Consider the following 144,179-nt stretch of genomic DNA (forward strand, 5'->3'; position numbering starts at 1 on the left):
AAGGCCTCGAACGCTCCCTTTTCTGGGAGTAGGAAAACCGCTTTTAAAGCCGGAGCAGCAAGAGCAAGTTTTGGCTTACCTTGCTGACTCAGCCTCTAGCTCTTTTGCCTCCTCTTTTGAAACTGGTAAATGTAAAAGCAGCGCGTCGTTAGTGGATGTTCACGGTCAGGGACAAGTCGCTTCCTTGTCCTCTTCAGCAAAAACAACAACAGAGAAGGATGCAGCAGGCGACACAACGGGTTACTCCATGGAGCTCTTTACACATACCGTCCCTGGCTTAGAAAGTGAAGCAGTTAACAGGTCATGCCCATTACAAGTTGAATCTGACATGGAGTGCACAGATGCACAGCCACAGCCAGACTACTATGCTGGTCTTTTGACTCAGACCACAACATTGCCCTCGCAGGGTACTGATCCAGAATCAGACCCTGATGAGACTATGTTGCCCCATCACGAACGCTCTACCACCGACTTACACGGTGACACAGACGAAGTTGCGCACGAGCTAGAAGAGGAGGTTATAGATGACCCAGTTGTTGACCCCGATTGGCAGCCATTGGGGGAACAGGGTGCAGGCGGCAGTAGTTCTGAAGCGGAGGAGGGGCCGCAGCAGGCATCAACATCGCAACAGGTTCCATCTGCTGGGTCCGTAGATGGGACAAAACGCGTGGCAAAGCCAAAAACTGTTGGAGGACAGCGTGGCCATTCGGTTAAAGCTCAGTCTGCAATGCCTGAAAAGGGATCCGAGGCTCGAAAGAGTGCAGTCTGGCAATTTTTTAAACAACATCCAATTGATCCGCACAAAGTCATCTGTCAAAAATGTTCAACTACCTTAAGCAGAGGTCAGAATCTGAAAAGTCTCAATACAAGTTGCATGCATAGACATTTAACCACCATGCATTTGCAAGCCTGGACTAACTACCAAACGTCCCTTAAGGTTGTAGCACCCTCGGCCAATGAAGCTAGTCACCAACGCTACATCCCTGCCGTCTCTGTAAGGCCACCTGTTGTGAATTTTGTGGCAGAGCTCCCTCCTGTGGTCACAAGTTGTACTTCGGCTGATTCTCTCTATGAGCTTCCGTTGGTGGAGGAGAGTGGTACTGCGGCTTCTGAGTTTCCTTCCTCAGGTGATGTGGTGAAGTCGTTAGGTGCTGCTCTATTTAACTCCACCTAGTGCTTTGATCCTGGCCTCCAGTCAATGTTCTAGTATTGGACTTGCTTCCTCCTGGATCGTTCCTGTGGCCTGCTGCTCTGCATAGCTAAGTTCCGCTTTTGTTATTTTGTTTGCTGTTTTTTTCTGTCCAGCTTGCTTATTTGGTTTTTCTTGCTTGCTGGAAGCTCTGGGACGCAGAGGGTGTACCTCCGTGCCGTTAGTCGGTACGGAGGGTCTTTTTGCCCCTTTGCGTGGTTGTTAGTAGGGTTTTGTGTTGACCGCAAAGTTACCTTTCCTATCCTCGCTCTGTTCAGAAAGTCGGGCCTCACTTTGCTAAATCTATTTCATCTCTACGTTTGTCTTTTCATCTTAACTCACAGTCATTATATGTGGGGGCTGCCTTTTCCTTTGGGGTATTTCTCTGAGGCAAGGTAGGCTTATTTTCTATCTTCAGGCTAGCTAGTTTCTCAGGCTGTGCCGAGTTGCATAGGGAGCGTTAGGCGCAATCCACGGCTGCCTCTAGTCTTGCTGGAGAGGATTAGGGATTGCGGTCAGCAGAGTTTCCACGTCTCAGAGCTCGTTCTATGTTTTTGGGTTTTTGTCAGGTCACTGTATGTGCTCTGACTTCTATGTCCATTGTGGTACTGAATTACCTAATCATAACAGTACTGGAGGCCCAAAGTACTAATGATTCTCAATAGAGGGAATCTCTGCACTGTGTTTTGCCTTTTTTTTCCCCTAGACATTTGGGTGGTTCAGGACACAGGTGTAGCGATGGACATTAAAGGTCTGTCTTCATGTGTGGATCAGCTCACGGCAAGAGTACAAAATATTCAAGACTTTGTGGTTCAGAATTCTATGTTAGAACCAAGAATTCCTATTCCTAATTTGTTTTTTGGAGATAGAACTAAATTTCTGAGTTTCAAAAATAATTGTAAGCTATTTCTGGCTTTGAAACCTCGCTCCTCTGGTGACCCAGTTCAACAAGTTATGATCATTATTTCTTTTTTACGTGGCGACCCTCAGGACTGGGCATTTTCTCTTGCGCCAGGAGATCCTGCATTAAGTAATATTGATGCGTTTTTCCTGGCGCTCGGATTGCTGTACGATGAACCTAATTCAGTGGATCAGGCAGAGAAAAATTTGCTGGCTCTGTGTCAGGGTCAGGATGAGATAGAGGTATATTGTCAGAAATTTAGAAAGTGGTCCGTACTCACTCAATGGAATGAAGGTGCGCTCGCAGCTATTTTCCGAAAGGGTCTCTCTGAAGCCCTTAAGGATGTCATGGTGGGATTTCCTATGCCTGCTGGTCTGAATGAGTCTATGTCTTTGGCCATTCAGATCGGTCGACGCTTGCGTGAGCGTAAATCTGTGCACCATTTGGCGGTATTATCTGAGCATAAACCTGAGCCTATGCAGTGCGATAGGACTTTGACCAGAGTTGAACGGCAAGAACACAGACGTCAGAATGGGCTGTGTTTCTACTGTGGTGATTCCACTCATGCTATCTCTGATTGTCCTAAGCGCACTAAGCGGTTCGCTAGGTCTGCCACCATTGGTACGGTACAGTCAAAATTTCTTTTGTCCGTTACCTTGATCTGCTCTTTGTCATCTTATTCTGTCATGGCATTTGTGGATTCAGGCTCTGCCCTGAATTTGATGGACTTGGAGTATGTTAGGCGTTGTGGGTTTTTCTTGGAGCCCTTGCAGTGTCCTATTCCATTGAGAGGAATTGATGCTACGCCTTTGGCCAAGAATAAACCTCAGTACTGGACCCAGCTGACCATGTGCATGGCTCCTGCACATCAGGAGGTTATTCGCTTTCTGGTGTTGCATAATCTGCATGATGTGGTCGTGTTGGGGTTGCCATGGCTACGAGTCCATAATCCAGTTTTAGATTGGAAATCCATGTCTGTGTCCAGCTGGGGTTGTCAGGGGGTACATGGTGATGTCCCATATCTGTCTATTTCGTCATCCACCCCTTCTGAGATCCCAGAGTTCTTGTCTGATTACAGGGATGTATTTGATGAGCCCAAGTCCGATACCCTACCTCCGCATAGGGATTGTGATTGTGCTATCGATTTGATTCCTGGTAGTAAATTCCCAAAAGGTCGACTGTTTAATTTATCTGTGCCTGAGCACGCCGCTATGCGGAGTTACGTGAAGGAGTCCTTGGAGAAGGGGCATATTCGCCCGTCATCGTCGCCATTAGGAGCGGGGTTCTTTTTTGTGGCCAAGAAGGATGGTTCGCTGAGACCTTGTATAGATTACCGCCTTCTAAATAAGATCACGGTTAAATTTCAGTACCCCTTGCCGCTGTTATCTGAATTGTTTGCTCGGATTAAGGGGGCTAGTTGGTTCACCAAGATAGATCTTCGTGGTGCGTATAATCTTGTGCGTATTAAGCAAGGCGATGAATGGAAAACTGCATTTAATACGCCCGAGGGCGATTTTGAGTACCTAGTAATGCCATTCGGACTTGCCAATGCTCCATCAGTGTTTCAGTCCTTTATGCATGACATCTTCCGAGAGTACCTGGATAAATTCCTGATTGTATACTTGGATGATATTTTGATCTTCTCGGATGATTGGGAGTCTCATGTGAAGCAGGTCAGAACGGTGTTTCAGGTCCTGCGTGCTAATTCTTTGTTTGTGAAGGGATCAAAGTGTCTCTTTGGTGTTCAGAAGGTTTCATTTTGGGGGTTCATTTTTTCCCCTTCTACTATCGAGATGGACCCTGTTAAGGTGCAAGCCATCCATGATTGGACTCAGCCGACATCTCTGAAAAGTCTGCAAAAGTTCCTGGGCTTTGCTAATTTTTATCGTCGCTTCATCTGCAATTTTTCTAGTATTGCTAAACCATTGACCGATTTGACCAAGAAGGGTGCTGATGTGGTCAATTGGTCTTCTGCTGCTGTGGAAGCTTTTCAAGAGTTGAAGCGTCGTTTTTCTTCTGCCCCTGTGTTGTGTCAACCAGATGTTCCGCTTCCATTTCAGGTCGAGGTTGATGCTTCTGAGATTGGAGCAGGGGCTGTTTTGTCGCAGAGAAGTTCTGATTGCTCGGTGATGAAACCATGCGCCTTCTTTTCCAGGAAGTTTTCGCCTGCTGAGCGAAATTATGATGTTGGCAATCGAGAGTTGCTGGCCATGAAGTGGGCATTCGAGGAGTGGCGTCATTGGCTTGAAGGAGCTAAGCATCGCGTGGTGGTCTTGACTGATCATAAGAACTTGACTTATCTCGAGTCTGCCAAGCGGTTGAATCCTAGACAGGCTCGTTGGTCGCTGTTTTTTGCCCGTTTTGACTTTGTGGTTTCGTACCTTCCGGGCTCTAAAAATGTGAAGGCGGATGCGCTATCTAGGAGTTTTGTGCCCGACTCTCCGGGTTTATCTGAGCCGGCGGGTATTCTCAAAGAGGGAGTAATTGTGTCTGCCATGTCCCCTGATTTGCGGCGGGTGCTGCAAAAATTTCAGGCTAATAAACCTGATCGTTGCCCAGCGGAGAAACTGTTTGTCCCTGATAGGTGGACGAATAAAGTTATCTCTGAGGTTCATTGTTCGGTGTTGGCTGGTCATCCTGGAATCTTTGGTACCAGAGAGTTAGTGGCTAGATCCTTTTGGTGGCCATCTCTGTCGCGGGATGTGCGTTCTTTTGTGCAGTCCTGTGGGATTTGTGCTCGGGCTAAGCCCTGCTGTTCTCGTGCCAGTGGGTTGCTTTTGCCCTTGCCAGTGCCAAAGAGGCCTTGGACACATATCTCTATGGATTTTATTTCAGATCTTCCCGTCTCTCAAAAAATGTCAGTCATTTGGGTGGTTTGTGATCGCTTCTCTAAGATGGTCCATTTGGTACCCTTGTCTAAATTACCTTCCTCCTCTGATTTGGTGCCATTGTTCTTCCAGCATGTGGTTCGTTTACATGGCATTCCAGAGAATATCGTTTCTGACAGAGGTTCCCAGTTTGTTTCAAGGTTTTGGCGAGCCTTTTGTGCAAGGATGGGCATTGACTTGTCTTTTTCCTCGGCTTTCCATCCTCAGACTAATGGCCAGACCGAACGAACAATTCAGACCTTGGAAACATATCTGAGATGCTTTGTTTCTGCTGATCAGGATGACTGGGTGTCCTTTTTGCCTTTGGCTGAGTTCGCCCTTAATAATCGGGCCAGCTCGGCTACCTTGGTTTCGCCGTTTTTCTGCAACTCTGGGTTCCATCCTCGTTTCTCTTCAGGGCAGGTTGAGTCTTCGGACTGTCCTGGTGTGGATACTGTGGTGGACAGGTTGCAGCAGATTTGGGCTCATGTAGTGGACAATTTGACCTTGTCCCAGGAGAAGGCTCAACGTTTCCCTAATCGCAGACGCTGTGTGGGTCCCCGACTTCGTGTTGGGGATTTGGTTTGGTTGTCTTCTCGTCATATTCCTATGAAGGTTTCCTCTCCCAAGTTTAAACCTCGTTTCATTGGTCCGTATAGGATTTCTGAGGTTCTTAATCCTGTGTCTTTTCGTTTGACCCTTCCTGATTCTTTTTCCATCCATAACGTATTCCATAGGTCATTGTTGCGGAGATACGTGGCACCTATGGTTCCATCTGTTGATCCTCCTGCCCCGGTTTTGGTGGAGGGGGAGTTGGAGTATATTGTGGAGAAGATTTTGGATTCTCGTGTTTCAAGACGGAAACTCCAGTATCTGGTTAAGTGGAAGGGTTATGCTCAGGAAGATAATTCCTGGGTCTTTGCCTCTGATGTCCATGCTCCCGATCTTGTTCGTGCCTTTCATATGGCTCATCCTGGTCGTCCTGGGGGCTCTGGTGAGGGTTCGGTGACCCCTCCTCAAGGGGGGGGTACTGTTGTGAATTCTGTGGCAGAGCTCCCTCCTGTGGTCACAAGTGGTACTTCGGCTGATTCTCTCTATGAGCTTCCGTTGGTGGAGGAGAGTGGTACTGCGGCTTCTGAGTTTCTTTCCTCAGGTGATGTGGTGAAGTCGTTAGGTGCTGCTCTATTTAACTCCACCTAGTGCTTTGATCCTGGCCTCCAGTCAATGTTCTAGTATTGGACTTGCTTCCTCCTGGATCGTTCCTGTGGCCTGCTGCTCTGCATAGCTAAGTTCCACTTTTGTTATTTTGTTTGCTGTTTTTTTCTGTCCAGCTTGCTTATTTGGTTTTTCTTGCTTGCTGGAAGCTCTGGGACGCAGAGGGTGTACCTCCGTGCCGTTAGTCGGTACGGAGGGTCTTTTTGCCCCTTTGCGTGGTTGTTAGTAGGGTTTTGTGTTGACCGCAAAGTTACCTTTCCTATCCTCGCTCTGTTCAGAAAGTCGGGCCTCACTTTGCTAAATCTATTTCATCTCTACGTTTGTCTTTTCATCTTAACTCACAGTCATTATATGTGGGGGCTGCCTTTTCCTTTGGGGTATTTCTCTGAGGCAAGGTAGGCTTATTTTCTATCTTCAGGCTAGCTAGTTTCTCAGGCTGTGCCGAGTTGCATAGGGAGCGTTAGGCGCAATCCACGGCTGCCTCTAGTGTTGTTGGAGAGGATTAGGGATTGCGGTCAGCAGAGTTCCCACGTCTCAGAGCTCGTTCTATGTTTTTGGGTTTTTGTCAGGTCACTGTATGTGCTCTGACTTCTATGTCCATTGTGGTACTGAATTACCTAATCATAACAGCCACCATTTTCCGCACCACCTGCAGTATCTGTGCAGGTTTCTTTGCCAGGCCAAAGCAGTCAGGGTCAGGGAATCACCAGTTTCGTAGTAGGAAACACTGCATCTAGGGCACAGGCGGAAACAATACCGTCTCCAACCGTCTCTCAGTCTGCCATGTCCACCGGCACACCCGCTAGTTCCACGATCTCCAGCTCTCCAGTCCAGCTCACCCTACATGAGACTATGGTTAGAAAAAGGAAGTACTTATCCTCGCATCCGCGTACACAGGGTTTGAACGCCCACATAGCTAGACTAATCTCGTTAGAGATGATGCCCTACCGGTTAGTTGAAAGTGAAGCTTTCAAAGCCCTGATGGACTACGCTGTACCATGATACGAGCTACCCAGTCGACACTTCTTTTCGAGAAAAGCCATCCCGGCCCTCCACCAGCATGTTAAAGAGCGCATCGTCCATACACTCAGGCAATCTGTGAGTACAAAGGTGCAACAGATGCATGGACCAGTAGGCATGGCCAGGGACGTTACGTGTCCATCACGGCACACTGGGTGAATGTGGTGGATGCAGGGTCCACAGGGAACATCAATTTTGGGACAGTTCTGCCTAGCCCACGGTCTAGGAAACAGTTGGCTGTAGGCGTTCGCACCCCCTCCTCCTCCTCCTCGTCCTCCTGCAGAAGCGAGAGCTCGTCCACAGATCGCAGTCGCCCAACCACTCCATCCGCAGCTGCCACTGTTGCACACCAGTTGTCACATTATGGGGCAGCTACTGGCAAGCGTCAGCAGGCTGTATTGGCTATGAAGTGTTTGGGCGACAACAGACACACCGCGGAAGTTCTGTCCGAGTTCTTGCAGAAAGAAACGCAGTCGTGGCTGGGCACAGTAGATCTTGAGGCAGGCAAGGTAGTGAGTGATAACGGAAGGAATTTCATGGCTGCCATCTCCCTTTCCCAACTGAAACACATTCCTTGCCTGGCTCACACCTTAAACCTGGTGGTGCAGTGCTTCCTGAAAACTTATCCGGTGTTATCCGACCTGCTCCTCAAAGTGCGCGAACTTTGCTCACATATCCGCCGTTCGCCCGTACACTCCAGCCGTATGCAGACCTATCAGCGGTCTTTGAACCTTCCCCAGCATCGCCTAATCATAGACATTGCAACAAGGTGGAACTCAACACTGCACATGCTTCAGAGACTGTGCGAACAGAGGCAGGCTGTTATGTTTTTGTGGGAGGATACACATACACGGGCAGGCAGTAGGATGGCAGACATGGAGTTGTCAGGTGTGCAGTGGTCGAAGATTCAAGACATGTGTCAAGTCCTTCAGTGTTTTGATGAATGCACACGGCTGGTTAGTGCAGACAACGCCATAATAAGCATGAGCATCCCCCTAATGCATCTGCTGATGCAAAGTTTGACGCACATAAAAAATCAGGCGTCTGCAGCAGAGGAAGAGGAAAGCCTTGATGACAGTCAGCCATTGTCTGGTCAGGGCAGTGTACAGGACGAGGTAGCGGGCGAAGAGGAGGAGGACGAGGAGGATGATGGGGATGAGTATATTTTTAATGAGGAAGCTTTTCCGGGGCCACTGGAAATTGGTGGCGTGGCAAGGCCGGGTTCTGGTTTTTTGAGGGACACAAGTGACGTAGATTTGCCTGAAACTGCCCCTCAATCAAGCACAACCGCAGATTTGACAACTGGAACTTTGGCCCACATGGCGGATTATGCCTTACTTATCCTCAAAAGGGACACACGCATTACTAAAATGATGAACGATGACGATTACTGGTTGGCCTGCCTCCTTGATCCTCGCTATAAAGGCAAATTGCAAAATATTATGCCACATGACAACTTGGAACTAATATTAGCAACCAAACAATCAACTCTTGTTGACCGTGTGCTTCAGGCATTCCCAGCACACAGCGCCCGTGATCGTTCTCACACGAGCAGCAGGGGGCAGCAGAACAGAAGTGTTAGAGGTGCAGAAATCCGAAGTGGCGTTGGCCAGAGGGGTTTTCTGACCAGGTTGTGGAGTGATTTTGCTATGACCGCAGACAGGACAGGTACTGCTGCATCAATTCAAAGTGACAGGAGACAACATTTGTCCAGTATGGTTACGAACTATTTTTCATCCCTTATCGATGTTCTACCTCAACCGTTATTCCCATTTGATTACTGGGCATCCAAATTAGACACCTGGCCAGAATTGGCAGAATATGCATTGCAGGAGCTTGCTTGCCCGGCAGCTAGTGTCCTATCAGAAAGAGTATTCAGTGCTGCAGGTTCAATATTAACCGAAAAAAGGACTCGTCTGGCCACCCAAAATGTTGATGATCTAACCTTCATTAAAATGAACCACAACTGGATTTCGAATTCTTTTGCCCCACCTTGCCCGGCCGACACCTAGCTTTCCTATGAAAAGGTATTGCCTGTGGACTACTCTGAATGACTTTACCAATCTCGTAATTTGCAGCAGCTGATTGTCCAGCATACGACATGTTTACACCTCCCTAAATGGCCAAACTCCCCACACGGGGCCGTGGTATCACCACTTGGCGCAAGCACCCGTGAGAGTGCTGTTTGTCTGAAGAGGTGGGTGTGCCCGCTTTTGGTCTACGGCACTGCCACTGGGTCCCTCATAGTACAATAAAGTGTCTCTGGCGGTGGTGGTGCGCACACAACGTCAGACACACTGTTGTAACATGAGGGGCCCTGGGCATGTGCCGCCGGCCACAAGAGAGTTCACCCACCCCCAGCTCAAACATTGCTCTACCACGTGCACAATAATCTCTCACAGTTACACCTATGTTTAGTCTATGCGCTGACATCCGTAAATTACTGCCACTGACAATACCATTGTGTTGACTTGTATGATGGTACTTTAGATAGTCAGGGGCAGTGTCCTATATTTACCCAAGTAAATACTTTGTGCCAAATTACTAGGTCTGAAACTACGCAGAGGAGCCCAACCCTGTACCTAATGATTGCACCCTTTTGGTTTTTCTTTTTGTTGTAATGCGAGACATTAAAATGTATTGATTTTTTGGGACTACTAACTGGCAGACACTCATTACAATCGGCCGCCGCTGACAACACCAATGGTGCCCACTGCCTGTGTACCCCTGCAAGAGAATTCAAAGTGCCTACAGCCCAATTTTATTATGTTAGGCCTTCGAAGCCTGTCTGCGGTCCCTCCTTCCACTAGGCCTCCACTGACCTGTCTACTGCTGCCCGTGTACCCCTGGAACCAATGTTAAAGTGCCTACAGCCCTAATTTATTATGTTAGGCCTTCGAAGCCTGTCTGCGGTCCCTCCTTCCACTAGGCCTCCACTGACCAGTCTACTGCTGCCCGTGTACCCCTGGAACCAATGTTAAAGTGCCTACAGCCCTAATTAATTATGTTAGGCCTTCGAAGCCTGTCTGCGGTCCCTCCTTCCACTAGGCCTCCACTGACCTGTCTACTGCTGCCCGTGTACCCCTGGAACCAATGTTAAAGTGCCTACAGCCCTAATTTATTATGTTAGGCCTTCGAAGCCTGTCTGCGGTCCCTCCTTCCACTAGGCCTCCACTGACCAGTCTACTGCTGCTCGTGTACCCCTGGAACCAATGTTAAAGTGCCTACAGCCCTAATTAATTATGTTAGGCCTTCGAAGCCTGTCTGCGGTCCCTCATTCCACTAGGCCTCCACTGACCAGACCAATGCTGGCCGTGTACCCCTGGAACCAATGTTAAAGTGCCTACAGCCCTAATTGATTATGTTAGGCCTTCGAAGCCTGTCTGCGGTCCCTCCTTCCACTAGGCCTCCACTGACCTGTCTACTGCTGCCCGTGTACCCCTGGAACCAATGTTAAAGTGCCTACACCCCTAATTTTTTATGTTAGGCCTTTGAAGCCTGTCTGCGGTCCCTCCTTCCACTAGGCCTCCACTGACCTGTCTACTGCTGCCCGTGTTCCCCTGGAACCAATGTTAAAGTGCCTACAGCCCTAATTCATTATGTTAGGCCTCTGAAGCCTATCTGCGGTCCCTCCTTCCAATAGTTCTCCACTGACCAGACTAATGCTAGCCGTGTACCCCTGGAACCCAGCTGAAAGTGCATGGAGCCTCCTTTTTTTCTTTGTTTTATATTTAGAAAGCCCAGATGAACTACGCTGTACCACGGTTAAAGCTACCCAGTCGACATTTCTTTTGCGAGAAAAGCCATCCCAGCCATCCACCGGCATGAAAAAGTCTGCATTGTCATAGCACTCAGGCAATCAAACAGTAGAAAGGTGCACCTGACAAGAGATGCATGGACCAGTAGGCATGTCCACAAAAAGTTACGTGTCCATTACGGCGCACTGGGTTAATGTGTTGGATGCATGGTCCACAGGGGCCAGCCTACAAAGTCTGTTTGCAGTCCTTAATTCAAATTGTCCTCCGCTGACCACACCACTGCTGCACGTGTACCCCTGGAACCAATTTTAAAGTGCCTACAACCTAATTTTGTTATGTTAGGCCTACTACGCCTGTCTGCGGTCCCTCCTTCCAATACTCGTCCACTGACCACACCACTGCTGCCCGTGGACCCCTGGAACCTATTTTTAATTGCATAGAGCATCCTTTTTTTAATAGTAGGCTGTTGTGAATTCTGTGGCAGAGTTCACTCCTGTGGTCACAAGTGGTACTTCGGCTGATTCTCTCTGGGATCTTCCGTTTGTGGAGGAAAGTGGTACTGCAGCTTCTGAGTTTCCTCCCTCAGGTGATCTGGTGAGCTCGTTAGCTTCTTCTTTACTTAACTCCACCTGATGCTTTGATCTATGCTTCCTGTCAATGTTTCAGTGTGGGACTTGTTTTTTCCCTGGATCATTCCTGTGGCCTGCTGCTCTGCAAAGCTAAGTTTTGCTTATGTTATTTTGTTGCTATTTTTCTGTCCAGCTTGCTTTATTGGTTTTTCTCGCCTGCTGGAAGCTCTGAGACGCAGAGGGACCACCTCCGTACCGTTAGTCGGTGCGGAGGGTCTTTTTGTCCCCTCTGCGTGGTTTTTTATAGGTTTTTGTGCTGACCGCAAAGTTATCTTCCCTATCCTCGTTCTGTTCAGCTAGTCGGGCCTCACTTTGCTAAATCTGTTTCATCTCTATGTTTGTGTTTTCATCTTACTCACAGTCATTATATGTGGGGGGCTGCCTTTTCCTTTGGGGAATTTCTCTGAGGCAAGGTAGGCTTATTTTTCTATCTTCAGGATTAGCTAGTTTCTCAGGCTGTGACGAGGCGCCTAGGTTCTGGTCAGGAGCGCTCCACGGCTACCTTTAGTGTGGTTTAGGGATTGCGGTCTGCAGAGTTCCCACGTCTCAGAGCTCGTTCTATTATTTTGGGTTATTGTCAGTTCACTGTATGTGCTCTGACCTCCATGTCCATTGTGATTCTGAATTGCCTTTCATAACAGTAGGCGTACAAAGTTTGTCTGCGGTCCACTATTGAAATTGTCCTCCACTGACCAGAGCAATGCTGCCTGTGTACCCCTGTAACCTTTTTTAAACTGCGGTGAGCCACATTTTTGGTTTAAGGCCTACTACCTGTGTCTGTCTGCGCCACTCAATACAGCTGTCCTCCTTTGAAAAAAGCAGAGCGTCAATAGTCTTGTTTTCAGCCTCTAGGAATTTTAAAACTGCATTGGGGCTACTACATTGGTAGGGCCTACTAACGGTGTCTGCCGCTCCAAGGTGTGCCCCAGGTTTCCTCTCCATTGCTTCGATCTTCCGACTCTCGTTTAGTAGTTGTTGAAAACTACACTGCATTAGGCCTACAAATTGGGTATGGGGTGTAGAGAGACGGAGTGTTACACTCCAAGGTGTTCCCCAGGTTTCGTCCACATTGCTTCGATCTTCCTACTCTCGTTTAGTAGTTGTTGAAAACTACACTGCATTAGGCCTACAAATTGGGTATGGGGTGTAGAGAGACGGTTTGTTACACTCCAAGGTGTTCCCCAGGTTTCGTCCACATTGCTTCGATCTTCCTACTCTCGTTTAGTAGTTGTTGAAAACTACACTGCATTAGGCCTACAAATTGGGTATGGGGTGTAGAGAGACGGTGTGTTACACTCCAAGGTGTTCCCCAGGTTTCGTCCACATTGCTTCGATCTTCCTACTCTCGTTTAGTAGTTGTTGAAAACTACACTGCATTAGGCCTACAAATTGGGTATGGGGTGTAGAGACGGTGTGTTCCACTCCAAGGTGGTCCCCAGGTTTCCTCTCCATTGCTTCGATCTTCCTACTCTCGTTTAGTAGTTGTTGAAAACTACACTGCATTAGGCCTACAAATTGGGTATGGGGTGTAGAGACGGTGTCTTCCGCTCCAAGGTGTTCTCCAGGTTTCCTCTCCATTGCTTCAATCTTAAAGCTCTTGTTTAGTAGTTGTTGAAAACAACACTGCATTCGGCCTACAAGTTGGGTCTGGGTTGTAGAGACGGTGTGTTCAACTCCAAGGTGTTCTCCAGGTTGCCACATAATCGAAGCTGCATAGAGCCTATTTTGTAATTTTACGCCTACAAAGTCTTTCTGCGGTCCCTCCTTCCAATTGTCCTCCACTGAGCACAACAATGCAGAACGTGTACCCATGTAACCTTTTTTAAACCAGCGTCGAGCCAACTTTGTGATTTAAGGCCTACTTGTAGTGTCTGGCTGCGCCACTCAATACAGCTGTCCTCTTTACAAAAAATGACCTACAATTATCTGGTTTTCAGCCTATCGGAATTTTAAAACTGCAGTGGGCCTACTAGTTGGGTTGGGGCCTTCTATCTGTGTCTGCCGCTCCTTGCTGTTCTACAGTGAACAAAGCTGTGCCGCCTGTTTACTACTCTTGCCAATTTTGAACTGCATTTAGACTACTTACAGATTTGGGCCTACTCTCTGTGTCAGCCTCTCATTCCAGTTGTCCTCCACTGAACAAAACAATGCCCCCTGGTTAGTCCTGTTACCAATTTTGAACTGCATTTAGCCCACTTTATTCTTTGGGCCTATATCTGTGTTTCCTCCTCATCCTGCCCATTGCCCAGCCAGTGATAGATGAGTCTGCTGGCACATTGACCCATAACGCAACATTCCCCGTGCACGCTACACTGCAAGATTGTGACCCTGCTGAAAGTCAGGTCCCCCTTCCCGCATACCATACCACCTTACACGGGGACAAAGAGGAAGGTGCAGATGAAGGTGCAGGTTCCTTCATCAGGTGGGGGGAGGAATACTCGTTGCTGGTGACGTCACTGGCACAGGGCCCCTCATAGTACGCAAAAGTGTTGCTGCCGGTGGGAGGCGCCCCCACCGTGCAAACACACCGCTGTACTTTGAGGGGCCCTGTGCCAGTGCCAATGCCAACGAGTGGGCCCCCCCTGCTTGCTCAGGATCACAGCACTTGCAAAGTTGAAATACTTACCTCTCCCTGCTCCACTGCCGTGACGTGGTCCAGATTTACTGGGCCCACTAATTACTTGAACCAGCCCTACCCCCCACAACTTTAGCCAAATGACCCCCAATTTCAAATGCCTTCCAATTATTATAAGCTAAATTATGATTGACAAGCTTCTGTAACAAGAATGGATGTTTTTGCCATTAAAATGGGCAGTGTAGGTGTTTTCCTGGCCTCCACTCACTGCCGACTATGCTCCCCCATTGACTTGCATTGGGTTTCGTGTTTCAGTCGATCCCCGACTTTTCGCGATAATTTGCCGATTCCACTCAACTCGACTTTTAAGATAGTCGGGTTTCGCGAAACACGGCTCGACTCTAAAAAGGTCAAGGTCGCTCAACCCTACTTTTGATCATCTTTTTTTTGGTTTAGTCTTATTGAATATTGATGATAGGTTGTTAATCCTATGGACACATGGGGAGGCTTTATGATTGGTGACTAATTTATACCATGTGTCCAGGTAATGCTTGCTGTGTTTGGCTCATCACTACATAGCGTGGACAACGCTGCACTACAATATATATACAGTAGATATATTACAAAGTTGCTTATTTTCATGTGAACTATTGATTTATTTAAAAAAAAGTTAAATGTCAGTTACGCTTTAAGGCCGGGGTCACACTTGCGAGTGTGATGCGAGAAACTCGCACATCAATACCGACACTGCGGCCGGCACTCAAATAGGAGCGTTCAGCTGCATAGAAATACGTGCAGCCACACACTCCTGTCCTGAGTGCCGGCGGCAGTGTTGGATATTGATGTAAGCGAGTTTGACACCTGTCCAAGGTATATCTGGAATGGATGTAAAAAGAGCTGGAACTTCACAGCTTACCCAATAAAAACTCTTCTTTTGACATCATATAAAAGTTTGAGAATGTTCGTTGTGTCTTGCAAATATACGGGGATTTGATGAACCAAAGGCTGCAGGAGGTCAACCAGCTTTTCATTCACAGATCCTATTCCCGATATAATTGGTCTAAAGTTTAGGAGTACTGTGCCCTTATGAGTCTTTAAAAAAAAAGATTTTGGTACTGTGTTACCTAGTTGAAAAACGATTGATTGTTCTTAGTAGGAGAAACAAAATAATAATATTGTAGCTATGATATCTTTTAAGGCTAACAAAAATAAAATAAGTGATGTTACAAAGCAAGCTTTTGAGACTAATTAGGTCAGGCTTGAGGTACCTTCACACTGAGCAACTTTAGAACGAGAACGACAACGATCCGTGACGTTGCAGCGTCCTGGATAGCGATCTCGTTGTGTTTGACACGCAGCAGCGATCTGGATCCCGCTGTGACATCGCTGGTCGTAGCTAGAAGTCCGGAACTTTATTTGGTCATCAGGTCGGCGTGTATCGTCATGTTTGACTGCAAAAGCAACGATGCCTGCAATGTTTTTTCATGGAGCTAAGAACCAGCGAGAACGATAAGTACGTCACTGGATCGCTCCTGCATCGTTCTGCTGTTGCCGTGTTTGACGTCTCCTAGCGACCTAAACAGCGACGCTGCAGCGATCGGCTCATTGTCTATATCGCTGCTGCGTCGCTTAGTGTAACGGTACCTTTGGTGTAACAAATTATCCAAAGAAAGATAAATATATAGATAAAAAAAGCAGAGACATGACATAATAAATGGACATTGAAAAAAAAAACAAATAAACTGATCTCAGAGAGAGAATCCTTCATGAATCTTTGGCATGGTATTTATGAGAACGACCATAATGCCTCACAAAAATCTCTTTAATCTATTAGATAATGATTTGTTTATGGTAATTTGGGGTGGAATACAGTGATACCAGATTACAAATATTTGAATCTTGTAGCATTATTTTAATGCTAGAACAATAATCGTTCTGATACAATGGCATCACCATTCCACAATTGCACTGCATTTTAATAACAATGCCTTCCATTTGCTCCATTTTTTTAGGCTTGCATTAAAATCTGCAATATAGTTTCAGGCCTTTATAATTAGTGCTGCTTTTTATGGTGCTTACAAGGGGGTGTTGCTCACAGGGGAGTTATGCAAAGCAACCAAAAGATACACCCCAGAGAATCTTGTGAGTCATGCAATTTTAGCGAAGAACATAAAAATTATCACTAAATTAAAATCTCATATCTTAAGAATGGTATTGTCAATTAAAAATAACCTAGCATACTCTGGGGAGAAGTAGGGATAAAACAAGAGCAAGTATAGCAGTTCCAACAATTGCTGAGCTTATAAGTCTTTGAATTAATAATGAGCTCAGAGGACTGGAGATGCAACAGAAACACTCACTCCTGTGATAAAACAGGCAAGGAAATGTGTTACCTCAGATAGGGAATTACGTTCCCTCAAAAAGCAGCAGCTCTGAGTCCCTGATGTTTCATCTGTATAATCCCTTATCATAAGTGGCTTATGCATCCTCCTCTGGTTTGGAGTTGTGTTATGTGTCAACCATACATGGGAGCAGCTCCATGTCCAGCCAAAGCCATTAAACAGTACATAGTAGGGATGCATTTATAAGATTATGTCAATGCAGTAATTTGTTTTAACACATCCAGTAGTGGAACTTATTATTCCAAGATCAATTAATTAAAGTGTACTTTGTTCATGGAACATACCCTTTAACATCAGCACAAAAACTGTGTGCCCATTGTTTCATGGCATAAGTTTCCATGGCCAAGGAGCTGCACATAAGCCTTACATCACTAAGAACTATGCCAAGTGTTGGTTGAGTTGTGCAAATCATGCCACCACTGGAATATGAAACTTTAGAAACAACTTCAATGGAATGATGAATGACACTTCTCTATCTGCCAGGCTCATGAACAAGTCAGGGTTTTGGCGAATGCCACAAGAACTTTACCTGCCTGACTGCACTGTGCCAACTGTAAAGTTTCATGGGAGATAGTTAAATGGGTTTTCATATGAACAAAAGTTCATTTTAATCAATAGATCTTGGAATAATAGTACATTTTACAATTGGATGTGTTTAAATAAAATGTTCCTCTGCCGAGATAATCTTATAAACGTGCTCCTACTCTGTTCATTGTGCAATCCACTAAAATTGGCAGATTATCTGTAATTTGATTGACAACTTCCATATAAATTAAGAAACAACTATCAATTAAACAGATAAATGGGTTGGTGATGTATGGAAATTCAAAGAAGCAACACATTTATTTTCCAATGGTGACGTTTGCATCTTCTTTAGGAAAGCAAATGACTCCAATAAGTGTCCATGAACTGAACTGATGATCTGTTACGGTTGTTGACCCTTCCTTGTTGGTTCCATGAACTAAACTATGTGCTCTGTGTAACTCAGTGTTTGACTGCATAGACTAGTTAGGGAGTGTTCTCCAATCTTGATGCTTATTCTGAATGTTTGTTTGCTTTATTTTGTAAATCTTATTACCTCTACAAAAGAGAATAGAGAAACAGGAGACGCTTTGCCAGCAGACATAGGAAAGAAAATCTGAAGGCACATTTGGGTCCTGTTTCTGTTGCGGTTTGACCTTTCATCTCAGATCCCGTCTGGTTTAATATTCCATTATGAATTCTGAAAACTATTTTCTTTTTAGAGGAGTGGATGGATTTCTCCCTAGTTTGCTTGCCAGGTACCAAAATAAAAGGGGTGGGTGCATTTTGTTTAAAAGGGGTTATGTTCTACTAGTTTTGACTGTTTGAATACCTTATTTATATAAAATGAATGGCTTATGTTTAGTGTTAGAATGGCAGAAATACTATCCTCCCAGGAAACACAAATTAAGGCGTTCTTTACATTCACAACCAAAAATAACAAAATGGAATACAACATGAAATTTGTGGTTATATTAGTATACGCTTACTCATTAGATTACCAAGATTTTTTTTTTTTATCCTCAGGTAATGCTATTGCTGCTTGAGGCGCAGAAGTGGGATACTGAACTGTTCATTAGTTTCATCAGCCATGTGTTGATTCCCAAATCTCAAATCTGAAACATGTAAGGCTACTTTCACACTAGCGTTTTCTGCAATCCGTCACAATGCGTCGTTTTGCAGAAAAAACGCATCCTGCAAAAGTGCTTGCAGGATGCGTTGTTTCCCCATAGACTTGCATTGACGACGCATTTGCGACGGATTGCCACATGTCGCATCCGTCGAGCGACGGATGCGTCGTGCTTTTGCGGACCGTCGGGAGAAAAAAACGCTACATGTAACATTTTTTTCTCCTGACGGACCGCTTTTTCCGACCGCGCATGCGCGGCCGGAACTCCGCCCCCACCTCCCCGCACCTTACAATGGGGCAGTGGATGCGCCGGAAAAATGCATCCGCTGCACCCATTGTGCAATGCAGCAAACGCTAGCATCGGAATCTCTCCCCGACGCATTGCGACGGGGAGATTCCGACGCTAGTGTGAAAGAAGCCTAATTGGTGATAGGGTGAGGATAAAAGCTGTAGAACTGTTGTGGGTGAGGTCATTACAGGAGATGTTTTCTATGATATTTTCCATCAGAATGGTAACAATTGATAAAGATTACCTCTTGCTACTTACTGTAGATGAAATTGTAAAAATGTGCATCTATACAACCAACAATAGTTCAGATCCCATTTACTTACATATTGCTACACTCCTCATTGTAATCGACATCTGTCAATTGTGTTCCAAAATGGTGTCTGATGCCGGTCAGCTACTGATGGCATCACTAGACAGTAAAGATTTCCTAGAACACCTGTTATATAGATATCTGAAGTCACTTATGTTGAAGATTTTTTTTAATCTAGACATGGGGAATTATGGTGTATATACGCATCTAGTGTCCATATGGTTAGAATCCACACTGTAAAACCGTACACAATTCACCACAATTTGCTGAGCGTTAGCTATGGAATTTTTGAAAACACATTTTAGGGTGGCCGACGGCCATAGTAGCAGTAGTATGCAATACATTTTATAGAGTATTTTAAGCATAAATAATTAAGTAAATGAAACCTAACCGTTTCAATTATATATTAGAAATGTGTTGTTTTTTGCATTGGCTTCTGATTTGGTTAAGTCAGGCATAATAAAAGCTGTTTTTTACTGTATTACAGAAACACCTTTTCGTGTTCATGATTATTTTTCAGCTGTATTTACCTTCACATTTTTCTGCTCTATATGTTCTTTGTTAATTCTTTTATTATTTTCTCAATGGTCTGTGATGGAACCCACCTTCCCACTGAGAACCTTAGATAATTTACTTTCCCTCTGTGTCTATATGGTCTATTTCCTTTCCTTTCAAAGGTTTGTGCAGCTGTTCTTAATATTTTTCTTCTTTTACTAATGAAATAGCCAAATTTGTTTAGAAATTCACAATTTACTTCAAGGTACATGTATGTAGATGTTCCATGCATTGTACTGTTCTACTTTACTTTGAACAGTAAATAATTGTCTGGTTTGTTTGGAAACTTTATCAAAGTTCTAAAGTGGTTGGTGGACCATAATCTTCTGATGACATCATTCATAACTCATTAGCATAATTTTTTTTTTAAATTTCTCCCATGTCTATAAAAAAAAGAGCATTTTTAAAATAAGATTTTCTAATAGTTGCTAACTATTACTTAACAGTGGCCATTGACAGAGACAGATCTAGGTTTCCTGGCAAAAAAAAATCAGTTTGACGCCACCTCCTATACACAGCTTAAGCCATTTGAATAGTCATGATATGGCCTCTTAAATGTGACACTTACAGTCATGTGCTGACTAGATAATTTTTAAAATTCATCCAATGTTTCGTGAAAAGCTGCAGCCCTTGCGTTATTGAGAGAAACAGGAAGAAAATCTAATTGACAAGTGAACCTGAGTAATCGTATATGAATGATCATGGAATGGCTGCTGCAACTGGCAAACAGAGCCAAATCCTGACAGTGAGTATATTATACTTTGTTAGGATCGGGCATGATACAGTGGTTAGTGTTATAATTAAAGGGACTTGTGCAGGCGTGTACTATGGAGGACAGAGAATGAACTTCAATCCAATATTGCAGCCAGCATGCAGCCAGCGGGTAAGGAAAGGGTGAATCAAACACCCGAAAACCCCGCCCCTATGGCTGAAGATTGTTCCCTCCAAATTCAGGTGACAGAGTCCCTTTAAAAGATTGTCTTGGTTTGTGATGAAAGTCTGCAGTCACTCTATGTGACTATAGACCTATGAATCCTCACTGCAAACATACTGCATGCTGTCAGGATTCTTCTGTGCTCTTCAAATTGCAGGAAAAAAATATGGTTTTCATGAGAATTGCAATCCAAAAAGAAAAAATGACATTTCGGTCCACAAGACCTTTTTCAGTCATAGATCAATATAACAAAGAGCAAAGGTGGAGAAATCGCTTGAGAGTGATATATTTACATCAGTGATCAAAAGGGGAGAACCCCATAGTTAAATCCCTCTCTAACAAGCTATAAAACATATCTTTTATTATTAAGTTTAAAATACAAATTGGTAAAAATAAAAAAAAAAGATTACAGACATAATGAAATTTAAGTATTTTATTTGTAGACCACTGTCTATGCTAATGGATAATGACAGCCCAGAGTGTCATCCTTTTCTGACAGAATAGGACATATAATTAAGAGCACACGTCCCCCCAACATGTTTCACAACATGTATGGGCCCATTATACCAGATAAAAAATTATAAGGGGCACATTATACTGTATGGAGCATTATATGGGGCCATTACATAATGTTTGGAGCAATATATGGAGCCATTATATACTAAATGGAGCATTATATGGGGCCATTATACTGTATGGAGCATTGTATGGGGCCCATTATACTGTATGGAGAATTTATGGGGCCATTATATACTATATAGAGCAATATATGGAGCCCATTATGCTGTATGGAGCATTAAATGGGGCCCATTATACTATATGGAGCATTATATAGGGAACGTTATACTATATGGAGCATTATATGGGGCCCATTAGACTAATGGAGCATTATATTGGGCCCATTATTCTGTATGCAGCATTATATGAGGTCCATTTTACTGTATGGAGAACTGTGATCCCCATTATATTGTATGGAGCATTATGTGGGGCCCATTATATTGTATGGAGCAATGTATGAAGCCCATTATACTGTATGGAGCAATATACGGGGCTCATTATTCTGTATGAAGCATTATATGGGGCCAATATACTGATGGTGAAATATATGGGGCCCATTATACTGTGTGGCGCAATATATGGGGCCCATTATTATGTATGGAGCATTATATGGGGCATATTACACAGTATGGAGCAATATATGGGGCAAATAATAACATGTGGAGCAATATATGGTGCCTATAATAATGTATGGAGGACTATGTGGTGCCCATAATACTGTATTGAGGACTATGTGGTACTCATAATACTGTATGGAAAACTATGTTTTATCCCAATTAAATGTCACCTGCTTAACCCAGCAGGAAGTGCGGTGGCGTCTAAAAATCACTAAAATTGACAAATCTCCGGGCCCGGATGGGATACACCCTCGAGTACTGCAGGAATTAAGTACAGTCATTGATAGACCATTATTTTTAATCTTTAAAGACTCCATAATAACAGGATCTGTGCCACAGGACTGGCGTATAGCAAATGTGGTGCCAATATTCAAAAAGGGAACAAAAACTGAACTCGGAAATTATAGGCCAGTAAGCTTAACCTCTACTGTGAGTAAAATCCTGGAGGGCATTCTAAGGGACGCTATACTGGAGTATCTGAAGAGGAATAACCTCATGACCCAGTATCAGCACGGGTTTACTAGGGACCGTTCATGTCAGACTAATTTGATCAGTTTCTATGAAGAGGTAAGTTCCGGATTGGACCAAGGGAACCCAGTGGATGTAGTGTATATGGACTTTTCAAAAGCTTTTGATACGGTGCCACGCAAAAGGTTGATGCATAAAATGAGAATAATGGGGATAGGGGAAAATATGTGCAAGTGGGTTGAGAGCTGGCTCAGGGATAGGAAACAAAGGGTGGTTATTAATGGAGCACACTCTGACTGGGTAGCGGTTACCAGTGGGGTACCACAGGGGTCAGTATTGGGCCCTCTTCTTTTTAACATATTTATTAATGACCTTGTAGGGGGCATTCAGAGTAGAATTTCAATATTTGCAGATGACACTAAACTCTGCAGGGTAATCAATACAGAGGAGGACAATTTTATATTACAGGATGATTTATGTAAACTAGAAGCTTGGGCTGATAAATGGCAAATGAGCTTTAATGGGGATAAATGTAAGGTCATGCACTTGGGTAGAAGTAATAAGATGTATAATTATGTGCTTAATTCTAAAACTCTGGGCAAAACCGTCAATGAAAAAGAACTGGGTGTATGGGTGGATGACAAACTCATATTCAGGGGCCAGTGTCAGGCAGCTGCTACAAAGGCAAATAAAATAATGGGATGCATTAAAAGAGGCATAGATGCTCATGAGGAGAATATAATTTTACCTCTATACAAGTCACTAGTTCGACCACACTTAGAATACTGTGCACAGTTCTGGTCTCCGGTGTTTAAGAAAGACATAGCTGAACTGGAGCGGGTGCAGAGAAGAGCGACCAAGGTTATTAGAGGACTGGGGGGTCTGCAATACCAAGATAGGTTATTACACTTGGGGCTATTTAGTTTGGAAAAACGAAGACTAAGGGGTGATCTTATTTTAATGTGTAAATATATGAGGGGACAGTACAAAAACCTTTCTGATGATCTTTTTAATCATAGACCTGAAACAGGGACAAGGGGGCATCCTCTGCGTTTGGAGGAAAAAAGGTTTAAGCATAATAACAGACGCGGATTCTTTACTGTAAGAGCAGTGAGACTATGGAACTCTCTGCCGTATGATGTTGTAATGAGTGATTCATTACTTAAATTTAAGAGGGGACTGGATACCTTTCTGGAAAAGTATAATGTTACAGGGTATATACACTAGATTCCTTGATAGGGCGTTGATCCAGGGAACTAGTCTGATTGCCGTATGTGGAGTCGGGAAGGAATTTTTTTCCCCAATGTGGAGCTTACTCTTTGCCACATGGGGTTTTATTTTGCCTTCCTCTGGATCAACATGTTAGGGCATGTTAGGTTAGGCTATGGGTTGAACTAGATGGAAATAGAGTCTTCCTTCAACCTTAATAACTATGTAACTATGTAACTATGTAACTATGTAACTATGTAGTGCCCATAATACTGTATGGGGGATTTTACTGTTCAGTCTAAAATGAAACGTTTACAGTCACTCGCTGGTACTGCAGACTTTTGAATCCCTCCAGCGCACGCACTTTGCGATGCAAGGATTTGCAGGTTTCTGAGCTATTGTATAATTTACAATATATATCACTAGAATATAATACATATTTTCAGTTGTTTCACACTTTTTTGTTAAGTATATAATTCCACATGTGTTAATTCATAGTTTTGATGCCTTTCAGTGTGAATTTACAATTTTCATAGTCATGAAAATACAGAAAAATCTTTAAATGAGAAGGTGTGTCCAAACTTTTGGTCTGTACTGTATATTAAACTTAATAAGAAAAGCTAAGTTTTATGGCTTGTTAGAGTGGAATGTAATCATGGGGTTCTCCCGTTTTGGTCACTAGATTAAGAGTTAATTAAAAGAGGTCTGGATACACATGATGAGAGCATTATACTGCCTCTGTACAAATCCCTAGTTAGACCGCACATGGAGTACTGTGTCCAGTTTTGGGCACCGGTGCTCAGGAAGGATATAATGGAACTAGAGAGAGTACAAAGGAGGGCAACAAAATTAATAAAGGGGATGGGAGAACTACAATACCCAGATAGATTAGCGAAATTAGGATTATTTAGTCTAGAAAAAAGACGACTGAGGGGCGATCTAATAACCATGTATAAGTATATAAGGGGAAAATACAAATATCTCGCTGAGGATCTGTTTATACCAAGGAAGGTGACGGGCACAAGGGGGCATTCTTTGCGTCTGGAGGAGAGAAGGTTTTTCCACCAACATAGAAGAGGATTCTTTACTGTTAGGGCAGTGAGAATCTGGAATTGCTTGCCTGAGGAGGTGGTGATGGCGAACTCAGTCGAGGGGTTCAAGAGAGGCCTGGATGTCTTCCTGGAGCAGAACAATATTGTATCATACAATTATTAGGTTCTGTAGAAGGACGTAGATCTGGGTATTTATTATGATGGAATATAGGCTGAACTGGATGGACAAATGTCTTTTTTCGGCCTTACTAACTATGTTACTATGTTACTATGTTAATATAATGAATAAATATTATTGATCTAAGTTTTGTTGACCAAAATGTCATTTTTTTCTTTTTGGATTGCAATTCTCATTAAAAACACATTTTCTTGCAATTTCAAGAGTGTTGAATAATTTTCTTATTTTGATTCATGGAGCAGTATCCTATTCAGGCACCGTATCTTCCTACAGAGTGATGTATACTCCAGTTGTAGATTTTCCCAAGCTGGCAGCAAGAGCAGATGGTCATGTGACTGCAAGTATGCAATTTGAATAGTTCCAGCGATATTCCAATTAGGCATGCTTACCTTAGCTCAATACAAGTGACCATATGTATGCCAATTGCATACTTGCAGTCACATGACCTATCGCTTTCATCGCTGGCACCAGAGAATTCTAACGGTGCATTGTTTACATTGTGAGCATTCAGAAGTCTTCAGTCACATAGAGGAACAAGCAGACTTTCATTCTCTTAACAAAAATTGAAACGTAGAATAATTTATCGGACAAAACATTACTTTATTAATAGTGATGAGCGAGCATACTCGCCACTACTTGGTACTCGCAAGCACACTACTATTGAACCCAAAGCATTGTCAAAAGCTGATAGTTAGATGGCGGATAATGCTTCCAGTCACTTTGCCACCACCACCCTGTTTTCCACACGGTCAAGTCTCAGTAGCCGTGTGTCCGGACCACATATTCCTCACCCTGAGGAACTGCAACTGATCCCACACTTGGACACTCCGATTAGTTGTTCACTTTTCCATTTATAGATTTGTGCCTCTCGTCTGGTCCACTTGAAGCGATGCAAGAGGAGATCGCATGTAGCAATGCCCAAATATTTCAGCAGCCATGGTCACACGAAGGCGACGGTGGGAAAGTGTCACAAGAGGTGGACGATGATGAAACACAATTGCCAGAAAGTCAGGAGGAGGACCAGGGTGCGAAGTGGAAGATGAGGTGGTGGATGATATAGTAAATGACCCAAGCTGGCAGGAAGACAGCAACACACAGGGGGAGGGAAGCGTAGCACCACAACAGGCAGGAAGAAGCAGTGTGGTGACCACAGACAGAAGGCGGGCAACTGTTCCTCGTAACACCAACATGACAAAAGTTGCCAGTACAACTGTTAGGACTTCCCGAGTCTTGTTGTTTTTTTTAAAAACTCTACTGATAACCCCAAAAAGGCCATTTGCACCACCTGCCAGGCTAGCATCAGCAGGGGTAGCAAAACTACTAGCCTGACCACCACCAGCATGATCAGGCACATGGCAGCAAAGCACCCAACTTTGTGGGCCGAACCCCAGGGTCCAGGAGCAGTGTCTGTGGGTGGCACCACTGCTTCTTTTGTCCCATCAAACCCCTTTAACTTTTTCAATTGGGTAAAAGATGTTAATTTATTCGGATGTAACCTAAAAAGGAAAATGTTTTTCCAGAAACATGACTGGGAGCAATGCAGGGAACAAGGCCTTACTGAGGATGATCTTGAAGGCTATCAAGCCCTGGTTGGTCTTTTACATGAGAATGAGAGGATCAGGGGCCAAGGGCCTTTCACAAATTTAAAGAAAAAAAGTAAAAAAATGCCTCCAAGCAATGATGTTACCAGTTGTTGACATTTTTATCAAACTGGTTGAGGCTGACTTATGTAAAATCCCTAATAACAATCTAAGGAGGGAGAATAATTTAACCACAAGTGAGTCCTTGGCCTTAAAGAAACTGGAAAAAAATACTAACTTGATTTTTAAATCATCGGACAAAGGTGGTAATCTGGTGATCATGGAACACCCAAAATATCTGGAAATGTGTGGTCTGCTCCTGAATGATAAGGAAACCTATGAAATATTACCTGGAGATTCAACAAAAAGTTTTTCCGATGACCTGTTATGCATTTTGAGTCCAGCTCTAGAAAAAAGGCTAATATCACAGAATGAATATACCTTCCTTGCTCCCGTCACTCCGGTCGTGCCATCTTTTTATGCCCTCCCAAAAGTCCACAAGGGCTTAAACCCCCTAAAAGGTCACCCCATTGTGGCAGGTATTGATTCTTTATCCCAGAATGTTGGTGTATACATAGACCAAATCTTGAGACCATTCGTGCTGTCGCTGCCATCATACGTGAGGGACACTTCTCACTTATTGGGTTTACTGGAGGATGTTGCTGTGGAGCCCCACATCAAGCTGACATCGATTGATGTCGAGGCACTGTACAGCAGCATCCCACATGACATCGGCGTGCAGGCAGTGGATCACTTTCTAAAAACTAGAGCGATAGAATGTGTTGACCATAATAAACTCATTAGACAGCCTTACTAGAAATTACTTTATCTTCAATGGGAAGTACTTCCACCAGCTCAGGTGTGCGGCTATGGGAAGCCCATGTGCTCCTACGTATGCCAACCTATTCCTTGGCAGGTGGGAGGAAACCTATATATTTCCTGAGGAGGAGAGATGGTGGCAGCCCTATATTTGCCTCTGGGCCAGATACATTGATGATATATTGATTCTGTGGTCTGGCCCAGAGGCGGGCTTCAACTGTTTCTTGGAGGAGATCAACGTGAACGATATCGGCATGAGATTCACATCTGAATGTCAGAAACAAAGCATCGCTTTCTTGGACTTCACGATTACAAAGAATCGTGGGGGAAGGATCAGTACCCATACTTACTGTAAACCTACTGCGCCAAATAGCTTTCTACAGTGGCAAAGTCATCATCCCGTACCCCTTAAGCGTGGCATACCTAAGGGGCAGTTTTTACGCATTAGGAGAAACTGCTCTGATACTGATGTGTTTAAACAGCAGGCCAGGGATCTGCACCATAGATTTAAAGAGAGAGGCTACCCCACTGATGTTCTGCCCAAATCGTATAACAAGGCACTTAGAGAGGATAGATCTGCGCTCCTGAGAGAAAAAGCTTCCCCAAGGGATTCCTCGGGTCTGGTTAGACTGATTGGGACCTATGACAATCAATCTGACTGGGTGTATCAAATTATGAAAAAACACTGGGGGGTATTGCTGGCGGATCCAGGCCTGAAGGATGTTATTTCATCAACACCCAGTATTAAATACAGGAGGGGGAGATCAATTGGCAATAGGCTGGTGCACAGTCTCTATCAAAAACCTCAAAGAGCAGGTACATGGTTGGATAGAAAACCAATTGGATTCCTTAGGTGCGGTAACTGCTCTAGATGTCAGTATGTATCACAGTGCAAGTGGTTTACCAGTGCGGCTAATGGGAAACGATTCTATATCAGGGATTTTGGAAACTGTAGGTCTGTGGGGGTGGTGTATAAAGCTACCTGTTCATGTCCTTTGGACTATGTTGGAAAAACTGTCAGGGAGCTTAGAATCAGGATTGGCGAGCATTTGGGGGATATTAGAAACAAGAGGGATACCCCGATTGCTCTTCACATGAATCAAGTACATGGGGGTTGTCTGGAGGAATCTCCTTTTGCATGATTGAGTTGGTGAAACCAAAATTAAGGGGAGGAGATTTTGATACAGCCATTCTGAAACGAGAGACAGAATGGATTTTTAGGTTACAATCAGTGTCACCGCGGGGGTTGAATGAAATCCTCACATACACATGGTTTTTGTAAATCGCTATTCACTATGCCCTCTATTATATCTTGTATGGACTATACTCTCTTTTCTGTTACATAGGGTTGAAGATTTGGGACCTGGACTTGGAACCCATTTCCTGATCTTGATGCTATATCAAGTGTCAATTATGACTTTAGAATCCATTTTATCCTTTATTCCCCAAAAAATCTGCTAAGGTTCAGATACAAAATGCCTGCGGATAAAAAAAAAAAAAAGAATTATATCCCTGTGGCGAGTACAGAGAGGCCCCTTTAATTTAATTCTGTACATTTTATTGTGCCTGCTGATATGCAATAAAATGTGCAATAAATTATATTAGGCTGCACATATTAATAACGTAGTGCAGAATTAGGTAATTTTTTTATATATATTTATGCTGATATCTAAATATATTGCTCCACTAGCAATCGATAATTAATGAGTCTAAGGCCATGTTCACACCTTGCGGTTTTTACCGCGGAACCGCAGCGATTTTGCCGCTGCGGGTCCACTGCAGTTTCCACTACGTTTACATTTACATGTAAACCTATGGAAACCGCAAACCACTGTGCACATGCTGCAGAAAAAAAAGCGCAGAAACACAGCGGTTTACATTCCGCAGCATGTCACTTCTTTCTGCGGAACTGCAGTGGTTCTGCACCCATAGACCTCCATTGTGAGGGTCAAACCTGCAGTAAAACCCGCAGATGAAAAAATATCTGCGGGTTTTCTGCGGTTTGGGGTGTAGAAACCGCTGCAGCAGGAAGTGCGGGGAAGCAGGAGGAAGTGCGTGGGCGGAAGTGCGTGGGCGGAGTGTGTCTGTCATCATGGAGGGATATTGTCGCATGGGGATCGATGTCGGTCGTTTGATCGATTTGGTATGTATGTGTGTGTATCTGTGTTTGTGTGTCTGTGTATATGTGTGTGAAGTCTGTGTGTATATGTGTGTGTGTGTGTGTGTCCCCATGCGACGATAGTGCCACCCAATTGTGCTAAATCGCCGTATGGGATTACTACTCCCATCTGGTATTAGGATGGGAGAGTTGTCCCTGTGTCTGGCGACATAGCACAATTGTAAGTAACACAAAACACATCACACATAATACACATACAATAAACGTAACATACATGACACACAGTACATATAACAAACAGTATATACTCACCATACAGCACACTGGTATGTGAAGCCCTCTCCCCTAGAAAAAAATCCCCCCCAAAAAAAGCAAATCCATACTCCCTGTCCGCAGAATCCTAAAAACCCAGTGTCCCACGCCGATCGGCTGCTCTCCGGCGATGCACTGCCAGGAGCAAAGCTCCTAGCAGTGTATCGCGTACTGTTCTGGAGTTCAATGGCCCCAGTTCTCTGTTTACGGCAGTACAGCTGTGTGTGAACTTTCCCACACAGCAGTGCCGTAAAGCGAGAGTACTGGGGTCAATGAACGCCGGTTAACTCGCTCGCGTATGCGCAGTTACACACCGACAGGAGCTATGGCTCCTGTCAGTGTGTTGCTGCAGCCGTGGAGAGCAGACACATCTCTGGATGTGTCTGTTCTCCATGGCAGATCTTCATGGGACCCTCGATGGATTTCTGTGGACAGGGCCAGGGAGTATGAATTTGCTTTATTTTTTTACTTCTTTTTCAGGTCGAGGGTCTTCAGGTGGATTGAGCGTGAAATAAAAGACTTGTCAAAAAGTCTGTGTCTTTATTTCATTAAAATATTTTTTTCTAGTGTTTGTGGTTTTTTTTTTAACTCTTTCATAGGATTAATAATGGATAGGCGTCTTATTGACGCCTCTCCATTATTAACCCGGCTTAATGCCACCTTACAATAGCAAGGTGGCATTAACCCATCATTATCCCATATCCCACCGCTACACGGGAGTGGGAAGAGAGGGGCTAAGTGCCGGAATTGGCGCATCTTTTTGATGCGCCTTTTCTGGGGTGGCTGCGGGCTTCTATTTGTAGCCAGGGGGGCAAATATCCATGGCTCCTTTCCTAGGCTATGAATATAAGCCCACGGCTGTCTGCGTAGCCTTTCTGGCCTAAAAATATAGGGGAACCCCAACACTTTTTTTTTTTCGGGGCCCCCTATATTTTAGTGCCAGAAAGGCTACGCAGACAGCTGTGGGCTTATATTCATGGCCTGGGAAGAGCCAGGGGTATTTTAACCCCTTCCCGGGCCACAAATATTGGCCCACAGCTGTCTGCCTAGCCTTTCTGGCCTAAAAATATAGGGGGACCCTACGCAATTTTTTTTTCGGGGCCCCCTATATTTTAGTGCCAGAAAGGCTACGCAGACAGCTGTGGGTTAATATTCCTAGCCTGGGAACAGCCATGGGCATTTTACCCCCTTCCCGGGCCACAAATATTGGCCCACAGCTGTCTGCCTAGCCTTTCTGGCCTAAAAATATAGGGGGACCCTACGCAATTTTTTTTTCGGGACCCCCTATATTTTAGTGCCAGAAAGGCTACGCAGACAGCTGTGGGTTAATATTCCTAGCCTGGGAACAGCCATGGGTATTTTAACCCCTTCCCAGGCCACAAATATTGGCATACAGCTGTTTGCCTAGCCTTTCTGGCCTAAAAATATAGGGGGACCCTACGCAATTTTTTTGGGGGGTCCCATGTGAGGGATCCGTGTGATGTCCGTGTGTCTGCTTTTGTGTCTGTGTCCTGTGCGTGTGTCCTTGTATTGCAACAATTGTTTAAATGTTAACACTATGACAGAAAAAATGCACACGGATGGCACATAGGCAGCATCCGTGTGCGGTACGTGTTTACACGGACCCATTTACTTTATGGGTCCGTGTGATCCGTGCACTCCCACAAACACTGACATGTCTCCGTGTTTTGCAAACGGACGCACAGTCCGTGAAAACACGCTGACATCTGCAGAGACACATTTATTTTAATGTGTCTACGTGAGTCAGTGTCTCCGGTACATGAGGAAACTGTCACCACACGTACCCGAGCCACTGACGTGTGAAACTGACATAATTTGGTGTTTGCCTTGTTTGTTTGACTTTGGGTTAGGGTAGGGTTGATGTTAATATATATCCAAAATTTGAAACATTTGTGCTGTAAAGGAAACCTCTTAACTCCAACATGGAAGTAGAGCTAAGCCCACCGGCATCAGGGGCTTATCTACCCATTCTGGTATACTGTAGATAAGCCCCCGATGTATCCTCAAAGATGATTAAAAGAGGTTAGATTATGCTCACCCAGGGTCGGTACCGGTCCAATGGGCGTGGCGGTCCAGTACAGCCCCTCCCATCTTGTTATGATGACGTCCTCTTGTATTCACGCTGCCCTGTTGAGGGCACAGCAACGTACTGCAGTAATGCATCGTTCTGCCCTCAACAGGGCAGACAAAGTACGCCTGCGCCGGAGCCGCAGCGTGAATACAAGAGGACGTCATCACAACAAGATGGGAGACGCTGGACCGGACCACGACGCCCATGGGACCGGTACCGCCCCTGTGTCAGTATAATCTAACCTCTTTTGATCATCTTTGAGGAAACATCAAGGGCTTATCTACAGTATTACAGAATGCTGTAGATAAGCCCCTGATGCTGGTGGGCTTAGGTCATCTTCCATTTTGGGGGTGACAGGTTCCCTTTAAGATTACTTATCAGTTGGATATAGTATGTAATGACACTATTCTATTCATTGTAGGTTCACGATATACCTTGTATATGGGATGCCGCTGATGTGATCTACAAGGACAAATATTTCCGAGACCATTGCTGGACCAAAATTCTGAGGGACCTTTATCCGGAGTGGGATTCCCTGTCCATTGCAAACCAATTGGAAATTGGTAATTATAATGTTACCGATTATTATTAGAGTTTATTATAAATTTACTTTGACTATATATATATACAGTTAGGGCCAGAAATATTTGGACAGTGACACAAGTTTTGTTATTTTAGCTGTTTACAAAAACATGTTCAGAAATACAATTATATATATAATATGGGCTGAAAGTGCACACTCCCAGCTGCAATATGATAGTTTCCACATCCAAATCGGAGAAAGGGTTTAGGAATCATAGCTCTGTAATGCATAGCGTCCTCTTTTTCAAGGGACCAAAAGTAATTGGACAATGGACTCTAAGGGCTGCAATTAACTCTGAAGGCGTCTCCCTCGTTAACCTGTAATCAATGAAGCAGTTAAAAGGTCAGGGGTGGATTCCAGGTGTGTGGTTTTGCATTTGGAAGCTGTTGCTGTGAGCAGACAACATGCGGTCAAAGGAACTCTCAATTGAGGTGAAGCAGAACATCCTGAAGCTGAAAAAAAAGAAAAAATCCATCAGAGAGATAGCAGACATGCTTGGAGTAGCAAATCAACAGTTGGGTACATTCTGAGAAAAAAGGAATTGACTGGTGAGCTTGGGAACTCAAAAAGGCCTGGGCGTCCACGGATGACAACAGTGGTGGATGATCGCCGCATACTTAATTTGGTGAAGAAGAACCCGTTCACAACATCAACTGAAGTCCAGAACACTCTCAGTGAAGTAGGTGTATCTGTCTCTAAGTCAACAGTAAAGAGAAGACTCCAGGACAGTAAATACAAAGGGTTCACATCTAGATGCAAACCATTCATCAATACCAAAAATAGACAGGCCAGAGTTAAATTTGCAGAAAATCACCTCAAGAAGCCAGCTCAGTTCTGGAAAAGTATTCTATGGACAGATGAGACAAAGATCAACCTGTACCAGAATGATGGGAAGAAAAAAGTTTGGAGAAGAAAGGAAACGGCACATGATCCAAGGCACACCACATCCTCTGTAAAACATGGTGGAGGCAACGTGATGGCATGGGCATGCATGGCTTTCAATGGCACTGGGTCACTTGTGTTTATTGATGACATAAGAGCAGACAAGAGTAGCCGGATGAATTCTGAAGTGTACCGGGATATACTTTCAGCCCAGATTCAGCCAAATGCTGCAAAGTTGATTGGACGGCGCTTCATAGTACAGATGGACAATGACCCCAAGCATACAGCCAAAGCTACCCAGGAGTTCATGAGTGCCAAAAAGTGGAGCATTCTGCAATGGCCAAGTCAATCTCCAGATCTAAACCCAATTGAGCATGCATTTCACTTGCTCAAATCCAGACTTAAGATGGAAAGACCCACAAACAAGCAAGACCTGAAGGCTGCGGCTGTAAAGGCCTGGCAAAGCATTAAGAAGGAGGAAACCCAGCGTTTGGTGATGTCCATGGGTTCCAGACTTAAGGCAGTGATTGCCTCCAAAGGATTTGCAACAAAATATTGAAAATAAAAATATTTTGTTTGGGTTATGTTTATTTGTCCAATTACTTTTGACCTCCTAAAATGTGGAGTGTTTGTAAAGAAATGTGTACAATTCCTACATTTTCTATCAGATATTTTTGTTCAACCCTTCAAATTAAACGTTACAATCTGCACTTGAATTCTGTTGTAGAGGTTTCATTTCAAATCCAATGTGGTGGCATGCAGAGCCCAACTCGCGAAAATTGTGTCACTGTCCAAATATTTCTGGCCCTAACTGTATATATATATATATATACAGTATATATATATATATATATATATATATATATATATATATATATATGTTTTTTTTCTTAGAAAAACATGTCAAGCAGTGATGGAGGTCAGTTCGGGACCGGTTCAATAAATTTATAAATACATGTGACCGTAATGGATCATCACCAAGCCACAAAACCTTTCCATTTTACGAGGAGCTGCAATTCCTGCTCACAAGCCGGACTTTGCGGAGGTAGGTTATAAACCACTAATATATATGTAGCCTCATCAATGTTGTCATGTGGTGTAGCACAGTTGGCTGCGTTTTGAACGCTGTGTCCTGCCGCAGCGTTCAATACACAGCATCCAGATGTTATACCATAGTGAAGAGAGGATTTTCAGAAATCCTGTCTGCACTATGATTCCAAAGATGGAGTTGTGAGAGCTATGGCACCACACTGTGTCTATTTATCTTGTGTTGGCACTTTGACTGCGCAAGATAACTAGCACATTGTTTGGATAGCATGTGGTGATAACGCATGTGTTAAATGAAAACATGCATTATCAGCACACATGCAAAAATGTGAACAGCGTTTTGGAGTAAGCGGCCTTTATGCTGTTCCAAAAATGTTGCTCCTCCGCATCGGTCATGATTAATTATTTTTTTCCTTTTCTCACACAGGACTGAGGGAAACCTTTCGACCCCGCCTCCTGTGGATGACAGCTCCAAAGATGGAGCAGGCACTAATGGAGCAGGCACTTCCTCGGGAGCGGGAGTGACAATTTCTCCATCTCTTACCACAGCTTCTGCTGGTGCCGCATGTCCAGCAGCTGCTGCACGCACATCAACTGCGGCAGCTGTTGGATCATCTGGTTCGGCAGAAGCTGTGGTAACGGAGAAGAGAGCTGCCTATCCGGTAGCAGGAGAGTCCATAAAAAAAAAAAAAAAAGAATGAGGATAAAACTGAGAAGATCGCAAGTGACACACTCGATTTACTAAAACAATCCTCAACTGAGGACCAATGTGATTTTTTGGCGTTGACCATTGCCCGAAAGGCACGCTCACTGCCACCGGATAGGCAGTCTCTCTTCATGTCTCTGTGCCAAACGTCCCTCACCGCTCTGGAGGACCCTGCTCCAATACAGTCATATGAGGATGTATTGATGGGGGTTTTTGGACTCTTTCGCCCACGACCGAAACCCAGAGAACCTCAATCTAGAGCGTCTTCCTACACCCAACCAGCACTGAATTTTTCTGGAGGAGGAAACACAAGCCTGGGATCATCTGCAAGTCAAAATTTCATCACGGACACAAGTAGCTCCTATGGGTATTCACAGGAATACACCTACTTGCATTAAGATGCAATTGTTTGTGAAAAAATTTATAGTTTCAATGGGCAAGTTGCCGCCAAATTCTGTTTTTCATATTGAAAAAATCGTTACAACTGTTTGTCAAAATTTAGTTGCTTGTTAAATAAATTAATGTTGATCAAATGGCATCTCTGATTTTTATATACTTTACATACTTAGCGGACAAGGCCACTATGTTGTACGGTGTCATGGCTATATGGGCGCTGGACTATGGTATCGAGGTAGTGTCATGGGTATATGGGCGCTGGACTATGGCATGGACATAGTGTGATGTGTGTATGGGCACTGGACAATGGGATGGAGAAGAATCAATAATTAAACATTTTATAAAAACAATACTTATTTGATCGAAAAAGAACCAAATTAACCCCTTCATGACCTTGGGATTTTCCATTTTTCCGTGTTCGTTTTTCGCTCCCCTCCTTCCCAGAGCCATAACTTTTTATTTTTCCGTCAATTTGGCCATGTGAGGGCTTATTTTTTGTGGGACGAGTTGTACTTTTGAACGACATCATTGGTTTTACCATGTCGTGTACTAGAAAACGGGAAAAAAAATCCAAGTGCAGTGAAATTGCAAAAAAAGTGCAGTCCCACACTTATTTTTTGTTTGGCTTTTTTGCTAGGTTCACTAAATGCTAAAACTGACCTGCCACTATGATTCTCCAGGTCACTACGAGTTCATAGACACCTAGCATGTCTAGGTTATTGTTTACCTAAGTGGTGAAAAAAAATTCCAAACCTTGCTAAAAAAAAAAAAATTGTGCCATATTCCGATACTCGTAGCGTCTCCATTTTTCATGATCTGGGGTCGGTTGAGGGTTTATTTTTTGCGTGCCGAGCTGGCGTTTTTAATGATTCCAATTCAGTGCAGATACGTTCATTTGATCGCCCGTTATTGCATTTTAATGCAATGTCGCGGCGACCAAAAAAACATATTTTTTTTTCTCGTTACGCCGTTTAGCGATCAGGTTAATGCTTTTTTTATTGATAGATCGGCCGATTCTGAACGCGGAGATACCAAATATGTGTAGGTTTGATTTTTTTTATTGATTTATTTTGATTGGGGTGAAAGGGGGGTGATTTAAACTTTTATATTTTTTTTATTTTTTTCACATTTTTTTTTTTAACTTTTGCCATGCTTCAATAGCCTCCATGGGAGGCTAGAAGCAGGCACAACCCGATCGCCTCAGAAAATCAGGTGTGCTGTGAGCGCCGTCCACAGGGTGGCGCTCACAGCTACCGGCGATCAGTAACCATAGAGGTCTCAAAGACCTCTATGGTTACAATGAAGAAGCATCGCCGACCTCCGATCATGTGACGGGGGTCGGCGATGCGCTCATATCCGGCCGCCCGGCCGGATGCTGTAGTTAAATGCCGCTGTCTGCGTTTGACAGCGGCATTTAACTAGTCAATAGCGGCGGGTGAATCGCGATTTCACCTGCTGCTATTGCGGGCACATGTCAGCTGTTCAAAACAACTGACATGTCCCGGCATTGATGCGGGCTCACCGCGGAGCCCTGCATCAAAGCAGGGGAGCTGACCTCGGACATACTATCCCGTCCGAGGTCAGTAAGGGGTTAAAGTAACAATTTTTTTTATTAACCAGAAATAAAAATTACAAATTTTTTTTGTTCCCAAAAAAATTACAGTAAACAAAATTGAATATCGATGTTGAATTTGATTAATAGGGATCTTGACTTTTTCTATCTTTTGGTATAGAACTTCCCATCTTTTATTGGTCAGTCAATGTTCTTCCATCCTTCTCTGCTGCTCAGGCTGCCCAACACCAGCACAGGAGTATTGCCAGTGCACGGCACCTTCTGGACTCATGAAGTAGTCAGTGAAGGATTCTCTCACACGCACACCCGAGTTGGACGGCCTTCCCAGACCCACGTTGACCACTGGATTAAATACTGGCTGCTGGTACTCCACATCTACATCAGTGTTGTACTCACGAGCATAGTTGTGGAGTACACAGCAAGCCTTAATCACAGTGTCAACGGTGTCTGTGTCCAACTGGATAGGTGTGTGAAAGATCCTCCACTGACTAGTCATGATCCCAAAGGTGCGTTCCACATATCTTCGTGCACGACTCAGCCGATAATTAAAAATCCTTCGCCAGGCATTCAGTCCCCTTCGTGGGTATGGGCGCAGCAGGGTTGTCGTTAAGGGAAACGCCTCATCTGATACCATCACAAAGGGTACTGGATGTGTGGAACCCGGCAAAAGTCTTGGGGCTGGGAGCGTTCCGCCATCTTGAAGAATTTGCATCCCAATCTGTGACGTTCGCAACACCCGAGAATCCCCAGTACTACCATAGGCACCAACATCAATGGCAACAAATTTGTAATGGGCATCAGCCACCGCCATCAGGACCACTGAAAAATACTTCTTATAATTAAAGAAGCGTGATCCTGATCGTGGGGGCTGCTGAACCCTTACATGTTTACCATCGACTGCACCTATGCAGTTTGAGAAATTGGCCACAGACTGAAAGCCTGCTGCAACCTACAGCCAAGTCTCCTCGGTTGGGGAAGGCATCACTATAGGCTGCAACTTCTGCCAGATGACGGTACATGTGCACCTCACAATGTTAGAGATGGTGGATTTACCAACCCTAAATTTGAGGTGCAGGGATGTATAGCTCTCTCCTGTGGCCAAAAATCTGCAAAGAAACAAAAATGAATGTTAGAAATGTCACACAAAAATACAATAAAACATGTCAGCAGTTATGGGCGCTATAATATGCGTCCAGCACCTTTCATGTTTTATCTAAAGCATTCTATAATGCTGCCCTTAGCAACTCGGCACAACACAAAGGGTATCAATAAATAAACCGCCAGTCACATCAGAAGGGACTTGCAGGTCCGTGTCCAGCCACTCCAATGTTTAGCCAACGACGCTGACCTCCTGCTTGCTTCGACGCATTAATCCGGCCAGTTGAGGGCAGAAGTAAGTCCTGCAGTGAGCAAAGGCAAGAAAAGGAGAGAGGTCCAGCGCATGCACATCTGCGCACTTTGCTCTATCCTCATCAGGACCAGAAAGTACGTCTGCGCAGAAGAGTGGTATCGCAAGAAGGGAGGCGCACGACCTGGACACAGCAAGATGGGATAACATTACACGATAGCACCCACACATGGGTATGATGTATCTCCACTGACCCAGGGCCCTAATTATAGAATGCTGTAGATAAGGCATAAAATACAGTGGGCACATCTGCTAGCACGCAAAAATGGTTCCAGTTTCCTGGCGTGTTATAAACATGATATTTCCGGTACCGTAACAAACAGTACCAGAGATATCCATGTCCATTGTGTGTGTGTGGCCCATGTGCTGAATCCTTCCCACACGGATGGCTATCAAGGATAAAAGCAATACAGTAACCGCAGTTAGCGGCGACAGGTGATGAAGAAAAATCCCATTCTTCCCTGATGGCGCTGAAATCATGCAGAGCAAGGAAGAATGATGACAACGTGTTCATCACCTGCCGCCAGAGAACAGCGCTTCCTGTAGCACTTCTTGACCAGTGCAATGCGTGTCACACAGAGGACATCAATGTGTGTTCTCCATGTGCACGTGTGCGGGACACTTTGTTGAACATGCAAATGGAAAAAAAGGGCATGTCAGCATGTTTTGCCCGCAGTCATACGGCAGACGAAAACGCACTGACGTGTGCATAGATGACTGTGTCTAAGTTTGTCAGTGTCTCCGGGACAGGTGAAAACTTTCATCACACATACCGGACACACTGACATGTGAATGAGCCCTAATAGCATTCCACCCAAAAATTAGTTACTTACCGCAAGGTGTCTTGCAGTGTGAGATGGGGGGAAACTATTGCCAGAAGTCGGTCGAACGCCAGGATTGGCAGACGGCAAAATGAAACAAACTTTTCCGGGTATCTGAAAATGCAAAAAGAGGAAAAAAGGGTTACATAACATATCATAACATTTGTGGAAAAACATTACTTTGTCTTTTCATGTATTTCTACTTACTTCCGCAAATCATTGTAAAGCACATAAATGTGGCCCTTTTGTGCACGTTCTGCGACAAGCAGGTGCACCCACAGTCTTTTCCGTAACCGTCTTCTCTCCTGCTGCTGCTGCCTCTAAAATAAAAAAAAATACATATTTTTTACAACACAACACTGGTAAAAATAAGAAAAATATATAAAAAAAGATGTCGGTAAAGCGCTGTAGAATATGTTTAGCGTTAAAAAAAACCCCAAAAATGCACTTCAGCTTACCTGCTGTCTATGATTATTCAAGATTTGCAGCAGCAACCCAAACATAAGTATCTGGTGCGGCCTGCGGACCTGTATCTGTGGCATGTTTTGGTTACTTCCACTCATGTTTGTACAAAATGGAGGATGAAAGAAGAAGGGGTTGGACAAGGAAATGACATCATTTTTATTTTTGTTACTGAAGTTTGTCAAATTTCCAGAGCTTTATTTATGTCAAAAACGCTGACAATCTACATAGAAAACCGCATTGAAAACCGCACTGAAAACCGCACCAAAAATGCACCAAAAACGCACCAAAAACGCACCTGCGTTTTCTGCCAAGAGCTGCAGATTTAGTGCAGAAAAAAACGCTGGAAAATCTGCAATGTGTGAACATAGCCTTATGGGGCATACATTTATCTATACTCCACCAGTAATTGTGGACATCTAATTTGTACCATCTATTGGTTGTCTCGGTGTGCTGTGCCAACATTTTGAGATGGGGCGCTATGTATTCCCGGCCGTGTATCAATGATAGACTCCAGCGCGTGCGCAGGATGTTTCTTGGGGTAAGCTATCTGCACCCAGCGCCGTGGGACAATTTTATGTCGGCGCATGCACAAGATGCTTCTTGAAGTAAGCGATACATACTCAACGTTAGAGTGCTTATCCAGCCTCTTTAAACAGGAAGTGTTGTCATATTTGTCGGCCTAATTGTGCTGGATGGCGTGCGTTCCAGGCTGAAACACATACTGAGACTTTGGGTATCTGTTTCTTTCTTATTTAAATATATTGATTAGTGATCTTTTAGGGCCGCACCAGTTGGGGATGGGCGTGGACATGAGGACATTTACAACTATATGAGTCATTTTAGGGATTTTATTATCATAATAATTGGTGCATTCTGGGAATAGGGGCGTGCCTCCAGTAGGTGGCCGTGATTGGTCCCTGGAGTCCATGTTGGATTATTTAAACTGGCCCCAGATAGGTCTATACAGGTTTGTCTCACAATCATGACGCCTGCATCTATGGAGAATCTGGTTCCATATTTTGCCTCCTGATGAACCGCATGACGGAGAAACGCGTTGAGGCTGTGGCGTGAAGCTAAGTTTTTCTTTGGGATAACACCCAGTTATGCTTCTTTCAATTGTTCATCAATGTCCATCAAATCTGTTTATCTTTATGCTCTGATGCGAATCATGATGGACAGATGATTATTATCTGAACCAAGCTGTTGAACCAACCATTTATTAGTAATACTCCTCTCGGTGGAGTATAGGTCTTATTTAAATTGTGTAGTAGCCATAAAAATTATTTAATGTATATTTATACTGTGGGATTTTGATCCTTTCGTGTGGCTATATTTTTGAGAAGCTAGTACTCCTGAGGGTATCTAATTTTGTACAATGACCTTTAAGCAATTAAGCACTTTCCCTTCATCTCTTTATAATGCTTTTTGTTTTCCAACCTATAGCACAGTAGGATTAAATCAGGGCTAGTCGGAGTGGGGGCGCCAAAAAAACGTATCTATCAGGGTGCCAACCTCCACTGCTAGGAAGGTACAGCAGCTGAGTACAGTGAAATTGCTAGGTTATTGTTATAGATTTTACTGCATTTTTTGTCTGCACTGGGAGGTGTTCTTTGTAAAACAAGTCAAAATTAAGGGATTAATTGTTTTAAGGGATTACATGTTGCACATTAGATTATTTTTCCCTGTTTTTACACTATATGCTTTTCTGGTTAATCGACGGCGGGAAAGTGTCACAAGAGGTGGATGATGATGAAACACAATTGCCAGAAAGTCAGGAGGAGGACCACTGTTGTGTGTGCAAGCCAATCCCCTGTCCATGGTACATGGAAAGATGCCTCCTGTCCTGCACCTCTCATTGCACACACCCAACTAGCATCATCAGCAAGCATGTCCACGTCCTTGTCCCAGCGCAGCTTTCAGTTGTCCATTGTTGTGAATTCTGCTCTTGGGCTCCCTCCAGTGGTTATGAGTGGTAGTGCTGCGGTAGTTGGATCGCAGCATTTATCAGGTGTATCCATTTATTGCAATTTGGGCTGGGCTATTTAGGTCCTGCTTTATCCTTTAGTCAGTGCCAGTTGTCCATTGTTTTTGGAGGATTCACATCCCTTCTGGTCTCTCCTGTTTGCGGTGCTTTTCTTCAAAGATAAGTCCTGGCTTTGTTTTTGCTGTCCACCTGCTGTGGACCTTATAGTTCTGTGCAGTTTCATGTTTGGTCTTGTCCAGCTTTGTCTGTGAAGGATTTTTTGCAGCCAAGCTGTGTCTCTGGAGATGCAGATATACCCTCCATGTCTTTAGTCAGATGTGGTGATTTGTATTTTCTGTGGTGGATATTTTCTAGTGTTTTAATACTGACCGCATAGTACTCTGTTATATTCTTTCTTTTTAGCTAGTATGGCCTCCTATGCTAAATCCTGATTTCATTTCTGCATATGTTATTTCCCTCTCCTCTCACAGTCAATACTTGTGGGGGGCTATCTATCCTTTGGGGATTTTCTCTGAGGCAAGATAGGTTTCCTGTTTCTGTCCTTAGGGGTAGTTAGTTCTTAGGCTGTGTCGAGGGGTCTAGGGAGTGTTAGGTACCCCCCACGGCTACTTCTAGTTGCGCTGCTAGTTCAGGGTTTGCGGTCAGTACAGGGACCACCTTCTCCAGAGTTCGTCTCATGCTGCTCCAAGGCCACCAGATCATAACAGTACCACTGGCCAACAATCAGTTAATTGCATCTCAGAAGAAGGGAGGAAAGGTTTTGAGCCATTTTTTTTCCTTAGCCTGTTCCTCCATCTTAATCTCTGGGTGGCTGCGGAACCTAGTAATAACATGAGTGTTCAGGAGTTAGTTTCTCGTGTGGATCAGCTTGCTGCTAGGGTACAGGGTATTTCAGATTATATTGTTCAGACTCCTGCCTTAGAACCTAGGATTCCCACTCCTGATTTATTCTTTGGTGACAGATCCAAATTTTTGAGTTTCAAAAATAACTGTAAACTGTTTTTTGCATTGAGACCCCGGTCTTCTGGTGATTCCATTCAGCAGGTTAAAAACATCATATCCCTGCTGCGTGGTGACCCACAGGATTGGGCATTTTCCCTGGAAACTGGCAATCCTGCTTTGCTTAATGTTGATTCTTTCTTTCAAGCATTGGGGTTATTGTATGATGAGCCTAACTCTGTGGATCAAGCTGAGAAGATCTTGTTGGCCCTGTGTCAAGGTCAAGAAGCAGCAGAATCGTATTGCCAGAAATTTAGAAAATGGTCTGTACTGACTAAATGGAATGAGGATGCCTTGGCGGCAATTTTCAGAAAGTGTCTTTCTGAATCCGTTAAAGATGTTATGGTGGGGTTCCCCACGCCTGCTGGTCTGAGTGATTCTATGTCTCTGGCCATTCAGATTGATCGGCGCTTGCGCGAGCGCAGAGTTTTTCACACTGTGGCGTTGTCCCCTGAGCAGAGCCCTGAGCCTATGCAGTGTGATAGGATTTTGTCTAAAGCTGAACGTCAAAGATTCAGGCGTCAGAATAGGTTGTGTTTTTACTGTGGCGATTCTGCTCATGTTATTTCTGATTGCCCTAAGCGTACAAAGACAATCGCTAGTTCTGTTACTATCAGTACTGTACAACCTAAATTTCTGTTATCTGTGACCTTGATCTGCTCATTATCATAATTTTCTGTCATGGCATTTGTGGATTCAGGCGCCGCTCTGAAATTAATGGACTTAGAATTTGCCAGACGTTGTGGTTTCCCCTTGCAGCCTTTGCAGAACCCTATTCCTTTAAGGGGCATTGATGCTACACCGTTGGCTAAAAATAAACCTCAGTTTTGGACACAGCTGACCATGCGCATGGCGCCAGCCCATCAGGAAGATTGTCGTTTTCTGGTGTTGCATAATTTGCATGATGATATTGTGCTGGGTTTTCCATGGTTACAAGTACATAATTCGGTGTTAGATTGGAGATCTATGTCTGAAACTAGTTGTGGTTGTCAGGGGGTTCATGGTCACGTTGCTTTGATGTCTATTTCCTCTTCCCCCTCTTCTGAAATTCCAGAGTTTTTGTCAGATTTTCAGGATGTATTCGATGAGCCCAAATCCAGTTCCCTTCCACCGCATAGGGACTGTGATTGTGCTATTGACTTGATTCCAGGTTGTAAGTTCCCTAAGGGCCGACTTTTCAACCTGTCTGTGCCTGAACATGCTGCCATGCGGAGCTATATTAAGGAGTCTTTGGAGAAGGGGCATATTCGGCCATCTCCTTCACCATTGGGAGCAGGTGTTTTTTTTGTTGCCAAGAAGGATGGCTCCTTGAGACCCTGTATTGATTATCGCCTCTTGAATAAGATCACGGTCAAATTTCAATACCCTTTGCCTTTGCTTACTGATTTGTTTGCTAGGATTAAGGGGGCTAGCTGGTTTACTAAGATTGACCTTCGAGGGGCATATAATCTTATTCGTATTACGCAGGGTGACGAATGGAAAACTGCATTTAATACGCCCTAAGGCCATTTTGAATACCTTGTGATGCCATTCGGACTCTCTAATGCCCCATCTGTGTTCCAATCCTTCATGCATGATATCTTTCAGAGTTATCTTGATAAATTCATGGTTGTATATTTGGATGATATTTTGATTTTTTCCGATGATTGGGAGTCTCATGTGAAACAGGTCAGGATGGTATTTCAGATCCTCCGTAATAATGCTTTATTTGTGAAGGGGTCAAAGTGCCTCTTTGGAGTGCAGAAGGTTTCTTTTTTGGGCTTCATTTTTTCTCCCTCATCTATAGAAATGGATCCGGTTAAGGTTCAGGCCATTCATGATTGGATTCAGCCCACATCTGTGAAGAGCCTTCAGAAATTCTTGGGCTTTGCTTATTTTTATCGTCGTTTCATTGCCAACTTCTCCAGTGTGGTTAAACCTCTGACCGATTTGACGAAGAAAGGCGCTCATGTGACGAATTGGTCCCCTGCGGCTGTTTCTGCCTTTCAGGAGCTTAAACGTTGATTAACTTCTGCTCCGGTGTTGCGCCAACCGGATGTTTCTCTTCCATTTCAGGTTGAGGTTGACGCTTCTGAGATTGGGGCAGGGGCCGTTTTGTCTCAGAGGAATTCTGATGGTTCCTTGATGAAACTGTGTGCCTTCTTTTCTCGGAAGTTTTCGCCTGTGGAACGTAATGATGATGTCGGCAATCGGGATTTGTTGGCTATGAAGTGGGCATTTGAGGAGTGGCGACATTGGCTTGAGGGGGCCAAGCACCGTATTGTGGTCCTGACCGATCATAAGAATCTGATTTACCTCAAGTCTGCCAAACGGCTGAATCCTAGACAGGCTCGATGGTCCCTGTTTTTCTCCCGTTTTGATTTTGTGGTCTCGTACATTCCTGGTACTAAGAATGTTAAGGCGGATGCCCTCTCCAAGAGTTTTTTTCCTGATTCCCCTGGGCAGGGGCTGACTGGCAAATTTTAGCCTGGGGGGCAAGTACACAGCAGTGGCCCATGAGTAGCGGCCCATCCTTAAAGGGGTTGTCGGATCTTAAAGGGCACCTGTCACCCCGAAAATCGCGGGTGAGGTAAGCCCACCGGCATCAGGGGCTTACATAAGCCCCCGATGTTACCTGAAAAAGGAGAAAAAGACGTTATATTATACTCACCCAGGGGCGGTCCCGCTGCTAGTCAGGTCGGATGGGCGTCTCCGGTCCGCTGCGGCACCTCCTATCTTCTTTCCATGACGTCCTCTTCTGATCTTCAGCCACGGCTCCGGCGCAGGTGTACTTTGCTCTGCACTGTTGAGGGCAGACAAAGTACTGCAGTGCGCAGGCGCCGAGCCTCTGACCTTTCCGGCGCCTGCGCACTGCAGTACTTTGTCTGCCCTCAACAGGTAACATCGGGGGCTTATCTACAGCATTACAGAATGCTGTAGATAAGCCCCTGATGCCGGTGGGCTTACCTCACCCGCGAATTTCGGGGTGACAGGTTCCCTTTAAGCTACATGTCTACAGTCACTATGTGTGAATCCTCATATCATGTGCACTATGCTCTGTGAGGATTCTCCGGTGCCTGCGCCGGGAACAGGTTGTCCTGTGACGGCAAACATGCGAGATATATATATATATAACACACACGCACAGTCCCAATGTATAATTGACACACGCACAGCCCCACTGTATATATAGTGCACACACGCACAATCCCACTGTATAATCACACACACACACAGGGCCGGACAGGGACAAAAAAGCAGCCCTGCCACAAAAAACCCCACCAGTCCACATACTCAAACACTCCCCACCCCCAATCAGTGAATTTTGCTATACTTTGTCCTGCCCTTCAACACTCCTCTTAAAGGCGTTATTTGAAGAGCCACATGTGAATGGCGCCGAAGTGCGCATGATCGACCACAGGTCCATTTACATGGTGCTCTTTAGCCACGTAGCATATTGCCCAGCCACGTAGTTCACGTAGTATATTGCCCAGCTAGAGCCACGTAGTATACAGCACAGAGCCACGTAGTATACAGCACAGAGCCACGTAGTATACAGCACAGAGCCACGTAGTATACAGCACAGAGCCACGCAGTATACAGCACAGAGCCACGTAGTATACTGCCCAGCCACGTAACTGGGCAGTATACTACGTGGCTCTGTGCTGTATACTACGTGGCTGGGCAATATACTACGTGACTGGGCAGTATACTACGTGGCTGGGCAATATACTACGTGGCAGGGCAATATACTACGTGGCTGGGCAGTATGCCCAGTTACGTAGTATACAGCACAATCACGTAGTATATTGGCCAGTCACGTAGTATACAGCACAATCACGTAGTATATTGGCCAGTCACGTAGTATGCACCATATCCCTGTTAAAAAAAAAAGAATTAAAATAAAAAATAGTTACATACTCACCTCCTGGAGCCTCCGGATCGAAGCGTCCGTTCCCCGATGCTTGGCGCGCGGTCCGGTATGAAGATTGCATTGCGGTCTCGCGAGAACGTACGTCATCATCTCGCGAGACCGCAATGCATGCAGTGGTCACCGGGACGTCGCGCGGAGCGGAAAAGGCCGGTTCTTGATCCGGGGAGGCCACCGGAGGGTGAGTATGTAACTATTTTTTATTTTCTTATTATTTTTAACATTAGATATTTTTACTATTCATGCTGCATAGGCAGCGGTCAATGCTGCCATTAACCCTGTGTGAGCGCTGACCGGAGGGGAGTATGCGGACGCCAAGCACTGACTGCGGGGAGTAAGGAGCGGCCATTTTCTTTCGGACTGTGGCCGTCGCTGATTGGTCGCGGCAGCTATGACAGGCAGCTGGCGAGACCAATCAGCGAATGAATAACCGTGACAGAAAGAAAGAAGGACAGACGGAAGTGACCCTTAGACAAATATATATATATATATATATTTAAGACAGCATTATACTATGTTTTGATGCATACATCACATAAGAGACACTGCGACTGCTGAATAAATATCACATTGAAACTACTGTATATACAATATATAGTTGATACTGCGACTGATGTGTATAGTTGTAGTATCACCTATATATTGTATGTGATACTGTGACTGCTGTACATACATTATATAGGTGAAACTGATTATATATATATATATATATATATACACTATATAATTGTTGTCTAAGGGTCACTTCCGTCTGTCTGTCTGTCACGGTTATTCATTCGCTGATTGGTCTCGCCAGCTGCCTGTCATGGCTGCCGCGACCAATCAGCGACGGGCACAGTCCTTACTCCCCGCAGTCAGTGCCTGTCGCCTGCATACTCCTCTCCGGTCACCGCTAACACAGGGTTAATGCCGGCAGTAACGGATGGCGTTATGCCGCGAGTAACGCACTCCGTTACCGCCGCTATTAACCCTGTGTGTCCCCAACTTTTTACTATTGACGCTGCCTATGCGGCATCAATAGTAAAAAATGTAATGTTAAAAATAATAATAAAAAAACTCACCCTCCGTAGTCGCTCACGCCGGCCGCCTTCTTCCGTTGCAGGTTCCGGTGGCAAAGATGGTATGGGAGAAGGACCTGCCATGACGTCACGGTCATGTGACCACGACGTCATCACAGGTCCTGCGCTCATACCAACCCTGGGACCGGAAGCTGCCGTGGACTACAAGGGGCCCTCGGAAAGGTGAGTATATGTTTATTTTTTAACCTGGGACAAAACTGCCTGGGTAATATACTACGTCACTGAGCAATATACTACGCGGCTCTGTGCTGTATACTACGTGGCTGGGCAATATACTACGCGGCTCTGTGCTGTATACTACGTGGCTGGGCAATATACTACGTGGACATGCATATTCTAGAATACCCGATGAGTTAGAATCGGGCCACCATCTAGTGTGTGTGTGTGTGTGTGTGTATACATAGATATATACTGCGACTATACACAGCAGTGTCGCCTATATAACGTATATGCAGTAGTCTACATATTATACAGGTGATACTGCAAATGTTGGATACACATTATATAGGCGATACTGCTACTGCTGTATATGATAGTATCACCTATATAGTGTATATACAGCAGTCTATATACATTATATAGGCAATACTGCTACTGATGTGTATATACGTTATATAGGTGATACTGCTGTGTATACAGTGGTGTGATATATATACACACACACACACACACCCCAGTGTCACCTATATAAGGTATATACGCATCAGTAGCAGAGTGTCACCTATATAACATATAGACTGCTATACGTACATTACATAGGTGGTATAGTGATTGTATACAGCAGTATCACCTATATAATGTATATATAGCAGTCTATACACATTATATAGGTGCAACTGCTGTATATAATCACTGTACCACCTATATAATTTACGTATAGCAGTCTATATGTTATATAGGCAATACTGCTACTGATGTATATATGTTATATAGATGATACTGCTGTTGTGTATACATGTATATATATATATATATATATATATACACACACATAAACACACCCCACAGTGTCACCTATATAAGGTATATATGCATCAGTAGCTGTCACCTATATAAGATATAGATTGCTATATATACATTATATAGGTAGTATAGTGATTATACACAGAAGTATCACCTATATAATGTATATATAGCAGTCTATACACATTATATAGGTGATACTGCTGTATATACATAAAAAAAATCCATCTTGGGACTCACCCAGGTCCCTGGTGAGGTCGGGAGGATGAAGGGCTGAGGTGGGACGGGTCCTGTCCAGCGTGACAGCGTCGGCGGTGAAGTGGAGCCCAGGCATTGGTGAGCAGTTTTCTCTGACGCTGGTGCAGGCCGGCCAGCGTCAGACACACACAGTCAGGTGGAGGCGCCGGACATTTCAAATCTTTCAATGCGCGCGCGTGGTCTGATCTCCTGCGTGCCCGCGCTGGCACAGGCAGCAGACGAGCGTGCGCAGGACCTAGGAACGCGGCCGTGCTCGTGCACTAGCACGGCCGCCGCGGCGCTTCTCAGCGCCGGCAATGAGCGTGCACACACAGGACCTGACTTTACAAGATTTAAAGGGCCGGCTGGCAGAATGCGCTACGTATTAAAATCGCTGCCGGTCCTCCAGCGGCCCTGTCCAGCTGCTCAGGCACCGGCCCGGGGGGCATATGCATTCCTGCCACCCGGCCCAGTCCGCCCCTGCCCCTGGGGTTCTTGAGCCGGTCGGCATTCTGAAGGAAGGGGTGATTCTTTCTACCATCTCCCCTGATTTACGACGGGTTCTTCAGGAATTTCAGGCTAATAAACCTGACCGCTGTCCAGTGGGGAAACTGTTTGTTCCTGATAGATAGACTAATAAAGTGATTTCTGAGGTTCATTGTTCTGTGATGGCTGGCCATCCTGGGATTTTTGGTACCAGAGATTTGGTTGGTAGGTCCTTTTGGTGGCCTTCTTTGTCGCGGGATGTGCGTTCTTTTGTGCAGTCCTGTGGGATTTGTGCGCGGGCTAAGCCTTGCTGTTCCCGCGCTAGTGGGTTGCTTCTGCCTTTGCCGGTCCCTGAGAGACCTTGGACGCATATTTCTATGGATTTTATTTCAGAGCTTCCGGTTTCCCAGAGGATGTCTGTTATCTGGGTGGTTTGTGACCGGTTTTCTAAGATGGTTCATTTGGTACCTTTGCCTAAATTGCCTTCCTCTTCTGATTTGGTTCCGTTGTTTTTTCAGCATGTGGTTCGTTTGCATGGCATTCCGGAGAATATTGTGTCCGATAGAGGTTCCCAGTTTGTTTCTAGGTTTTGGCGGGCCTTTTGTGCTAAGCTGGGCATTGATTTGTCTTTTTCTTCTGCATTTCATCCTCAGACAAATGGCCAGACCGAGCGAACTAATCTGACCTTGGAGACTTATTTGAGATGCTTTGTGTCTGCTGATCAGGATGATTGGGTGGCCTTCTTGCCATTGGCCGAGTTTGCCCTTAATAATCGGGCTAGTTCTGCTACCTTGGTTTCACCTTTTTTTTGTAATTTTGGTTTTCATCCTCGTTTTTCTTCTGGGCAGGTTGAGCCTTCTGATTGTCCTGGTGTGGATTCTGTGATTGACAGGCTGCAGCAGATTTGGGCTCATGTGGTGGACAATTTGGTGTTGTCTCAGGAGGAGGCTCAGCGTTTTGCTAACCGTCGTCGGTGTGTTGGTTCCCGGCTTCGGGTTGGGGATTTGGTCTGATTGTCTTCCCGTCATGTTCCTATGAAGGTTTCTTCCCCTAAGTTCAAGCCTCGGTTTATTGGTCCTTATTGAATTTCTGAGATTATCAATCCAGTGTCTTTTCATTTGGCCCTTCCAGCCTCTTTTTCCATCCATAATGTCTTCCATAGATCTTTGTTGCGGAAATATGTGGAGCCCGTTGTTCCCTCTGTTGATCCTCTTGCCCCGGTGCTGATTGATGGGGAGTTGGAGTATGTGGTTGAGAAGATTTTGGATTCTCGTTTTTCGAGGCGGAAGCTTCAGTATCTTGTCAAATGGAAGGGTTATGGCCAGGAGGATAATTCTTGGGTTGTTGCCTCCGATGTTCATGCTGACGATTTGGTGCGTGCCTTTCATTTGGCTCGTCCTGATCGGCCTGGGGGCTCTGGTGAGGGTTCGGTGACCCCTCCTCAAGGGGCGGTACTGTTGTGAATTCTGCTCTTGGGCTCCCTCCGGTGGTTATGAGTGGTAGTGCTGCGGTAGTTGGATCGCAGCATTTATCAGGTGTATCCATTTTTTGCAATTTGGGCTGGGCTATTTAGGTCCTGCTTTATCCTTTAGTCAGTGCCAGTTGTCCATTGTTTTTGGAGGATTCACATCCCTTCTGGTCTCTCCTGTTTGCGGTGCTTTTCTTCAAAGATAAGTCCTGGCTTTGTTTTTGCTGTCCACCTGCTGTGGACCTTATAGTTCTGTGCATTTTCATGTTTGGTCTTGTCCAGCTTTGTCTGTGAAGGATTTTTTGCAGCCAAGCTGTGTCTCTGGAGATGCAGATATACCCTCCATGTCTTTAGTCAGATGTGGTGATTTGTATTTTCTGTGGTGGATATTTTCTAGTGTTTTAATACTGACCGCATAGTACTCTGTTCTATTCTTTCTTTTTAGCTAGTATGGCCTCCTATGCTAAATCCTGATTTCATTTCTGCGTATGTTATTTCCCTCTCCTCTCACAGTCAATATTTGTGGGGGGGCTATCTATCCTTTGGGGATTTTCTCTGAGGCAAGATAGGTTTCCTGTTTCTGTCTTTAGGGGTAGTTAGTTCTTAGGCTGTGTCGAGGGGTCTAGGGAGTGTTAGGTACCCCCCACGGCTACTTCTAGTTGCGCTGCTAGTTCAGGGTTTGCGGTCAGTACAGGGACCACCTTCTCCAGAGTTCGTCTCATGCTGCTCCAAGGCCACCAGATCATAACAGTCCATACCTGCATGAGCAGGATATTGGCATGGCCAAGACAGTGGCTGACCCCTCTTTACTCTTTACTCAACCATCCCCAACATTTTAGAAACCACCACAATTGTGACCCCAAGTCCCTGATGATCAGGGGCATTGACATTTTTCACACTGTGATCAGGGACAGTAAGGTTAAGAATCTGCTAGCCCAGCGTGAAGCTAGATTGATTGTCACACTTGATACAATGACACCAAAAGGCTTAATGGAATCCCCCAGACTTTCCTCATTTTTGTGTACACCTATCCAGTCCTTGGAATGCAAGCACGAATACGCAGCCAACACCCCACAGACCACACTACTAAATTCACACATTTCGCGACTACTTGTGCTCGAAATGTTGCCTTCTAGGCTCGTGGAGACAGAAGCTTTCCACAACCTGATGGCGGGGGCCATTCCACGGTACTCGGTCCCCAGCCACCACTATTTCTCCCGGTGTGCCGTCCCCGTATTACACAAGCACGTGTCCCACAACATTAGCCATGCCCTCAACAATGCAGTTACTAGGAAAGTCCTCCTAACCATGGACACGTGGACAAGTGCTTGTGGGCATCTCGCTGAATGGCACACTAGGTTAACATAGTGGAAGCCGGGACCCAGTCGGACCTTGGGATGGAATACATCTACCTGAAGTCAAGGATTGTGGACCCTAGGTCAATCAGGGTTGAGACCACAGTCTACAGCTCCTGCACCTCTTCATCTTCAGCCTCCATCTCCGAAATGATAACATCAGTGACAAGCTGGAGGCACTGCAGCACTGCCTCAGCCAAACGGAAACAGGCTGTGCTGAAGCTAATATTCTTAGGTGACAAAGCGCACAATGCTGAAGAGTTGTGGACAGCTCTGAAAGAGCAGGCAGATCTGTGGCTGACACCGCTAAACTTACAACCAGGCATGGTCGTTTGTGACAATGGCTGGAACCTGGTGGAGGCTCTAAGGCGAGGCAAGGCGAGCTCACACACAAACCATGCCTGGCCCATGTGGTTGACTTCATGGTTCAGCGGTTTCTCAAAACCTTTCCGGAGCTTCCGGATCTGCTTGTCAAAGTATGCCACATGTGTGCCCTTTTTAGAAAGTCAGCTACAACTTCCGCCACCCTTGCCGTGCTTCAGCAGCGTTTGCAGCTTCTGGCTCACCGACTGGTGTGTGATGTCCTCACGCTTTGGAACTTACACTGCAGATGTTGGGAAGGATTTGTGGGCAAAAGAGAGCAGTGGTTGACTACCAGCATCAACAAGGCCATCGGTATTCAGTTCAGACTCCACACATGAGACCTCAGGAGTGGACATGGATGTCAGACATATGTGTTATGACCTGGTGGTCAGGACAATAATGGACCTGGTGGTTAAGAGCACACGGAATGACCTGATAGTTACTGATAATAAGGACAAGCTCTGGGACGTGGGAACTCTGCTGACCGCAATCCCTAAACCTATCAAACACACTAGAAATAGCCGTGGATTGCGCCTAACGCTTCCTATGCAACTCAGCACAGCCTAAGAAACTAGCTAGCCCTGAAGATAGAAAAATAAAGCCTACCTTGCCTCAGAGAAATTCCCCAAAGGAAAAGGAACCCCCCACATATAATGACTGTGAGTAAAGATGAAAATACAAACACAGAGATTAAATAGATTTAGCAAAGTGAGGCCCGACTTACTGAACAGACCGAGGATAGGAAAGGTTACTTTGTGGTCAGCACAAAAACCTACAAAAAGACCACGCAGAGGGCGCAAAAAGACCCTCCACACCGACTCACGGTGCAGAGGCGCTCCCTCTGCGTCCCAGAGCTTCCAGCAAGCAAGACAACAAATTAAATAGCAAGCTGGACAGAAAAATAGCAAACCAAAGAAATACAAGCTGGAACTTAGCTTCTGATGGGAAGACAGGTCACAAGAACGATCCAGGAGTGAACAGACCAATACTGGAACATTGACAGGTGGCATGGAGCAAAGATCTAAGTGGAGTTAAATAGAGCAGCAGCTAACGAATTAACCTCGTCACCTGTGAAACTCAGAAACACCCACCAGAGGAAGTCCATGGACAGAACCAGCCGAAGTACCATTCATGACCACAGAAGGGAGCCCGACAACAGAATTCACAAAAGTACCCCCCCTTGAGGAGGGGTCACCGAACCCTCACCAGAGCCCCCAGGCCGACCAGGATGAGCCAAATGAAAGGCATGAACCAGATCGGCAGCATGAACATCAGAGGCAAAAACCCAGGAATTATCTTCCTGACCATAACCCTTCCACTTGACCAGGTACTGGAGTTTCCATCTCGAAACACGAGAATCCAAAATCTTTTCCACCACATACTCCAACTCCCACTCAACTAACACCGGGGCAGGAGGATCAACGGATGGAACCACAGGCGCCACGTATCTCCGCAATAACGACCTATGGAACACATGGATGGCAAAAGAAGCAGGAAGGGCCAAACGAAATGACACAGGATTGATAACCTCAGAAATCTTATACGGACCAATGAAACGAGGCTTAAACTTAGGAGAGGAAACCTTCATAGGAACATAACGAGACGACAACCAAACCAAATCCCCAACATGAAGTCGGGGACCCACACAGCGCCGGCGGTTAGCGAAACGTTGAGCCTTCTCCTGGGACAATGTCAAATTGTCCACCACATGAGTCCAAATCTGCTGCAACCTATCCACCACAGTATCTACACCAGGACAGTCTGAAGACTCAACCTGCCCTGAAGAGAAACGAGGATGGAAACCAGAATTGCAGAAAAACGGCGAAACCAAAGTAGCCGAGCTGGCCCGATTATTAAGGGCGAACTCAGCCAACGGCAAAAAGGACACCCAATCATCCTGATCAGCAGAAACAAAGCATCTCAGATATGTTTCCAAAGTTTGATTAGTTTGTTCGGTTTGGCCATTTGTCTGAGGATGGAAAGCCGAGGAAAAAGACAAATCAATGCCCATCCTAGCACAAAAGGATCGCCAAAACCTTAAAACAAACTGGGAACCTCTGTCAGAAACGATGTTCTCCGGGATACTATGTAAACGAACCACATGCTGGAAAAATAATGGCACCAAATCAGAGGAGGAAGGCAATTTAGACAAAGGTACCAAATGGACCATCTTAGAAAAGCGATCACAAACCACCCAAATGACCGACATCTTTTGAGAGACGGGGAGATCCGAAATAAAATCCATAGAATTATGCGTCCAGGGCCTCTTCGGGACCGGCAAGAGCAAAAGCAACCCACTGGCACGAGAACAGCAGGGCTTAGCCCGAGCACAAGTCCCACAGGACTGCACAAAAGAACGCACATCCCGTGACAAAGACGGCCACCAGAAGGATCTAGCCACCAAATCTCTGGTACCAAAGATTCCAGGATGCCCAGCCAACACTGAACAATGAATCTCAGAGATAACTCTACTAGTCCATCTATCAGGGACAAACAGTTTCTCCGCTGGGCAACGGTCAGGTCTATCAGCCTGAAATTTCTGCAGCACCCACCGCAAATCAGGGGAGATGGCAGACAAAATTACCCCCTCTTTGAGAATACCCGCCGGCTCAGGAACACCCGGAGAGTCAGGCACAAAACTCCTTGACAGGGCATCAGCCTTCACATTCTTAGAGCCCGGAAGGTACGAAACCACAAAATCAAAACGGGAGAAAAATAATGACCATCGAGCCTGTCTCGGATTCAACCGTTTGGCAGACTCAAGATAAGTCAAATTCTTGTGATCTGTCAAGACCACCACGCGATGCTTGGCTCCTTCCAGCCAATGACGCCACTCCTCGAATGGCCACTTCATGGCCAACAATTCACGATTACCAACATCATAGTTACGCTCAGCAGGCGAAAACTTTCTAGAAAAGAAAGCACATGGCTTCATCACCGAGCCCTCAGAACTTCTTTGCGACAAAACAGCCCCTGCTCCAATCTCAGAAGCATCAACCTCAACCTGAAACGGAAGCGAAACATCTGGCTGGCACAACACAGGGGCAGAAGAAAAACGACGCTTCAACTCCTGAAAAGCGTCTACAGCCTGTAGCATGGCTAAAGGGTTTGTGGTCGATGGGAGGTATGTGCCACATAAGTGCCTGATTGCTGTAATGTAGCCCGGAGTATTCCTTTCTTGCACATAATCTTGTATATGTGTTTCAGGACCTGTGGTAATGTCAGACCACATGGCTAATCATGTGATGGGTTACTGGGTGGGGTTAGCTCTTTATAAGACTGGCTAATCCTTTACACAGGAGATATGTGTGGAGGTGAAACCCTCCTGAGTGTGTTACGGCTTCAGGACTGAGCCGGATGAACTGGACACTTGCTTTTCTTTGCCTGAACCAAAGGCCCATTTTGCTTTCTGTTATTTGCCACATGGTTTATGAAGCAATAAACCCAGTGAACTTGAAAGGAACACGTCTCCTGAGTGTCAGCCGTCGCAGCTGAGTGAGTGAAATCCTTACAATTGGTGGAGAATGCGGGCAGCGTTCCCAGCGGAGACGTGAGTTTATTTTTGAATGTCCTGGGTCAAGGCTGTTGCAAGCCAGCAAGCATTGCCGGAGAAAATGGAGGACTTGCTGAAACACTTGGTCCAGCAGGAGCAAAGGCAGCAAGAGACCAACAGGCTGTTGATGCAGCAGATACAACAGAGCCAGCAGGAGCAATGGCAGAGTCAGCAGGAGCAACGGCAGAGTCAGCAGGAGCAACGGCAGCAGATGCAGCAGAGCCAGCAGGAGCATCAGCAGCAGATGCAGCTTCTGGCAACCGCCATCCAGGGCAAGGCGAGCGCCCCAACCCCAGGTTTGGCTGATGACACCCACGTCCGGAAGACGGTAAGACGCGCATTGCAGAAAATGACTCCCGGGGATGATGTTGAGGCCTTCCTGACGGTGTTTGAGAGGGTCGCTGAGAGGGAAAAACTTCCGCCAGAGCAGTGGGCAGAGGTACTTGCGCCATACCTGACGGGAGAACCCCAGAAGGCGTACTATGATTTGACCTTGCAGGATGCCAAAGAGTATCACAAATTGAAAGCCGAGATTCTCGCACGTTTGGGGGTGACACTGACTGTCAGGGCACAGCGAGTTCACTCCTGGGGCTATCACCGGGACAAACCACCTCGTTCCCAAATGTTTGATCTGTTGCACCTGGTCCAGAAATGGCTGCAGCCAGAATCCTCTGCGCCTGCACAGATGGTAGAACGGGTGATGATGGATCGGTTTGTCCATTCCCTCCCGAGGCCTATACAGTCTTGGGTTGCCCAGGGTGATCCCCAGAATGCCGACGAGCTGATCGGACTGGTTGAGAGATACCAAGGGTTGGAAGGCTCCTTCGGGAGGCAGCCCATGCCGTACTGGGGGTCCCAGAAGGCAGCTGAGTCCCAAAAAGGGGTGGTGCGTCCAAGGTCACAAAGGGCGGGGGAGGTGGTGCCCAAGGTCCCCACGGGTGATATTATTTGTTGGAGGTGCCACAAGCCAGGACATATAGCTGCCCGTTGTTCCCAAACCACTGAGCAGATGGACTGCAGCATGGGACGCCGTTGTTCATACTATGCGTATCCAGCCTGTAGTGTGAACTCTCCATCCAACGAGGGACCTCAAGCGTGTCCCGTAAAGGTGAACGGTCGAGCAGTAACGGCACTGTTAGACTCGGGGAGCCTAGTGACCCTGGTGAGGGCCACTTTTCCTCTCCACCTGCTCCCAGGAAAGAAGGTCGGAGTGCGGTGCATACATGGTGATGCAAAGGACTACCCTATGGCCAGGGTGGACATTGAAACGGCATGTGGCACTGAGTCCCACATAGTCGGCGTGGTTCAGGACTTGTTGCACCCTATAATTATTGGCCGGGATTTCTGTTTGTTTTGGGATTTGTGGGGAAATGGTTCTGAGCTCCCTGGCAGGGAACCAGTGAACCCTGGAAGGGTATCGCCACACCCAGAGGCAGACAGTTTTCCTTTTTGTGTTCTGGTTGGGGATGAGGAGGAAGTATCCCCTACATCTGACATTCTGGAGTTAGAAGTTACCGGTGAAAATTTTGGGACTGCCCAACATAGGGACCCCACTCTGAGGGAAGCCTTTAATAATGTCACAGTTATTGACGGGGTGGTACAGGAGCCGGGGGCAGACACAAGATTTCCCCATTTTCTGTTGAGGGGGGAGTTGTTGTACCGTGTCACGAAAATACGGGAGGAGTTGGTAGAGCAGTTGATAGTGCCGGGTCCGTATAGACGGAAAGTGTTGGACATGGCCCATTCGCACATCTTGGGTGGACACCTGGGGGTGGAAAAAACGCAGGAACGGGTTGTGCAGAGGTTCTATTGGCCTGGGTGTCACCGGGAAATAGTGAACTATTGCAGGTCCTGCCCTACATGTCAGCTAACTGCTCCTACTCCTCATTTCCGGAACCCCCTTGTGCCACTGCCCATTATTGAGGTACCGTTCGAGAGAATTGCCATGGACTTGGTCGGTCCCTTAGTTAAATCAGCTCGGGGCCATCAGTATATATTAGTCATCCTGGACTATGCCACACGCTATCCTGAGGCCATTCCCTTGAGAAATTCTTCCTCAAAAAGCATAGCCCGCGAGTTGGTCCATGTCTTTTCCCGGACAGGTCTGCCAAAGGAGATCCTGACTGACCAGGGTACACCTTTCATGAGCAAGGTGATGAGGGAGTTATGCAAAGCCCTGAAGATCTCCCAGTTGAGGACCTCGGTGTACCATCCCCAGTCAGATGGCCTTGTTGAGAGGTTTAACAAGACCCTAAAGAGCATGCTGAGAAAAGCTATAGAGAAAGACGGTAGAGACTGGGATTGTCTCTTACCCTATCTGATGTTTTCCATTCGTGAAGTTCCACAGGCCTCCACAGGGTTCTCACCGTTTGAGCTTCTATATGGCCGACATCCACGAGGACTCCTGGATATAGCCAAGGAAACCCTGGGAGGCCGAAGTCACACCCCACAGAAGCGTCATTGAGCATGTGGCCCTGATGCAGCAGAGGATTGCAAAGGTGATGCCTATCGTGAAAGAACACCTTCTCCAAGCACAAGAAGCTCAAGCCAGGGTCTACAACCGGTCTGCAAGAGTGAGGCAGTTCAATCCGGGAGACCGAGTTCTTGTGTTAGTTCCAACGGTGGAAAGCAAGTTCTTGGCCAAATGGCAAGGGCCATATGAGGTTGTCGAGAAACTTGGTGAGGTAAATTATAAAATTCACCAACCAGGAAGACGGAAACCATTCCAAGTTTACCATGTCAACCTCATCAAGCCATGGCAAGATAGAGAGCCGACAGCAACTCCATCATTGTTAAGCAACCCAGAAGGTGAGGTTGGAGCGGTTACTATAGCAGAGACGCTATCAAAGACCCAGAAACAGCAGTGCCAGGAGTTACTCCAGAAAAACAGGGACCTGTTTTCAGAATTGCCAGGATACACGAAGGTCATAGAGCACGAGGTCCTAACAGAGCCACATGTGCGGGTGAATGTGAAACCTTATCGTATTCCTGAGGCTTGTCGAGAAGTTATCTCCAAGGAAGTGGAGCGTATGTTGAGGCTTGGGGTCATTGAGGAATCCAAGAGCGGTTGGTCGAGCCCAATTGTCCTGGTCCCAAAACCTGATGGGGAGTGGAGGTTTTGCAACGACTATCGGAAGTTGAATGAAGTCTCCAAGTTCGACGCTTATCCCATGCCCCGTATTGATGAGCTCATCGAAAGGCTTGGGCACGCCAGATATATATCCACCTTGGATTTGACAAAGGGGTATTGGCAGATCCCCATGGCACAGGAAGCCAAGGAGAAGACGGCCTTTTCGACACCTGATGGATGCTTCCAATATGCCCGGATGCCGTTTGGCCTACAGGGAGCTCCGGCGACCTTCCAGAGGGCTATGGATAGAGTCCTTGCACCCCATAAGGCCTACGCTGCTGCGTACCTAGATGATATCGTCATCTTTAGCCCGGACTGGGAGAGTCATCTGGAGAAAGTCCAAGCGGTGTTGGATGCTATAAGAGAGGCCGGATTTACTATAAACCCGAAGAAGTGCGCCTTGGGTAAAGAAGAAGCTAAGTACCTTGGATACATAGTGGGTCATGGAGAAATAAAACCCCAAATCAATAAAGTGGAGGCAATCCAAACATGGCCAAAACCAGTTTCCAAGAAACAAGTTAAAGCCTTCCTGGGAATCGTGGGATATTACAGGAGGTTCATCCCAAACTTCGCCACGATGGCTGCGCCTCTGACTGACCTGCTAAAAGGGACAAAATCCGTAATGGTTAAGTGGTCCGAAGAAACAGAGTCAACCTTCCAAGAAATGAAAAACGCTTTGTGTAAGCAACCCGTTCTGATGGCCCCAAACTTCAAGAAAGAGTTTATTCTTCAGACAGATGCCTCAGATGTTGGGGTGGGAGCAGTCCTTTCCCAAGAACTACATGGGGAGGAGCATCCTGTTCTCTATCTGAGTAGGAAGCTGTCCTCATCTGAAAAGAACTACTCAGTCGTTGAGAAGGAGTGCTTGGCCATAAAATGGGCAGTGGACACATTGCGGTACTATCTGCTGGGACGTAAATTTAGACTGGTATCTGACCATGCCCCGCTTAGGTGGATGAGAGAAACGAAAGGAAGAAATGCTAGAGTCACCCGTTGGTTCTTAGCCCTGCAGGACTTCAGTTTCCATGTGGAACATAGGGCCGGAAAGCTGCACGGTAATGCAGATGCCCTATCGAGAATCCCTTGTTTAGTGGGGGAAAGTGCCAAGCCCCACGGCTTTAGGCAGAGGGGGGAGGTATGTAGCATGGCTAAAGGGTTTGTGGTCGATGGGAGGTATGTGCCACATAAGTGCCTGATTGCTGTAATGTAGCCCGGAGTATTCCTTTCTTGCACATAATCTTGTATATGTGTTTCAGGACCTGTGGTAATGTCAGACCACATAGCTAATCATGTGATGGGTTACTGGGTGGGGTTAGCTCTTTATAAGACTGGCTAATCCTTTACACAGGAGATATGTGTGGAGGTGAAACCCTCCTGAGTGTGTTACGGCTTCAGGACTGAGCCGGATGAACTGGACACTTGCTTTTCTTTGCCTGAACCAAAGGCCCATTTTGCTTTCTGTTATTTGCCACATGGTTTATGAAGCAATAAACCCAGTGAACTTGAAAGGAACACGTCTCCTGAGTGTCAGCCGTCGCAGCTGAGTGAGTGAAATCCTTACAAGCCGCAGAAGACCAATTGACCACATCAGCACCCTTCTTGGTCAAATCAGTCAACGGTTTAGCAACAGTAGAAAAATTAGCGATGAAGCGCCGATAAAAATTAGCAAAGCCCAGGAACTTTTGCAGGCTCTTCACAGATGTCGACTGAGTCCAATCGTAAATGGCCTGGACTTTAACAGGGTCCATCTCAATAGTAGAAGGGGAAAAAATGAACCCCAGAAATGAAACCTTCTGAACTCCAAAGAGACACTTTGACCCCTTCACAAACAAGGAATTCGCACGAAGGACCTGGAACACCATTCTGACCTGCTTCACATGAGACTCCCAATCATCCGAAAAGACCAAAATATCATCCAAATACACAATCAGGAATTTATCCAGGTACTCTCGGAAGATGTCATGCATAAAGGACTGAAATACTGATGGAGCATTGGAAAGCCCGAATGGCATAACCAGGTACTCAAAATGGCGTTCGGGCGTATTAAATGCTGTTTTCCATTCATCACCTTGTTTAATACGCACAAGATTATACGCCCCTCGAAGTTCTGTCTTGGTGAACCAACTAGCCCCTTTAATATGAGCAAACAAATCAGACAGCAACGGCAAAGGATACTGAAATTTGACTGTAATTTTATTAAGAAGGCAGTAATCAATACAAGGTCTCAAAGAACCATCGTTCTTTGCCACAAAAAAGAACCCTGCTCCTAACGGTGATGACGACGGGCGAATATGGCCTTTCTCCAAGGATTCCTTTATATAACTCCGCATAGCGGCGTGTTCTGGCACAGATAAATTGAACAATCGGCCCTTAGGAAACTTACTACCAGGAATCAAATTAATTGCACAATTGCAATCCCTATGAGGAGGTAGGGCACTGGCTTTGGGCTCATCAAATACATCCCGATAATCCGAAAAAAACTCTGGAACTTCAGAAGGAGTGGAAGACGAAATAGACAAAAATGGAACATCACCATGTACCCCCTGGCAACCCCAGCTGGACACAGACATAGATTTCCAGTCCAATACTGGATTATGAACCTGTAGCCATGGCAACCCCAAAACGACCACATCATGCAAATTATGCAACACCAGAAAGCGGATATCCTCCTGATGTGCAGGAGCCATGCACATGGTTAATTGAGTCCAGTACTGAGGCTTATTCTTGGCCAAAGGCGTAGCATCAATTCCTCTCAATGGAATAGGATACTGCAAGGGCTCCAAGAAAAAACCACAGCGCCTAGCATACTCCAAGTCCATCAAATTCAGGGCAGCGCCTGAATTCACAAATGCCATAACAGAATAGGATTACAAAGAGCAAATCAGAGTAACAGACAATAGAAATTTAGACTGTACCATACCAATGGTGGCAGACCTAGCAAACCGCTTAGTGCGCTTAGGACAATCGGAGATAGCATGAGTGGAATCACCACAGTAAAAACATAGCCCATTCCGATGTCTGTGTTCTTGCCGTTCAGCTCTGGTCAAAGTTCTATCACATTGCATAGGCTCAGGCCCACGCTCAGATAGTACCGCCAAATGGTGCACAGCTTTACGCTCACGCAAGCGTCGATCAATCTGAATGGCCAAGGACATAGACTCATTCAGACCAGCAGGCATGGGAAACCCCACCATGACATCCTTAAGGGCTTCAGAGTGACCCTTTCTGAAGATTGCTGCCAGGGCACATTCATTCCACTGAGTGAGCACAGACCACTTTCTAAACTTCTGACAATATATCTCCGCTTCATCCTGACCCTGACACAGAGCCAGCAAGATTTTCTCTGCCTGATCCACTGAATTAGGTTCGTCATAAAGCAATCCAAGCGCCAGGAAAAACGCATCAACATCACGCAATGCCGGATCTCCTGGCGCAAGGGAAAATGCCCAGTCTTGAGGGTCACCACATAACAAAGAAATAATGATCTTTACTTGTTGAACAGGGTCACCTGAAGAGCGAGGTTTCAAGGCAAGAAACAATTTACAATTATTTTTGAAATTCAAGAACTTAGCTCTATCACCAAAAAACAAATCAGGAATTGGAATCCTAGGCTCTGACATCGGATTCTGAACCACAAAATCTTGAATGTTTTGTATCCTTGTAGTGAGATTATCCATCCAAGAGGACAGACCTTGAATGTTTACACCAGTGTCCTGAACCACCCAGAGGTAAAGGGGAAAATAGAGACAAAACACACTGCAAAGAAACAAAAATGGTCTCAGAACTTCTCTTATCCCTCTATTGAGATGCATTAGTACTTTGGGCCACCTGTACTGTAATGACCTGGTGGTCAGGACAATAATGGACCTGGTGGTTAAGAGCACACGGAATGACCTGATAGTTACTGATAATAAGGACGAGCTCTGGGACGTGGGAACTCTGCTGACTGCAATCCCTAAACCTATCAAACACACTAGAAATAGCCATGGATTGCGCCTAACGCTCCCTATGCAGCTCGGCACAGCCTAAGAAACTAGCTAGCCCTGAAGATAGAAAAATAAAGCCTACCTTGCCTCAGAGAAATTCCCCAATGGAAAAGGCAGCCCCCCACATATAATGACTGTGAGTAAAGATGAAAATACAAACACAGAGATGAAATAGATTTAGCAAAGTGAGGCTCGACTTACTGAACAGACCGAGGATAGGAAAGGTTACTTTGCGGTCAGCACAAAAACCTACAAAAAGACCACGCAGAGGGCGCAAAAAGACCCTCCACACCGACTCACGGTGCGGAGGCGCTCCCTCTGCGTCCCAGAGCTTCCAGCAAGCAAGACAACAAATTAAATAGCAAGCTGGACAGAAAAATAGCAAACCAAAGAAATACAAGCTGGAACTTAGCTTCTGATGGGAAGACAGGTCACAAGAACGATCCAGGAGTGAACAGACCAATACTGGAACATTGACAGGTGGCATGGAGCAAAGATCTAAGTGGAGTTAAATAGAGCAGCAGCTAACGAATTAACCTCGTCACCTGTGAAACTCAGAAACACCCACCAGAGGAAGTCCATGGACAGAACCAGCCGAAGTACCATTCATGACCACAGGAGGGAGCCCGACAACAGAATTCACAACAGTACCCCCCCTTGAGGAGGGGTCACCGAACCCTCACCAGAGCCCCCAGGCCGACCAGGATGAGCCAAATGAAAGGCATGAACCAGATCGGCAGCATGAACATCAGAGGCAAAAACCCAGGAATTATCTTCCTGACCATAACCCTTCCACTTGACCAGGTACTGGAGTTTCCGTCTCGAAACACGAGAATCCAAAATCTTCTCCACCACATACTCCAACTCCCACTCAACTAACACCGGGGCAGGAGGATCATTGACAGGTGGCATGGAGCAAAGATCTAAGTGGAGTTAAATAGAGCAGCAGCTAACGAATTAACCTCGTCACCTGTGAAACTCAGAAACACCCACCAGAGGAAGTCCATGGACAGAACCAGCCGAAGTACCATTCATGACCACAGGAGGGAGCCCGACAACAGAATTCACAACACATATGTACCATCCTCCAAAACTTTGAGGACTCCACCAAGATGGTGAGCGGAGATGACGCCACAATTAGAATCACCATCCCACTTCTCTGTGTTCTGAAACACTCTCTGCTCACAATCAAAGGGGATGCATTGCAGGTGGAGCACGATGAGATGGAGCAAGGAACCATACAGGGTAATTACACACAGCCAAGCCTCATCTCAACCCAACACGGATTGGGTGACAATGAGAAAGAGGAGTAGGAAAAACAGGAGCTTGTTTCATGCGCTACAGATGGTACTACAAGCTCAATTGTCATCCTGTCTGTTCAGATTGGATGACCTGAGGACAGGAAGGAGGAGACCATGGTCAGTCGTCCTCTTAGTGAGGACACGTAAGTCTTGCCTGTTAGCAGTCTGGCACGCATGGCTGAGTTTATGTTACGCTGCCTTTCTCGTGACCCTCGCATTCTCAAAATTTTGGGTGACCATCATTACTGGTTGGTAACACTTCTAGACCCACACTACAAGGAGAACTTTCTATCTCTTATTCCCGAGGCAGACATGTCTACTAAAATGGGGCAGTACCAGAAGGTACTGAAAACGCTGGCAGCAGAGGTCACAGTTTATTGGACAACCAAGGAGTACAGGCGAGAGAGACACAATTCCAATCCAGCAGAGGCAGGGAAACACTGTCAAAGTTCTGGGAGACTTTTCTCAGACCCTCCCATCGCACAGGCCCTGAGGCGCCTATAAGACACCTATCCATTGCTAATACTATAGTTATATTGTAAATAAAGACACATCCAGAATAAACCATTTTATTTGAAATAAAAACACAACACACTTTTCCTTTTTTATTTAAAAATAACAAACACAGACATACTTACCTAACTCCTAATTCTACTGAATCCTTTGTCCCCTGTAATAAAACAAAAATGAAAGAACAACAATATTCCTCACCTCTCCATCGTTCTGTCCCACGCCGTAATCCATGTCTGGGGGATAAACAGTTTTCAACCTGGATGGTGCCAAGATGCGACCATCCAGGCTGAGAAAAACTGATGAACGAGATGCTGCTAGCTTGTTAACTGCATACTTGTACTTACCTTGAGAGTTATATTGTCAGTTTTGCCATATAGTGAACATGATAAATAAAATAAAGAATAAAAACTATTTGGAATTTGCACTTTATTTTTCAATTGAACCGTACTTGGATTTTTTTCCTGTTTTCCACGACAAGATATGGGGTAAAATCAGTGGTGTCATTCAAAAGTACAACTCATCATGCAAAAACAAGCCCTCATACGGCTATATTGAAGGAAAAATAAAAAAGGTTGTGGTTTTTGGAAGAGTGGGAGGAAAAAGCAAAAATAAAAGGGAAACTGGCCCAGGGTGAAGTGGTTAATGTGCAATTAAATGTAATATATCCTTAAAATAAAGTCTCAAAGCATGTTTGCTCATGTATCAGGATGACCTTTGACAAATATACACAATACCAGTTAAAAGGTTTGGCTCACCTGCTTATGCAATGGTTTTCCTTGTTCTTTTTAGAATGCATACATTGTAGAGTAACCAGCAGCCACAAAGGAGCACATATGGAAACAAGAGTAAAGAAACACAAGTGAAACAATCCAAAATGTGTTAAACCTTAGATTCCTCAAAGTTCCCTCCTTTTACTTTGTTTTGAGCAACTTCATCAGTTACCTCTAATGTCTTCAAATGAACAGGAAAAATATATATCTTTTTTAGCCAGTAGATAGAAAAATATTAACATTTAACAGTCCTCAGAGGTTACTACTCTTTAATGGCTAACTGAAAAGATGATAAAACAAATTGCAAGCTTTCAAGACTACTCAGGTCTCTTCATCAGGCATAGATGAAGATCAGAACTACAGTCAGTATATGAATACTGCACCAGAAAGACCATCAGTACATGAATGCTTCACTAGAACCATAGTCAGTACATGAATACATTACCAGAACCACTGTCAGTACATAAGCACATCACCAGAATGATAATCAGTACAGCAATACATCATTAAGCTTAGCACAGTAATCAAAAGAAATTTTAGGTCTGCCCCATATAGACTTATATCATTTAAACCTGCAACTTCCAGTATGTCCTTAACAATGGTAACTTGATCATACCTTCTAAGTTCTGGTGATTTTTCAGACTGACTGACCTTTATGTCTTAAAGCAGTACTATACAACATACCAACCTTGGCCACATGCTTCTTGACAAAGGCGGTTTATTATCAGCTAGTTCAGCTAGATAGGATCCTGTGTCAAATCAATCTTTCAACATGTAAATCGCTTGTGCCAATAGTGTGGTGCAGGCAGGAGTCCACATTTCAGAATCTACATCATTCATGCTAATACTGTAGTGCATGCAGGAGTCCACATTTCAGAATCTAAATGCTTTCTTTTAATAGTGTGGTCCAGACACCAGGCCACATTTCTGAATCTAAATCCTTTCTGCTAATAGTGTGGGCCAGACATCAAGCCACATTTCAGAATCTAAATCCTTTCTACTAATAATGTGGTCAGACACCAGGCCACATTTCTGAATCCAAATCTATTCTGCTAATAGTGTGGTCCAGACACCAGCCCACATTTCTGGATCTGAATCCTTTCTGCTTAAACCACCGTAATCTTACACAAAAGCACATTCAACTGTATGGATGACAATAGTACATTTTTGGAACAATAAATTTTGTGAACTGTAGCAGGCCAAGTGGTTTTTATAAATTTTAAACCACTGGAATTTTACATAAAGAGCACGGTGGCGCAGTGGTTAGCACAGCAGCCTTGCAGCGCTGGAGTCCTGGGTTCAAGCCCCACTAAGGACAACATCTGCAAAGAGTTTGTATGTTCTCTCCGTGTTTGCGTGGGTTTCCTCCGGGCACTCCGGTTTCCTCCCACATTCCAAAGACATACTGACAGGGAATTTAGATTGTGAGCCCCAATGGGGACAGCAATGATAATGTGTGTAAAGCGCTGCGGAATATGTTAGCGCTATATAAAAATAAAGATTATTATTATTATTTATTATTATTCAACTGTATGGCTGGCAATAGTCTATTTTTGGAACAAAAATGTTGTGAACTGTAGCAGGAAAAGTGTTTTCTACAAATTTTAGACCACCTAAATTTTAGTCAAAGCATGTTCAACTATATGGATGGCAATAGTCAATTTTTCGAACAAACACAATTGTGATCTGTAGCAGGCCAAGCAGTACAAATTTTAAACCATACAAATTTTATACATTAAACTGTATGGATGACAATATGGTCAATTTTTTTACAAAAATAAATTTGGTCACGTGCAGCAGTCAAACATATAGCAATGGACTGCAAAGCCCTAATCCTTGCCTAGAGGCTGTATTCAGCCACTCTCTTTGCTCCAGCAGTTTGCCCTAGGCTAAATTCAGAATGTATCACAAAGAAACAGAAAAAGAGCAAGATGAGTATTTTGAAGGACTTTTAGTATGATGGTTCAGCATCAGCACCAGTAGCACAACTAGAGGACTCTGATTAATGAAACTGTGTACACACAGACCTGGACAACTACTCTCTCACTCCAATCACAACAGTCCCTGAGCTCTACAATGGCATCAGTGAGCCGAGCGTGATGGTGCCAGTCCTTCCTTAACCTCTGATGAAATAATGCTGCCAGCCAGTCACAGTAATGCCACTGACAAAATGACTACGGTATTACAGTGACTGGCAGTCAATCACCGCATGTTTATTGGCTGTATAACAGGTGCCAAACATGCGGAGTGGGGATTCAAGCATTCAAACCAAGTACCAGTCAATGCTTGACGAGAGCCAAGGATATCCGATCACCCAGATACTACCAGAGTGTGACCAAACACGTTCGCTCATCACTAGTGTTGAGCATTCCGATACCGCAAGTATCGGGTATCGGCCGATATTCGCTGTATCGGAATTCCGATACCGAGTTCCGATACTTTCAGTATATCGGATACCGAAATCGGAAGTTCCCATAAGGCAAAGTCCCGGTTTTATTTAATTCAGCCAATGAGGAATGAGGAATGATTACAAGTGTGGGCACATCCTGTTCTGCATGGTGGCCATGTAACTACTGGCATGGCTGTGATTGGCTGCTGAAATGAAGTCACAATGCACTATAAAAGTTGCCGCCGCCATTTTGGGTTCACTCTGCTGTGAATTCAGTTAGGGACAGGATGCTGTGTTCTGACTGAGGGCCAGTTTAGAGATAGCGATTTGCTTCATTGTGCTTTACCCAGGCTAATTTAGCAATCGCTCTGTGAGAACCTTGTTTTTGCCTTGCAGCGCTGTTCAAAGCTGTCTGCAAGGTCTCTGTGTGTGTGAGTGCAGTTCACTCTGTAGTCTGTCCACAGCCACAGCCGGTCGTGGTCAGCTCAGGGTGCGTCACTGCCTCATACCGTTCCATTGTCCGTTTGTCAATTAGTGCAGCCTGCTGAAAATTTTTTCAAATTTATTCTATTAGTGGCTTTCCCTCCGTATCCAGCTAGATTGTGGAAAAACACTATATAGGATTACATAGAGGAGCTTGTTTTGGCCTTGCAGCGCCGTTCACGGCTGTCTGCACAGTCTGTCTGTGAGTACAGCTCACTCTGTAGTGTCTGTTCTGCAAAAAAAAAAAATAATAATAAAGTTCACCAAACACACCACTTTTCAGTTGTGTAGGCAACATTAGCTCATATTAAAGTGTAATCCACACTATATAAAATTAGTGTTTCTTATACCTGTTAGCAGCTGTTCAGGAATAAGCACACTAAGCCCTTAGTACTTTTCTGCCTATCTTTATCAGTCTACCAAGATGAAGAAGGCAGGGAGTAAGGCACGTGGTCATGGGTGTGGAGCAGGGAGAGGACATGGGGATTCTGCGCCTGCTGCGGGCACCGGTGACTCATCATCCCCCAGTTTTAGCAGGGAGCAGACCTTCATGCGCAGCTTTGTAGGAGCTTGCCGTACCCCGCTGCTGCGAGATGAACAAATTGAAGCAGTTGTCGGATGGATGGCAGCTAATGCATCGACTTCAATTAGTGCCACATCCTCTCAGGCACAGAGCACTGAAGAGCAACCATCTGTCTCTTCACCACCTGCCAAATTGCCCAGCCAGTCAGAGAGCCCAGGACAGGAGCCATCTCTACTTCTGTTCTCTGAATCTCTTGGCTTGGAAAGAGGGGGCCAGCCAAGCAGCATTCTAGAATCAGAAGAAGAGGCAGTATGCAGTGATGCCCAACAGCTTGTTCTCTCTGAATCTGAAGAGGCAGGTGGGACAGTGCCTCTGGTCAGCACACCTCAGTACGCATCTGATGATGAGACTCAGGTGCCACTTTCTGGTGCGTACTGTGCTGCCGAGATAACCCAGGAGAAGCAGTTGGTGGAAGAGGGTAGCGTAGATGATGAGGTCCTTGACCCATCATGGTGTGAGGTACAGGAAGGTGGTGGGAGCAGCTCTGAGGAAGAGATTCCCCGAACGGCCGGGAGAGGCAGGGGGAAGCCTGTAGCCTCCACTTCGGCACCCATTAGGAGCATGCCTCTTCCAAAAGCCAAAGCGGACGCAGACACAACAGACAGTTAACTGCCTCCAGTGCAGGCCTCGGCCTACACTCTGCTTCTCCTAGATTCCCTGGGCTCCAATACCGCCAGTTGGTGCTCGGAAGTGCAGGCTGCACAGAGAAAAACCCTCGCTCATGTGTCAGTGGGGTTCAGTAACGCCAGCTATTCCCCTGCTGTTTATCCATCAACGTGTCCAGCGACCGCCACGCTGGCACAATAACAGACATTAACCTGCCTCCAGTGCAGGCTTCGGCCTACACTCTGCTCCTCCTGGATTCCCTGGGCTTCAACACTGTCAGTTGTTGCCCGGAAGTGCTGGCTGCACAGAGAAAAACACTTGCTCATGTATCAGTGGGGTTCAGTAACGCCAGCTGTTCCCCTGCTGTGTATCCGGCAACGTGTCCAGCGACCGCCACGCTGGCACAATAACAGACATTAACCTGCCTCCAGTACAGGCTTCGGCCTACACTCTGCTCCTCCTGGATTCCCTGGGCTTCAACACTGTCAGTTGTTGCCCGGAAGTGCTGGCTGCACAGAGACAAACACTCGCTCATGTGTCAGTGGGGTTCAGTAACACCAGCTGTTCCGCTGCTGTGTATCCGGCAACATGTCCTGTGACCGCCACGCAGACACAACATACATTTAACTGCCTCCAGTGCAGGCCTCGGCCTATACTCTGCTCCTCCTCGATTCCCTGGGCTCCAATACTGCCAGTTGGTGCTCGGAAGTGCAGGCTGCATAGAGAAAAACACTCGCTCATGTGTCAGTGGGGTTCAGTAACGCCAGCTGTTCCCCTGCTGTATAGCCAGTAACGTGTCCTGCAACCGCCAAGCAGACATAACAGACATTTAACTGCCTCCAGTGCAGGCTTCGGCCTATACTCTGCTCCTCCTGCTGTCCCTGGGCACTTACACCACCAGTTCATGCTCGGAAGTGCTGGCTGCACAGTCAACACTTGCTGCCATGTTATTGGGGTTCAGTAACGTCAGCTGATCCCCAGCTGTCTGTGCGGCAATGTGTAATGCGACCGCCACGCTGGCACTACATCAGATATTAAACTGCCTCCAGTACAGGCTTCGGCCTACACTCTGCTCCTCCTGCTGACCCTGGGCACTTACACTGCTAGTTCGTGCTCGGAAGTGCTGTCTGCACAGTCAACACTTGCTGCCGTGTTATTGGGGTTGAGTAACATCAGCTGATCCCCTGCTGTGTGTGCGGCAAAAGCTAAAGTCTGCTCCTCCTGCTTTCCCTGGGTTTCAACACCACCAGGTGTTGCCTGGAAGTGCTGTCTGCCCAGTCAACAGTTGCTTCTTTGTTATTGGGGTTCAGTAACGCCAGCTGTTCCCCTGCTGTGTGTGCGGCAAAAACTAAAGTCTGCTCCTCCTGCTTTCCCTGGGTTTCAACACCGCCAGTTGTTGCCTGGAGGTGCTGTCTGCACAGTCAACAGTTGCTCCTCTGTTATTGGGGTTCAGTAATGCCAGCTGTTCCCCTGCTGTGTGTGCGGCTAAAACTAAAGTCTGCTCCTCCTGCTTTCCCTTGGTTTCAACACCGCCAGTTGTTGCCTGGAAGTGCTGTCTGCACAGTCAACAGTTGATCCTCTGTTATTGGGATTCAGTAACGCTAGCTGTTCCGCTGCTGTGTGTGCGGCAAAAAAAGTCTGCTCCTGATTTCTCTGGGTTTCAACACCGCCAGTTGTTGCTCAGAAGTGTCTTTGGCATGGGTACTCTCTCCAACCCAGCCTGGTTCCAGCACGCCAGCTGTTTCCGGGTAGTGTCAAGGTGACTTAGACTCCAAAACGTTGTCCTGTCGTGTTGCGGCCGGGTTAGCCGACTCCATGGTGCCTGCAGTTTAGGTGCTTCCTATGTGGGCTGCGGGAAGTGGCAATCAAGGCTGGTCAGTGCCAATAGGACAAGCTCCCCATGTAGGACTGTGTGTTTTCGGTATCTGCGGCCTGCTTGCTGCCTAGCTATTTTATCTTTTCCTGTGGACTTTCTGCGGTCTATGAGTTCCAGCACCGTTAGCTGGTTCTTGGGAAGACAATCTTGACTAGGTCCCCCTGGTTCCAGTACCGTCAGCTGGTTCCAGGCAGAGCCTTTGGCTCCGGGTTCCAGTACCGTCAGCTGGTTCTCGGCAGTGTCTTTTGCTCTTGTTCCTTCTGCTTCCCATCCTGGTTCCAGCACCGTCAGCTGGTTCCAGGCAGAGCCTTTGGCTTAGGTGCCTCCTTCTGGGTATCCGAGTTCCACCAACGTCAGGTGGTCCTTGGTAGTGCTTTGTGGCACGGGTACCTCCTGCTTAGAAACCAGGTTCCAGTACCGTCAGCTGGTCCTCAGTCATTCCATTGGCTCTTGCACCTTGGGCAACGCAAACGGGTTCCAGTACCGTCAGCTGGTTCTTGGCAGTGTCTTTGGCACGGGTCCTACCTCCTGCCTAGCCTGGTTCCAGCACGCCAGCTGTTTCCAGGTAGTGTCAAGGTCACTTAGACTCCAAAATGTTGTCCTGTCATGTTGCGGCCAGGTTAGCCGACTCCATGGTGCCTGCAGTTTAGGTGCTTCGTATGTGGGCTGCGGGAAGTGGCAATCAAGGCTGGTTCAGTAGTGCCAATAGGACAAGCTCCCCCTGTAGAACTGTGTGTTTTCGGTAACTCTGGCCTGCTCGTGGTCTAGCTATTTTATCTTTTCCTGTGGACCTTCTGCTGCCTATCTGAGTTCCAGCACCTTTAGCTGGTTCTTGGGAAGACAATCTTGACTAGGTACCCTGGTTCCAGTACTGTCAGCTGGTTCCGGGCAGAGCCTTTGGCTTAGGTGCCTCCTTCTGGGTATCCAAGTTCCACCAACTTTAGGTGGTCCTTGGTAGTGCTTTCAGGCACGGGTACCTCCTGCTTAGTAACTGGGTTCCAGTACCGTTAGCTGGTCGTCGGTCGTGCCATTGGCTCTTCTATCTTCGGCTAGCCATCCGGGTTCCAGTACCATCAGCTAGTTCTCAGCAGGGTCTTTTGCTCTTCTGCCTTCTGCTCCCCATCCTGGTTCCAGCACCGTCAGCTGGTTCCAGGCAGAGCCATTGGCTTAGGTGCCTCCTTCTGGCTATCCGAGTTCCACCAACGTCAGGTGGTCCTTGGTAGTGCTTTCAGGCCCGGGTGGCTCCTGCTTAGTAACCGGGTTCCAGTACCATCAGCTGGTCCTCGGTCGTGCCATTGGCTCTTGTACCTTCTGCTACATTTCCAAGCTCAAGACCCTAAAGATGACGACCCTGAAGACCGAGAAGCAGAAGAACAAGAAGCTGCAGAACAAAATGCAGAAGAACATTAAGCATAAGACAAAAATCAGAGCAAAAGATATTATCTAAATTATAAGGAGAAGAAGACTAAGCAGTGTATGGGGTTGAGTCCGTTCCTCCTCGTGGTGCCCCTGGAAAATACCTGCTGCTGCAGGCAAAACTGAACGCGGACAAATACTGTTGTAAATCTTTTGTGACAGGCAGAACGGAAAGTGTAATCTTCAAATTTTTATAGATAAAAACTACAGGAATGCCTGTCACAAATAAGAATATTATGAAGAAGAAGAATATGAAGAAGATGAAGAAGTAGAATATGAAGAAAAATAAGAGTTGAATAAGAAGAATATGGAGAATTTTTACAAAAAGAATAATAGGAAGAAGGCGAAGAAGAAGATGAATAAGGTGAAGAAGATGTTGATGAAAAAGATGCTGCTGAGGATGATGAAGAGGAAAGTGTGGGAGAAGTAAAAAAAAGGTGCAGAGCATGGAAGTAGTGAAACATAAATATGTGACAAAATATTAAAAATCGAAACATAGTCAATATCTTTGTAACTCCGAACGTCTTAAAAAAAATTAATTCCTGCTCTTCCATTTGATTTGGGCTAAACCTCTATGACTTTAATGTCTCCTCCACCTCCCCCGATACATTCTACGTTATTCTTTGTTGTTTTCCTTCATGTGGAATTAACCACAAGGAAAGAAAGGGTTTATTTTAATTCCGATATTTTTGTCCCATTGACTTGAATTGGTATCGGGTATAGGTATCGGCGATATCCGATATTTTGCCGATATCAGCCGATCCAATCCGATACCGATACTTCCGAATATCGGAAGGTATCGCTCAAGACTATTATAGACCCCTGCAGTAAATTAAACACAGCCTCGGTGGTTGAGGCCAAGCGACCCGGTTCATCAAATACCCAACGAAATGTCTCCAAAAATGGGGTGAGCTAAAGAACCACTGGATCATCCCGCTCCCAAAGAGGACTAACCCAAGCTAGAGCATCCCCCTCCAAATGAGAAACAATGAAAGCCACCTTGGCCCGATCCGTAGGATATTGCATAGGAAGAAGCTCAAAATGAAGACGGCACTGATTGAGAAATCCCCGACAAAGTTTGGGATTTCCATTAAAGCGAGGAGGTTTGGCCAAATGGGTATGATACGATACGATACACTTTATTGATCCCGTGGGAAATTATGGTATCACAGCAGCACAACTTAAATCAAATCATAAAAATCATAAGGGAATTACATAGTTGACATGACAGTGGAGTTGACAGAAGAACATTATACATTATACATTAGAATAGGACATACACAACGAATGAACTGAAATGTAGAGAAATAAGTAGACATTCACCTTGGTGGTATAACCCTAATGTTATTAGGTAGTGGGATGAGGTGCAAGAGCTGGTGAAGGAAAGGACGCAACAGAATGGAGAGATAGAAGACGACTATCAACGGAAGCCATATATCCCAGGAAATGGGACTGAGAGTCATGCTGCTGTGCCAGTTCTTGTTGTAAACTAGCCAGCTGAGAGGCATTCCCCGGATCAGAGGACTGGAGGGCAGAGAGATGGGAGTCCATGGATTTCATAAAGGACATCATCCAAGTCTGGTTCTCCCACAGGAAAACAAGCTCTTTCTGAGCAGCTGCAGCTCCAGCGGGATCCATGGCCTTTGCATACTATAACGACTAGAGAAGTGGACCCTCTGGGTCACGGCTTCAGGGCCCCCAAGGGCAAACAGGTGGAACCACCCCCTGTACAGGGAGCGTTAGGGACAGGCCCAAGGAGGGTAGCTGGAGCCAAAGGGATGACTGAGGTAGAACAAAAGATGAGGGAAGGTAGGAACTACAGAGGAGACCAATATGGTGGAGGCACATGACGGACGGCGGCAGCAAAGACAAAGTACTGACCGGTAGGATGAAAATTCAGGTAGGATGGAACACGACAGGAACACAGGATTGGTAGGCATGGCAGAAACTCAGTGTCAAGCCGTAAATGGCGATAAAGGGGCAGGACGGTGTACTGGGACCCGCACCTTTCCCTACCACTTAAATGGGGCCCTGGCTTTCCCTTTTCTCGGGGGTACCTATGATGGTTACGAGGCCCGAGCCACCAGCGTATCCCTGTCTCCTGTGCAGGCCCTATTAGGGGCCCACTCTTCCCCCAAAGGAGGTGGACTGCACCAGTGTAATAGTACAACAAATAGTAGGGTATGTGTTATGATCTGGTGGCCTAGGAGCAGCATGAGACGGACTCTGGAGAAGGTGGTCCCTGTACTGACCGCAAAACCTGAACCTAGCAGCGCAACTAAAAGTAGCCGTGGGGGGTACCTGACACTCCCTAGACCCCTTGACACAGCCTAAGATCTAACTTCCCCTAAAGACAGAAACAAGAAACCTATCTTGCCTCAGAGAAAATCCCCAAAGGATATATAGCCCCCCACAAATATTGACGGTGAGAGGAGAGGGAAATAACATACGCAGAAATGAAATCAGATTTTAGCATAGGAGGCCATACTAGCTAAAAAGAAAGAATAGAACAGAGTACTATGTGGTCAGTATAAAAACACTAGAAAATATCCACCACAGAAAATACGAATCACCACATCTGACTAAAGACATGGGGGGTATATCTGCATCTCCAGAGACACAGCTTAGCTGCAAAAAAATCCTTCACAGACAAAGCTGAACAAGACAAAAACATGAATATGCACAAAACTTTAAGGTCCACAGCAGGTGGACAGCAAAAACAAAGCCAGGACTTATCTTTGTAGAAAAGCACAGCAAACTGGAGAGACCAGCAGGGAAGTAAATCCTTCAAAAACAATGGACAACTGGCAGGGACTAAAGAGTCCAGCAAGGCTATATACCCCTGCAATTAGTAGATACACCTGTCCAATCCTGCAGTCCAGTCACAACTGCATTACCCTCTACAACCACCGGAGGGTGCCCAAAAGCTGAATTCACAACAGGTATGCAGACAAAGTCTCAAACTCACCAAATGCTCACACAACCACAGAGGAAACACAGAGAAGGGAAGAGAAGGAATAAACTTAGGAAGGAAAACAGGTTTAACATGCAACCAAAACTGCAGACACCAATCTCTGTAAATAAACCTCCAACACCAACACTACGCTCCTTCAGCCTCCAAGCCAGGCAGTAGAACTGATCACTGACAATAGCTGAAGTCAGGACTCTGTCTATATAGAGGATCAGATTACAAAATCCACTTCAGCTGAGAGAGACAAAGCTCTCAGCAACTCAGCAATAAGGTTAACTCATGCACTGCTGGCACAAAGCAGCCAGGTCAGAATACAGGTGAAGAGCTTCTGTTCACTGTGTGTGAACGAGGCCCAGAGCGCTGCGGTTCTGTGGAACCTCTCTGTCGCGGTAGCCCCGTGACACTCAGGACTGGTAGGTACGGCAGGAAACTGAGGACTGGCTGGAAAGGCAGGAACACAGAACTGGAAGGCATGGCAGGAACAGCAGGGCTGACAGGAATGGCAGGAACACTGGACTGGAAGATGCGGCAGGAAAGGCAGGACTGGAAGATACAGCTGAAATGGCAGAACTGGAAGAAACAGCAGGAACGTCAGGACTGGAAGACACAGCAGGAACTGCAGGACTGGAAAACACAGCAGGAACGGCAGGACTGGAAGACACAGCAGGAACGGCAGGACTGGAATTAATAAGAGTTACAGCAAAGGATTCAGGAACCAGAGCCAAAGGAACTAAAGAGATGCTGGCAAAAACCCAGCAAACGCAATAGACGCAAAGGCGTCTGAGCAGGGCAGGCGCTGGGAAGAAGTACCCGACGGGCGCCGCCATATTGGAGGTGGAGCCGCCAGGTAACAACCTCCCAGAAGCCCCAGCGAGTGGAGCGCGTGTGCGCATGCGTGGACCGCAGAATGGAGGAGCGCCGGCGAAGCAGGAAGACGGAGAGCAGGAAGGCGCGTCGGGAGCACGCCGGCCAGACAGGTAAGTATGAGAAAGCGGCATAACACATGCTCAGTAGTGAGGCAGGGCTGCTGCTGGACTTTATGTACATGTTCAGTAGTGCGACAGTGCTGCTGTTGCACCTTATGTACATGCTCAGCAGTGAAACAGGGCTGGTGCTACAAATTATGCACCTGCTCAGTAGTGAGGCAGGGCTGGTGCTACACCTTATGTACATGCTCAGTACTGAGACAGGGCTGGTGCTGCACCTTATGTACATGCGCAGTAGTGATGCAGGGCTGGTGCTGCACTTTATGTACATGCTCAGTAATGAGGCAGGGCTGGTGCTGCACTTTATGTAAATGTTCTGTAGTGAGGCAGGTCTGGTGCTGCACATTATGTACATGCTCAGTAGTGAGCCAGGGCTGGCGCTGCACCTTATGTAGATGCTCAGTAGTGAGGCAGGGCTGGTGCTGCACCTTAGGTACAGGCTCAGTAGTGAAGCAGGACTGGTGCTGCACCTTATGTACAGGCTCAGTAGTGAAACAGGGCTGGTGCTACACTGTAAGTACATGCTCAGTAGTAAGGCAGGGCTGGTGCTGCACCTTATGTACATGCTCAGTAGTGAGGCAATGGTGGTGTTGCACCTTATATATTTGCTCAGTATTGAGGCAGGGCTGGTGCTGCATTTTATGAACATGCTCAGTAGTGAGGCATTGCTGGTGCTGCACCTTATATATTTGCTCAGTAGTGAGGCAGGGCTGGTGCTGCATTTTATGAACATGCTCAGTAGTGAGGCAGGGCTGGTGCTGCATTTTATGAACATGCTCAGTAGTGAGGCATTGCTGTTGCTGCACCTTATATATTTGCTCAGTAGTGAGACAGGGCTGGTTCTGCACCATATGTACATGCTCAGTAGTGAGGCAATGCTGGTGCAGCACGTTATGTACATGCTCAGTAGTGAGGCAGGGCTGGTGCTGCACCTTATGTACATGCTTATTAGCAGGGGCGGACTGGGCCGGGTGGCAGGAATGCATATGCCCCCCGGGCCGGTGCCTGAGCAGCTGGACAGGGCCGCTGGAGGACCGGCAGCGATTTTAATACGTAGCGCATTCCGCCAGCCGGCCCTTTAAATCTTGTAAAGTCAGGTCCTGTGTGTGCATGCGCATTGCCGGCGCTGAGAAGCGCCGCGGCGGCCGTGCTAGTGCACGAGCACGGCCGCGTTCCTAGGTCCTGCGCACGCTCGTCTGCTGCCTGTGCCAGCGCGGGCACGCAGGAGATCAGACCACGCGCGCGCATTGAAAGATTTGAAATGTCCGGCGCCTCCACCTGACTGTGTGTGTCTGACGCTGGCCGGCCTGCACCAGCGTCAGAGAAAACTGCTCACCAATGCCTGGGATCCTCTTCACCGCCGACGCTGTCACGCTGGACAGGACCCATCCCACCTCAGCCCTTCATCCTCCCGACCTCACCAGGGACCTGGGTGAGTCCCAAGATTGATTTTTTTTATGTATATACAGCAGTATCACCTATATAATGTGTATAGACTGCTATATATACATTATATAGGTGATACTTCTGTGTATAATCACTATACTACCTATATAATGTATATATAGCAATCTATATCTTATATAGGTGACAGCTACTGATGCATATATACCTTATATAGGTGACACTGTGGGGTGTGTTTATGTTTGTATATATATATATATATATATATATATGTACATGTATACACAACAGCAGTATCATCTATATAACATATATACATCAGTAGCAGTATTGCCTATATAACATATAGACTGCTATACGTAAATTATATAGGTGGTACAGTGATTATATACAGCAGTTGCACCTATATAATGTGTATAGACTGCTATATATACATTATATAGGTGATACTGCTGTATACAATCACTATACCACCTATGTAATGTATGTATAGCAGTCTATATATTATATAGGTGACACTCTGCTACTGATGCGTATATACCTTATATAGGTGACACTGGGGTGTGTGTGTGTGTGTGTGTATATATATCACACCACTGTATACACAGCAGTATCACCTATATAACGTATATACACATCAGTAGCAGTATTGCCTATATAATGTATATAGACTGCTGTATATACACTATATGGGTGATACTATCATATACAGCAGTAGCAGTATCGCCTATATAATGTGTATCCAACATTTGCAGTATCACCTGTATAATATGTAGACTACTGCATATACGTTATATAGGCGACACTGCTGTGTATAGTCGCAGTATATATCTATGTATACACACACACACACACACACTAGATGGTAGCCCGATTCTAACTCATCGGGTATTCTAGAATATGCATGTCCACGTAGTATATTGCCCAGCCACGTAGTATACGGCACAGAGCCGCGTAGTATATTGACCAGCCACGTAGTATACAGCACAGAGCCGCGTAGTATATTGCTCAGTGACGTAGTATATTACCCAGGCAGTTTTGTCCCAGGTTAAAAAATAAACATATACTCACCTTTCCGAGGGCCCCTTGTAGTCCACGGCAGCTTCCGGTCCCAGGGTTGGTATGAGCGCAGGACCTGTGATGACGTCGTGGTCACATGACCGTGACGTCATGGCAGGTCCTTCTCCCATACCATCTTTGCCACCGGAACCTGCAACGGAAGAAGGCGGCCGGCGCGAGCGACTACGGAGGGTGAGTACAGCAGGTTTTTTTTATTATTATTTTTAACATTACATTATTTACTATTGATGCCGCATAGGCAGCGTCAATAGTAAAAAGTTGGGGACACACAGGGTTAATAGCGGCGGTAACGGAGTGCGTTACTCGCGGCATAACGCCATCCGTTACTGCCGGCATTAACCCTGTGTTAGCGGTGACCGGAGGGGAGTATGCAGGCGACAGGCACTGACTGCGGGGAGTAAGGACTGTGCCCGTCGCTGATTGGTCGCGGCAGCCATGACAGGCAGCTGGCGAGACCAATCAGCGAATGAATAACCGTGACAGACAGACAGACGGAAGTGACCCTTAGACAATAATTATATAGTGTATATATATATATATATATATATAATCAGTTTCACCTATATAATGTATGTACAGCAGTCACAGTATCACATACAATATATAGGTGATACTACAACTATACACATCAGTCGCAGTATCAACTATATATTGTATATACAGTAGTTTCAATGTGATATTTATTCAGCAGTCGCAGTGTCTCTTATGTGATGTATGCATCAAAACATAGTATAATGCTGTCTTAAATATATATATATATATATATATATATTTGTCTAAGGGTCACTTCCGTCTGTCCTTCTTTCTTTCTGTCACGGTTATTCATTCGCTGATTGGTCTCGCCAGCTGCCTGTCATAGCTGCCGCGACCAATCAGCGACGGCCACAGTCCGAAAGAAAATGGCCGCTCCTTACTCCCCGCAGTCAGTGCTTGGCGTCCGCATACTCCCCTCCGGTCAGCGCTCACACAGGGTTAATGGCAGCATTGACCGCGGTGTAACGCACTCGGTTAACGCTGCTATTAACCCTGTGTGACCACATTTTTACTATTCATGCTGCCTATGCAGCATGAATAGTAAAAATATCTAATGTTAAAAATAATAAAAAAATAAAAAATAGTTACATACTCACCCTCCGGTGGCCCCCCTGGATCAAGAACCGGCCTTTTCCGCTCCGCGCGACGTCCCGGTGACCACTGCATGCATTGCGGTCTCGCGAGATGATGACGTACGTTCTCGCGAGACCGCAATGCAATCTTCAGACCGGACCGCGCGCCAAGCATCGGGGAACGGACGCTTCGATCCGGAGGCTCCAGGAGGTGAGTATGTAACTATTTTTTATTTTAATTCTTTTTTTTTTAACAGGGATATGGTGCATACTATGTGACTGGCCAATATACTACGTGATTGTGCTGTATACTACGTGACTGGCCAATATACTACGTGATTGTGCTGTATACTACGTAACTGGGCATACTGCCCAGCCACGTAGTATATTGCCCTGCCACGTAGTATATTGCCCAGCCACGTAGTATACTGCCCAGTCACGTAGTATATTGCCCAGCCACGTAGTATACAGCACAGAGCCACGTAGTATACTGCCCAGTTACGTGGCTGGGCAGTATACTACGTGGCTCTGTGCTGTATACTGCGTGGCTCTGTGCTGTATACTACGTGGCTCTGTGCTGTATACTACGTGGCTCTGTGCTGTATACTACGTGGCTCTGTGCTGTATACTACGTGGCTCTGTGCTGTATACTACGTGGCTCTAGCTGGGCAATATACTACGTGAACTACGTGGCTGGGCAATATGCTACGTGGCTAAAGAGCACCATGTAAATGGACCTGTGGTCGATCATGCGCACTTCGGCGCCATTCACATGTGGCTCTTCAAATAACGCCTTTAAGAGGAGTGTTGAAGGGCAGGACAAAGTATAGCAAAATTCACTGATTGGGGGTGGGGAGTGTTTGAGTATGTGGACTGGTGGGGTTTTTTGTGGCAGGGCTGCTTTTTTGTCCCTGTCCGGCCCTGTGTGTGTGTGTGTGTGATTATACAGTGGGATTGTGCGTGTGTGCACTATATATACAGTGGGGCTGTGCGTGTGTCAATTATACATTGGGACTGTGCGTGTGTGTTAGGCCGCCGTCACACATGCGAGTTTTACGGACGTAAGAGCGCAGAATCTACGTCCGTAAAACTCGCAAAAAATACGGCACAATTATTCTCTATGCCCCTGCTCCTATTTGCCGTATTTTACTGATCAGTATTATACGGCTTTCTACGGCCGTACAAAATCGCAGCATGCTGCGTTTGTCACCGTACTGCGCAAGAAATACGCCAATGAAAGTCTATGGAAGCGTGAAAAATACGGATTACACACGGACAAGAGGTGTGACTTGCGAGAAATACGCAGCGCTGTTAGAGAGAAAAGCCGGTAATTCAGTGCGGTGTACAGTAAAATCACACTGACAGCTTCCAGTCCAATAGATAAAATAAATGTGTACACATAGAATAGGTATATATATATATATATGTCAGTGAGACACATATATGTATATATATTAATATTTATTCCAGCGCTATACAGCTTGAAAGCCGGTAATTCAATTACCGGCTTTTTCTTTCTCCTTCATAAAACCCGACATGATTTGAGACATGGTTTACATACAGTAAACCATGTCTTCTCTCCATTTTTTTTGCAGATTCCACACTACTAATGTCAGTAGTGTGTATCTGCAAAATTTGGCTGTTCTAGCTCTTAAAATAAAGGGTTAACTGGCGGAAAAAATTGGCGTGGGCTCCCGCGCAATTTTCTCCGCCAGAGTAGTAAAGCCAGTGACTGAGGGCAGATATTAATAGCCTGGAGAGGGTCCACGGTTATTGGCCCCCCCCTGGCTAAAAATATCTGCCCCCAGCCACCCCAGAACAGGCACATCTGGAAGATGCGCCTATTCTGGCACTTGGCCACTCTCTTCCCATTCCCGTGTAGCGGTGGGATATGGGGTAATGAAGGGTTAATGCCACCTTGCTATTGTAAGGTGACATTAAGCCTAATTAATAATGGAGAGGCGTCAATTATGACACCTATCCATTATTAATCCAATTGTAGTGAAGGGTTAAATAAAACACAAACACATTCTTTAAAATTATTTTAATGAAATAAAAACAATGGTTGTTGTAGTATTTTATTCAACGCCCAATCCAGTCACTGAAGACCCTCGTTCTGTGAGTAAAGAAACATAATAAACCAACAATATACTTACCCTCCGCAGATCTGTAACGTCCAACGATGTAAATCCTTCTGAAGGGGTTAAAACATTTTGCAGCAAGGAGCTGTGCTAATGCAGGCTGCTCCTCGCTGCAAAACCCCAGGGAATGAGGCTAAAAATAGATCAATGATCTATATTTAGCATCATTTGTGGTGAGGCGCCCTCTGCTGGCTGTTCATAGATCGTGGGAAATTACCTAGAAAGCCAGGGAGCCAGGGAGCTTTCTAGGTAATTTCCCACGATCTATGAACAGCCAGCAGAGGGCGCCTCACCGCAAATGATGCTAAATATAGATCATTGATCTATTTTTAGCCTCATTCCCTGGGGTTTTGCAGCGAGGAGCAGCCTGCATTAGCACAGCTCCTTGCTGCAAAATGTTTTAACCCCTTCAGAAGGATTTACATCGTTGGACGTTACAGATCTGCGGAGGGTAAGTATATTGTTGGTTTATTATGTTTCTTTACTCACAGAACGAGGGTCTTCAGTGACTGGATTGGGCGTTGAATAAAATACTACAACAACCATTGTTTTTATTTCATTAAAATAATTTTAAAGAATGTGTTTGTGTTTTATTTAACCCTTCACTACAATTGGATTAATAATGGATAGGTGTCATAATTGACGCCTCTCCATTATTAATTAGGCTTAATGTCACCTTACAATAGCAAGGTGGCATTAACCCTTCATTACCCCATATCCCACCGCTACACGGGAATGGGAAGAGAGTGGCCAAGTGCCAGAATAGGCGCATCTTCCAGATGTGCCTTTTCTGGGGTGGCTGGGGGCAGATATTTTTAGCCAGGGGGGGGCCAATAACCGTGGACCCTCTCCAGGCTATTAATATCTGCCCTCAGTCACTGGCTTTACTACTCTGGCGGAGAAAATTGCGCGGGAGCCCACGCCAATTTTTTCCGCCAGTTAACCCTTTATTTTAAGAGCTAGAACGGCCAAATTTTGCAGATACACACTACTGACATTAGTAGTGTGGAATCTGCAAAAAAAATGGAGAGAAGACATGGTTTACTGTATGTAAACCATGTCTCAAATCATGTCGGGTTTTATGAAGGAGAAAGAAAAAGCCGGTAATTGAATTACCGGCTTTCAAGCTGTATAGCGCTGGAATAAGTATTAATATATATACATATATGTGTCTACTGACATATATATATATATATATATATATATATATATATATTCTTTTCTTTTTGGGACACATGGATCACTTCTATAGCGGTATGTTGGTTTTGCAAGCCTGCGAGAAAACCACGCAGTACGTATGCCATACGGATTACATACGGAGGATGCCATGCGCAAAAAACGCTGACACAGCCTGCCTACGGAGGAGCAACGGACCATTTTTTTGGGGACTTTTCAGCGTATTACGGCCGTAATATACGGACCGTATTGTTTTACGCTGTGTGTGACGCCGGCCTTATATATATATATATCTCTCGCATGTTTGCCGTCACAGGACAACCTGTTCCCGGCGCAGGCACCGGAGAATCCTCACAGAGCATAGTGCACATGATATGAGGATTCACACATAGTAACTGTAGACATGTAGCTTAAAGGGAACCTGTCACCCCGAAATTCGCGGGTGAGGTAAGCCCACCGGCATCAGGGGCTTATCTACAGCATTCTGTAATGCTGTAGATAAGCCCCCGATGTTACCTGTTGAGGGCAGACAAAGTACTGCAGTGCGCAGGCGCCGGAAAGGTCAGAGGCTCGGCGCCTGCGCACTGCAGTACTTTGTCTGCCCTCAACAGGGCAGAGCAAAGTACGCCTGCGCCGGAGCCGTGGCTGAAGATCAGAAGAGGACGTCATGGAAAGAAGATAGGAGGCGCCGCAGCGGACCGGAGACGCCCATCCGACCTGACCAGCAGCGGGACTGCCCCTGGGTGAGTATAATATAACATCTTTTTCTCCTTTTTCAGGTAACATCGGGGGCTTATCTAAGCCCCTGATGCCGGTGGGCTTACCTCACCCGCGATTTTCGGGGTGACAGGTGCCCTTTAAGATCCGACAACCCCTTTAAGGATGGGCCGCTACTCATGGGCCACTGCTGTGTACTTGCCCCCCAGGCTAAAATTTGCCAGTCAGCCCCTGCTCATTAGTGAGGCAGGGCTGGTGCTGCACCTTATGTACATGTTCAGTAGTGAGGCAGGGCTGGTGCTGCACTTTATGTACATGTTCTGTAGTGAGGCAGGTCCGTTGGTGCGCTGTTATGGACCTGGTGGTTAGGAGCACCCGGAACGACCTGATGGTTAAACTTTCACAGGACAAGCTCTGGGAAGTGGGAACTCTGCTGACCGCAACCCCTAATCCTATCACACAACTAGAAATATCCGTGGAGCGTACCTAACACGGCCTAGACGCCTCTTCACAGCCTAAGAGCTAACTAGCCCTAGAAATAGAAAATAAAGCCTACCTTGCCTCAGAGAAATTCCCCAAAGGAAAAGGCAGCCCCCCACATATATTGACTGTGAGTTAAGATGAAGTCACAAACACAGAAATGAAACAGGTTACAGCAAAGGGAGGCCCGACTTACTAAACAGACAGAGGATAGGAAAGGTATCTTTGCGGTCAGCACAAAAAACTACAAAAGACCACGCAGAGTGTGCAAAAAGACCTCCGCACCGACTCACGGTGCGGAGGTGCCACTCTGCATCCCAGAGCTTCCAGCTAGCAAGGCAAAATCATTAAAGCAAGCTGGACAAGAAAACAATGAACAAATAATTAACTAGCAGGGACTTAGCTTCTGCTGGAGTAGACAGGTCACCAGAAAGATCCAAGAGCGAACTGAACCAGTACAAGAACATTGACAGCTGGCATGGAGTAACGATCTGAGTGGAGTTAAATAGAGCAGCCAGCCAACGAATAAACTCCATCACCTGTGGAAGGAACCTCAGAAGCAGCAGCTCCACTCACAGCCACCAGAGGGAGTCCATGGACAGAACTCGCCGAAGTACCATTCATGACCACAGGAGGAAGTTCGATAACAGAATTCACAACAGTGCGCCTTATGTAGATGCTCAGTAGTGAGGCAGGGCTGGTGCTGCACCTTTTGTTCAAGTTCAGTAGTGAGGCAGGGCTGGTGCTGCACTATAAATTCATGCTCAGTAGTGAGGCAGGCTGGTGCTTCCCCTTATGTACATGGTCAGTAGAGAGACAGGGCTGGTTCTGCATTATATGTACATGCTCAGTAGTGAGGCAAGGCTGGTGCTTCACCCTATGTACATGCTCGGTAGTGAGGCAGGGCTTGTGCTGCACCTTATGTACTTGCTCAGCATTGAGGCAGAACTGGTGCTGTACCTTATGTACGTGCTCAGTAGTGACGCAGGGCTGGTGCTGCACCTCATGTACGTGCTCAGTAGTGAGGCAGGGCTGGTGCTGCACTGTATGTACATGCTCAGTAGTGAGACAGGGCTGGTGCTGCACCTTATGTACGTGCTCAGTTGTGAGGCAGGGCTGGTACTGCACCTTATGTACATGCTCAGTAGTGAGGCAGGGCTGGTGCTGCACCTTATGTACATGCTCAGTAGTGAGGCAGGGCTGGTGCTGCACCTTATGTACATGCTCAGTAGTGAGGCAGTGCTGCTGCTGCACTGTATGTAAATGCTCAGTAGTGAGACAGGGCTGGTGCTGCACCTTATGTACATGCTCAGTAGTGAGGCAGGGCTGGTACTGCACCTTATGTACATGCTCGGTAGTGAGGCAGGGCTGGTGCTGCACCTTATGTATGTGCTCAGTAGTGAGGCAGGGCTGGTGTTGCACTGTATGTACATGCTCAGTAGTGAGGCAGGGCTGATGCTGCACTTTATGTACATGCTCAGTAGTGAGGCTGGGCTGGTGCTGCACCTTACGTACATGATCAGTAGTGAAACAGGGCTGGTGCTACACCTTATGTACATGCTCAGTAGTGAGGCAGGGCTGATGCTGCACTTTATGTACATGCTCAGTAGTGAGGCAGGGCTGGTGTTGCACTTTATGCACATGCTCAGTAGTGAGGCAGAGCTGGTGCTGCACTTTAAATACATACTCAGTAGTGAGGCAAGGCTGGTGCTTCACTTTATATGCATGCTAAGTAGTGAGAAAGGGCTGGGGCTGCATTATATGTACATGCTCATTATTGAGACAGGGCTGGTGCTGCACCTTATGTACATGCTCAGTAGTGAGGCAAGGCTGGTTCTACACTTTATGTACATGTTCTGGAGTGAGGCAGGTCTGGTGTTGCACCTTATGTACATGTTCAGTAGTGAGGCAGGGCTGGTGCTGCACCTTATGTACATGCTCAGTAGTGAAGCAGGGCTGGTGCTACACTGTATGTACGTGCTCAGTAGTGAGGCAGGGCTGGTGCTGCACCTTATGTACATGCTCAGTAGTTGTTATGACCTGGTGGTGAGGACAATAATGGACCTGGTGGTTAAGAGCACACGGAATGACCTGATAGTTACTAATAATACAGGACAAGCTCTGAGACGTGGGAACTCTGCTGACCGCAATCCCTAATCCTATCACACACACTAGAAATAGCCGTGGAGCGCTCCTGACGCTCCCTAGGCGCCTCGTCACAGCCTAAGGAACTAGCTAGCCCTAAAGATAGAAAAATAAAGCCTACCTTGCCTCAGAGAAATTCCCCAAAGGAACAGGCAGCCCCCCACATATAATGACTGTGAGTTAAGATGAAAATTACAAACACAGAGATGAAATAGATTTAGCAAAGTGAGGCCCGACTTACTGAACAGACAGAGGATAGGAAAGGTAACTTTGCGGTCAGCACAAAAAACTACAAAAAGACCACGCAGAGGATGCAAAAAGACCCTCCGCACCGACTCACGGTGCGGAGGCGCTCCCTCTGCGTCCCAGAGCTTCCAGCAAGCAAGACAAAAATCAAAATAGCAAGCTGGACAGAAAAAATAGCAAACAGAGAAAAACAAGCAGGAACTTAGCTTCTGCTGGGAAGACATGTCACAAGAACGATCCAGGAGCGAACTAGACCAATACTGGAACATTGACAGGTGGCAAGGAGCAATGATCTAGGTGGAGTTAAATAGAGCAGCCAGCTAACGAATTAACCTCGTCACCTGTGGAAGGAAACTCAGAAGCCGCAGCCTCACTCACAACCACCAGAGGAAGCCCATGGACAGAACCAGCCGAAGTACCATTCATGACCACAGGAGGGAGCTTAACAACAAAATTCACAACAGTACCCCCCCCTTGAGGAGAGGTCACCGAACCCTCACCAGAGCCCCCAGGCCGACCAGGACGAGCCAAATGAAAGGCATGAACCAGATCGGCAGCATGAACATCAGAGGCAAAGACCCAGGAATTATCTTCCTGACCATAACCCTTCCACTTGACCAGGTACTGGAGTTTCCGTCTCGAAATACGAGAATCCAAAATCTTCTCCACCACATACTCCAACTCCCCCTCAACCAACACCGGGGCAGGAGGATCAACGGATGGAACCACAGGCGCCACGTATCTCCGCAACAACGACCTATGGAATACATTATGGATGGCAAAAGAAGCTGGAAGGGTCAAACGAAATGACACAGGATTGAGAACCTCAGAAATCTTATACGGACCAATGAAACGAGGCTTAAACTTAGGAGAGGAAACCTTCATAGGAACATAACGAGACGACAACCAAACCAAATCCCCAACACGAAGTCGGGGACCCACACAGCGCCGGCGGTTAGCGAAACGTTGAGCCTTCTCCTGGGACAATGTCAAATTGTCCACCACATGAGTCCAAATCTGCTGCAACCTATCCACCACGGTATCAACACAAGGACAGTCCGAAGACTCAACCTGCCCTGAAGAGAAACGAGGATGGAAACCAGAATTGCAGAAAAACGGCAAAACCAAAGTAGCCGAGCTGGCCCGATTATTAAGGGCGATCTCAGCCAAAGGCAAAAAGGACACCCAATCATCCTGATCAGCAGAAACAAATCATCTCAGATATGTTTCCAAAGTCTGATTAGTACGTTCGGTTTGGCCATTTGTCTGAGGATGGAAAGCCGAGGAAAAAGACAAATCAATGCCCATCCTAGCACAAAAGGATCGCCAAAACCTCGAAACAAACTGGGAACCTCTGTCCGAAACGATGTTCTCCGGAATGCCATGTAAACGAACCACATGCTGGAAAAACAACGGCAGCAAATCAGAGGAGGAAGGCAATTTAGACAAGGGTACCAAATGGACCATCTTAGAGAAGCGATCACAAACCACCCAAATGACCGACATCTTTTGCGAGACAGGGAGATCCGAAAAAAAATCCATAGAAATATGCGTCCAGGGCCTCTTCGGGACCGGCAAGGGCAAAAGCAACCCACTGGCATGAGAACAGCAGGGCTTAGCCCGAGCATAAGTCCCTCAGGACTGCACAAAAGAACGCACATCCCGCGACAAAGACGGCCACCAAAAGGATCTAGCCACCAAATCTCTGGTACCAAAGATTCCAGGATGACCAGCCAACACCGAACAATGAACCTCAGAGATAACTCTACTAGTCCATTTATCAGGGACAAACAGTTTCTCCGCTGGGCAACGGTCAGGTCTATCAGCCTGAAATTTTTGCAGCACCCGCCGCAAATCAGGGGAGATGGCAGACAAAATTACCCCCTCTTTGAGAATACCCGCCGGCTCAGGAACACCCGGAGAGTCGGGCACAAAACTCCTTGACAGGGCATCAGCCTTCACATTCTTAGAGCCCGGAAGGTACGAAACCACAAAATCAAAACGGGAGAAAAATAGCGACCAACGAGCCTGTCTAGGATTCAACCGTTTGGCAGACTCGAGATAAGTCAAATTCTTGTGATCCGTCAAGACCACCACGCGATGCTTGGCTCCTTCAAGCCAATGACGCCACTCCTCGAATGCCCACTTCATGGCCAACAACTCTCGATTGCCAACATCATAATTGCGCTCAGCAGGCGAAAACTTTCTAGAAAAGAAGGCACATGGTTTCATCACCGAGCCATCAGAACTTCTTTGTGACAAAACAGCTCCTGCTCCAATCTCAGAAGCATCAATCTCGACCTGAAACGGGAGCGAAACATCTGGCTGGCACAACACAGGGGCAGAAGAAAAACGACGCTTCAACTCCTGAAAAGCTTCCACAGCTGCAGAAGACCAATTGACCACATCAGCACCCTTCTTGGTCAAATCAGTCAACGGTTTAGCAACACTAGAAAAATTACTGATGAAGCGACGATAAAAATTAGCAAAGCCCAGGAACTTTTGCAGACTCTTCACAGATGTCAGCTGAGTCCAATCATAAATGGCCTGGACTTTAACAGGGTCCATCTCGATAGTAGAAGGGGAAAAAATGAAACCCAAAAATGAAACCTTCTGAACTCCAAAGAGACACTTAGACCACTTCACAAACAAAGAATTAGCACGAAGGACCTGGAACACCATTCTGACCTGCTTCACGTGAGACTCCCAATCATCCGAGAAGACCAAAATGTCATCCAAATATACGATCAGGAATTTATCCAGGTACTCTCGGAAGATGTCATGCATAAAGGACTGAAATACTGATGGAGCATTGGAAAGCCCGAATGGCATAACCAGGTACTCAAAATAGCCCTCGGGCGTATTAAATGCTGTTTTCCATTCATCGCCCTGTTTAATACGCACAAGATTATATGCACCACGAAGATCTATCTTGGTGAACCAACTAGCCCCCTTAATCCGAGCAAATAAATCAGACAGCAGCGGCAAAGGGTACTGAAATTTGACTGTGATCTTATTAAGAAGGCGGTAATCAATACAAGGTCTCAAAGAACCATCCTTCTTGGCCTCAAAAAAGAACCCTGAGCCCAATGGTGACGACCACGGGCGAATATGACCCTTCTCCAAGGATTCCTTTATATAACTCTGCATAGCGGCGTGTTCTGGCACAGATAAATTGAACAGTCGGCCCTTAGGAAACTTACTACCAGGAATCAAATTGATAGCACAATCGCAATCCCTATGAGGAGGTAGGGCACTGGATTTGGGCTCATCAAATACATCCCGGTAATCCGACAAAAACTCCGGGACTTCAGAAGGGGTGGATGACGAAATAGACAAAAATGGAACATCACCATGTACCCCCTGACAACCCCAGCTGGACACAGACATAGATTTCCAATCCAATACTGGATTATGGACCTGTAGCCATGGCAACCCCAAAACGACCACATCATGCAGATTATGCAACACCAAAAAGCGAATATCCTCCTGATGTGCAGGAGCCATGCACATGGTCAATTGGGTTCAGTACTGGGGCTTATTCTTGGCCAAAGGCGTAGCATCAATTCCTCTCAATGGAATAGGATACTGCAAGGGCTCCAAGAAAAAACCACAGCGCCTAGCAAACTCCAAGTCCATCAAATTCAGGGCAGCGCCTGAATCCACAAATGCCATAACAGAATAAGATGACAAAGAGCAAATCAGAGTAACGGACAAAAGAAATTTCGACTGTACCATGCCAATGGTGGCAGACCTAGCGAACCGCTTAGTGCACTTAGGACAATCGGAGATAGCATGAGTGGAATCACCACAGTAAAAACACAGCCCATTCCGACGTCTGTGTTCTTGCCGTTCAGCTCTGGTCAAAGTCCTATCACATTGAATAGGCTCAGGTCTATGCTCAGATAATACCGCCAAATGGTGCACAACTTTACGCTCACGCAAGCGTCGATCGATCTGAATGGCCAAAGAGATAGACTCATTCAGACCAGTAGGCATGGGAAATCCCACCATGACATCCTTAAGGGCTTCAGAGAGACCCTTTCTGAAAATTGCTACCAGCGCACATTCATTCCACTGAGTGAGTACAGACCACTTCCTAAACTTCTGACAATATATCTCTACCACATCCTGACCCTGACACAGAGCCAGCAAGATTTTCTCTGCCTGATCCACTGAATTTAGTTCATCATAAAGCAATCCAAGCGCCAGAAAAAATGCATCAACATTACGCAATGCCGGATCTCCCGGCGCAAGGGAAAATGCCCAGTCTTGAGGGTCGCCACGTAACAAAGAAATAATGATTTTCACTTGTTGAACAGGGTCACCTGAGGAGCGAGGTTTCAAAGCAAGAAACAGTTTACAATTATTTTTGAAATTCAGAAACTTAGATCTATCCCCAAAAAACAAATCAGGAATTGGAATCGTAGGCTCTAACATCGGATTCTGAACCACAAAATCTTGAATGTTTTGTACCCTTGCAGTGAGATTATCCATACAAGAGGACATACCTTGAATGTCCATATCTACACCTGTATCCTGAACCACCCAGAGGTAAAGGGGAAAAGAGAGACAAAACACACTGCAAAGAAAAAAAAATGGTCTCAGAACTTCTCTTATCCCTCTATTGAGATGCATTAATACTTTTGGCCACCTGTACTGTTATGACCTGGTGGTGAGGACAATAATGGACCTGGTGGTTAAGAGCACACGGAATGACCTGATAGTTACTAATAATATAGGACAAGCTCTGAGACGTGGGAACTCTGCTGACCGCAATCCCTAATCCTATCACACACACTAGAAATAGCCGTGGAGCGCTCCTGACGCTCCCTAGGCGCCTCGTCACAGCCTAAGGAACTAGCTAGCCCTAAAGATAGAAAAATAAAGCCTACCTTGCCTCAGAGAAATTCCCCAAAGGAACAGGCAGCCCCCCACATGTAATGACTGTGAGTTAAAATGAAAATTACAAACACAGAGATGAAATAGATTTAGCAAAGTGAGGCCCGACTTACTGAACAGACAGAGGATAGGAAAGGTAACTTTGCGGTCAGCACAAAAACCTACAAAAAGACCACGCAGAGGGTGCAAAAAGACCCTCCGCACCGACTCATGGGGCGGAGGCGCTCCCTCTGCGTCCCAAAGCTTCCAGCAAGCAAGACAAAAATCAAAATAGCAAGCTGGACAGAAAAAATAGCAAACAGAGAAAAACAAGCAGGAACTTAGCTTCTGCTGGGAAGACATGTCACAAGAACGATCCAGGAGCGAACTAGACCAATACTGGAACATTGACAGGTGGCAAGGAGCAATGATCTAGGTGGAGTTAAATAGAGCAGCCAGCTAACGAATTAACCTCGTCACCTGTGGAAGGAACCTCAGAAGCCGCAGCCCCACTCACAACCACCAGAGGAAGCCCATGGACAGAACCAGCCGAAGTACCATTCATGACCACAGGAGGGAGCTTAACAACAGAATTCACAACAGTAGTGAGGCCAGGCTGGTGCTGCGCTTTATATACATGCTCAGTAGAGAGGCAGGTCTCTTGCTGTACTTTATGTACATGCTCAGTAGTGAGGCAGGGCTGGTGCTGCACCTTATGTACATGCTCAGTAGTGAGGCAGGGCTGGTGCTGCACCTTACGTACATGCTCAGTAGTGAAACAGGGCTGGTGCTACACCTTATGTATATGTTCAGTAGTGAGTCAGGGCTGATGCTGCACTTTATGTGCATGCTCAGTAGTGAGGCAGGGCTGGTGCTGCTATTTATGTACGTGCTCAGTAGTGAGGCAGGGCTGGTGCTGCACCTTTTTGTACATGCTCAGTAGTGAGGCAGGGCTGGTGTTGCACCTTATGTTCATGCTCAGTAGGGTTGAGCAAAACTGATCAGACAAATTCAAAAATCGCCGACTTTCGGCAAAGTTGGGTTTGATGAAACCCGACCCGATCCTAGTGTGGGATCGGCCATGAGGTCGGCAATCTGCGCACCAAAGTCGCGTTTCCTATGACGCTTTCAATGCCATTTTTCAGCCAATGAAGGAGGACGCAGAGTGTGGGCAGCGTGATAACATAGGTCTCGGTCCCCACCATCTTAGAGAAGGGCATGACAGTGATTGGCTTGCTTTCTGCAGCGTCACAGGGGCTATAAAGAGGCGTGCACGCCAACCGCCATCTTACTTCTGCCGATCTTAGCATAAGGAGAGGTAGCTGCAGCTTCATCAGAAGAATATAGTTAGGGAGGGAAGATTAAGCCCCGAAACTGCTTGTGCTGTAGCGATTTCCACTGTCCAACACCACCATTTGTTTGCAGGGACAGTGGAGGCTATATTTTTGTGCATCATCTCTGTAGCTTATTAGGCTGCCTGATAAGGCTCCCTGATAGCTGCATTGCTGTTTGCACGCTGCTGTGCAAACCAACTGCTTTTTTAAAAGCAAAAATCTTGTTGCTCTTTTCTGCACAGTTATCTTGTTCATTTGTCCATACTTTTGAGTGTAGCAGTCCTTTTTATTTCTGCCATACTTTTCCTGAGATAATTTTTGGGACATTGCAATTCTACTACAGTCCTTGTATTTTTTCATATATCTTCCAGCCACTTTCTGCCACTTACATTGTGTTGTTTTATACACTGGGCCTGAGTTTTGGTTCAGTCTCCCAAAAAAAGTGAGATTCAAATTTTTACAAAGTGGATATACTTCAGTCCTGTTACTTTGTCGTATATGTCAGCCAGCCACTTTCTGCCACTTAGATTGCGTTGTTATATACACTGGGCCTGAGTTTTGGTTCAGTCTCCCCCCAAAAAAAGTGAGATTCAGATTCTCACAAAGTGGATATATTTCAGTCCTGTTAGTTTGTCGTATATGAGCCAGCCACTTTCTGCCACTTACATTGTGTTGTTATATACACTGGGCCTGAGTTTTGGTTCAGTCTCCCCAAAACAAAGTGAGATTCAAATTCTCACAAAGTGGACGTTGTAGCTGTTTTTCGTTCTGACCCAAATGTCAGCTTACAGATCACCAGTGAGACCAAATTGTGGAGTTATGCCCGTCATTTTACAAGCGCGCTTGGAGACAAAAAGACACCTCACACATATCCTGTGAGCAAGTCACTTTTATCTGAAGTAATAGAGCAAGAAGCAATATTTTATACCATTTACACATAATGCATTTCAATGTAACTCATGTAGCCCCCACCATCACCCAGGGTCATACTTTATTTACCATAACCCAGAATATGTTGTACTGACTCTTGAGAACATACATGATAAGAAGTACAGTCTCCTTGAAGAGGAGACCGTCAGACTACTGAGTCAACAGATTCTAGTAATTCTAACACTTAAAGGCAAAAGGCACTTAAAGGCAAGGTAGCTAAAGGCAAACTATTAACCCTTCTATATCATGGATATACTTCAGTCCTGTTAGTTTGTTGTATGTCAGCCAGCCACTTTCTGCCACTAAAATTGCGTTGTTATATACACTGGGCCTGAGTTTTGGTTCAGTCTCCCCCCCAAAAAGGAAGGGAGATTCTAATTCTCACAAAGTGGATATACTTCAGTCCTGTTAGTTTGTGGTATATCAGACAGCCACTTTCTGCCACTTACATTGTGTTGTTATATACACTGGGCCTGAGTTTTGGTTCAGTCTCCCAAAAAAAAAGGAGATTCAAATTCTCACAACGTGGATATACTTCAGTCCTGTTAGTTTGTGGTATATCAGCCAGCCACTTTCTACCACTTTCATTGTGTTGTTTTATGCACAGGGCCTGATTTATGGTTCAGTCTCCCCCAAAAAAGTGAGATTCAAATTCTCACAAAGTGGATATACTTCAGTCCTGTTAGTTTGTCATATGTCAGCCAGCCACTTTCTGCCACTTAGATTGCGTTGTTTTATGCACAGGGCCTGAGTTTTGGTTCAGTCTCCCCCCAAAAAAGTGAGATTCAAATTCTCACAAAGTGGATATACTGCAGTCCTGTTAGTTTGTCGTATGTCAGTCAGCCACTTTCTGCCACTTACATTGTGTTGCATTACAGGAGCTCGCTTGCCCTGCTGCTAGTGTGCTATCAGAAAGACTCTTCAGTGCTGCTGGTTCAATACTTACCAAAAAAAGAACAAGTCTGGCTACCCAGAATGTTGATGATCTAACCTTCATTAAAATGAACCAATCATGGATTTGAAATTATTTTGCCCCACCTTCCCCTGCTGACACGTAGCTTGCCTGAAAAATGTCTTGCTTTTGGCCTCCTCTTACTAACCTCTCCAATTCCTGCATTTGCAGCTGCTGAATGTCCACCATAGGCCATTTTTATACCTCCCTAAATGGGCTGACTTCCCCCACAGGGCCGTGGTCACCACCTGGCACAAGCACCCGTGCAAGTGCCTTTTGCCTGGACAGGTGGGTGTGCCCACTCTTGGGCGACGGCACTGGGTCCCTCATAGTACAATAAAGTGTCTCTGACGGTGGTGGTGCACAACCAACGTCAGAGACACCGTTGTAATATGAGGGGCCCTGTGCCAGTACCGCCGCCCACGAGACAGTTTTCCCCCCCAGCTCGAACAGTGCTCTACCACTTGCAATACTTACCTCTCCCTGCTCCACCACTGTGTAGTCTGTGCTGTTAAATCCTTCAATGGCACTGCCAATACACATTTGTTGAAATGATAGATGATAGTTAAAATATACAGGAGCCCTGGCCTCCATTTAGACCAGTTAATACTTTGCGCCTACTACCACTGTCTGCTACTCAGCAGAGGAGCCCACTCCAGTACCTAGCTATGCCGCCTGTTTAGTCCTGTTACCAATTTTGAACTGCATTTAGCCTACTTTATTATTTGGGCCTACTAACTGTGTCTGCCACTCATTACAGTTGTCCTCCACTGAACAAAGCAATGCCGCCTGTTTAGTCCTGTTACCAATTTTGAACTGCATTTAGCCTACTTTATTATATGGGCCTACTAACTGTGTCTGCCACTCATTACAGTTGTCCTCCACTGAACAAAGCAATGCTGCCTGTTTAGTCCTGTTACCAATTTTGAACTGCGTTTAGCCTACTTTATTATTTGGGCCTATATCTGTGTTTCCTCCTCATCCTGCACATTGCCCAGCCACTGCTAGATGAGTCTGCTGGTACATTGACCCAGACCACTACATTCCCCTTGCACTCTACACAGCCAGAATCTGACCCTGCTGAAAGTCAGGTTCCCCTTCCCGCATACTATACCACCTTACAAGGGGACAAAGGTGCAGATGAAAGTGTAGGTTCCTTCATCAGGTGGGGGGGCATACTCGTTGGCGACATCACTGGCACAGGGCCCCTCATAGTACGCCAAAGTGTCTCTGCCAGTGGGAGGCGCCACCCGCTGTCAAACACACCGCCGTACTATGAGGGGCCCTGTGCCAGTGCCAACGAGTGGGCCCCCCTGCTTGCTCAGGATCACAGCACTTGCAAAGTTGAAATACTTACCTCTCCTTGCTCCACCGCCGTGACGTATTCCACGTTTCCTGGGCCCACGAAGATCTTGAGCCAGCCCTACCCCCCCACAACTTTAGCCAAATGACCCCCAGTTTTCAATAACTAACTATTATTATAAAGTAAATTAAGATTGACAAGCTTCAGTAATAAGAATTGATGTTTTTGGCATTAAAATGGGCACTGTATGTGTTTTCCTGTCCTCCACTCACTGCCGACTTTGATTCCCCATTGACTTGCATTGGGTTTCGTGTTTCAGTTGGCCCCCAACTTTTTGCAATAATCGGCCGATTTCACCTGACTCGAAACCCGACTCGATCCGAAAAAGTAAAAGTCGCTCAACTCTAATGCTCACTAGTGAGGCAGGGCTGGTGCTGCACTTTATGTACATGCTCAGTAGGAAGGCATGGCTAGTGCTGCTCTTTATGTACATGCTCAGTAGTGAGGTAGGGCTAGTCCTGCTCTTTATACACATGCTCATTAGTGAGGTAGGGCTGGTGCTGTACTTTCTGCACATGCTTAGTAGTGAGACAAGGCTGGTTCTGCACTTTATGTACAGTTAAGTCCATATATATTTGGACAGGGACAACATTTTTTTAATTTTGGTTATAGACATTACCACAATGAATTTTAAACAAAACAATTCATATGTAGTTGAAGTTCAGACTTTCAGCTTTCATTTGAGGGTTTCCACATTAAAATTGGATGAAGGGTTTAGGAGTTTCAGCTCCTTAACATGTGCCACCCTGTTTTTAAAGGGACCAAAAGTAATTGGACAGATTAAATAATTTTAAATAAAATGTTCATTTCTAGTACTTGGTTGAAAACCCTTTGTTGGCAATGACTGCCTGAAGTCTTGAACTCGTGGACATCACCAGATGCTGTGTTTCCTCCTTTTTGATGCTCTGCCAGGCCTTCACTGCGATGGTTTTCAGTTGCTGTTTGTTTGTGGGCCTTTCTGTCGGAAGTTTAGTCTTTACCAAGTGAAATGCATGCTCAATTGGGTTGAGATCAGGTGACTGACTTGGCCATTCAAGAATATTCTACTTCTTTGCTTTAATAAACTCCTGGGTTGCTTTGGCTTTATGTTTTGGGTCATTGTCCATCTGTAGTATGAAATGACGACCAATCAGTTTGGCTGCATTTGGCTGGATCTGAGCACACAGTATGTCTCTGAATACCTCAGAATTCATTTGGCTGCTTCTGTCCTGTGTCACATCATCAATAAATACTAGTAACCCAGTGCCACTGGCAGCCATGCATGCCCAAGCCATCACACTGCCTCCGCCGTGTTTTACAGATGATGTGGTATGCTTTGGATCATGAGCTGTACCACGCCTTCGCCTTAGTTTTCTCTTTCCTTCATTCTGGTAGAGGTTGATCTTGGTTTCATCTGTCCAAAGAATGTTCTTCCAGAACTGTGCTGGCTTTTTTAGATGTTTTTTAGCAAAGTTCAGTCTAGCCTTTTTATTCTTGATGCTTATGAGTGGCTTGCACCGTGCAGTGAACCCTCTGTATTTACTTTCATGCAGTCTTCTCTTTATGGTAGATTTGGATATTGATACGCCTACCTCCTGGAGAGTGTTGGTCACTTGGTTGGCTGTTGTGAAGGGGTTTCTCTTCACCATGGAGATTATTCTGCGATCATCCACCACTGTTGTCTTCCGTGGGCGCCCAGGTCTTTTTGCATTGATGAGTTCACCAGTGCTTTCTTTCTTTCTCAGGATGTACCAAACTGTAGATTTTGCCATTCCTAACATTGTAGCAATTTCTTGGATGGGTTTTTTCTGTTTTCGCAGCTTAAGGATGGCTTGTTTCACCTGCATGGAGAGCGCCTTTGACCGCATGTTTACTTCACAGCAAAACCTTCCAAATGCAAGCACCACAACTCAAATCAACTCCAGGCCTTTTATCTGCTTAATTGACAATGACATAACAAAAGGAATTGCCCACACCTGTCCACGAAATAGCCTTGGAGTCAATTGTCCAATTACTTTTGGTCCCTTTAAAAACAGGGTGGCACATGTTAAGGAGCTGAAACTCCTAAACCCTTCGTCCAATTTTAATGTGGATACCCTCAAATGAAAGCTGAAAGTCTGAACTTCAACTGCATCTGAATTGTTTTGTTTAAAATTCATTGTGGTAATGTCTATAACCAAAATTAGAAAAATGTTGTCTCTGTCCAAATATATATGGGCTTAACTGTACATGCTCAGTAGTGAGGCAGGGTTGGTGCTGCACCTTATGTAAATAATCTTTATGTTTACAAAGCACTAACATATTCCGCAGTGCTTTACAGTTTGCACACATTATCATCACTGTTCCCGTTGGGTCTCACAATCTAAATTCCCTATCAGTATGTCTTTGGAATGTGGGAGCAAATCGGAATACCCAGAGGAAACCCACGCAAACATGGAGAGAACATACAAATTATTTGCAGATGTTGTCCTTGGTGGGGTTTGAACCCAGGACTCCAGCGCTGCAAGGCTGCTGTGCTAACCACTGCGCCACCATGCTACCCAACGTACATGCTCAGTAGTGAGACAAGCCTGGTGCTGCACTTTATGTACATGCTCAGTAGTGAGGCAGAGCTGGTGTTGCACCTTATGTACATGCTCAGTAGAGAGGAAGGGCTGGTGCTGCACTTTATGTACATGTTTGGTAGTGAGGCAGGGCTGGTGCTGCACTTTATGTACATATTCAGTAGTGAGGCAGGCCTGGTGCTGCACCTTATGTACATGCTCAGTAGTGAGGCAGGGCTGATGCTGCACCTTATGTCCGTGCTCAGTAGTGAAACAGGGCTGGTGCTGCACCTTATGTACGTGCTCAGTAGTCAGGCAGAGCTGGTGCTGCACTTTATGTACATGCGCAGTAGTGAGGTAGGGCTGGTGCTGCACTTTATGTATATGTGAGGCAAAAGTGAGGCATGGCTGTTGAGTTGGAGTCTTGGAGTCGGCACTGGAGTCAGGATTCAGGAAAATTGAGGAGTTGGAGGTTTGGCTTACTGACTGCAGAGCCCTGGCTCACACACATGGATCGCCCCCCAAGAGCCGTGGGGTACTCGGTACCGGGTCCTGTGGTTCATAAGGGATGTCCCTGGGACATCCGTGTAAAAGTGGGAGAGGTCTTTATGGGGAATGTTCATGACGCCACCTGTGGTATTCGGTCAGGGTGACTGACGCTGCCTAAAGGAGGTCAGCTGGGGTGATGTTATGGCAGCTATATGGTATACCTTCCCACAGGTGAAGTATATCCCCAGGACTTCCCGGTGTGTAGATGGTGATATGGTGAATGGCGCAGAGAATAACGAGGACACAAGGTTGTAGTTTCTTTACCTTTACTGAAGGCTTCAGCGTTCACAGTCCAGGGCACCAGATCACAGGGCAAGCAGAGTCCGGCCGGTTTGGAGGCAAGTCCAGAGTCCAGGTGGAAATCAATAGCCTTCCCTTGCACTGTAGTGGTGTAATCCCTTACTGCCTATGGCTTCACTTAAGGGTCTCAAATATGTGGTGTCTCTCTCTCTGTCCCCCGTAATCAGATAGGGCAAAACCCATATGACTGGTGGCTTGAGGCTGTTTATAAGGACTAAAAAGTCACAGAGAATAAAGCAGAGATGTTTTACCTGCTGAAGCCCCCAACCAAATGCACCTGCTGGTGCATTTGGTTGGAGGCTTCAGCAGGTAAAACATCTCTGCTTTTTTCTCTGTGACTTTTTTGAATTTTTTGGAGGATTTTTAAGTCCTCTTTTTGTGTCAGTGAGCTTCTGTTTATAAGGACTCTAGCATGCCCCGGCCTCTGAGGGGTGCCACCGTGCCTCCTGGGTGTAGGTGCGGATAGGTAACTTGCAATTAGCTGTCCTGCCGGTCTCTGGAGCAAAGCATAAAGGTCCTACTCCCTCAGTGTTCCGGCCACCAGGATTCTGCGCCTCAGAAGGAGGCAGCCTGTGCAGGGTTGGTCCCCTTCTGGTATCCTCTCTTTTGCTCTGACTTCCTTCAGGCTCGCTGCAATACAGTTCTGCCTTCTGAATGTCTCTTTCTGGGAGTTGCAGCTCTGAGGGCATGCACAGCTCCTTGGACCCTCTGTCCACTCCCTTCAGAACTTCTGACTGGAGCTCTGTCAGGAACTGACTAACTTTCTCTACAGACTACCAGTTATATATATATATGGGTAGTGACCTAATAAATAGGAGCAGAAGCTCCCCCTGGTGGTCTGGAGTGTGAAATTTGTTGCATGTTTTGATACCTGGACGCAGCGTCGGACTGGGGTGTCTGGGGCCCACCAGGGGAATAGACTCTAGGGGCCCACCCTACAGCTATATGCAAATATCTGTCATTATAGTGGCGCATCGGCTGTAAAACATCGGCGGCTGCTGCACATCTATCGTGTGCCCCAATAACTGGGATGTATAATTACGGTAGTTTACATTAATGGGATTCTTGGTTAAAACAAGTTATCACCGATCCATGGGCTCCACAGGATAGGTGATCGCTTAGGTCCGACCATTAGAAACTGCACCGATCGGAAGAATGGGGAAGTTTTATCCCTGACAGGACACTTTTATCCCTATTTTAAAATGCAGCGGCAGGTAGGATGTCTGACCGCAGCTCCATTCATTCTCTGGGGGCTTCCAGAAAAAAACAAGTGCAGCCACAGAGTGAATCTAGTCGGACATGCCACTCCAGTTTAATGGGGATAAAAAGTTCCACATTTTGCTGAATGGGTCCAAGCAGTCAGACCCCCACCAATCAATATGTTATCACTTATCCTGTGGAGAGGTAATTACTTTTTTCCACAGGAAACCCCCTGTAAGTGCATCTCCGCCGCTGTGTACAAAGCATTAAAACTCTAATGGAAATAAAGAATCCTCTCATAATTAATATCAGAGAGAACAAATGACCACCATACACAACACAATCCACTATACCAAGACCAATATTACCACATACAGGAAGAAATACCACCACACCATGACCAGACCACATACTGACCGAATAATACTACATACAAGGGACAAATACCACCACACCGTGAATAGATCACATATTACCACCACACAGTGACCGAATATTATGACATATTAGGGCAGCACGGTTCAGAGGTTAGCACTGCAGCCTTGCAGCGCTGGAGTCCTGGGTTCAAATCCCACCAAGGACAATATCTGAAATGAGTTTGTATTTTCTCCCTGTGTTTACGTGAGTTTCCTCTGGAGTCTCTAGTTTCCTCCCACATTTACAAAGACATACTGCTATGGAATCTAGATTGTGAGCCCCATCGTGGACAGTGGCAATAATGTCTGTAAAGCGCTGTGAAATTAATAGCGCTATATAAATGAGTAAAAATAAATAAAAATAAATATTACCAGCATATAGGGACCACATGATACCACATACAAGGAGAAATACTGCCACGCCGTGACCAGACCACAAATTACCAACACATAGTGCCCGAATACTACAATATTGATTATGGATACAAACCACAATACTAACAACACTGTTATTACCACCAGTGACAATGTACACAGTGCCTTTGTATATAGTGTCAGTGTACAGGTAATACAGTGATCACCAGTGACATTATACACAGGAGCTCTGTATATATTGTATAGTGTACAGGTAATACAGTGACCACCAGTGACAGTACACACAGGAGCTCTGTATATATTGTATAGTGTACGGGTAATACAGTGATCACCAGTGACATTATACACAGGAGCTTTGTATATAGTGTCAGTGTACAGGTAATACAGTGATCACCAGTGACATTACACACAGGAGCTCTGTATACAGTATATAGTGTAAGTGTACAAGCAACACACTGACTCACCGGTGACATCTGTAGTTGAGGTCTTTTTTCTTCATCCAGTGCAGACCGCCATTACTTCTTCCAGCAAAGACTCATCTCTGCAGAAAATTGCACAGTTAGCTATAGCTGATCGCTTCCATAGCACATTCTGTTATGTTTGCTAATGACAGGTGTTATGAAGGCAATCCAGAAACACAGTGTGCTTAGCGATCAGAGCGCACACAGTGATCTGACAAATACCCAAAAATACAAGAACGAGCTCTGAGACGTGGAAACTCTGTAGACTGCACACCTGATCCTATCCTAAACACAACTAAAAGCGGCTGTGGATTGCGCCTAACAACTACCTAGGCAACTCGGCACAGCCTAAGAAACTAGCTAGCCTGAAGATAGAAAAATAGGCCTGACTTGCCCCAGAGAAATTCCCCAAAGGAAAAGGCAGCCCCCCACATATAATGACTGTGAGTAAGATGAAAAGACAAAACGTAGGGATGAAATAGATTCAGCAAAGTGGGGCCCGATATTCTAGGACAGAGCGAGGACAGTAAAGCGAACTTTGCAGTCTACAAAAAACCCTAAAGCAAAACCACGCAAAGGGGGCAAAAAAAAACCACCGTGCCAAACTAACGGCACGGCGGTACACCCTTTGCGTCTCAGAGCTTCCAGCAAAACAAAAGACAAGCTGGACAGAAAAAAAGCAACAAAAAAGCAAAAAGCACTTAGCTATACAGAGCAGCAGGTCACAGGAACAATCAGGAGAAGCTCAGATCCAACACTGAAACATTGACAAGGAGCAAGGATAGCAGCATCAGGCGGAGTTAAGTAATGAAGCAGTTAACGAGCTCACCAGAACACCTGAGGGAGGAAGCTCAGAAGCTGCAGTACCACTTGTGACCACAGGAGTGAATTCAGCCACAGAATTCACAACAGTGCCCCCCCCTTGAGGAGGGGTCACCGAACCCTCACCAGAGCCCCCAGGCCGACCAGGATGAGCCGCATGAAAGGCACGAACAAGATCGGAAGCATGAACATCAGAGGCAAAAACCCAGGAATTATCTTCCTGAGCATAACCCTTCCATTTAACCAGATACTGGAGTTTCCGTCTAGAAACACGAGAATCCAAAATCTTCTCCACAATATACTCCAATTCCCCCTCCACCAAAACCGGGGCAGGAGGCTCAACAGATGGAACCATAGGTGCCACGTATCTCCGCAACAACGACCTATGGAATACATTATGTATGGAAAAGGAGTCTGGGAGGGTCAAACGAAAAGACACAGGATTGAGAACCTCAGAAATCTTATACGGACCAATAAAACGAGGTTTAAATTTAGGAGAGGAAACCTTCATAGGAATATGACGAGAAGATAACCAAACCAGATCCCCAACACGAAGTCGGGGACCCACACGGCGTCTGCGATTAGCGAAAAGTTGAGCTTTCTCCTGGGACAAGATCAAATTGTCCACTACCTGAGTCCAGATCTGCTGCAACCTATCCACCACAGAATCCACACCAGGACAGTCCGAAGACTCAACCTGTCCTGAAGAGAAACGAGGATGGAACCCAGAATTGCAAAAAAATGGAGAAACCAAGGTAGCCGAGCTGGCCCGATTATTAAGGGCGAACTCAGCCAACGGCAAAAAGGACACCCAATCATCCTGGTCTGCAGAAACAAAACATCTCAGATATGTTTCCAAGGTCTGATTGGTTCGTTCGGTCTGGCCATTAGTCTGAGGATGGAAAGCCGAGGAAAAGGATAGGTCAATGCCCATCCTACCACAAAAGGCTCGCCAAAACCTTGAAACAAACTGGGAACCTCTGTCAGAAACAATATTCTCAGGAATGCCATGCAACCGAACCACATGCTGAAAGAACAAAGGTACCAAATCAGAGGAGGAAGGCAATTTAGCCAAAGGGCACCAGATGGACCATTTTAGAAAAGCGATCACAGACCACCCAAATGACTGACATCTTTTGAAAACGGGAAGGTCAGAAATGAAATCCATCGAAATATGTGTCCAAGGCCTCTTTGGGACCGGCAAGGGCAAAAGCAACCCACTGGCACGAGAACAGCAGGGCTTAGCCCTAGCACAAATCCCACAGGACTGCACAAAAGTACGTACATCCCGTGACAGAGATGGCCACCAGAAGGATCTAGCCACTAACTCTCTGGTACCAAAGATTCCAGGATGACCAGCCAACACCGAACAATGAAGTTCAGAGATAAGTTTATTAGTCCACCTATCAGGGACGAACAGTTTCTCTGCTGGACAACGATCAGGTTTATTCGCCTGAAATTTTTGCAGCACCCGCCGCAAATCAGGGGAGATGGCAGACACAATGACTCCTTCCTTGAGGATACCCGCTGGCTCAGATAAACCCGGAGAGTTGGGCACAAAACTCCTAGACAGAGCATCCGCCTTCACATTTTTAGAGCCCGGAAGGTACGAAATCACAAAGTCGAAGCGGGCAAAAAATAACGACCAACGGGCCTGTCTAGGATTCAAGCGCTTGGCAGACTCGAGATAAGTCAAGTTCTTATGATCAGTCAATACCACCACGCGATGCTTAGCTCCTTCAAGCCAATGACGCCACTCCTCGAATGCCCACTTCATGGCCAGCAACTCTCGATTGCCCACATCATAATTACGCTCAGCGGGCGAAAACTTCCTGGAAAAGAAAGCACATGGTTTCATCACTGAGCAATCAGAACCTCTCTGTGACAAAACCGCCCCTGCTCCAATCTCAGAAGCATCAACCTCGACCTGGAACGGAAGAGAAACATCTGGCTGACACAACACAGGGGCAGAACAAAAACGACGCTTCAACTCCTGAAAAGCTTCCACAGCAGCAGAAGACCAATTAACCAAATCAGCACCCTTCTTGGTCAAATCGGTCAATGGTTTGGCAATGCTAGAAAAATTACAGATGAAGCGACGATAAAAATTAGCAAAGCCCAGGAACTTTTGCAGACTTTTCAGAGATGTCGGCTGAATCCAATCCTGGATGGCTTGGACCTTAACTGGATCCATCTCGATAGTAGAAGGGGTAAAGATGAACCCCAAAAATGAAACTTTCTGCACACCGAAGAGACACTTTGATCCCTTCACAAACAAAGAGTTAGCACGCAGGACCTGAAAAACCATTCTGACCTGCTTCACATGAGACTCCCAATCATCAGAGAAGATCAAAATGTCATCCAAGTAAACAATCAGGAATTTATCCAGATACTCACGGAAGATGTCATGCATAAAAGACTGAAACACAGATGGAGCATTGGCAAGTCCGAACGGCATCACTAGATACTCAAAATGACCCTCGGGCGTATTGAATGCAGTTTTCCATTCATCTCCTTGCCTGATTCTCACCAGATTATACGCACCACGAAGATCTATCTTAGTGAACCAACTAGCCCCCTTAATCCGAGCAAACAAGTCAGATAACAATGGCAAGGGATACTGAAATTTAACAGTGATCTTATTAAGAAGGCGGTAATCAATACACGGTCTCAGCGAACCATCCTTCTTGGCTACAAAGAAGAACCCTGCTCCCAGTGGTGATGACGATGGGCGAATATGTCCCTTCTCCAGGGATTCCTTCACATAACTGCGCATAGCGGCGTGTTCGGGCACGGATAAATTAAATAATCGACCTTTAGGGAATTTACTACCAGGAATCAAATTGATAGCACAATCACAATCCCTATGCGAAGGTAGAGCATCGGACTTGGGCTCTTCAAATACATCCTGATAATCAGACAAGAACTCTGGGACCTCAGAAGGGGTGGATGATGAAATCGACAAAAATGGAACATCACCATGTACCCCCTGACAACCCCAGCTGGATACCGACATGGAATTCCAATCCAATACTGGATTATGGGTTTGTAGCCATGGCAACGCCAACACGACCACATCATGCAGATTATGCAACACCAGAAAGCGAATAACTTCCTGATGTGCAGGAGCCATGCACATGGTCAGCTGGGCCCAGTATTGAGGTTTATTCTTGGCCAAAGGTGTAGCATCAATTCCTCTCAATGGAATAGGACACCGCAAAGGCTCCAAGAAAAACCCACAACGTTTAGCATAATCCAAATCCATCAGATTCAGGGCAGCGCCCGAATCCACAAACGCCATGACAGAAAACGACGACAAAGAACATATCAAGGTAATGGACAGAAGGAATTTGGACTGTACAGTACCAATGACGGCAGACCTAGCGGACCGCTTAGTGCGCTTAGGACAATCAGAAATAGCATGAGTGGAATCACCACAGTAGAAACACAGACCATTCAGACGTCTGTATTCCTGCCGTTCAACTCTAGTCATAGTCCTATCGCACTGCATAGGCTCAGGTTTAACCTCAGGCAGTACCGCCAAATGGTGCACAGATTTACGCTCGCGCAAGCGTCGACCGATCTGAATGGCCAAAGACAAAGACTCATTCAAACCAGCAGGCATAGGAAATCCCACCATGACATCCTTAAGAGCCTCAGAGAGACCCTTTCTGAACAAAGCTGCCAGCGCAGATTCATTCCACTGAGTGAGTACTGACCATTTCCTAAATTTCTGACAATATACTTCTATATCATCCTGACCCTGGCACAAAGCCAGCAAATTTTTCTCAGCCTGATCTACTGAATTAGGCTCATCGTACAGCAATCCGAGCGCCAGGAAAAACGCATCGACACTACTCAATGCAGGGTCTCCTGGCGCAAGAGAAAATGCCCAGTCTTGAGGGTCGCCGCGCAAAAAAGAAATAATAATCAAAACCTGTTGAATAGGATTACCAGAAGAATGAGGTTTCAAGGCCAGAAATAGCTTACAATTATTTTTGAAACTTAGAAACTTAGTTCTATCTCCAAAAAACAAATCAGGAATAGGAATTCTTGGTTCTAACATAGATTTCTGATCAATAGTATCTTGAATTTTTTGTACAATTATAACGAGATTATCCATTGAAGAGCACAGACCCTGAATATCCATGTCCACACCTGTGTCCAGAATCACCCAAATGTCTAGGGGAAAAAAAAAAAAGTGAACACAGAGCAGAAAAAAAAAAAAAAATGATGTCAGAACTTTTTCTTTCCCTCTATTGAGAATCATTAGTTAGGCTCCTTGTACGGTTTTGTTTGCTAATGACAGGTGTTATGAAGGCAATCCAGAAACACAGTGTGCTTAGCGATCAGAGCGCACACAGTGATCTGACAAATACCCAAAAATACAAGAACGAGCTCTGAGACGTGGAAACTCTGTAGACTGCACACCTGATCCTATCCTAAACACAACTAAAAGCGGCTGTGGATTGCGCCTAACAACTACCTAGGCAACTCGGCACAGCCTAAGAAACTAGCTAGCCTGAAGATAGAAAAATAGGCCTGACTTGCCCCAGAGAAATTCCCCAAAGGAAAAGGCAGCCCCCCACATATAATGACTGTGAGTAAGATGAAAAGACAAAACGTAGGGATGAAATAGATTCAGCAAAGTGGGGCCCGATATTCTAGGACAGAGCGAGGACAGTAAAGCGAACTTTGCAGTCTACAAAAAACCCTAAAGCAAAACCACGCAAAGGGGGCAAAAAAAACCCACCGTGCCGAACTAACGGCACGGCGGTACACCCTTTGCGTCTCAGAGCTTCCAGCAAAACAAAAGACAAGCTGGACAGAAAAAAAGCAACAAAAAAGCAAAAAGCACTTAGCTATACAGAGCAGCAGGTCACAGGAACAATCAGGAGAAGCTCAGATCCAACACTGAAACATTGACAAGGAGCAAGGATAGCAGCATCAGGCGGAGTTAAGTAATGAAGCAGTTAACGAGCTCACCAGAACACCTGAGGGAGGAAGCTCAGAAGCTGCAGTACCACTTGTGACCACAGGAGTGAATTCAGCCACAGAATTCACAACAACATTCCCCACTATTTTCCTCGACTTCTATACTATGTCAGATGAAGAAAAAAAAGACATAGTGCCACCTGTTATGAACTGGTGATTCAGAACCACAATGGACCTAGTGGATAAGAGCACACAAAGTGACCTGATAGTTACTAATAACATAGGACGAGCTCTGAGACATGGGAACTCTGCTGACCGCAATCCCTAATCCTATCATACCACACTAGAGGTAGCCGTGGAGCGCTCCTGACCAGACCTAGGCGCCTCGGGCACAGCCTGAGAAACTAGCTAGCCCTGAAGATAGAAAAATAAGCCTACCTTGCCTCAGATAAATTCCCCAAAGGAAAAGGCAGCCCCCCACATATAATGACTGTGAGTAAAGATGAAAATACAAACACAGAGATGAAATAGATTTTAGCAAAGTGAGGCCCGACTTACTGAATAGACCGAGGATAGGAAAGATAGCTTTGCGGTCAGCACAAAAACCTACAAACAACCACGCAGAGGGCGCAAAAAGACCCTCCGCACCGACTAACGGTACGGAGGTGCTCCCTCTGCGTCTCAGAGCTTCCAGCAAGCAAGAAAAACCAATATAGCAAGCTGGACAGAAAAAATAGCAAACAAAAGTAACACCAGCAAAACTTAGCTTATGCAGGGCAGACAGGCCACAAGAACGATCCAGGAGAGAGCAAGACCAATACTGGAACATTGACTGGAGGCAAGGAACAAAGAACTAGGTGGAGTTAAATAGAGCAGCACCTAACGACTTAACCTCGTCACCTGAGGAAGGAAACTCAGAAGCCGCAGCCCCACTCACATCCACCAGAGGAAGCTCATAGACAGAACCAGCCGAAGTACCACTCATGACCACAGGAGAGAGCTTGACCACAGAATTCACAACAGCCACCCTGCTCAGTAGCAGGACCCTTTTGTTCTCCCCATGGAAGGCAGTAAGATCAAAAGTAAAATACAACAGTAATAATGTCCCCTGATTGGCCCCTACAGCCTACATGTCCCCATTTGCCACCATAAACCAATAATGTATGTTCATCATCCTGACCTCAATACAGTAATTATGTCACCCATTTATTTAATAAGGTGCCAGATCCTTGGCCCCTTTACTTAATGTCTCCATCTTGGACCCCAATGTCCACCTTAATAAGGTTCCTATCCTGGGCTCCTTCCAGTAATAATCTCCTCATCCTGGGCCCCTTTATTTAATGTACCCTCCCTGAGCCCCTATGTCCGTCCCTATGGCCACTACCTTGCCCAACTACAGAGGGGGGGATTATTCTCACCTTCTTGCACTTCCCAGCATCCTCTTTTGGCTTCATATTCAGCGTGGTCGTTACAATGGCTGCCGACTGCAGCTGTGACAGGGCGCTCTGCTCTGTCACATAGCAGTAACATTGAAAGGCCGCCAGCCTATCAAAGGCTGCAAGAGTAATTTAACAAAACTGCTATGTGACTTCAACACATGGCCTGTCACAGAGCAGAGCGCCCTGTCAGAGTAGCAGCCGATATTCATCTTGATGTGCGTTGTCGCCAGTGTCGGCTCCAGGTTTTCATGGGCCCATTTAACACATGCCACGATTCCTGATGCACAGATTAAAAAAAACAGCTATAGTACAAAATATAGGCACCACACAGTGCGTCATACAGTATTACGGGCAACTCATAGTCCTCCATACAGTATTATGGTCAATCACATAGTCCTCCACACAGTATTATGGGCACCTCATAGTCCGCCATACAGTATTATGGGCACTTCATAGTCCGCCATACAGTATTATGGTCAATCACATAGTGCTCCATACAGTATTATGGGGACCTCATAGTCTGCCATACAGTATTATGGGCACCTCATATTTCGACATACAGTATTACGGTCAATCACATAGTGCTCCATACAGTATTATGGGCACCTCATAGTCCGCCATACAGTATTATGGTCAACACATAGTCCTCCATCATCCATTTAGTACAATTCACTTCACATAGTGTAATGCACCCATAGTTCTTCATATAGTATAATGTATTCCCCATAGTCCTCGATACAGTATAATGCAGCCCCCTCATATAGTATAATGCAGCCCCTGCATATATAATATATGGTAGCCCCCTGATAGAGCATAATGCAGCCCCATAGGATATAATATAGCCCCTCCATAGAATATAATACAGCCCCCCCATAGATTAAAATACAGCCCCCGATAGAATATAATACAGTACAGCCCCCATAGAATGTAATGCAGCACAGCCCCATAGAATGTAATACAGCACAGCTCCCATAGAATGTAATGCAGCGCAGCCCCCACAGAATGTAATGCAGCGCAGTCCCCATAGAATGTAATAGAGCACAGCCCCCATAGAATGTAATACAGCCCAGCCTCCATAGAATGTAATACACCACAGCCCCCATAGAATGTAATACAGCACAGCCCCCATAGAATGTAATGCAGCACAGCCCCCATAGAATGTAACACAGCACAGCCCCCATAGAATGTAATACAGCACAGCCCCCATAGAATGCAATGCAGCCAGCCCCCATAGAATGTAATGCAGCACAGCCCCCATAGAATGTAACACAGCACAGCCCCCATAGAATCTAATACAGCACAGCCCCCATAGAATGCAATACAGCCAGCCCCCCATATAATGTAATGCAGCACAGCCCCCATAGAATGTAATGCAGCACAGCCCCCATAGAATGTAATAGAGCACAACCCCCATAGAATGTAATACAGCACAGCCCCCATAGAATGTAATACCACATAGCCCCCATAGAATGTAATACAGCACAGCCCCCATAGAATGTAATGCAGCACAGCCCCCATAGAATGTAATACAGCACAGCTCCCATAGAATATAATACAGCCTGACCCCATAGAATGTAATGCAGTGCAGCCCCATAGAATGTAATGCAGAGCAGCCCCCATAGAATGTAATACAGCACAGTCCCCATAGAATGTAATGCAGCACAGCCCCCATAGAATGTAATGCAGCACAGCCCCCATAGAATGTAATGCAGCACAGCCCCCATAGAATGTAATGCAGCACAGCTCCCATAGAATGTAATGCAGCACAGCCCCCATAGAATGTAATGCAGCACAGCCCCCATAGAATGTAATGCAGCACAGTCCCCATAGAATGTAATATAGCCAGCCCCCATAGAATGTAATACAGCACAGCCCCCATAGAATGTAATGCAGCACAGCCCCCATAGAATGTAATGCAGCACAGCCCCCATAGAATGTAATGCAGCCAGCCCCCATAGAATGTAATACAGCACAGCCCCCATAGAATTTAATGCAGCTAGCCCCCATAGAATGTAATGCAGCCAGCCCCCATAGAATGTAATACAGCACAGCCCCCATAGAATTTAATGCAGCCAGCCCCCATAGAATGTAATACAGTACAGCCCCCATAGAATGTAATGCAGCCAGCCCCCATAGAATGTAATACAGCACAGCCCCCATAGAATGTAATGCAGCACAGCCCCCATAGAATGTAATACAGCATAGCCCCCATAGAGTGTAATACAGCACAGCCCCCATAGAATGTAATGCAGCACAGCCCCCATAGAATAGACATAAAGAAAAAAAATCCTCACCTCTCCCGTTCCCAGCGCAGGTCCGGTGCACTCAGCGTCTCTCCGGCTCTGCAACACTCAGGACAGAGTGGCTGAGCACGCAGTGATGATGTCATCGCGCCCTCTGCCCTGAGACGTCGCAGGTAAGAGGGCGCTGAAGATGCTGCAGCTGCCACAGGAACCAGGAGAGGTCAGTATTAGAACAGGGGCCCCGGGGGCCCCATGCCAGCGCTGGCACCAGGGGGGTGCTGGTCGTGGCGGCGGTTGGCGCCGCCCGAACATTTAAAGGGCCGGCGTCTTTTTTTTTTTCTTCCTCCTCCTCCTCTCTGGGTCGGGGCCCACCGGGCATTTCACCGGTATCCCGGTGGGCCAGTCCGACCCTGCCTGGACGTAGTTATCCTTCTTTGTCTCCAAACGTAGCATCACTCTCCCTGAGAGGAAAGCAATACCACTGCGACGACCATGACCCTGGGTGCCGCACACACTTTTATAGCCCCCCACAATGCCACAACACAGTATTATGCCCTTACTGCCTTCTTCACAGTAAGGGCACACCTACAAACAAAGTGATACAAACCACAGTCTCCCACTTAGTATAATGGCCCAAAACAGTCCCCGCCACAGAGTATGATCTCCACAACAGCCCCACACACTGTGTTACCAGCCACTTTTCAGTCATAAGGCCCTAGAGTGGCTACATTGTCTGCCACTAATAGTGGCTTACGTTTTTTTATTATGCTGCAATAAAGGACTGAGGATCTGGTCAGTGTTGTGGATTTGTTCTGCATGTGCCTCTTACTGAATCTTAACATTTTTACTGCAGAGCGACAACTATTACTGTCAATGTGCAAGTACCTGGCATAAGTATGATCCTCGGGTGTGTGATTCAAGCACTGCCAAGCCAGATTCTTCTGTGCATGTGTAATACTGGAATTTCCTAATGCTCATTGTTCATAGAAGCCATAAATTAACATTATTCAGTGTATTTTACCGCTTGAAGCGTTATTGAAGTAAAGAGATCCATGCAATTCTGCCCTTACAACCTTTTTGGATAATTCTACCTCAATTCCATGTAGGCATATATGTAATTTCCTTCACAGTTACAAGAACTTTCCGGCCATGGACACACCAGCAGTTTGGAATATCTATAGTACATTTGTTTTTTCTGTGTAAGGAGTGTTTACAAGTTAGTAGTTTCAGGCCTTAATTCTCTCCACCCATTCAGTCTGAAAAACGCCTAATTATAGTTCTGTAGAATATAAATGGGAGACTGTTAGTGAATGAAATGATAATGAAAAATAAAACTATATCATGTAATGTAATTTGGATTTTCAGTTCCAGAAAGAAATTTAAGGGCAAAGAAAGGTAATTCCATGTAGTACTCGCTGTAATTAAATATGGAACAACATTATGCAATGTTTTAAACAATTGACTTGCATAAGATTCTGGAATGACAGAATATGCAGATTTACATTTCATCTATATATTTAATCGTCTAAGGTCCACTTCCGTCTGTTTGTCTGTCTGTTTCTCTGTTGCGGAAATCCCATGTCGCTGATTGGTCGCGGCCGGCTGTGCGGGATCAATCAGGCACAGTCCGGCTGCGAATTGGCCCCTCCTTACTCCCCTCCAGTCAGTGCCCCCTCCATACTCCCCACCAGTCAGTGCCCACGCCCACATAGCATTTTAGCAGTCCGTTAAACGGACTGCGTTACACCGCGGCATAACGTGGTGTAACGCAGTCCTTTAACGCTGCCATTAAACCTGTTACCGGGTGCATCGCCAACGCATTCCATACTGGGCATGCGCTAGCGATGTGCCGTCATTCTGAGATGCTTCGCTGATTGGTCGCGCTCGACCGGCCGCAACCAATCAGCGACATTGGAGCGGGATTTAAACACCACTTTGCTGATTGGTCGTGCCTGGCCGGCCGTGACCAATCAGTGACATTGGCGCAGGGTTTAAATCACGCTTCGCTGATTGGTCACCCCCGGCCGGCCGCTAGCAATCAGTGACAGGTGCTGTCCGGCCATGAATTGGTGTGGGATTTAAACTACGCTTCGCTGATTGGTCGCGCCCGGCCTGCCGTGACCAATCAGCGACAGGCGCTGTCCGGCCGCTAATTGGTGCGGGATTTAAAACACAGCAACTTTTTACTATTGATGCTGGTTATGTAGCATCAATAGTAAAAAATATATAATGTTAAAAATAATAAAAACTAAAAAATATCATTATATTCTCACCTTCCTGCTGACCGCAGCATTTAACCGGCACTTCCGGCCATCCAGACGGAAATGAGCGCATCGCTTACCCCGTCACATGATCGGAGGACAGCGATGCATCAGAATGGTAACCATAGAGGTCCTTGAGACCTCTATGGTTACTGATCCCGGCTAGCTGTGAGCGCCACCCTGTGGTCGACGCTCATAGCAAGCCTGTTATTAAGCTACATAGCAGCGATTTGATGATCGCTGCTATGTAGCACAGCCGATCGAGTTGTGCCAGCTTCTAGCCTCCCATAGAGGCTATTGAAGCATGGCAAAAGTTAAAAAAAAAGTTAAAAAAAATGTGAAAAAAATAAAAAAATATAAAAGTTTAAAACACCCCCCTTTCGCCCCATTCAAAATAAATCAATAAAAAAAATCAAACCTACACATATTTGGTATTGCCGTGTTCAGAATCGCCCGATCTATCAATAAAAAATAGGATTAACCTGATCGCTAAATATCGTAGCGAGAAAAAATTAGAAATGCCAGAATTACGTTTTTTTGGTTGCCGTAACATTGCATTAAAATGCAATAACGGGCGATCAAAAGAACATATCTGCACCAAAATGGTATAATTAAAAATACCAGTTCGGCACGCAAAAAATAAGCCCTCACCTGACCCCAGATCATGAAATATGGAGACGCTACGGGTATCGGAAAATGGCGCAATATTTTTATTTTAGCAAAGTTTGGAATTTTTTTCACCACTTAGATAAAAGAGAACCTAGACATGTTAGATGTCTATGAACTCGTAATGACCTGGAGAATCATAATGGCAGGTCAGTTTTAGCATTTAGTGAACCTAGCAAAAAAGCCACACAAAAAACAAGTGGGGGATTGCACTTTTTTTACAATTTCAGCACACTTGGAATTTTTTTCCCGTTTTCTATTACACGACATGCTAAAACCAATGATGTTGTTCAAAATTACAACTTGTTTCGCAAAAAATAAGCCCCCACATGGCCATATTGATGGAAAAATAAAAAAGTTATGGCTTTGGGAAAGAGGGGAGCGAAAAACGAACACGGAAAAATTGAAAATCCCAAGGAGTTAAACACCGTTTCACTGATTGGTCGTGCCTGGCCGGCCGCGACCAATCAGCGACATTGGCGCGGGGTTTAAATCACGCTTCTCTGATCGGACGCGCCCAGCCGGCCGCAGCCAAACAGCGACATTGGATGCGGGATTTAAACACCGCTTCGCTGATCGCTCGTGCCCGGCCGGCCGTCACCAGTCAGCAACAGGCGCTGTCCGGCCGCAAATTAGTGCAGGATTTAAAACCCGGGGTTTTTTTACTATTGAGGCTGGTTATGCAGCATCAATAGTAAAAAATATATAATGTTAAAAATAATAAAAACTAAAAAATATCATTATATTCTCACCTTCCTGCATCCACGGCAGCCTTTTCCGCTCCTTGTGGTGCTTCGGTCCCACCGCTTCACTGATTGGTCGTGCCCGGCCGGCCGCAACCATTCAGCGACATTGGCGCGGGATTTAAACACCGTTTCGCTGATTGGTCGTACCTGGCCGGCCGCGACCAATTAGCGACATTGGTGTGGGGTTTAAATCAAGCTTCGGTGATTGGTCGTGCTCGGCTGGCCGTGACCAATCAGCAACATTGACGTGGGATTTAACCCCTTTCTGACCTCGGACGAGATAGTACGTCCGAGGTCAGATCCCCGCTTTGAAGCAGAGCTCCGGCGGTGAGCCCGCATCAAAGCAGGGACATTTCACCTGTTTTGAACAGCTGACATTTGCCTGCAATAGCGGCCGGTGAAATCGCGATTCACCTGTTGCTATTAACTAGTTAAATACGGCTGTCAAATGCTGACAGCGGCATTTAACCGGCACTTCCTGCCATCCAGACGGAAATGAGCGCATCGCTTACCCCGTCACATGATCGGAGGACAGCGATGCATCAGAATGGTAACCATAGAGGTCCTTGAGACATCTATGGTTACTGATCCCGGCTAGCTGTGAGCGCCACCCTGTGGTCGGCGCTCATAGCAAGCCTGTTATTAAGCTACATAGCAGCGATCTGATGATCGCTGCTATGTAGCAGAGCCGATCGAGTTGTGCCAGCTTCTAGCCTCCCATAGAGGCTATTGAAGCATGGCAAAAGTTAAAAAAAAAGTTAAAAAAAATAAAAAAATATAAAAGTTTAAAACACCCCCCTTTCGCCCCATTCAAAATAAATCAATAAAAAAAATCAAACCTACACATATTTGGTATTGCCATGTTCAGAATCGCCCGATCTATCAATAAAAAATAGGATTAACCTGATCGCTAAATATCGTAGCGAGAAAAAATGAGAAATGCCAGAATTACGTTTTTTTGGTTGCCGTAACATTGCATTAAAATGCAATAACGGGCGATCAAAAGAACATATCTGCACCAAAATTGTATAATTAAAAACACCAGTTCGGCACGCAAAAAATAAGCCCTCACCTGACCCCAGATCATGAAATATGGAGACGCTACGGGTATTGGAAAATGGGGCAATATTTTTATTCTAGCAAAGTTTGGAATTTTTTTCACCACTTAGATAAAAGAGAACCTAGACATGTTAGATGTCTATGAACTCGTAATGACCTGGGGAATCATAATGACAGGTCAGTTTTAGCATTTAGTGAACCTAGCAAAAAAGCCACACAAAAAACAAGTGGGGGATTGCACTTTTTTTACAATTTCAGCACACTTGGAATTTTTTTCCCGTTTTCTATTACACGACATGCTAAAACCAATGATGTTGTTCAAAATTACAACTTGTTTCGCAAAAAATAAGCCCCCACATGGCCATATTGATGGAAAAATAAAAAAGTTATGGCTCTGGGAAAGAGGGGAGCGAAAAACGAACACGGAAAAATTGAAAATCCCAAGGGGTTAACCCCTTCATGACAGGGGGATTTTTTGTTTTTCCGTGTTCGTTTTTCGCTCCCCTCCTTCCCAGAGCCATAACTTTTTATTTTTCCGTCAATTTGGCCATGTGAGGGCTTATTTTTTGCGGGACGAGTTGTACTTTTGAACGACATCATTGGTTTTAGCATGTCGTGTACTAGAAAACGGGAAAAAAATTCCAAGTGCGGTGAAATTGCAAAAAAAGTGCAATCCCACATTGGTTTTTTGTTTGGCTTTTTTGCTAGGTTCACTAAATGCTAAAAATGACCTGCCATTATGATTCTCTAGGTCATTACAAGTTCATAGACACCAAACATGACTAGGTTATTTTTTATCTAAGTGGTGAAAAAAAATTCCAAACTTTGCTAAAAAAAAAAATAAATAAATTGCCCCATTTTCCGATACTCGTAGCGTCTCCATTTTTCATCATCTGGGGTCGGTTGAGGGCTTATTTTTTGCGTGCCGAGATGACGTTTTTAATGATAGCATTTCGGTGCAGATATGTTCTTTTGATCGCCCGTTATTGCATTTTAATGCAATGTCGCGGCGACCAAAAAAACGTAATTCTGGCGTTTCGAGTTTTTTTCCCGCTATGCTGTTTAGCGATCAGGTTAATACTTTTTTTTATTTGATAGATCGGGCGATTCTGAGCGCGGCGATACCAAATATGCGTAGATTTGATATTTTTTTTATTGATTTATTTTGATTGGGGCGAAAGGGGGGTGATTTAAACTTTTATGTTTTTTTTATTTTTTTCACATTTTTTTAAACTTTTTTTTTTAACTTTTGCCATGCTTCAATAGCCTCCATGAGAGGCTAGAAGCAGGCACAACCCGATCGGCTCTGCTACATAGCAGCGATCTGCTGATCGCTGCTATGTAGCAGAATTGCACGTGTGCTGTGAGCGCCGACCACAGGGTGGCGCTCACAGCGACGGGCAATCAGTAACCATAGAGGTCTCAAGGACCTCTATGGTTACAATATACAAGCATCGCCGACCCCCGATCATGTGACGGGGGTCGGCGATGACGTCTTTTCCGGCCGCCCGGCCAGAAGCGGTAGTTAAATGCCGCTGTCTGCGTTTGACAGCGGCATTTAACTAGTTAATAGGTGCGGGCAGATCGCGATTCTGCCCGCGCCTATTATGGGCACATGTCAGCTGTTCAAAACAGCTGACATGTCCCGGCTTTGGTGCGGGCTCACCGCGGAGCCCTGCATCAAAGCAGGGGAGCCGGCATCGGACGGTATAGTACGTCCGATGCCGGTAAGGGGTTAAACACCGCTTCGCTGATTGGTCGTGCCTGGCCGGCCGCGACCAATCAGCGACATTGGCGCGGGGTTTAAATCACGCTTCTCTGATCGGACGCGCCCAGCCGGCTGCAGCCAAACAGCGACATTGGATGCGGTATTTAAACACCGCTTCGCTGATCGCTCGTGCCCGGCCGGCCGTGACCAGTCAGCAACAGGCGCTGTCCTGCCGCAAATTAGTGCAGGATTTAAAACACAGCGACTTTTTACTATTGAGGCTGGTTATGCAGCATCATTAGTAAAAACATATAATGTTAAAAATAATAAAAAAAACAAAAAACATTCTCACCTTCCGGCGTCCGTGGCAGCCTTTCCCGCTCCTCGTGACGCTTAGGTTCCAAGAATGCATTGCGGCAACGACCCTTGATGACGTAGCGGTCTCGCGAGACCGCTACATCATCACGGGTTATTGACACAAGGCATTACTGGGAACGGAGCATTGCCAGGAGCATCACTAAAGGCCTGGGCTGGATCCGAGGGCCGCCGGAAGGTGAGTATATAACAATTTTTTATTTTAATTCTTTTTTTAACATCGATATAGTGCCCACATTGCTATATACTACATGGGCTGTGTTATATACTATGTGGGCTGTGTTACATACTGCATGGGCTGTGTTATATACTGCATGGGCTGTGTTATATACTATGTCGCTGTGCTCTACATTACGTGGGCTGTGCTATATACTATGTGGCTGTGCTATTTACTATGCGGCAGTGCTATATACTATGTGGCTGTGCTATATACTACGTGGCTGTGTTATATACTACGTGGGCTGTGTTATATACTGCGTGGGCTGTGCTATATACTATGTGGGTTGTGCTCTATACTACGTGGGCTGTGCTATATACTACGTGGGCTGTGCTCTATACTACGTGGACTGTGTTATATACTGTGTGGGCTGTGTTATATGCTGCGTGGGCTGTGCTATATGCTGCGTGGGCTGTGCTATATACTACATGGACTGTGCTATATACTATGTGGGCTGTGTTGTATACTGCGTGGGCTGTACTGTGTACTACATGGCTCTGCAATATACTACGTGGCTGTGCTATATACTATGTGGCTGTGTTATATACTATGCAGCTGTGCTATATACTACGTGCCTGTCCTATATTCTACATGGCTGTGCTATAATCTGCGTGGCTGTTGTGTTATATTCTATGTAGCTGTGCTATATACTACGTGCCTCTGCTATATACTACGTGGTTGTGCTAAATACTACATGGGTTGTGTTATATGCTACGTGAGCTGTGAGACTCTTTCGCCCTGGGCCCTCAAAAACCTGCAGCTGGCCCTGGCTTCACTGATGGGTCGCAGCCGGCTGCGAACAATCAGTGACAGGTGCAGTCTGGCCGCGAATAGCCGCGGGATTTGAACCACGCTTCTCTAATTGGTCGTGTCCAGCCCTCCGAATCCTGTCTATTCATTGCATTATTCTGAAATCTTCATAAATAAACTACATACATATTGTGACAAAACACTCTGGGATCGCCTTTGCTGGGGTCAAAGGACACGTGGTTTGTGCATTGAATCTGAGGCGTACAGCAGGTTTCTGAGCAGGCTGACCTCAGGTCAGATTTATTAACGTGAAAGCAACACAAAAAACAAAACATAAAAATAAACCCTAGCCTGTCCGGCACTAACTAAACAAATACGTTGCTATCTCAACAACTGGGGGGGCTTCTCCCACCCAGCTAACATCATACAGATCTTGAGCAGAGCTCTTCACTCACGTTTGTCTCACACAGGCAGGCAATCTGTGTGCCCCAGGCAGACACTGGAAACACCCAGCTGGTCATCTTTTATTCCTGCAATCATTAACCCATTAGCACCCTGAAGATACTGAGTGGCCTAATTCACATAGGACAAACACCTGGGCGAGATATACCTGCCTCCATCTACCACACCAGCATGAGTCTTACAATATTCTAGAATATACGTTAGAATCGGGCCACCATCTAGTTTTATATAAATGTGTATGACCCATTCATGTAATTCCTTTTCATTGAGTGAAACATACTTCTTCTTTACCTCCAATGTATCTGTATTATGGACTATGACTAGAGGAGCACTAAATATCTGTAAGACAAAGATTGATGCTTCATGCATGAGTCTTAAAGGGGTTGTTTAGGCTTTTCACAAGTCTGCAGTTACTCTATGTGATTGCATACTTGTGAATCCTTACATCGTGCACAGCACTTGCTGTGAGGATAATCTGGTGCCTGTGGCAAGACTAAGTGGCCATGTGACCGCGATGATAAGACATGCATACTCCTGGCTATATTGCAACTAGCCAGGACCAGCTACAGTACATGCTCTTCATTCCACGTCCACCGAACTCGAGATGTCAGAAGGCCAGGCACTCTCCCTAGTACATGGACTGAGCACTAGGTCCATGCATTAAAGGAATGTCCACAAGGGTCCGTATGGCTTCCCACTGCCACGAACGATTGGCACATGCCAGTCCTAGCAGCCAATTCCACCTGAACTTGTCACAGTACTTCACTATCTGGCCCACTACCAGGAAGTGCCCACTGCCCACTTTTTACTAACACTAGTCCCCAACCACTGGGCTAGTTCTGTCAATTAACTGTATCTTATCCTGTATACTAAACGTATTGCAACATTTGAACCTGGGTCCCCACCTGCATGTTGGTCTGAAGTATGGGTCCTTGTAGCGTTCAAAATCCATTCAAGACATATGTGTTTCCCCGCCCCCCTTCATTATGCAATAATGCCCCCATCCTGGGCTCTTTCCAAGTATGTATGTCTCCCATCCTGGGCTCCTTTCTGATATATATGTCCCTGCACAGAGATTGACTACAGACATCGGCATTGTGACTGTTCCACCCCTCAGGGTGTCTGGAATACAGTTACTGACAGCTCAGCTGTCCAATCTGGTATAGGGGCACGCTGAAGCTGTCAGTATTTGGATTGACAGCTTAGCCATCCAATCTGGTACAGGGGTGTGCTGAGCTGTCAGATTGGATAGGGGAGCTGTAAATTAACACACTTACACAGGGAGGCGTCGGTTGTCTCCAAGTGTTTATTATCCCAGGTGATTGCCATTATACTTAACTGTACTGTTTCTTCCAGACCTCTGCCCCACATATATTCAGCTTGTGTGGTTTGTTTCCTCTGTGCCTCAAGTTCTCTATATTGATATTTTGTTGCCTGACCTTGGACCCCGTTCTGATCATCTGTCTGTTTAACGCCTTCTCATCTGATCTGCTATTCTCCTGGTATTCTGACCTTGAAATGTTACCTGACTATGCATTTGTCTCTTCCTTCTGTTTATGATGTACCCTCCTGGCTTCCGACCTTGGACTTCTTAACTATCCTCACTCACGGCTTGACCGTGAAAAGCTATTAGCGTCACAGCCATGCCTGCTATCGCGACACATGACATTACTGGCATGCTAATCTCAGCTGCTGGCCTCTGATTAGTCAGTAGTGTGTTTTGAATCTCAGGCAGCCGGAGTGTCCCTGTGCTGAAATACACTTCATCTGGCATCGGCAGGCCCCCCTCCAGCATCATGACCAGGATAATTACACCCTTGCCATAACACCATGCAAATGTAAAAAAAAATCCTTCATAATGTCTAAATTATGATGAATACAGGCATCTACTAAAACAGAGATGTCAGGAGACGTGACAGTCCAGCTTTATATACAGTGGGTACAGAAAGTATTCAGACCCCTTTAAATTTTTCACTCTTTTACAGCCTTTTGGTAAATTCAAAAAAGGTCATTTTTTCATAACAATGTACACTCTGCTCCCCATCTTGATTGAAAAAAGCAGAAATGTAGCAAAATGTCTGCAAATTTAATAACGAAAGAAAAACTGAAATACACTGGGCAAAAAAAGTCAGCGACCAATTGTGCAAGTTCTAACCACTTAAAAAGATGAGAGAGGCCTGTAATTGACATCATAGGTAGACCACAACTATGAGAGTCAAAATGAGAGAACAAAGCGAGAAAATCACCTTGCCTGATTTGGCAAGATTTATTTTTGAAAATTATGGTGTAAAATAAGTATTTGGTCACCTAAAAACATGCAAGATTTCTGGCTCTCACAGACCTGTAACTTCTTCTTTAAGAGGCTCCTCTGTCCTCCACTCATTATCTGTAGTAATGGCACCTGTTTGAACTTGTTATCTGTATAAAAGATATCTGTACGCAACCTCAAACAGTTACACTCCAAACTCCATAATTGATAAGTGATAATTAGATTGCCAGGTGAGCCAGGTAAATTAATCTGTTTAACCCCTTTAGTCCCGAGAATGGTTTGCACGTTAATGACCAGGCCAATTTTTACAATTCTGACCACTGTTCCTTTATGAGGTAATAACTCTGGAACTCTTCAATGAATCCCGGTGATTGCGAGACGGTTTTTTTGTGACATATTTTACTTCATGCTAGTGGCAAAATTTACATCAGCACAAATTTGGAACCAAATTTTTTTTTTGTTAGTAAGCAGTAAGGGTTAAAAGTTGACAAGCGATTTCTCATTTTTACAACACCATTTTATTTTTGCGACCACATCACATTGGAAGTCACTTTGAGTGGTCTATATGATAGAAGATACCCAAAAGTGACACCATTCTGCAAACTGGACCCCTCAAGGTGCTCAAAACCACATTCAATAAGTTTATTAACCCTTCAGGTGCATCACAGGAATTTTTGTAATGTGGAAAAAAAAAGGAACATTTAACTTTTTTCCCCCAAAATTTTTTATTTTGACAAGGGTATTAGGAAAAAATTGACCCCTAAATTTGTTGTACAATTTCTCCTGACTACGCCGATACCCCATATGATGAAAAAAAACACTGTTTGTGTGCACGGCAGAGCTCAGAAGGGAAGTAGCGCCATTTGAATTTTCGAATGCAAAATTTGCTGCAACAATTGGCAGACGCCATGTCGCGTTTGGAGAGCCTCTGATGTGCCCAAACAATGAAAATCCCCCACAAGTGACACTATTTTGGAAACTAGACCACTCAGGGAACTGATATAGATGTGTGGTGAGCACATTGAACCCTCAAGTGCATCAAAGAAGTTTATAAAGTTGTACCGTAAAAATAAAAAAAATCTAATTTTCGCTACAAATATGTTTTCAGCACAAAATATTGCATTTTTATGAGGGCAAAAGGAAAAAATTGCACCACAGAATTTGTTGAGCAATTTCTCCTGAGTACGCTGATACCTCATATGAGGGATAAAACTATTGTTTGAGCGCACGGCAGAGCTCGGAAGGGAAGGCATGTCATTTGACTTTTTGAATGTAAAATTTCCTGGAATCATTAGCATGGATGGATATGCTGGATCTCAGGCCAGATGGCGTCCACAGTGCCTCCATCTGCCTCGTTATAGGGAATCTTTCGCCAGAGGTTCTGTCTCAATCAAGTATTTCAGAGATTTCCACGGAAACCCCGGTGTAAGCTCTCAGAGCAAAGTGAAGGATAATTGTGCAATGAGCCTTACTGCTATCTGGGTGGCAGAATGAAAAAATAAACAGTAGGTGAAGAACTGGTTTTATTTATTTTTTTACGCCGTTTCTCATGCGGCAGCAAACAAGTATTTCAAGCTGCTGGTGAGTATGGAGTCCCACAGTCCTCAAGGTGTAGAATCCTTCAGAGGCTTTCAGTTTTGCATAAGCCTACTATTTGGCCCCCTGAACAGTGCTCACAAGCATAAGTGCTTGTAATGGGTCCAGACATACAGTACATGAAGGTTAATTTTAAAACTATCTTGTTTACTGATGAGTACTGAGCAACCCCAGCTGGTCTAGATGGATGCAGTAGTAGATAGCTGTTGGGTGGCCACCATGTCCCAACAAGGCTGCAATGTCAACAAGGAGATGTGTCATGTTTTCAGTCAAAATCATGGAAAGAGAGCTGCTAAGCCTCTTTAGGGTCCCTGAAGGTGTGAAAATTACATTGGTAAAGTATATAGTTTCTGACTGACCACTTTTTTCCACATAAATAAAAGAAAAATCATGCCATCCCTAGCAAAATCACCTCATGCACGACAATACACCATCTCATGCTGTACAGTCCCTGACAGAAGTTATGTCACTTATCCATGTTATGTAAATAAAAGCTTATAACCTGACGTTAATCATCCATTGGTTGTATAAATTATTCTTTTGAAAGCTGAAACCCTCCGAAATGTGGTTTAGGTTAAGAAAATAAATTGGCATCAATGCAGAATTATTGATCAGTTAATGGACACAGAATGGTCAGATTTTGGCAAGACAAAAGTTTTGTCGCCCACAGAAAGTAATGTGATATTCAAACAAATAATTAACTTAAAATACAAATATATGTTGCATATCATTGGTGAATGAAGTTGTGGTGCTATTAGAGTCATACTTAATATTTTATGTGACTTCCATGAGCATGAAGGACTGCATCCATGCGGTTCAACAATGATTCATACAATTTATTAATAAAGTAATCAGGAATAGCAAAGAATGTAGTCTTACATGACTCCCAGAGTTCTTCTAAATACTTTGGTTTTTGTCTTCCAAGCTTCCTCTTTCATCCTACCCCAAACATGCTCAATTATTTTCATGTCTGATGACTGGGCTGGCCAGTCCTTGAGTACCTTGGTCTTTTTTGCCTGGAGGAACTTTGTTGTAGAGATGGAGGTATGAGATGGAGCACCATCCTGCTGCAGAATTTGACACATTTTATGATTTGGAATATAAGAGGTAGCTAATACTTCTTGATATTTTAGGCTATTGATATTGCCTATTATTATTATATATTGATATGACCTCTGAGTCATTGTCTGCCATGGGCATAAAAGAGGAGAAAATCATGATGTGGCCATCCTCCCCTGACCTCAACCCTATTGAAAACCTTTGGAGAATCCTCAAGCAAAAGATCTATGAGGGTGAGAGGCAGTTCACATCAAAACAGCAGCTCTGGGAGGCTATTCTGGCATACTGCAATGAAATACAAGCATAAGCTATCTAAAAACTCTCAAGTTCTGTGTATACAAGAATAGTGAAGGTCATATCAAAGAATTGATATGCAAATGAGGCATAAGATATGAAAACTTTGAAATTCTATCTCTATTCCCTGCCCAGTGCCACACACCATAGTGGCTGTCGGTTAAGTATGAGGATGTGCCACTGGAAGCTAAATAGAGCTGGGGTGACATAGGCTTCAGATCTACAAATAGCACTACAGTCTCATTTGCATATCAATTCCAATACTGATTTTTCAGTAATTGTGGAATGGACTGACCATGTAAAGGTATTACTGGACTTAGCTTTGAAAGAGTTACATGTGCATATAAATAGTTTGGTGGTGAAATCCCACTGACAGATTAGCTCTAAGGATGCTACAACATGAACAATTGAAACACGAGGCATTTATAGTTTTAGATTGAGGGGGTACAAGAAGAGGTTGTTTCCAAGTTCTTTGAAGTTCACTGTGAGCTATTATTATGATATCATGGAGATTCAGTCCTCAACTTTATGACATCAACGTGGGGGACTGAATGCACTAACATGAAGGTAACTGTTCCTTAAGATAAACCGGTGGCAGTTGAGAATATGTCCTACTATTTTCAAATAATCATACTGTATGTGGAAAACAAAAGGAACCCGGATATTCCAATTCTTTCCATTTTTTTGCTGAAAAAGATTCTGAACTGATTGCATTGTGGTATTTATTTAGCAATCTTTTAGGATAACCTCTAGCAGAGAATTTAGGATATTACTGTCCTATAGACGCCTTTCCATTCCTAACCCCTGGGCTTGATGTCAGCTAACATTACAAAGCTGACATCAACCTCAACAATATTACCCCACTTGCCATCACCACAGGGCAAGTGGGAAGAGTGGAGGCTAAGCGCCAGAATTGGCTCATTTTATGAATGCACCATTTTTAGGGTGGCTGAAAGCTGATGGTTTTAGACTGGGAGAATGACAATATCTATGGCTACTTTCCAGGCTATTAATATAAGCCCACAGCTGTCTGTTTAGCCTTTGCTGGTTTTTGATTATAGGGGGAACCCCACGTCAATTTTTCTGAGGGGTCTCCAGTTTAATAACCAGTAAAGGCTAAACAAACAGCTGTGAGATGGTATTAATAGCCTGGGAACATTTATGGCTATTGGCTCTTTTCCTAGAATATTATGAACATCAGCCCCCAGTGGTCAGCTTTCCCTCTGCTGGTTCAAAAAATTACACGGGAGCACAAGCTAATTGTTTTTTCCATTATTTATTTTATACATTATGTACACAGCGGGTGCTGAATACAATTACCATCATTGTCACCTGGTCACGGTGATCTCAGAGAGATCATGCGACAGTGATGAGAGCTGCCTTCAGCAGTGGGTGTCAGAACAGCTAACTGTACTGCTTTGCCGGGACGTGTCACATGGGCATGCGAATGCTAAATGGCTGTGACACATGGACACATGGATACGGACAGGAAACAGATACACAGATGTCACATACCTACATACGGATGGCACACGGACGCAGACCTCAGATCTCACCAGTACTGTTTTTTCCAGTACAGAAATCACCAGGATGTGTATAGGGGGTCTGCTTTTTTGCCCTTCTATCTATTGACTGCATTTTATGAATGCAAGGAAAAGGTGTCAAAATTTGAAGAACAAATACTCTGCTGTTATCATATAGTAGCAAACCATTCACACTGTAGTTATGCTCTGCTACTTCTTCAATTTTCTTTCTTCAATATAAGCTCATTTGCATATAACAAAGAATAAAAAGGGTTAATAGGCTAATAGCATAGTTGTGACACAGCCTACTGTACATTGTCAATGGTTTGCATGGATTAATGACATCTGAGCTCTTTACATTAAGCCAGGGAGGTCTGCACTAAGTGCTATGTGTAAAATAGCCAACATTTCTGAATGAACAAAACCATGTGCATGCTTTCTGCTGTGTAGTCCTTGCCATTGTTGGTGGCATTTTTTCAGTGACTGATTAAAGTGCTATTACATTTCCCGTGGAAATTACTGAAAAGGTAGACTGGCTATACAACAAAATAATGTGATGGTTGAAAAATGTCCTGTGTTTTAACCCCTTAGTGACAGAGCCAAATTTTTAAAATCTGACCAGTGTTAATTTATGTGGTAATAACTCTGGAACGCATCAACAAATCCCAGTGATTTTGAGACTGTTTTTTCGTGACACATTATAATTCATGATAATGGTAAATTTAGGTTGATATGTTTTGTGTTTATTTATAAAAAATATCAGAAATTTGAGAAAAATGTTCAAAATTTGCAATTTTCAAACTTTGAATGTTTAACCCTTTAATCCAGATAGTGATAACACACAAAACATTAATAAATAACCTTTCCCACATGTATGCTTTACATCAGCATCATTTATAAAATGTTCTTTGTTTTGCTAGCATTTTAGGAGGTTTAAAAATGTAGCTGTAATTTTTCATTTTTTCAAGGAAATTTACAAAATTTATTTTTTTAGGGGCCTATCCATGTTTGAAGTGCCTTTAGGGGTCCCATATATTGCGAAACCCCAAAAGTTATAACATTTTAAAAACAGCACCCCTGACATATTGAAAACTGCTGTCAGGTACTGTACTTTATTAACCCTTCAGGTGCTTTACAGGAATTATTGCAAAGTGGCAAGACAGAAATGAAAATGTGTATTTTTACCACCTAAATGCTGATAACTTCTGAACAAATTCCTACAGCCATCAGACTCTAAGGCCACTATTTGATAATGAATTGCCACGGCAAACATCAGGACCACACAATCATGATCTGAGGGCACCAATTGGGATAAATATGAAGCCCCCACATGCTGTTAACCATTTATATTATGAAGTCACTATTGACAGCAGCATCTAAGGGGTTAAACATATATGGACGGTGTAAACACTGATCGTGGCTGATACAGCAAGTTGTCAGCTATAGTGTACAGCCGACAGCTGCTGGACTGTCACCTGTATGGGGAGGCTATTCTCTTATATCTCAGGTCAGTTAAAAGACGTATTGGTGGTCATTAAGGGGTTAAGTATACTTATTTCAAGTAAAGAAGAGGGAATATATTGAAATCTCATTTGGAATACCATACAATTTCCTGAATATACACAATTTGTTGTTCCATATTGGCATTACTAATTTTTACACAGGTTAAGTGGAAACATAGAAAAATAGATCAAAACATTAAAGAAGTCGTATTGTCGAATTTTGCAAGGGCATCAACGAGTGCCATAAACATATACCTTAGGCCTCCTTCAATCGTCCTGGTGATTCCAGTACAGGAAAGAACAGTACTGGTGAGATCCATGGCCCATGTCCGTGTGCCATCCGTACATTATGTGTAAGATAGCGAATTCAATTAAAAAATGGCATAGGTGCCCAAGCAATTTTCATAACCAGCAGAGGGCAAACACATGGCTGGGGACTTATGTTAACAATCTGGGACAAGGGACAATATTCCAAAAGGTTCCCAGGCTACTAATAACAGCTCACAGCTATCTACCTAGTCTTTACTGGTGAATTTACAATGGGACCCCCCAAACAATGACGTAGGGTCCCCCTATGAATTGAAATCAGCAAAGGCTAAACAGACAGCTGTGGGCTGATATTAACCTGGGAAGGGGCCAGAGATATAGCCCCCCAGGCTACCAACATAAGCTGTAGATTGATATTGGATTGTATCAAAATAATTACAACCATATCCCTCTCCTGTCGATGTGCAGGTAATCCACACTGTCCCAAGCCGTAATCCATCTCTGCGACATCTGATTTTCAAAATGAAGAGTGCCGTGATGCATCCGTTCATGCTGAAAACCAGGACACAATGAGCTGCTGTGAGTGCAGCTTTGGTGATGTCATAGAGGTTTCCGCCGGTGACTGAAGCTGCGTTCCCACAGCCTGTTAACTGTTAGCCGGGTCAATGAACTGCAGTGACCTCAATGACATTACCGCTAGCACTGTGGTTATGAAAATTGCATGGAGGCCCAGGCCATTTTAAAATGTAATTCTTTATTTTACACAAAATGTACACAGCGGGTGCTAAATACAACTCTCATCATTGCCACCTGGTCACGCTGTTCTCAGGGAGACCAAGCAACAGTTTTGAGTAGGGTTGAGCGAAACGGGTCGTTCATTTTCAAAAGTCGCCGACTTTTGGCAAAGTCGGGTTTCATGAAACCCGATCCAACCCCTGTGCGGGGTCGGCCATGCGGTACGCGACTTTCGCGCCAAAGTCGCGTTTCAATGACGCGAAATGCGCCATTTCTCAGCCAATGAAGGTAAACGCAGAGTGTGGGCAGCGTGATGACATAGGTCCTGGTCTCCACCATCTTAGAGAAGGGCATTGCAGTGATTGGCTTGCTGTCTGCGGCGTCACAGGGGCTATAAAGGGGAGTTCCCGCCGACCGCCATGTTACTGCTGCTGATCTGAGCTTAGGGAGAGGTTGCTGCCGCTTCATCAGAAGCAGGGATAGCGTTAGGCAGGGTCCATTAACCACCAAACCGCTTGTGCTGTAGCGATTTCCACTGCCCAACACCACCTTCGGTGTGCAGGGATAGTGGAAGCTACATTTTTTTTTTTCCCCCTCAGCACTGTAGCTCATTGGGCTGCCCTAGAAGGCTCCCTGATAGCTGCATTGCTGTGTGTACGCCGCTGTGCAAACCAACTGCTTTTTTCAAAGCACAAATCCTCTTGTTCCTTCCTTTCTGCACAGCTATCTTTTTGGTTTGTACACACTTTTTATTTAATTTGTGCATCAGTCCACTCCTTATTGCTGCCTGCCATACCTGGCTGAGATTACTGCAGGGAGATAGTAATTGAAGGACACTCCCTGTTTTTTTTTTTTTTTTTTGTGGGAGATTAAGATTGACATTTCTGCTAGAGTGCCATCCCTGTCTGTGTCATCTCTCACTCAGTGGGCCATAGAAAGCCTATTTATTTTTTTGCTTGATTTGGGTTATAAAATCTACCTGAAAAAATCACTACATCAATCAGTGGGAGAAAAATATTGGCCTCAGGGCTTGTGTGCCACTCTTGACTCCTGTGTGCATCATCACTCACTCAGTGGGCCATAGAAAGCCTATTTATTTTTTTGCTTGATTTTGGTTCTAAAATCTACCTGAAAAAATCACTACATCAATCAGTGGGAGAAAAATATTGGCCTCAGGGCTTGTGTGCCACTCCTGACTCCTGTGTGCATCATCACTCACTCAGTGGGCCATAGAAAGCCCATTTTTTTTTTTTTTTTGCTTTATTTGGGTTCTAAATTCTACCTGAAAAAATCAATAAATCAATCAGTGGGAGATTAATATTGGCCTTTGGGCTTGTGTGCCAGTCCTAAGCGTGCCATCTCTCTCTCTCAGATAGTGGGCCATAGAAAGCCTATTTATTTATTTTTTTTTTATTGGGTTTATAAATTTTCCCTGGAAAAAAAAAAAAAGTGGGAGATTAATATTGGCCTCTGGGCTTGTGTGCCAGTCCTGAGCGTGTCATCTCTCTCACAAATAGTGGGCCATAGAAAGCCTATTTATTTATTTTTTTTTGGTTTTATAAATTCTCCCTTAAAAAAAAAGGGAGATTAATATTGGCTTTTGGGCTTGTGTGCCAGTCCTAAGCGTGCCATCTCTCTCTGTCTCTCAGATAGTGGGCCATAGAAAGCCTATTTATTATTTTTTTTATTGGATTTATAAATTTTCCCTGGAACAAAAAAAAAAAAAGTGGGAGATAAATATTGGCCTCTGGGCTTGTGTGCCACTCCTGACTCCTGTGTGCGTCATCTCTCACTCAGTGGGCCATAGAAAGCCTTTTTTTGTTTTATTTGTTTTCTAAACTCTCCCTGAAAAAATCATTTTATTTTCTTTGGTTTCTAAATTCTTCCTGAAAAAATCATTTTATTCTATTTTTTTTTTCCTAAAGTCTCCCTGAAAAAACAAACAAAAAAAAACAAATCAGTGGGAGATTAATATTGCCCTTTCTGCTTGTGTGCCAGTCTTGACTCCTGGGTGTGCCATCTCTCTCTCTCTCTCTCTCCAATTGTGGGCCATAGAAAGCCTATTATTTTTTTAGCTTGATTTGGGTTCCAAAATCTACCTGAAAAAATCACTACATCAATCAGTGGGAGATAAATATTGGCCTCTGGGCTTGTGTGCCACTCCTGACTCCTGTGTGCGTCATCTCTCACTCAGTGGGCCATAGAAAGCCTTTTTTTGTTTTATTTGTTTTCTAAATTCTCCCTGAAAAAATCATTTTATTTTATTTGGTTTCTAAATTCTTCCTGAAAAAATCATTTTATTCTATTATTTTTTTTTCCTAAAGTCTCCCTTAAAAAAAAAAAAAAATCAAATCAGTGGGAGATAAATATTTACATTTGTGCTTCAGTGACAGTCCTGCGTGTGTGGCATCTCTCTCATTTGCTGCCACCAACAACAGAGTGTGTAACATTGTGCCTGATTTTCGTTGTGGTCTCACTCACCTGTAAAGGGGTAGCTAAATCATACTGAAGTTATAGCTCACCGTGTAATTTGTGTGACAGCAACAAATACCGTTAGTTTGTTTACGTTTTTAAAACAATGAGGAAGTATGGTGGAAGAGGTCGTGGCCGGGGGCGTTCATTGTCAGCTGGTAATGAGGGTAGTGGTAGTGGTGGAGCATCAGCTGGTCGTGGGAAAAAAAATATTGCACCTAAGTCTGGAGCTGTGGAGCCAGGTTCGTCGTCTGGCTACACAAGGCCTCGAACGCTCCCTTTTCTGGGAGTAGGAAAACCGCTTTTAAAGCCGGAGCAGCAAGAGCAAGTTTTGGCTTATCTTGCTGACTCAGCCTCTAGCTCTTTTGCCTCCTCTCGTGAAACTGGTAAATGTCAAAGCAGCGCGTCGTTAGTGGATGTTCATGGTCAGGGACAAGTCGCTTCCTTGTCCTCTTCAGCAAAAACAACAACAGAGAAGAATGCAGCAGGCGACACAACGGGTTACTCAATGGAGCTCTTTACACATACCGTCCCTGGCTTAGAAAGTGAAGCAGTTAACAGTCCATGCCCATTACAAGTTGAATCTGACATGGAGTGCACTGATGCACAGCCACAGCCAGACTACTATGCTGGTCCTTTGACTCAGACCACAACATTGCCCTCGCAGGGTGCTGATCAAGAATCAGACCCTGATGAGACTATGTTGCCCCATCACGAACGCTATACCACCGACCGACACGGTGACACAGACGAAGTTGCACACGAGCTACAAGAAGAGGTAATAGATGACCCAGTTCTTGACCCCGATTGGCAGCCATTGAGGGAACAGGGTGCAGGCGGCAGCAGTTCTGAAGCGGAGGAGGAGGGGCCGCAGCAGGCATCAACATCGCAACAGGTTCCATCTGCCGGGCCCGTATCTTGCCCAAAACGCGTGGCAAAGCCAAAACCTGTTGGAGGACAGCGTGGCCATCCGGTTAAAGCTCAGTCTGCAATGCCTGAAAAGGTATCCGATGCTAGAAAGAGTGCAGTCTGGCATTTTTTTAAACAACATCCAATTGATCAGCGCAAAGTCATCTGTCAAAAATGTTCAACTACCTTAAGCAGAGGACAGAATCTGAAAAGTCTCAATACAAGTTGCATGCATAGACATTTAACCACCATGCATTTGCAAGCCTGGACTAACTACCAAACGTCCCTTAAGGTTGTAGCACCCTCGGCCAATGAAGCTAGTCAGCAACGCAACATCCCTTCCGGCAGTGTAGGGCCACCATTTTCCGCACCACCTGCAGTATCTGTGCAGGTTTCTTTGCCAGGCCAAAGCAGTCAGGGTCAGGGAATCACCAGTTTCGTAGTAGGAAACACTGCATCTAGGGCACCGGTGGCAACAATACCATCTCCCACCGTCTCTCAGTCTGCCATGTCCACCGGCACCCCCGCTAGTTCCACGATCTCCAGCTCTCCAGTCCAGCTCACCCTACATGAGACTATGGTTAGAAAAAGGAAGTACTTAGCCTCGCATCCGCATACACAGGGTTTGAACGCACACATAGCTAGACTAATCTCGTTAGAGATGATGCCCTACCGGTTAGTTGAAAGCGAGGCTTTCAAAGCCCTGATGGACTACGCTGTACCACGCTACGAGCTACCCAGTCGACACTTTTTTTCCAGAAAAGCCATCCCAGCCCTCCACCAGCATGTTAAAGAGCGCATCGTCCATGCACTCAGGCAATCTGTGAGCACAAAGGTGCACCTGACAACAGATGCATGGACCAGTAGGCATGGCCAGGGACGTTACGTGTCCATCACGGCACACTGGGTAAATGTGGTGGATGCAGGGTCCACAGGGGACAGCAAGTTTGGGACAGTTCTGCCTAGCCCACGGTCTAGGAAACAATTGGCTGTAGCCGTTCGCACCCCCTCCTCCTCCTCTTCGTCCTCCTGCAGAAGCGAGAGCTCGTCCACAGACCGCAGTCGCACAACCACTCCATCCGCAGCTGCCACTGTTGCACACCAGGTCTCCCATTATGGGGCAGCTACTGGCAAACGTCAGCAGGCTGTATTGGCTATGAAGTGTTTGGGCGACAACAGACACACCGCGGAAGTTCTGTCCGAGTTCTTGCAGAAAGAAACGCAGTCGTGGCTGGGCACTGTAGATCTTGAGGCAGGCAAGGTAGTGAGTGATAACAGAAGGAATTTCATGGCTGCCATCTCCCTTTCCCAACTGAAACACATTCCTTGCCTGGCTCACACCTTAAACCTGGTGGTGCAGTGCTTCCTGAAAAGTTATCCGGGGTTATCCGACCTGCTCCTCAAAGTGCGTGGACTTTGCTCACATATCCGCCGTTTGCCCGTACACTCCAGCCGTATGCAGACCTATCAGCGTTCTTTGAACCTTCCCCAGCATCGCCTAATCATAGACGTTGCAACAAGGTGGAACTCAACACTGCACATGCTTCAGAGACTGTGTGAACAGAGGCGGGCTGTTATGTTTTTGTGGGAGGATACACATACACGGGCAGGCAGTAGGATGGCAGACATGGAGTTGTCAGGTGTGCAGTGGTCGAAGATTCAAGACATGTGTCAAGTCCTTCAGTGTTTTGAGGAATGCACACGGCTGGTTAGTGCAGACAACGCCATAATAAGCATGAGCATCCCCCTAATGCGTCTGCTGATGCAAAGTTTGACACACATAAAGGATCAGGCGTCTGCAGCTGAGGAAGAGGAAAGCCTTGATGACAGTCAGCCATTGTCTGGCCAGGGCAGTGTACAGGACGAGGTAGCGGGCGAAGAGGAGGAGGAGGACGAGGAGTATGATGGGGATGATTATATTTTTAATGAGGAAGCTTTTCCGGGGCCACTGGAAATTGGTGGCGCGGCAAGGCCGGGTTCTGGTTTTTTGAGGGACACAAGTGACGTGGATTTGCCTGAAACTGCCCCTCAACCAAGCACAACCGCAGATTTGAGAACTGGAACTTTGGCCCACATGGCGGATTATGCCTTACGTATCCTCAAAAGGGACACACGCATAACTAAAATGATGAATGATGACGATTACTGGTTGGCCTGCCTCCTTGATCCTCGCTATAAAGGCAAATTGCAAAAAATAATGCCACATGAGAACTTGGAACTAATATTAGCAACCAAACAATCAACTCTTGTTGACCGTTTGCTTCTGGCATTCCCTGCACACAGCGCCCGTGATCGTTCTCACACGAGCTGCAGGGGCCAGCAGACCAGAGGAGTTAGAGGGGTAGAAATCAGAAGTGGCGTTGGCCAGAGGGGTTTTCTGACCAGGTTGTGGAGTGATTTTGCTATGACCGCAGACAGGACAGGTACTGCAGCATCAATTCAAAGTGACAGGAGACAACATTTGTCCAGTATGGTTACAAACTATTTTTCATCCCTTATCGATGTTCTCCCTCAACCGTCATTCCCATTTGATTACTGGGCATCAAAATTAGACACCTGGCCAGAATTGGCAGAATATGCATTGCAGGAGCTTGCTTGCCCGGCAGCTAGTGTCCTATCAGAAAGAGTATTCAGTGCTGCAGGTTCAATACTAACAGAAAAAAGGACTCGTCTGGCTACCCAAAATGTAGATTATCTAACCTTCATTAAAATGAACCACAACTGGATTTCGAAATCTTTTGCCCCACCTTGCCCGGCTGACACCTAGCTTTCCTATGAAAAGGTCTTGCCTGTGGACTATTCTGAATGCCTTTTCCAATCTCGTAATTTTCTGCACCTGATTGTCCAGCATACGACATGTTTACACCTCACTAAATGGCCAAACTCCCCACACGGGGCCGTGGTATCGACACTTGGCGACAGCACCCGTGAGAGTGCAGTTTGTCTGAAGAGGTGGGTGAGCCCGCTTTTGGTCGACGGCACTGCCACTGGGTCCCTCCTAGTACAATAAAGTGTCTCTGGCGGTGGTGGTGCGCACCCAACGTCAGACACACCGTTGTAATATGAGGGGCCCTGGGCCTGTACCGCCGGCCACAAGACAGTTTCCCCCCACCCCAGCTCAAACAGTGCTCTACCACTTGCAAAATTATCTCACAGCTCCACCAATGTTTAGTCTATGCGCTGACATCCTTCAATGCCTGCCACTGACAATACCATTGTATTGACATTTTTGTTATGTTAGGCCTTCGATGCCTGTCTGTGGTCACTCCTTCCACTAGGCCTCCACTGACCACACCACTGCTGCCCGTGTACCCCTGTAACCAATTTAAAATTGCCTACAGCCATGTGTTATTATTTTAGGCCTTCGATGCCTGTCTGCGGTGACTCCTTCCACTAGGCCTCCACTGACCACACCACTGCTGCCCGTGTACCCCTGTAACCAATTTAAAATTGCCTACAGCCATGTGTTATTATTTTAGGCCTTCGATGCCTGTCTGCGGTGACTCCTTCCACTAGGCCTCCACTGACCACACCACTGCTGCCCGTGTACCCCTGGAACCAATTTAAAATTGCCTACAGCCATGTGTTATTATTTTAGGCCTTCGATGCCTGTCTGCGGTCACTCCTTCCACTAGGCCTCCACTGACCACACCACTGCTGCCCGTCTACCCCTGGAACCAATTTAAAATTGCCTACAGCCATGTGTTATTATTTTAGGCCTTCGATGCCTGTCTGCGGTCACTCCTTCCACTAGGCCTCCACTGACCACACCACTGCTGCCCGTGTACCCCTGGAACCAATTTAAAATTGCCTACAGCCATGTGTTATTATTTTAGGCCTTCGATGCCTGTCTGCGGTCACTCCTTCCACTAGGCCTCCACTGACCACAACACTGCTGCCCGTGTACCCCTGGAACCAATTTAAAATTGCCTACAGCCATGTGTTATTATTTTAGGCCTTCGATGCCTGTCTGCGGTCATTCCTTCCACTAGGCCTCCACTGACCACACCACTGCTGCCCATGTACCCCTGGAACCAATTTAAAATTGCCTACAGCCATGTGTTATTATTTTAGGCCTTCGATGCCTGTCTGCGGTCACTCCTTCCACTAGGCCTTCACTGACCACACCACTGCTGCCCGTGTACCCCTGGAACCAATTTAAAATTGCCTACAGCCATGTGTTATTATTTTAGGCCTTCGATGCCTGTCTGCGGTCTCTCCTTCCACTAGGCCTCCACTGACCACACCACTGCTGCCCGTGTACCCCTGGAACCAATTTAAAATTGCCTACAGCCATGTGTTATTATTTTAGGCCTTCGATGCCTGTCTGCGGTCACTCCTTCCACTAGGCCTCCACTGACCACACCACTGCTGCCCGTGTACCCCTGGAACCAATTTAAAATTGCCTACAGCCATGTGTTATTATTTTAGGCCTTCGATGCCTGTCTGCGGTCACTCCTTCCACTAGGCCTCCACTGACCACACCACTGCTGCCCGTGTACCCCTGGAACCAATTTAAAATTGCCTACAGCCATGTGTTATTATTTTAGGCCTTCGATGCCTGTCTGCGGTCACTCCTTCCACTAGGCCTCCACTGACCACACCACTGCTGCCCGTGTACCCCTGGAACCAATTTAAAATTGCCTACAGCCATGTGTTATTATTTTAGGCCTTCGATGCCTGTCTGCGGTCACTCCTTCCACTAGGCCTCCACTGACCACACCACTGCTGCCCGTGTACCCCTGGAACCAATTTAAAATTGCCTACAGCCATGTGTTATTATTTTAGGCCTTCGATGCCTGTCTGCGGTCACTCCTTCCACTAGGCCTCCACTGACCACACCACTGCTGCCCGTGTACCCCTGGAACCAATTTAAAATTGCCTACAGCCATGTGTTATTATTTTAGGCCTTCGATGCCTGTCTGCGGTCACTCCTTCCACTAGGCCTCCACTGACCACACCACTGCTGCCCGTGTACCCCTGGAACCAACATCAGAAAATATAAAAATAAGTATTTTGCTTATAAAAAAGAAAATACTGGAGAGATATCAAATGCAGACATTTTAACATTAAAAACAAACACATACAACAAAAATCTGGTACAGTACTAAAAATGGCCACCAGCTACAATAACTTTCTCTTGCAAGTAGTTAACTGAAAGGTTTTTTCAATTTTAAACACAGATATGGCATCCACCGAGTGTTGTCCTGTCGCGTCTTCTTTATATTATTGCCAAGAAGATGCAAAACAATGAAAATAATAAAATCATTATTTTCCAAAAAAATAGAGTAAGTCAAAACCACATTGCAAATAAACATTCATTACAAATAAAGAAGCAGGGCGCGTCCGAGGGTGAGTATATACCTAATAAGAATATAATCACCCTCGGACGCGCCCTGCTTCTTTCCGACAGCCTTCCTTCCTAAGAATCAGCCCTTCCGTGGTGTAGAGAGAGGGTTTGTTACACTCCAAGGTGTTCCCCAGGTTGACTTTCCTGAGCTTCGATCTTCCGGCTCTCGTTTAGTAGTTGTTGGAAACTACGCTGCATTGGGCCTACAAATTGGGTATGGGGTGTAGAGAGATGGTGTGTTCCACTCCAAGGTGTTCCCCAGGTTGCCTTTCCTGAGCTTCGATCTTCCGGCTCTCGTTTAGTAGTTGTTGGAAACTACGCTGCATTAGGCCTACAAATTGGGTATGGGGTGTAGAGAGATGGTGTGTTCCACTGTAGAGAGATGGTGTGTTCCACTCCAAGGTGTTCCCCAGGTTTCCTCGCCAATGCTTCGATCATCATGCTCTCGTTTAGTAGTTGTTGGAAACTACGCTGCATTAGGCCTACAAATTGGGTATGGGGTGTAGAGAGATGGTGTGTTCCACTCCAAGGTGTTCCCCAGGTTTCCTCTCCATTGCTTCGATCTTCATGCTCTCGTTTAGTAGTTGTTGGAAACTACGCTGCATTAGGCCTACAAATTGGGTATGGGGTGTAGAGAGATGGTGTGTTACACTCCAAGGTGTTCCCCAGGTTTCCTCTCCATTGCTTCGATCTTCCGGCTCTCGTTTAGTAGTTGTTGGAAACTACGCTGCATTAGGCCTACAAATTGGGTATGGGGTGTAGAGAGATGGTGTGTTCCACTCCAAGGTGTTCCCCAGGTTGCCTTTCCTGAGCTTCGATCTTCCGGCTCTCGTTTAGTAGTTGTTGGAAACTACACTGCATTAGGCCTACAAATTGGGTATGGGGTGTAGAGAGATGGTGTGTTCCACTGTAGAGAGATGGTGTGTTCCACTCCAAGGTGTTCCCCAGGTTTCCTCGCCAATGCTTCGATCATCATGCTCTCGTTAAGTAGTTGTTGGAAACTACGCTGCATTAGGCCTACAAATTGGGTATGGGGTGTAGAGAGATGGTGTGTTCCACTCCAAGGTGTTCCCCAGGTTTCCTCTCCATTGCTTCGATCTTCATGCTCTCGTTAGTAGTTTAGTCTATGCGCTGACATCCATCAATGCCTGCCACTGACAATACCATTGTATTGACATTTTTGTTATGTTAGGCCTTCGATGCCTGTCTGCGGTCATTCCTTCCACTAGGCCTCCACTGACCACACCACTGCTGCCCATGTACCCCTGGAACCAATTTAAAATTGCCTACAGCCATGTGTTATTATTTTAGGCCTTCGATGCCTGTCTGCGGTCACTCCTTCCACTAGGCCTCCACTGACCACACCACTGCTGCCCGTGTACCCCTGGAACCAATTTAAAATTGCCTACAGCCATGTGTTATTATTTTAGACCTTCGATGCCTGTCTGCGGTCACTCCTTCCACTAGGCCTCCACTGACCACACCACTGCTGCCCGTGTACCCCTGGAACCAATTTAAAATTGCCTACAGCCATGTGTTATTATTTTAGGCCTTCGATGCCTGTCTGCGGTCACTCCTTCCACTAGGCCTCCACTGACCACACCACTGCTGCCCGTGTACCCCTGGAACCAATTTAAAATTGCCTACAGCCATGTGTTATTATTTTAGGCCTTCGATGCCTGTCTGCGGTCACTCCTTCCACTAGGCCTCCACTGACCACACCACTGCTGCCCGTGTACCCCTGGAACCAATTTAAAATTGCCTACAGCCATGTGTTATTATTTTAGGCCTTCGATGCCTGTCTGCGGTCACTCCTTCCACTAGGCCTCCACTGACCACACCACTGCTGCCCGTGTACCCCTGGAACCAATTTAAAATTGCCTACAGCCATGTGTTATTATTTTAGGCCTTCGATGCCTGTCTGCGGTCACTCCTTCCACTAGGCCTCCACTGACCACACCACTGCTGCCCGTGTACCCCTGGAACCAATTTAAAATTGCCTACAGCCATGTGTTATTATTTTAGGCCTTCGATGCCTGTCTGCGGTCACTCCTTCCACTAGGCCTCCACTGACCACACCACTGCTGCCCGTGTACCCCTGGAACCAACATCAGAAAATATAAAAATAAGTATTTTGCTTATAAAAAAGAAAATACTGGAGAGATATCAAATGCAGACATTTTAACATTAAAAACAAACACATACAACAAAAATCTGGTACAGTACTAAAAATGGCCACCAGCTACAATAACTTTCTCTTGCAAGTAGTTAACTGAAAGGTTTTTTCAATTTTAAACACAGATATGGCATCCACCGAGTGTTGTCCTGTCGCGTCTTCTTTATATTATTGCCAAGAAGATGCAAAACAATGAAAATAATAAAATCATTATTTACCAAAAAAATAGAGTAAGTCAAAACCACATTGCAAATAAACATTCATTACAAATAAAGAAGCAGGGCGCGTCCGAGGGTGAGTATATACCTAATAAGAATATAATCACCCTCGGACGCGCCCTGCTTCTTTCCGACAGCCTTCCTTCCTAAGAATCAGCCCTTCCGTGGTGTAGAGAGAGGGTTTGTTACACTCCAAGGTGTTCCCCAGGTTGACTTTCCTGAGCTTCGATCTTCCGGCTCTCGTTTAGTAGTTGTTGGAAACTACGCTGCATTGGGCCTACAAATTGGGTATGGGGTGTAGAGAGATGGTGTGTTCCACTCCAAGGTGTTCCCCAGGTTGCCTTTCCTGAGCTTCGATCTTCCGGCTCTCGTTTAGTAGTTGTTGGAAACTACGCTGCATTAGGCCTACAAATTGGGTATGGGGTGTAGAGAGATGGTGTGTTCCACTGTAGAGAGATGGTGTGTTCCACTCCAAGGTGTTCCCCAGGTTTCCTCGCCAATGCTTCGATCATCATGCTCTCGTTTAGTAGTTGTTGGAAACTACGCTGCATTAGGCCTACAAATTGGGTATGGGGTGTAGAGAGATGGTGTGTTACACTCCAAGGTGTTCCCCAGGTTTCCTCTCCATTGCTTCGATCTTCCGGCTCTTGTTTAGTAGTTGTTGGAAACTACGCTGCATTAGGCCTACAAATTGGGTATGGGGTGTAGAGAGATGGTGTGTTACACTCCAAGGTGTTCCCCAGGTTTCCTCTCCATTGCTTTGATCTTCATGCTCTCGTTAGTAGTTTAGTCTATGCGCTGACATCCTTCAATGCCTGCCACTGACAATACCATTGTATTGACATTTTTGTTATGTTAGGCCTTCGATGCCTGTCTGCGGTCATTCCTTCCACTAGGCCTCCACTGACCACACCACTGCTGCCCATGTACCCCTGGAACCAATTTAAAATTGCCTACAGCCATGTGTTATTATTTTAGGCCTTCGATGCCTGTCTGCGGTCACTCCTTCCACTAGGCCTTCACTGACCACACCACTGCTGCCCGTGTACCCCTGGAACCAATTTAAAATTGCCTACAGCCATGTGTTATTATTTTAGGCCTTCGATGCCTGTCTGCGGTCTCTCCTTCCACTAGGCCTCCACTGACCACACCACTGCTGCCCGTGTACCCCTGGAACCAATTTAAAATTGCCTACAGCCATGTGTTATTATTTTAGGCCTTCGATGCCTGTCTGCGGTCACTCCTTCCACTAGGCCTCCACTGACCACACCACTGCTGCCCGTGTACCCCTGGAACCAATTTAAAATTGCCTACAGCCATGTGTTATTATTTTAGGCCTTCGATGCCTGTCTGCGGTCACTCCTTCCACTAGGCCTCCACTGACCACACCACTGCTGCCCGTGTACCCCTGGAACCAATTTAAAATTGCCTACAGCCATGTGTTATTATTTTAGGCCTTCGATGCCTGTCTGCGGTCACTCCTTCCACTAGGCCTCCACTGACCACACCACTGCTGCCCGTGTACCCCTGGAACCAATTTAAAATTGCCTACAGCCATGTGTTATTATTTTAGGCCTTCGATGCCTGTCTGCGGTCACTCCTTCCACTAGGCCTCCACTGACCACACCACTGCTGCCCGTGTACCCCTGGAACCAATTTAAAATTGCCTACAGCCATGTGTTATTATTTTAGGCCTTCGATGCCTGTCTGCGGTCACTCCTTCCACTAGGCCTCCACTGACCACACCACTGCTGCCCGTGTATCCCTGGAACCAATTTAAAATTGCCTACAGCCATGTGTTATTATTTTAGGCCTTCGATGCCTGTCTGCGGTCACTCCTTCCACTAGGCCTCCACTGACCACACCACTGCTGCCCGTGTACCCCTGGAACCAATTTAAAATTGCCTACAGCCATGTGTTATTATTTTAGGCCTTCGATGCCTGTCTGCGGTCACTCCTTCCACTAGGCCTCCACTGACCACACCACTGCTGCCCGTGTACCCCTGGAACCAACATCAGAAAATATAAAAATAAGTATTTTGCTTATAAAAAAGAAAATACTGGAGAGATATCAAATGCAGACATTTTAACATTAAAAACAAACACATACAACAAAAATCTGGTACAGTACTAAAAATGGCCACCAGCTACAATAACTTTCTCTTGCAAGTAGTTAACTGAAAGGTTTTTTCAATTTTAAACACAGATATGGCATCCACCGAGTGTTGTCCTGTCGCGTCTTCTTTATATTATTGCCAAGAAGATGCAAAACAATGAAAATAATAAAATCATTATTTACCAAAAAAATAGAGTAAGTCAAAACCACATTGCAAATAAACATTCATTACAAATAAAGAAGCAGGGCGCGTCCGAGGGTGAGTATATACCTAATAAGAATATAATCACCCTCGGACGCGCCCTGCTTCTTTCCGACAGCCTTCCTTCCTAAGAATCAGCCCTTCCGTGGTGTAGAGAGAGGGTTTGTTACACTCCAAGGTGTTCCCCAGGTTGACTTTCCTGAGCTTCGATCTTCCGGCTCTCGTTTAGTAGTTGTTGGAAACTACGCTGCATTGGGCCTACAAATTGGGTATGGGGTGTAGAGAGATGGTGTGTTCCACTCCAAGGTGTTCCCCAGGTTGCCTTTCCTGAGCTTCGATCTTCCGGCTCTCGTTTAGTAGTTGTTGGAAACTACGCTGCATTAGGCCTACAAATTGGGTATGGGGTGTAGAGAGATGGTGTGTTCCACTGTAGAGAGATGGTGTGTTCCACTCCAAGGTGTTCCCCAGGTTTCCTCGCCAATGCTTCGATCATCATGCTCTCGTTTAGTAGTTGTTGGAAACTACGCTGCATTAGGCCTACAAATTGGGTATGGGGTGTAGAGAGATGGTGTGTTACACTCCAAGGTGTTCCCCAGGTTTCCTCTCCATTGCTTCGATCTTCCGGCTCTCGTTTAGTAGTTGTTGGAAACTACGCTGCATTAGGCCTACAAATTGGGTATGGGGTGTAGAGAGATGGTGTGTTCCACTCCAAGGTGTTCCCCAGGTTTCCTCTCCATTGCTTCGATCTTCATGCTCTCGTTAGTAGTTTAGTCTATGCGCTGACATCCTTCAATGCCTGCCACTGACAATACCATTGTATTGACATTTTTGTTATGTTAGGCCTTCGATGCCTGTCTGCGGTCATTCCTTCCACTAGGCCTCCACTGACCACACCACTGCTGCCCATGTACCCCTGGAACCAATTTAAAATTGCCTACAGCCATGTGTTATTATTTTAGGCCTTCGATGCCTGTCTGCGGTCACTCCTTCCACTAGGCCTTCACTGACCACACCACTGCTGCCCGTGTACCCCTGGAACCAATTTAAAATTGCCTACAGCCATGTGTTATTATTTTAGGCCTTCGATGCCTGTCTGCGGTCTCTCCTTCCACTAGGCCTCCACTGACCACACCACTGCTGCCCGTGTACCCCTGGAACCAATTTAAAATTGCCTACAGCCATGTGTTATTATTTTAGGCCTTCGATGCCTGTCTGCGGTCACTCCTTCCACTAGGCCTCCACTGACCACACCACTGCTGCCCGTGTACCCCTGGAACCAATTTAAAATTGCCTACAGCCATGTGTTATTATTTTAGGCCTTCGATGCCTGTCTGCGGTCACTCCTTCCACTAGGCCTCCACTGACCACACCACTGCTGCCCGTGTACCCCTGGAACCAATTTAAAATTGCCTACAGCCATGTGTTATTATTTTAGGCCTTCGA

The sequence above is a fragment of the Ranitomeya imitator genome, chromosome 3 (assembly GCF_032444005.1).
Source record: "Ranitomeya imitator isolate aRanImi1 chromosome 3, aRanImi1.pri, whole genome shotgun sequence".
NCBI lineage: Eukaryota > Metazoa > Chordata > Amphibia > Anura > Dendrobatidae > Ranitomeya > Ranitomeya imitator.